This window comes from Pan troglodytes, chromosome 15 (genome assembly GCF_028858775.2).
Source record: "Pan troglodytes isolate AG18354 chromosome 15, NHGRI_mPanTro3-v2.0_pri, whole genome shotgun sequence".
Lineage (NCBI taxonomy): Eukaryota > Metazoa > Chordata > Mammalia > Primates > Hominidae > Pan > Pan troglodytes.
The window spans coordinates 16,172,945-16,317,123 of NC_072413.2; positions in this window are offsets into that span (position 1 = coordinate 16,172,945).

Consider the following 144,179-nt stretch of genomic DNA (forward strand, 5'->3'; position numbering starts at 1 on the left):
AGAGTTTCAAATCTGCTCTGTCCAAAGAAATGTTCAACTCTGTGAGCTGAATGCACACAATACAAAGAAGTTACTGAAAATTCTTCTATCTAGCATTATATGAAGAAATCCCGTTTCCAACGAAGGCCTCAAAGAGGTCCATATATCCACTTGCAGACTTTACAAACAGAGTGTTTCCAAACTGCTGTATGAACAGAAAGGTTAAAATCTGTGAGCTGAATGCACACATCACATAGTAGTTTCTGAGAATGATTCTGTCTAGTTTTTATACGAAGATATTTCCTTTTCTCACATTGGCCTAAAAACGCTTGAAATCTCCAATTGCAATTTCCACAAAAAGAGAGTTTCAAATCTGCTCTGTCCAAAGAAAGGTTCAACTCTGTGAGCTGAATACACACAACACAAAGAAGTTACTCAAAATTCTTCTGTCTAGCATTATATAAAGAAATCCCGTTTCCAACGAAATCCTCAAAGAGGTCCAAATATAACCTTGCAGACTTTACAAACAGAGTGTTTCCAAACTGCTCTATGAACGGAAAGGTTAAACTCTGTGAGCTGAATGCACACATCACATAGTAGTTTCTGAGAATGATTCTGTCTAGTTTTTATACCAAGATATTTCCTTTTCTCACATTGGCCTCAAATCGCTTGAAATCTCAAATTCCAAATTCCAGAAAAAGACAGTTTCAAACCTGCAGTGTGTAAGGAAAGGTTCAAATCTGTGAGTTGAATACACACAACACAAAGAAGTTACTGAGAATTCTTCTGTCTAGCTTTATATGAAGAAATCCCGTTTCCAACGAAGGCCTCAAAGTGGTGCAAATATCCACTTGTAGACTTTAGAAACAGAGTGTTTCCAAACTGCTCTATGAACAGAAAAGTTCAACTCTGTGAGCTGAACCCACACATCACAAAGTTGTTTCTGAGAATGATTCTGTCTAGTTTTTATACGAAGATATTTAATTTTCTAACATTGGCCTAATATCGCTTGAATTCTCCAATTGCAATTTCCACAAAAAGAGAGTTTCAAATCTGCTCTGTCCAAAGAAAGGTTCAACTCTGTGAGCTGAATACACACAACACAAAGAAGTTACTGAAAATTCTTCTGTCTAGCATTATATGAAGAAATCCCGTTTCCAACGAAGTCCTCAAAGAGGTCCAAATATCCACTTGCAGACTTTACAAACAGAGTGTTTCCAAACTGCTGTATGAACAGAAAGGTGAAACTCTGTGAGCTGAATGCACACATCACATAGTAGTTTCTGAGAATGATTCTGTCTAGTTTTTATACGAAGATATTTCCTTTTCTCACATTGGCCTCAAATCGCTTGAAATCTCCAATTGCAATTTCCACAAAAAGAGAGTTTCAAATCTGCTCTGTCCAAACAAAGGTTCAACTCTGTGAGCTGAATACACACAACACAAAGAAGTTACTCAAAATTCTTCTGTCTAGCATTATATGAAGAAATCCCGTTTCCAACGAAGTCCTCAAAGAGGTCAAATATCCACTTGCAGACTTTACAAACAGAGTGTTTCCAAACTGCTGTATGAACAGAAAGGTTAAACTCTGTGAGCTGAATGCACACATCACATAGTAGTTTCTGAGAATGATTCTGTCTAGTTTTTATACCAAGATATTTCCTTTTCTCACATTGGCCTCAAATCGCTTGAAATCTCCAATTGCAATTTCCACAAAAAGAGAGTTTCAAATCTGCTCTGTCCAAAGAAAGGTTCAACTCTGTGAGCTGAATACACACAACACAAAGAAGTTACTCAAAATTCTTCTGTCTAGCATTATATAAAGAAATCCCGTTTCCAACGAAATCCTCAAAGAGGTCCAAATATCCCCTTTCAGACTTTACAAACAGAGTGTTTCCAAACTGCTCTATGAACAGAAAGGTTAAACTCTGTGAGCTGAATGCACACATCACATAGTAGTTTCTGAGAATGATTCTGTCTAGTTTCTATACGAAGATATTTCCTTTTCTAACATTGTCCTCAAATCGCTTGAAATCTCAAATTCCAAATTCCAGAAAAAGACAGTTTCAAACCTGCAGTGTGTAAGGAAAGGTTCAAATCTGTGAGTTGAATACACACAACACAAAGAAGTTACTGAGAATTCTTCTGTCTAGCATTATATGAAGAAATCCCGTTTCCAACGAAGGCCTCAAAGTGGAGCAAATATCCACATGTAGACTTTAGAAACAGAGTGTTTCCAAACTGCTCTATGAACAGAAAAGTTAAACTCTGTGAGCTGAACGCACACATCACAAAGTTGTTTCTGAGAATGATTCTGTCTAGTTTTTATACCAAGATATTTCGTTTTCTAACATTGGCCTAAAATCGCTTGAAATCTCCAATTGCAATTTCCACAAAAAGAGAGTTTCAAATCTGCTCTGTCCAAAGAAAGGTTCAACTCTGTGAGCTGAATACACACAACACAAAGAAGTTACTGAAAATTCTTCTGTCTAGCATTATATGAAGAAATCCCGTTTCCAACGAAGTCCTCAAAGAGCTCCAAATATCCACTTGCAGACTTCACAAACAGAGTGTTTCCAAACTGCTGTATGAACAGAAAGGTTAAACTCTGTGAGCTGAATGCACACATCACATAGTAGTTTCTGAGAATGATTCTGTCTAGTTTTTATACGAAGATATTTCCTTTTCTAACATTGGCCTAAAATCGCTTGAAATCTCCAATTGCAATTTCCACAAAAAGAGAGTTTCAAATCTGCTCTGTCCAAAGAACGGTTCAACTCTGTGAGCTGAATACACACAACACAAAGAAGTTACTGAAAATTCTTCTGTCTAGCATTATATGAAGAAATCCCGTTTCCAACGAAATCCTCAAAGAGGTCCAAATATCCCGTTTCAGACTTTACAAACAGAGTGTTTCCAAACTGCTGTATGGACAGAAAGGTTAAACTCTGTGAGCTGAATGCACACATCACATAGTAGTTTCTGAGAATGATTCTGTCTAGTTTTTATACCAAGATATTTCCTTTTCTCACATTGGCCTCAAATCGCTTGAAATCTCCAATTGCAATTTCCACAAAAAGAGAGTTTCAAATCTGCTCTGTCCAAAGAAAGGTTCAACTCTGTGAGCTGAATACACACAACACAAAGAAGTTACTCAAAATTCTTCTGTCTAGCATTATATAAAGAAATCCCGTTTCCAACGAAATCCTCAAAGAGGTCCAAATATCCCCTTGCAGACTTTACAAACAGAGTGTTTCCAAACTGCTCTATGAACAGAAAGGTTAAACTCTGTGAGCTGAATGCACACATCACATAGTAGTTTCTGAGAATGATTCTGTCTAGTTTCTATACGAAGATATTTCCTTTCCTAATATTGGCCTCAAATCGCTTGAAATCTCCAATTTCAAATTCCACAAAAAGAGAGTTTCAAATCTGCTCTGTCCAAAGAAATGTTCAACTCTGTGAGCTGAATGCACACAACACAAAGAAGTTACTGAAAATTCTTCTGTCTAGCATTATATGAAGAATTCCCGTTTCCAACGAAGGCCTCAAAGAGATCCAAATATCCACTTGCAGACTTTTCAAACAGAGTGTTTCCAAACTGCTGTATGAACAGAAAGGTTAAACTCTGTGAGCTGAATGCACACATCACATAGTAGTTTCTGAGAATGATTCTGTCTAGTTTTTATACGAAGATATTTCCTTTTCTAACATTGGCCTAAAATCGCTTGAAATCTCCAATTGCAATTTCCCCAAAAAGAGAGTTTCAAATCTGCTCTGTCCAAAGAAAGGTTCAACTCTGTGAGCTGAATACACACAACACAAAGAAGTTACTGAAAATTCTTCTATCTAGCATTATATGAAGAAATCCCGTTTCCAACGAAGTCCTCAAAGAGGTCCATATATCCACTTGCAGACTTTACAAACAGAGTGTTTCCAAACTGCTGTATGAACAGAAAGGTTAAAATCTGTGAGCTGAATGCACACATCACATAGTAGTTTCTGAGAATGATTCTGTCTAGTTTTTATACGAAGATATTTCCTTTTCTCACATTGGCCTAAAATCGCTTGAAATCTCCAATTGCAATTTCCACAAAAAGAGAGTTTCAAATCTGCTCTGTCCAAAGAAAGGTTCAACTCTGTGAGCTGAATACACACAACACAAAGAAGTTACTCAAAATTCTTCTGTCTAGCATTATATAAAGAAATCCCGTTTCCAACGAAATCCTCAAAGAGGTCCAAATATAACGTTGCAGACTTTACAAACAGAGTGTTTACAAAGTGCTCTATGAACAGAAAGGTTAAACTCTGTGAGCTGAATGCACACATCACATAGTAGTTTCTGAGAATGATTCTGTCTAGTTTCTATACGAAGATATTTCCTTTTCTAACATTGTCCTCAAATCGCTTGAAATCTCAAATTCCAAATTCCAGAAAAAGACAGTTTCAAACCTGCAGTGTGTAAGGAAAGGTTCAAATCTGTGAGTTGAATACACACAACACAAAGAAGTTACTGAGAATTCCTCTGTCTAGCATTATATGAAGAAATCCCGTTTCCAACGAAGGCCTCAAAGTGGTGCAAATATCCACTTGTAGACTTTAGAAACAGAGTGTTTCCAAACTGCTCTATGAACAGAAAAGTTAAACTCTGTGAGCTGAACGCACACATCACAAAGTTGTTTCTGAGAATGATTCTGTCTAGTTTTTATACGAAGATATTTCCTTTTCTAACATTGGCCTAAAATCGCTTGAAATCTCCAATTTCAAATTCCAGAAAAAGAGAGTTTCAAATCTGCTCTGTCCAAAGAAATGTTCAACTCTGTGAGCTGAATACACACAACACAAAGAAGTTACTGAAAATTCTTCTGTCTAGCATTATATGAAGAATTCCCGTTTCCAACGAAGGCCTCAAAGAGATCCAAATATCCACTTGCAGACTTTACAAACAGAGTGTTTCCAAACTGCTGTATGAACAGAAAGGTTAAACTCTGTGAGCTGAATGCACACATCACATAGTAGTTTCTGAGAATGATTCTGTCTAGTTTTTTACGAAGATATTTCCTTTTCTAACATTGGCCTAAAATCGCTTGAAATCTCCAATTGCAATTGCCCCAAAAAGAGAGTTTCAAATCTGCTCTGTCCAAAGAAAGGTTCAACTCTGTGAGCTGAATAAACACAACACAAAGAATTTACTGAAAATTCTTCTGTCTAGCATTATATGAAGAAATCCCGTTTCCAACGAAGTCCTCAAAGAGGTCCAAATATCCACTTGCAGACTTTACAAACAGAGTGTTTCCAAACTGCTGTATGAACAGAAAGGTTAAAATCTGTGAGCTGAATGCACACATCACATACTAGTTTCTGAGAATGATTCTGTCTAGTTTTTATACGAAGATATTTCCTTTTCTCACATTGGCCTAAAATCGCTTGAAATCTCCAATTGCAATTTCCACAAAAAGAGAGTTTCAAATCTGCTCTGTCCAAAGAAAGGTTCAACTCAGTGAGCTGAATACACACAACACAAAGAAGTTACTGAAAATTCTTCTGTCTAGCATTATATGAAGAAATCCCGTTTCCAACGAAGTCCTCAAAGAGGTCCAAATATCCACTTGCAGACTTTACAAACAGAGTGTTTCCAAACTGCTGTATGAACAGAAAGGTTAAAATCTGTGAGCTGAATGCGCACATCACATAGTAGTTTCTGAGAATCATTCTGTCTAGTTTTTATACCAAGATATTTCCTTTTCTCACATTGTCCTCAAATCGCTTGAAATCTCAAATTCCAAATTCCAGAAAAAGACAGTTTCAAACCTGCAGTGTGTAAGGAAAGGTTCAAATCTGTGAGTTGAATACACACAACACAAAGATGTTACTGAGAATTCCTCTGTCTAGCATTATATGAAGAAATCCCGTTTCCAACGAAGGCCTCAAAGTGGTGCAAATATCCACTTGTAGACTTTAGAAACAGAGTGTTTCCAAACTGCTCTATGAACAGAAAAGTCAAACTCTGTGAGCTGAACGCACACATCACAAAGTTGTTTCTGAGAATGATTCTGTCTAGTTTTTATACGAAGATATTTCCTTTTCTAACATTGGCCTAAAATCGCTTGAAATCTCCAATTGCAATTTCCACAAAAAGAGAGTTTCAAATCTGCTCTGTCCAAAGAAAGGTTCAACTCTGTGAGCTGAATACACACAACACAAAGAAGTTACTCAAAATTCTTCTGTCTAGCATTATATAAAGAAATCCCGTTTCCAACGAAATCCTCAAAGAGGTCCAAATATCCCCTTGCAGACTTTACAAACAGAGTGTTTCCAAACTGCTCTATGAACAGAAAGGTTAAACTCTGTGAGCTGAATGCACACATCACATAGTAGTTTCTGAGAATGATTCTGTCTAGTTTCTATACGAAGATATTTCCTTTCCTAATATTGGCCTCAAATCGCTTGAAATCTCCAATTTCAAATTCCACAAAAAGAGAGTTTCAAATCTGCTCTGTCCAAAGAAATGTTCAACTCTGTGAGCTGAATGCACACAACACAAAGAAGTTACTGAAAATTCTTCTGTCTAGCATTATATGAAGAATTCCCGTTTCCAACGAAGGCCTCAAAGAGATCCAAATATCCACTTGCAGACTTTTCAAACAGAGTGTTTCCAAACTGCTGTATGAACAGAAAGGTTAAACTCTGTGAGCTGAATGCACACATCACATAGTAGTTTCTGAGAATGATTCTGTCTAGTTTTTATACGAAGATATTTCCTTTTCTAACATTGGCCTAAAATCGCTTGAAATCTCCAATTGCAATTTCCCCAAAAAGAGAGTTTCAAATCTGCTCTGTCCAAAGAAAGGTTCAACTCTGTGAGCTGAATACACACAACACAAAGAAGTTACTGAAAATTCTTCTATCTAGCATTATATGAAGAAATCCCGTTTCGAACGAAGTCCTCAAGGAGGTCCAAATATCCACTTGCAGACTTTACAAACAGAGTGTTTCCAAACTGCTGTATGAGCAGAAAGGTTAAAATCTGTGAGCTGAATGCACACATCACATAGTAGTTTCTGAGAATGATTCTGTCTAGTTTTTATACGAAGATATTTCCTTTTCTCACATTGGCCTAAAAACGCTTGAAATCTCCAATTGCAATTTCCACAAAAAGAGAGTTTCAAATCTGCTCTGTCCAAAGAAAGGTTCAACTCTGTGAGCTGAATACACACAACACAAAGAAGTTACTCAAAATTCTTCTGTCTAGCATTATATAAAGAAATCCCGTTTCCAACGAAATCCTCAAAGAGGTCCAAATATCCCCTTTCAGACTTTACAAACAGAGTGTTTCCAAACTGCTCTATGAACAGAAAGTTTAAACTCTGTGAGCTGAATGCACACATCACATAGTAGTTTCTGAGAATGATTCTGTCTAGTTTCTATACGAAGATATTTCCTTTTCTAACATTGTCCTCAAATCGCTTGAAATCTCAAATTCCAAATTCCAGAAAAAGACAGTTTCAAACCTGCAGTGTGTAAGGAAAGGTTCAAATCTGTGAGTTGAATACACACAACACAAAGAAGTTACTGAGAATTCTTCTGTCTAGCATTATATGAAGAAATCCCGTTTCCAACGAAGGCCTCAAAGTGGAGCAAATATCCACATGTAGACTTTAGAAACAGAGTGTTTCCAAACTGCTCTATGAACAGAAAAGTTAAACTCTGTGAGCTGAACGCACACATCACAAAGTTGTTTCTGAGAATGATTCTGTCTAGTTTTTATACCAAGATATTTCGTTTTCTAACATTGGCCTAAAATCGCTTGAAATCTCCAATTGCAATTTCCACAAAAAGAGAGTTTCAAATCTGCTCTGTCCAAAGAAAGGTTCAACTCTGTGAGCTGAATACACACAACACAAAGAAGTTACTGAAAATTCTTCTGTCTAGCATTATATGAAGAAATCCCGTTTCCAACGAAGTCCTCAAAGAGTTCCAAATATCCACTTGCAGACTTCACAAACAGAGTGTTTCCAAACTGCTGTATGAACAGAAAGGTTGAACTCTGTGAGCTGAATGCACACATCACATAGTAGTTTCTGAGAATGATTCTGTCTAGTTTTTATACGAAGATATTTCCTTTTCTAACATTGGCCTAAAATCGCTTGAAATCTCCAATTGCAATTTCCACAAAAAGAGAGTTTCAAATCTGCTCTGTCCAAAGAACGGTTCAACTCTGTGAGCTGAATACACACAACACAAAGAAGTTACTGAAAATTCTTCTGTCTAGCATTATATGAAGAAATCCCGTTTCCAACGAAATCCTCAAAGAGGTCCAAATATCCACTTGCAGACTTTACAAACAGAGTGTTTCCAAACTGCTGTATGAACAGAAAGGTTAAACTCTGTGAGCTGAATGCACACATCACATAGTAGCTTCTGAGAATGATTCTGTCTAGTTTTTATACCAAGATATTTCCTTTTCTCACATTGGCCTCAAATCGCTTGAAATCTCCAATTGCAATTTCCACAAAAAGAGAGTTTCAAATCTGCTCTGTCCAAAGAAAGGTTCAACTCTGTGAGCTGAATACACACAACACAAAGAAGTTACTCAAAATTCTTCTGTCTAGCATTATATAAAGAAATCCCGTTTCCAACGAAATCCTCAAAGAGGTCCAAATATCCCCTTGCAGACTTTACAAACAGAGTGTTTCCAAACTGCTCTATGAACAGAAAGGTTAAACTCTGTGAGCTGAATGCACACATCACATAGTAGTTTCTGAGAATGATTCTGTCTAGTTTCTATACGAAGATATTTCCTTTCCTAATATTGGCCTCAAATTGCTTGAAATCTCCAATTTCAAATTCCACAAAAAGAGAGTTTCAAATCTGCTCTGTCCAAAGAAATGTTCAACTCTGTGAGCTGAATGCACACAACACAAAGAAGTTACTGAAAATTCTTCTGTCTAGCATTATATGAAGAATTCCCGTTTCCAACGAAGGCCTCAAAGAGATCCAAATATCCACTTGCAGACTTTTCAAACAGAGTGTTTCCAAACTGCTGTATGAACAGAAAGGTTAAACTCTGTGAGCTGAATGCACACATCACATAGTAGTTTCTGAGAATGATTCTGTCTAGTTTTTATACGAAGATATTTCCTTTTCTAACATTGGCCTAAAATCGCTTGAAATCTCCAATTGCAATTTCCCCAAAAAGAGAGTTTCAAATCTGCTCTGTCCAAAGAAAGGTTCAACTCTGTGAGCTGAATACACACAACACAAAGAAGTTACTGAAAATTCTTCTATCTAGCATTATATGAAGAAATCCCGTTTCCAACGAAGTCCTCAAAGAGGTCCAAATATCCACTTGCAGACTTTACAAACAGAGTGTTTCCAAACTGCTGTATGAACAGAAAGTTTAAAATCTGTGAGCTGAATGCACACATCACATAGTAGTTTCTGAGAATGATTCTGTCTAGTTTTTATACGAAGATATTTCCTTTTCTCACATTGGCCTAAAAACGCTTGAAATCTCCAATTGCAATTTCCACAAAAAGAGAGTTTCAAATCTGCTCTGTCCAAAGAAAGGTTCAACTCTGTGAGCTGAATACACACAACACAAAGAAGTTACTCAAAATTCTTCTGTCTAGCATTATATAAAGAAATCCCGTTTCCAACGAAATCCTCAAAGAGGTCCAAATATAACCTTGCAGACTTTACAAACAGAGTGTTTCCAAACTGCTGTATGAACAGAAAGGTTAAACTCTGTGAGCTGAATGCACACATCACATAGTAGTTTCTGAGAATGATTCTGTCTAGTTTTTATACCAAGATATTTCCTTTTCTCACATTGGCCTCAAATCGCTTGAAATCTCAAATTCCAAATTCCAGAAAAGGACAGTTTCAAACCTGCAGTGTGTAAGGAAAGGTTCAAATCTGTGAGTTGAATACACACAACACAAAGAAGTTACTGAGAATTCTTCTGTCTAGCTTTCTATGAAGAAATCCCGTTTCCAACGAAGGCCTCAAAGTGGTGCAAATATCCACTTGTAGACTTTAGAAACAGAGTGTTTCCAAACTGCTCTATGAACAGAAAAGTTCAACTCTGTGAGCTGAACCCACACATCACAAAGTTGTTTCTGAGAATGATTCTGTCTAGTTTTTATACGAAGATATTTAATTTTCTAACATTGGCCTAATATCGCTTGAAATCTCCAATTGCAATTTCCACAAAAAGAGAGTTTCAAATCTGCTCTGTCCAAAGAAAGGTTCAACTCTGTGAGCTGAATACACACAATACAAAGAAGTTACTGAAAATTCTTCTGTCTAGCATTATATGAAGAAATCCCGTTTCCAACGAAGTCCTCAAAGAGGTCCAAATATCCACTTGCAGACTTTACAAACAGAGTGTTTCCAAACTGCTGTATGAACAGAAAGGTGAAACTCTGTGAGCTGAATGCACACATCACATAGTAGTTTCTGAAAATGATTCTGTCTAGTTTTTATACGAAGATATTTCCTTTTCTCACATTGGCCTCAAATCGCTTGAAATCTCCAATTGCAATTTCCACAAAAAGAGAGTTTCAAATCTGCTCTGTCCAAAGAAAGGTTCAACTCTGTGAGCTGAATACACACAACACAAAGAAGTTACTCAAAATTCTTCTGTCTAGCATTATATGAAGAAATCCCGTTTCCAACGAAGTCCTCAAAGAGGTCCAAATATCCACTTGCAGACTTTACAAACAGAGTGTTTCCAAACTGCTGTATGAACAGAAAGGTTAAACTCTGTGAGCTGAATGCACACATCACATAGTAGTTTCTGAGAGTGATTCTGTCTAGTTTTTATACCAAGATATTTCCTTTTCTCACATTGGCCTCAAATCGCTTGAAATCTCCAATTGCAATTTCCACAAAAAGAGAGTTTCAAATCTGCTCTGTCCAAAGAAAGGTTCAACTCTGTGAGCTGAATACACACAACACAAAGAAGTTACTCAAAATTCTTCTGTCTAGCATTATATAAAGAAATCCCGTTTCCAACGAAATCCTCAAAGAGGTCCAAATATCCCCTTTCAGACTTTACAAACAGAGTGTTTCCAAACTGCTCTATGAACAGAAAGGTTAAACTCTGTGAGCTGAATGCACACATCACATAGTAGTTTCTGAGAATGATTCTGTCTAGTTTCTATACGAAGATATTTCCTTTTCTAACATTGGCCTAAAATCGCTTGAAATCTCAAATTCCAAATTCCAGAAAAAGACAGTTTCAAACCTGCAGTGTGTAAGGAAAGGTTCAAATCTGTGAGTTGAATACACACAACACAAAGAAGTTACTGAGAATTCTTCTGTCTAGCATTATATGAAGAAATCCCGTTTCCAACGAAGGCCTCAAAGTGGTGCAAATATCCACTTGTAGACTTTAGAAACAGAGTGTTTCCAAACTGCTCTATGAACAGAAAAGTTCAACTCTGTGAGCTGAACCCACACATCACAAAGTTGTTTCTGAGAATGATTCTGTCTAGTTTTTATACGAAGATATTTAATTTTCTAACATTGGCCTAATATCGCTTGAAATCTCCAATTGCAATTTCCACAAAAAGAGAGTTTCAAATCTGCTCTGTCCAAAGAAAGGTTCAACTCTGTGAGCTGAATACACACAATACAAAGAAGTTACTGAAAATTCTTCTGTCTAGCATTATATGAAGAAATCCCGTTTCCAACGAAGTCCTCAAAGAGGTCCAAATATCCACTTGCAGACTTTACAAACAGAGTGTTTCCAAACTGCTGTATGAACAGAAAGGTGAAACTCTGTGAGCTGAATGCACACATCACATAGTAGTTTCTGAAAATGATTCTGTCTAGTTTTTATACGAAGATATTTCCTTTTCTCACATTGGCCTCAAATCGCTTGAAATCTCCAATTGCAATTTCCACAAAAAGAGAGTTTCAAATCTGCTCTGTCCAAAGAAAGGTTCAACTCTGTGAGCTGAATACACACAACACAAAGAAGTTACTCAAAATTCTTCTGTCTAGCATTATATGAAGAAATCCCGTTTCCAACGAAGTCCTCAAAGAGGTCCAAATATCCACTTGCAGACTTTACAAACAGAGTGTTTCCAAACTGCTGTATGAACAGAAAGGTTAAACTCTGTGAGCTGAATGCACACATCACATAGTAGTTTCTGAGAATGATTCTGTCTAGTTTTTATACCAAGATATTTCCTTTTCTCACATTGGCCTCAAATCGCTTGAAATCTCCAATTGCAATTTCCACAAAAAGAGAGTTTCAAATCTGCTCTGTCCAAAGAAAGGTTCAACTCTGTGAGCTGAATACACACAACACAAAGAAGTTACTCAAAATTCTTCTGTCTAGCATTATATAAAGAAATCCCGTTTCCAACGAAATCCTCAAAGAGGTCCAAATATCCCCTTTCAGACTTTACAAACAGAGTGTTTCCAAACTGCTCTATGAACAGAAAGGTTAAACTCTGTGAGCTGAATGCACACATCACATAGTAGTTTCTGAGAATGATTCTGTCTAGTTTCTATACGAAGATATTTCCTTTTCTAACATTGTCCTCAAATCGCTTGAAATCTCAAATTCCAAATTCCAGAAAAAGACAGTTTCAAACCTGCAGTGTGTAAGGAAAGGTTCAAATCTGTGAGTTGAATACACACAACACAAAGAAGTTACTGAGAATTCTTCTGTCTAGCATTATATGAAGAAATCCTGTTTCCAACGAAGGCCTCAAAGTGGAGCAAATATCCACATGTAGACTTTAGAAACAGAGTGTTTCCAAACTGCTCTAAGAACAGAAAAGTTAAACTCTGTGAGCTGAACGCACACATCACAAAGTTGTTTCTGAGAATGATTCTGTCTAGTTTTTATACCAAGATATTTCGTTTTCTAACATTGGCCTAAAATCGCTTGAAATCTCCAATTGCAATTTCCACAAAAAGAGAGTTTCAAATCTGCTCTGTCCAAAGAAAGGTTCAACTCTGTGAGCTGAATACACACAACACAAAGAAGTTACTGAAAATTCTTCTGTCTAGCATTATATGAAGAAATCCCGTTTCCAACGAAGTCCTCAAAGAGTTCCAAATATCCACTTGCAGACTTCACAAACAGAGTGTTTCCAAACTGCTGTATGAACAGAAAGGTTAAACTCTGTGAGCTGAATGCACACATCACATAGTAGTTTCTGAGAATGATTCTGTCTAGTTTTTATACGAAGATATTTCCTTTTCTAACATTGGCCTAAAATCGCTTGAAATCTCCAATTGCAATTTCCACAAAAAGAGAGTTTCAAATCTGCTCTGTCCAAAGAACGGTTCAACTCTGTGAGCTGAATACACACAACACAAAGAAGTTACTGAAAATTCTTCTGTCTAGCATTATATGAAGAAATCCCGTTTCCAACGAAATCCTCAAAGAGGTCCAAATATCCACTTGCAGACTTTACAAACAGAGTGTTTCCAAACTGCTGTATGGACAGAAAGGTTAAACTCTGTGAGCTGAATGCACACATCACATAGTAGTTTCTGAGAATGATTCTGTCTAGTTTTTATACCAAGATATTTCCTTTTCTCACATTGGCCTAAAATCGCTTGAAATCTCCAATTGCAATTTCCACAAAAAGAGAGTTTCAAATCTGCTCTGTCCAAAGAAAGGTTCAACTCTGTGAGCTGAATACACACAACACAAAGAAGTTACTGAAAATTCTTCTGTCTAGCATTATATGAAGAAATCCCGTTTCCAACGAAGTCCTCAAAGAGTTCCAAATATCCACTTGCAGACTTCACAAACAGAGTGTTTCCAAACTGCTGTATGAACAGAAAGGTTGAACTCTGTGAGCTGAATGCACACATCACATAGTAGTTTCTGAGAATGATTCTGTCTAGTTTTTATACGAAGATATTTCCTTTTCTAACATTGGCCTAAAATCGCTTGAAATCTCCAATTGCAATTTCCACAAAAAGAGAGTTTCAAATCTGCTCTGTCCAAAGAACGGTTCAACTCTGTGAGCTGAATACACACAACACAAAGAAGTTACTGAAAATTCTTCTGTCTAGCATTATATGAAGAAATCCCGTTTCCAACGAAATCCTCAAAGAGGTCCAAATATCCACTTGCAGACTTTACAAACAGAGTGTTTCCAAACTGCTGTATGAACAGAAAGGTTAAACTCTGTGAGCTGAATGCACACATCACATAGTAGCTTCTGAGAATGATTCTGTCTAGTTTTTATACCAAGATATTTCCTTTTCTCACATTGGCCTCAAATCGCTTGAAATCTCCAATTGCAATTTCCACAAAAAGAGAGTTTCAAATCTGCTCTGTCCAAAGAAAGGTTCAACTCTGTGAGCTGAATACACACAACACAAAGAAGTTACTCAAAATTCTTCTGTCTAGCATTATATAAAGAAATCCCGTTTCCAACGAAATCCTCAAAGAGGTCCAAATATCCCCTTGCAGACTTTACAAACAGAGTGTTTCCAAACTGCTCTATGAACAGAAAGGTTAAACTCTGTGAGCTGAATGCACACATCACATAGTAGTTTCTGAGAATGATTCTGTCTAGTTTCTATACGAAGATATTTCCTTTCCTAATATTGGCCTCAAATTGCTTGAAATCTCCAATTTCAAATTCCACAAAAAGAGAGTTTCAAATCTGCTCTGTCCAAAGAAATGTTCAACTCTGTGAGCTGAATGCACACAACACAAAGAAGTTACTGAAAATTCTTCTGTCTAGCATTATATGAAGAATTCCCGTTTCCAACGAAGGCCTCAAAGAGATCCAAATATCCACTTGCAGACTTTTCAAACAGAGTGTTTCCAAACTGCTGTATGAACAGAAAGGTTAAACTCTGTGAGCTGAATGCACACATCACATAGTAGTTTCTGAGAATGATTCTGTCTAGTTTTTATACGAAGATATTTCCTTTTCTAACATTGGCCTAAAATCGCTTGAAATCTCCAATTGCAATTTCCCCAAAAAGAGAGTTTCAAATCTGCTCTGTCCAAAGAAAGGTTCAACTCTGTGAGCTGAATACACACAACACAAAGAAGTTACTGAAAATTCTTCTATCTAGCATTATATGAAGAAATCCCGTTTCCAACGAAGTCCTCAAAGAGGTCCAAATATCCACTTGCAGACTTTACAAACAGAGTGTTTCCAAACTGCTGTATGAACAGAAAGGTTAAAATCTGTGAGCTGAATGCACACATCACATAGTAGTTTCTGAGAATGATTCTGTCTAGTTTTTATACGAAGATATTTCCTTTTCTCACATTGGCCTAAAAACGCTTGAAATCTCCAATTGCAATTTCCACAAAAAGAGAGTTTCAAATCTGCTCTGTCCAAAGAAAGGTTCAACTCTGTGAGCTGAATACACACAACACAAAGAAGTTACTCAAAATTCTTCTGTCTAGCATTATATAAAGAAATCCCGTTTCCAACGAAATCCTCAAAGAGGTCCAAATATAACCTTGCAGACTTTACAAACAGAGTGTTTCCAAACTGCTGTATGAACAGAAAGGTTAAACTCTGTGAGCTGAATGCACACATCACATAGTAGTTTCTGAGAATGATTCTGTCTAGTTTTTATACCAAGATATTTCCTTTTCTCACATTGGCCTCAAATCGCTTGAAATCTCAAATTCCAAATTCCAGAAAAGGACAGTTTCAAACCTGCAGTGTGTAAGGAAAGGTTCAAATCTGTGAGTTGAATACACACAACACAAAGAAGTTACTGAGAATTCTTCTGTCTAGCTTTCTATGAAGAAATCCCGTTTCCAACGAAGGCCTCAAAGTGGTGCAAATATCCACTTGTAGACTTTAGAAACAGAGTGTTTCCAAACTGCTCTATGAACAGAAAAGTTCAACTCTGTGAGCTGAACCCACACATCACAAAGTTGTTTCTGAGAATGATTCTGTCTAGTTTTTATACGAAGATATTTAATTTTCTAACATTGGCCTAATATCGCTTGAAATCTCCAATTGCAATTTCCACAAAAAGAGAGTTTCAAATCTGCTCTGTCCAAAGAAAGGTTCAACTCTGTGAGCTGAATACACACAATACAAAGAAGTTACTGAAAATTCTTCTGTCTAGCATTATATGAAGAAATCCCGTTTCCAACGAAGTCCTCAAAGAGGTCCAAATATCCACTTGCAGACTTTACAAACAGAGTGTTTCCAAACTGCTGTATGAACAGAAAGGTGAAACTCTGTGAGCTGAATGCACACATCACATAGTAGTTTCTGAAAATGATTCTGTCTAGTTTTTATACGAAGATATTTCCTTTTCTCACATTGGCCTCAAATCGCTTGAAATCTCCAATTGCAATTTCCACAAAAAGAGAGTTTCAAATCTGCTCTGTCCAAAGAAAGGTTCAACTCTGTGAGCTGAATACACACAACACAAAGAAGTTACTCAAAATTCTTCTGTCTAGCATTATATGAAGAAATCCCGTTTCCAACGAAGTCCTCAAAGAGGTCCAAATATCCACTTGCAGACTTTACAAACAGAGTGTTTCCAAACTGCTGTATGAACAGAAAGGTTAAACTCTGTGAGCTGAATGCACACAACACATAGTAGTTTCTGAGAGTGATTCTGTCTAGTTTTTATACCAAGATATTTCCTTTTCTCACATTGGCCTCAAATCGCTTGAAATCTCCAATTGCAATTTCCACAAAAAGAGAGTTTCAAATCTGCTCTGTCCAAAGAAAGGTTCAACTCTGTGAGCTGAATACACACAACACAAAGAAGTTACTCAAAATTCTTCTGTCTAGCATTATATAAAGAAATCCCGTTTCCAACGAAATCCTCAAAGAGGTCCAAATATCCCCTTTCAGACTTTACAAACAGAGTGTTTCCAAACTGCTCTATGAACAGAAAGGTTAAACTCTGTGAGCTGAATGCACACATCACATAGTAGTTTCTGAGAATGATTCTGTCTAGTTTCTATACGAAGATATTTCCTTTTCTAACATTGTCCTCAAATCGCCTGAAATCTCAAATTCCAAATTCCAGAAAAAGACAGTTTCAAACCTGCAGTGTGTAAGGAAAGGTTCAAATCTGTGAGTTGAATACACACAACACAAAGAAGTTACTGAGAATTCTTCTGTCTAGCATTATATGAAGAAATCCCGTTTCCAACGAAGGCCTCAAAGTGGTGCAAATATCCACTTGTAGACTTTAGAAACAGAGTGTTTCCAAACTGCTCTATGAACAGAAAAGTTCAACTCTGTGAGCTGAACCCACACATCACAAAGTTGTTTCTGAGAATGATTCTGTCTAGTTTTTATACGAAGATATTTAATTTTCTAACATTGGCCTAATATCGCTTGAAATCTCCAATTGCAATTTCCACAAAAAGAGAGTTTCAAATCTGCTCTGTCCAAAGAAAGGTTCAACTCTGTGAGCTGAATACACACAATACAAAGAAGTTACTGAAAATTCTTCTGTCTAGCATTATATGAAGAAATCCCGTTTCCAACGAAGTCCTCAAAGAGGTCCAAATATCCACTTGCAGACTTTACAAACAGAGTGTTTCCAAACTGCTGTATGAACAGAAAGGTGAAACTCTGTGAGCTGAATGCACACATCACATAGTAGTTTCTGAAAATGATTCTGTCTAGTTTTTATACGAAGATATTTCCTTTTCTCACATTGGCCTCAAATCGCTTGAAATCTCCAATTGCAATTTCCACAAAAAGAGAGTTTCAAATCTGCTCTGTCCAAAGAAAGGTTCAACTCTGTGAGCTGAATACACACAACACAAAGAAGTTACTCAAAATTCTTCTGTCTAGCATTATATGAAGAAATCCCGTTTCCAACGAAGTCCTCAAAGAGGTCCAAATATCCACTTGCAGACTTTACAAACAGAGTGTTTCCAAACTGCTGTATGAACAGAAAGGTTAAACTCTGTGAGCTGAATGCACACATCACATAGTAGTTTCTGAGAATGATTCTGTCTAGTTTTTATACCAAGATATTTCCTTTTCTCACATTGGCCTCAAATCGCTTGAAATCTCCAATTGCAATTTCCACAAAAAGAGAGTTTCAAATCTGCTCTGTCCAAAGAAAGGTTCAACTCTGTGAGCTGAATACACACAACACAAAGAAGTTACTCAAAATTCTTCTGTCTAGCATTATATAAAGAAATCCCGTTTCCAACGAAATCCTCAAAGAGGTCCAAATATCCCCTTTCAGACTTTACAAACAGAGTGTTTCCAAACTGCTCTATGAACAGAAAGGTTAAACTCTGTGAGCTGAATGCACACATCACATAGTAGTTTCTGAGAATGATTCTGTCTAGTTTCTATACGAAGATATTTCCTTTTCTAACATTGTCCTCAAATCGCTTGAAATCTCAAATTCCAAATTCCAGAAAAAGACAGTTTCAAACCTGCAGTGTGTAAGGAAAGGTTCAAATCTGTGAGTTGAATACACACAACACAAAGAAGTTACTGAGAATTCTTCTGTCTAGCATTATATGAAGAAATCCTGTTTCCAACGAAGGCCTCAAAGTGGAGCAAATATCCACATGTAGACTTTAGAAACAGAGTGTTTCCAAACTGCTCTAAGAACAGAAAAGTTAAACTCTGTGAGCTGAACGCACACATCACAAAGTTGTTTCTGAGAATGATTCTGTCTAGTTTTTATACCAAGATATTTCGTTTTCTAACATTGGCCTAAAATCGCTTGAAATCTCCAATTGCAATTTCCACAAAAAGAGAGTTTCAAATCTGCTCTGTCCAAAGAAAGGTTCAACTCTGTGAGCTGAATACACACAACACAAAGAAGTTACTGAAAATTCTTCTGTCTAGCATTATATGAAGAAATCCCGTTTCCAACGAAGTCCTCAAAGAGTTCCAAATATCCACTTGCAGACTTCACAAACAGAGTGTTTCCAAACTGCTGTATGAACAGAAAGGTTAAACTCTGTGAGCTGAATGCACACATCACATAGTAGTTTCTGAGAATGATTCTGTCTAGTTTTTATACGAAGATATTTCCTTTTCTAACATTGGCCTAAAATCGCTTGAAATCTCCAATTGCAATTTCCACAAAAAGAGAGTTTCAAATCTGCTCTGTCCAAAGAACGGTTCAACTCTGTGAGCTGAATACACACAACACAAAGAAGTTACTGAAAATTCTTCTGTCTAGCATTATATGAAGAAATCCCGTTTCCAACGAAATCCTCAAAGAGGTCCAAATATCCACTTGCAGACTTTACAAACAGAGTGTTTCCAAACTGCTGTATGGACAGAAAGGTTAAACTCTGTGAGCTGAATGCACACATCACATAGTAGTTTCTGAGAATGATTCTGTCTAGTTTTTATACCAAGATATTTCCTTTTCTCACATTGGCCTCAAATCGCTTGAAATCTCCAATTGCAATTTCCACAAAAAGAGAGTTTCAAATCTGCTCTGTCCAAAGAAAGGTTCAACTCTGTGAGCTGAATACACACAACACAAAGAAGTTACTCAAAATTCTTCTGTCTAGCATTATATAAAGAAATCCCGTTTCCAACGAAATCCTCAAAGAGGTCCAAATATCCCCTTGCAGACTTTACAAACAGAGTGTTTCCAAACTGCGCTATGAACAGAAAGGTTAAACTCTGTGAGCTGAATGCACACATCACATAGTAGTTTCTGAGAATGATTCTGTCTAGTTTCTATACGAAGATATTTCCTTTCCTAATATTGGCCTCAAATCGCTTGAAATCTCCAATTTCAAATTCCACAAAAAGAGAGTTTCAAATCTGCTCTGTCCAAAGAAATGTTCAACTCTGTGAGCTGAATGCACACAACACAAAGAAGTTACTGAAAATTCTTCTGTCTAGCATTATATGAAGAATTCCCGTTTCCAACGAAGGCCTCAAAGAGATCCAAATATCCACTTGCAGACTTTTCAAATAGAGTGTTTCCAAACTGCTGTATGAACAGAAAGGTTAAACTCTGTGAGCTGAATGCACACATCACATAGTAGTTTCTGAGAATGATTCTGTCTAGTTTTTATACGAAGATATTTCCTTTTCTAACATTGGCCTAAAATCGCTTGAAATCTCCAATTGCAATTTCCCCAAAAAGAGAGTTTCAAATCTGCTCTGTCCAAAGAAAGGTTCAACTCTGTGAGCTGAATACACACAACACAAAGAAGTTACTGAAAATTCTTCTATCTAGCATTATATGAAGAAATCCCGTTTCCAACGAAGGCCTCAAAGAGGTCCATATATCCACTTGCAGACTTTACAAACAGAGTGTTTCCAAACTGCTGTATGAACAGAAAGGTTAAAATCTGTGACCTGAATGCACACATCACATAGTAGTTTCTGAGAATGATTCTGTCTAGTTTTTATACGAAGATATTTCCTTTTCTCACATTGGCCTAAAAACGCTTGAAATCTCCAATTGCAATTTCCACAAAAAGAGAGTTTCAAATCTGCTCTGTCCAAAGAAAGGTTCAACTCTGTGAGCTGAATACACACAACACAAAGAAGTTACTCAAAACTCTTCTGTCTAGCATTATATAAAGAAATCCCGTTTCCAACGAAATCCTCAAAGAGGTCCAAATATAACCTTGCAGACTTTACAAACAGAGTGTTTCCAAACTGCTCTATGAACGGAAAGGTTAAACTCTGTGAGCTGAATGCACACATCACATAGTAGTTTCTGAGAATGATTCTGTCTAGTTTTTATACCAAGATATTTCCTTTTCTCACATTGGCCTCAAATCGCTTGAAATCTCAAATTCCAAATTCCAGAAAAAGACAGTTTCAAACCTGCAGTGTGTAAGGAAAGGTTCAAATCTGTGAGTTGAATACACACAACACAAAGAAGTTACTGAGAATTCTTCTGTCTAGCTTTATATGAAGAAATCCCGTTTCCAACGAAGGCCTCAAAGTGGTGCAAATATCCACTTGTAGACTTTAGAAACAGAGTGTTTCCAAACTGTTCTATGAACAGAAAAGTTCAACTCTGTGAGCTGAACCCACACATCACAAAGTTGTTTCTGAGAATGATTCTGTCTAGTTTTTATACGAAGATATTTAATTTTCTAACATTGGCCTAATATCGCTTGAAATCTCCAATTGCAATTTCCACAAAAAGAGAGTTTCAAATCTGCTCTGTCCAAAGAAAGGTTCAACTCTGTGAGCTGAATACACACAACACAAAGAAGTTACTGAAAATTCTTCTGTCTAGCATTATATGAAGAAATCCCGTTTCCAACGAAGTCCTCAAAGAGGTCCAAATATCCACTTGCAGACTTTACAAACAGAGTGTTTCCAAACTGCTGTATGAACAGAAAGGTGAAACTCTGTGAGCTGAATGCACACATCACATAGTAGTTTCTGAGAATGATTCTGTCTAGTTTTTATACGAAGATATTTCCTTTTCTCACATTGGCCTCAAATCGCTTGAAATCTCCAATTGCAATTTCCACAAAAAGAGAGTTTCAAATCTGCTCTGTCCAAACAAAGGTTCAACTCTGTGAGCTGAATACACACAACACAAAGAAGTTACTCAAAATTCTTCTGTCTAGCATTATATGAAGAAATCCCGTTTCCAACGGAGTCCTCAAAGAGGTCAAATATCCACTTGCAGACTTTACAAACAGAGTGTTTCCAAACTGCTGTATGAACAGAAAGGTTAAACTCTGTGAGCTGAATGCACACATCACATAGTAGTTTCTGAGAATGATTCTGTCTAGTTTTTATACCAAGATATTTCCTTTTCTCACATTGGCCTCAAATCGCTTGAAATCTCCAATTGCAATTTCCACAAAAAGAGAGTTTCAAATCTGCTCTGTCCAAAGAAAGGTTCAACTCTGTGAGCTGAATACACACAACACAAAGAAGTTACTCAAAATTCTTCTGTCTAGCATTATATAAAGAAATCCCGTTTCCAACGAAATCCTCAAAGAGGTCCAAATATCCCCTTTCAGACTTTACAAACAGAGTGTTTCCAAACTGCTCTATGAACAGAAAGGTTAAACTCTGTGAGCTGAATGCACACATCACATAGTAGTTTCTGAGAATGATTCTGTCTAGTTTCTATACGAAGATATTTCCTTTTCTAACATTGTCCTCAAATCGCTTGAAATCTCAAATTCCAAATTCCAGAAAAAGACAGTTTCAAACCTGCAGTGTGTAAGGAAAGGTTCAAATCTGTGAGTTGAATACACACAACACAAAGAAGTTACTGAGAATTCTTCTGTCTAGCATTATATGAAGAAATCCCGTTTCCAACGAAGGCCTCAAAGTGGAGCAAATATCCACATGTAGACTTTAGAAACAGAGTGTTTCCAAACTGCTCTATGAACAGAAAAGTTAAACTCTGTGAGCTGAACGCACACATCACAAAGTTGTTTCTGAGAATGATTCTGTCTAGTTTTTATACCAAGATATTTCGTTTTCTAACATTGGCCTAAAATCGCTTGAAATCTCCAATTGCAATTTCCACAAAAAGAGAGTTTCAAATCTGCTCTGTCCAAAGAAAGGTTCAACTCTGTGAGCTGAATACACACAACACAAAGAAGTTACTGAAAATTCTTCTGTCTAGCATTATATGAAGAAATCCCGTTTCCAACGAAGTCCTCAAAGAGCTCCAAATATCCACTTGCAGACTTCACAAACAGAGTGTTTCCAAACTGCTGTATGAACAGAAAGGTTAAACTCTGTGAGCTGAATGCACACATCACATAGTAGTTTCTGAGAATGATTCTGTCTAGTTTTTATACGAAGATATTTCCTTTTCTAACATTGGCCTAAAATCGCTTGAAATCTCCAATTGCAATTTCCACAAAAAGAGAGTTTCAAATCTGCTCTGTCCAAAGAACGGTTCAACTCTGTGAGCTGAATACACACAACACAAAGAAGTTACTGAAAATTCTTCTGTCTAGCATTATATGAAGAAATCCCGTTTCCAACGAAATCCTCAAAGAGGTCCAAATATCCCGTTTCAGACTTTACAAACAGAGTGTTTCCAAACTGCTGTATGGACAGAAAGGTTAAACTCTGTGAGCTGAATGCACACATCACATAGTAGTTTCTGAGAATGATTCTGTCTAGTTTTTATACCAAGATATTTCCTTTTCTCACATTGGCCTCAAATCGCTTGAAATCTCCAATTGCAATTTCCACAAAAAGAGAGTTTCAAATCTGCTCTGTCCAAAGAAAGGTTCAACTCTGTGAGCTGAATACACACAACACAAAGAAGTTACTCAAAATTCTTCTGTCTAGCATTATATAAAGAAATCCCGTTTCCAACGAAATCCTCAAAGAGGTCCAAATATCCCCTTGCAGACTTTACAAACAGAGTGTTTCCAAACTGCTCTATGAACAGAAAGGTTAAACTCTGTGAGCTGAATGCACACATCACATAGTAGTTTCTGAGAATGATTCTGTCTAGTTTCTATACGAAGATATTTCCTTTCCTAATATTGGCCTCAAATCGCTTGAAATCTCCAATTTCAAATTCCACAAAAAGAGAGTTTCAAATCTGCTCTGTCCAAAGAAATGTTCAACTCTGTGAGCTGAATGCACACAACACAAAGAAGTTACTGAAAATTCTTCTGTCTAGCATTATATGAAGAATTCCCGTTTCCAACGAAGGCCTCAAAGAGATCCAAATATCCACTTGCAGACTTTTCAAACAGAGTGTTTCCAAACTGCTGTATGAACAGAAAGGTTAAACTCTGTGAGCTGAATGCACACATCACATAGTAGTTTCTGAGAATGATTCTGTCTAGTTTTTATACGAAGATATTTCCTTTTCTAACATTGGCCTAAAATCGCTTGAAATCTCCAATTGCAATTTCCCCAAAAAGAGAGTTTCAAATCTGCTCTGTCCAAAGAAAGGTTCAACTCTGTGAGCTGAATACACACAACACAAAGAAGTTACTGAAAATTCTTCTATCTAGCATTATATGAAGAAATCCCGTTTCCAACGAAGTCCTCAAAGAGGTCCATATATCCACTTGCAGACTTTACAAACAGAGTGTTTCCAAACTGCTGTATGAACAGAAAGGTTAAAATCTGTGAGCTGAATGCACACATCACATAGTAGTTTCTGACAATGATTCTGTCTAGTTTTTATACGAAGATATTTCCTTTTCTCACATTGGCCTAAAATCGCTTGAAATCTCCAATTGCAATTTCCACAAAAAGAGAGTTTCAAATCTGCTCTGTCCAAAGAAAGGTTCAACTCTGTGAGCTGAATACACACAACACAAAGAAGTTACTCAAAATTCTTCTGTCTAGCATTATATAAAGAAATCCCGTTTCCAACGAAATCCTCAAAGAGGTCCAAATATAACCTTGCAGACTTTACAAACAGAGTGTTTACAAAGTGCTCTATGAACAGAAAGGTTAAACTCTGTGAGCTGAATGCACACATCACATAGTAGTTTCTGAGAATGATTCTGTCTAGTTTTTATACGAAGATATTTCCTTTTCTCACATTGGCCTCAAATCGCTTGAAATCTCCAATTGCAATTTCCACAAAAAGAGAGTTTCAAATCTGCTCTGTCCAAACAAAGGTTCAACTCTGTGAGCTGAATACACACAACACAAAGAAGTTACTCAAAATTCTTCTGTCTAGCATTATATGAAGAAATCCCGTTTCCAACGAAGTCCTCAAAGAGGTCAAATATCCACTTGCAGACTTTACAAACAGAGTGTTTCCAAACTGCTGTATGAACAGAAAGGTTAAACTCTGTGAGCTGAATGCACACATCACATAGTAGTTTCTGAGAATGATTCTGTCTAGTTTTTATACCAAGATATTTCCTTTTCTCACATTGGCCTCAAATCGCTTGAAATCTCCAATTGCAATTTCCACAAAAAGAGAGTTTCAAATCTGCTCTGTCCAAAGAAAGGTTCAACTCTGTGAGCTGAATACACACAACACAAAGAAGTTACTCAAAATTCTTCTGTCTAGCATTATATAAAGAAATCCCGTTTCCAACGAAATCCTCAAAGAGGTCCAAATATCCCCTTTCAGACTTTACAAACAGAGTGTTTCCAAACTGCTCTATGAACAGAAAGGTTAAACTCTGTGAGCTGAATGCACACATCACATAGTAGTTTCTGAGAATGATTCTGTCTAGTTTCTATACGAAGATATTTCCTTTTCTAACATTGTCCTCAAATCGCTTGAAATCTCAAATTCCAAATTCCAGAAAAAGACAGTTTCAAACCTGCAGTGTGTAAGGAAAGGTTCAAATCTGTGAGTTGAATACACACAACACAAAGAAGTTACTGAGAATTCTTCTGTCTAGCATTATATGAAGAAATCCCGTTTCCAACGAAGGCCTCAAAGTGGAGCAAATATCCACATGTAGACTTTAGAAACAGAGTGTTTCCAAACTGCTCTATGAACAGAAAAGTTAAACTCTGTGAGCTGAACGCACACATCACAAAGTTGTTTCTGAGAATGATTCTGTCTAGTTTTTATACCAAGATATTTCGTTTTCTAACATTGGCCTAAAATCGCTTGAAATCTCCAATTGCAATTTCCACAAAAAGAGAGTTTCAAATCTGCTCTGTCCAAAGAAAGGTTCAACTCTGTGAGCTGAATACACACAACACAAAGAAGTTACTGAAAATTCTTCTGTCTAGCATTATATGAAGAAATCCCGTTTCCAACGAAGTCCTCAAAGAGCTCCAAATATCCACTTGCAGACTTCACAAACAGAGTGTTTCCAAACTGCTGTATGAACAGAAAGGTTAAACTCTGTGAGCTGAATGCACACATCACATAGTAGTTTCTGAGAATGATTCTGTCTAGTTTTTATACGAAGATATTTCCTTTTCTAACATTGGCCTAAAATCGCTTGAAATCTCCAATTGCAATTTCCACAAAAAGAGAGTTTCAAATCTGCTCTGTCCAAAGAACGGTTCAACTCTGTGAGCTGAATACACACAACACAAAGAAGTTACTGAAAATTCTTCTGTCTAGCATTATATGAAGAAATCCCGTTTCCAACGAAATCCTCAAAGAGGTCCAAATATCCCGTTTCAGACTTTACAAACAGAGTGTTTCCAAACTGCTGTATGGACAGAAAGGTTAAACTCTGTGAGCTGAATGCACACATCACATAGTAGTTTCTGAGAATGATTCTGTCTAGTTTTTATACCAAGATATTTCCTTTTCTCACATTGGCCTCAAATCGCTTGAAATCTCCAATTGCAATTTCCACAAAAAGAGAGTTTCAAATCTGCTCTGTCCAAAGAAAGGTTCAACTCTGTGAGCTGAATACACACAACACAAAGAAGTTACTCAAAATTCTTCTGTCTAGCATTATATAAAGAAATCCCGTTTCCAACGAAATCCTCAAAGAGGTCCAAATATCCCCTTTCAGACTTTACAAACAGAGTGTTTCCAAACTGCTCTATGAACAGAAAGGTTAAACTCTGTGAGCTGAATGCACACATCACATAGTAGTTTCTGAGAATGATTCTGTCTAGTTTCTATACGAAGATATTTCCTTTTCTAACATTGTCCTCAAATCGCTTGAAATCTCAAATTCCAAATTCCAGAAAAAGACAGTTTCAAACCTGCAGTGTGTAAGGAAAGGTTCAAATCTGTGAGTTGAATACACACAACACAAAGAAGTTACTGAGAATTCTTCTGTCTAGCATTATATGAAGAAATCCCGTTTCCAACGAAGGCCTCAAAGTAGAGCAAATATCCACATGTAGACTTTAGAAACAGAGTGTTTCCAAACTGCTCTATGAACAGAAAAGTTAAACTCTGTGAGCTGAACGCACACATCACAAAGTTGTTTCTGAGAATGATTCTGTCTAGTTTTTATACCAAGATATTTCGTTTTCTAACATTGGCCTAAAATCGCTTGAAATCTCCAATTGCAATTTCCACAAAAAGAGAGTTTCAAATCTGCTCTGTCCAAAGAAAGGTTCAACTCTGTGAGCTGAATACACACAACACAAAGAAGTTACTGAAAATTCTTCTGTCTAGCATTATATGAAGAAATCCCGTTTCCAACGAAGTCCTCAAAGAGCTCCAAATATCCACTTGCAGACTTCACAAACAGAGTGTTTCCAAACTGCTGTATGAACAGAAAGGTTAAACTCTGTGAGCTGAATGCACACATCACATAGTAGTTTCTGAGAATGATTCTGTCTAGTTTTTATACGAAGATATTTCCTTTTCTAACATTGGCCTAAAATCGCTTGAAATCTCCAATTGCAATTTCCACAAAAAGAGAGTTTCAAATCTGCTCTGTCCAAAGAACGGTTCAACTCTGTGAGCTGAATACACACAACACAAAGAAGTTACTGAAAATTCTTCTGTCTAGCATTATATGAAGAAATCCCGTTTCCAACGAAATCCTCAAAGAGGTCCAAATATCCCGTTTCAGACTTTACAAACAGAGTGTTTCCAAACTGCTGTATGGACAGAAAGGTTAAACTCTGTGAGCTGAATGCACACATCACATAGTAGTTTCTGAGAATGATTCTGTCTAGTTTTTATACCAAGATATTTCCTTTTCTCACATTGGCCTCAAATCGCTTGAAATCTCCAATTGCAATTTCCACAAAAAGAGAGTTTCAAATCTGCTCTGTCCAAAGAAAGGTTCAACTCTGTGAGCTGAATACACACAACACAAAGAAGTTACTCAAAATTCTTCTGTCTAGCATTATATAAAGAAATCCCGTTTCCAACGAAATCCTCAAAGAAGTCCAAATATCCCCTTGCAGACTTTACAAACAGAGTGTTTCCAAACTGCTCTATGAACAGAAAGGTTAAACTCTGTGAGCTGAATGCACACATCACATAGTAGTTTCTGAGAATGATTCTGTCTAGTTTCTATACGAAGATATTTCCTTTCCTAATATTGGCCTCAAATCGCTTGAAATCTCCAATTTCAAATTCCACAAAAAGAGAGTTTCAAATCTGCTCTGTCCAAAGAAATGTTCAACTCTGTGAGCTGAATGCACACAACACAAAGAAGTTACTGAAAATTCTTCTGTCTAGCATTATATGAAGAATTCCCGTTTCCAACGAAGGCCTCAAAGAGATCCAAATATCCACTTGCAGACTTTTCAAACAGAGTGTTTCCAAACTGCTGTATGAACAGAAAGGTTAAACTCTGTGAGCTGAATGCACACATCACATACTAGTTTCTGACAATGATTCTGTCTAGTTTTTATACGAAGATATTTCCTTTTCTAACATTGGCCTAAAATCGCTTGAAATCTCCAATTGCAATTTCCCCAAAAAGAGAGTTTCAAATCTGCTCTGTCCAAAGAAAGGTTCAACTCTGTGAGCTGAATACACACAACACAAAGAAGTTACTGAAAATTCTTCTATCTACCATTATATGAAGAAATCCCGTTTCCAACGAAGTCCTCAAAGAGGTCCATATATCCACTTGCAGACTTTCCAAACAGAGTGTTTCCAAACTGCTGTATGAACAGAAAGGTTAAAATCTGTGAGCTGAATGCACACATCACATAGTAGTTTCTGAGAATGATTCTGTCTAGTTTTTATACGAAGATATTTCCTTTTCTCACATTGGCCTAAAAACGCTTGAAATCTCCAATTGCAATTTCCACAAAAAGAGAGTTTCAAATCTGCTCTGTCCAAAGAAAGGTTCAACTCTGTGAGCTGAATACACACAACACAAAGAAGTTACTCAAAATTCTTCTGTCTAGCATTATATAAAGAAATCCCGTTTCCAACGAAATCCTCAAAGAGGTCCAAATATAACCTTGCAGACTTTACAAACAGAGTGTTTCCAAACTGCTCTATGAACGGAAAGGTTAAACTCTGTGAGCTGAATGCACACATCACATAGTAGTTTCTGAGAATGATTCTGTCTAGTTTTTATACCAAGATATTTCCTTTTCTCACATTGGCCTCAAATCGCTTGAAATCTCAAATTCCAAATTCCAGAAAAAGACAGTTTCAAACCTGCAGTGTGTAAGGAAAGGTTCAAATCTGTGAGTTGAATACACACAACACAAAGAAGTTACTGAGAATTCTTCTGTCTAGCTTTATATGAAGAAATCCCGTTTCCAACGAAGGCCTCAAAGTGGTGCAAATATCCACTTGTAGACTTTAGAAACAGAGTGTTTCCAAACTGCTCTATGAACAGAAAAGTTCAACTCTGTGAGCTGAACCCACACATCACAAAGTTGTTTCTGAGAATGATTCTGTCTAGTTTTTATACGAAGATATTTAATTTTCTAACATTGGCCTAATATCGCTTGAAATCTCCAATTGCAATTTCCACAAAAAGAGAGTTTCAAATCTGCTCTGTCCAAAGAAAGGTTCAACTCTGTGAGCTGAATACACACAACACAAAGAAGTTACTCAAAATTCTTCTGTCTAGCATTATATGAAGAAATCCCGTTTCCAACGAAGTCCTCAAAGAGGTCCAAATATCCACTTGCAGACTTTACAAACAGAGTGTTTCCAAACTGCTGTATGAACAGAAAGGTGAAACTCTGTGAGCTGAATGCACACATCACATAGTAGTTTCTGAGAATGATTCTGTCTAGTTTTTATACGAAGATATTTCCTTTTCTCACATTGGCCTCAAATCGCTTGAAATCTCCAATTGCAATTTCCACAAAAAGAGAGTTTCAAATCTGCTCTGTCCAAAGAAAGGTTCAACTCTGTGAGCTGAATACACACAACACAAAGAAGTTACTCAAAATTCTTCTGTCTAGCATTATATGAAGAAATCCCGTTTCCAACGAAGTCCTCAAAGAGGTCAAATATCCACTTGCAGACTTTACAAACAGAGTGTTTCCAAACTGCTGTATGAACAGAAAGGTTAAACTCTGTGAGCTGAATGCACACATCACATAGTAGTTTCTGAGAATGATTCTGTCTAGTTTTTATACCAAGATATTTCCTTTTCTCACATTGGCCTCAAATCGCTTGAAATCTCCAATTGCAATTTCCACAAAAAGAGAGTTTCAAATCTGCTCTGTCCAAAGAAAGGTTCAACTCTGTGAGCTGAATACACACAACACAAAGAAGTTACTCAAAATTCTTCTGTCTAGCATTATATAAAGAAATCCCGTTTCCAACGAAATCCTCAAAGAGGTCCAAATATCCCCTTTCAGACTTTACAAACAGAGTGTTTCCAAACTGCTCTATGAACAGAAAGGTTAAACTCTGTGAGCTGAATGCACACATCACATAGTAGTTTCTGAGAATGATTCTGTCTAGTTTCTATACGAAGATATTTCCTTTTCTAACATTGTCCTCAAATCGCTTGAAATCTCAAATTCCAAATTCCAGAAAAAGACAGTTTCAAACCTGCAGTGTGTAAGGAAAGGTTCAAATCTGTGAGTTGAATACACACAACACAAAGAAGTTACTGAGAATTCTTCTGTCTAGCATTATATGAAGAAATCCCGTTTCCAACGAAGGCCTCAAAGTGGAGCAAATATCCACATGTAGACTTTAGAAACAGAGTGTTTCCAAACTGCTCTATGAACAGAAAAGTTAAACTCTGTGAGCTGAACGCACACATCACAAAGTTGTTTCTGAGAATGATTCTGTCTAGTTTTTATACCAAGATATTTCGTTTTCTAACATTGGCCTAAAATCGCTTGAAATCTCCAATTGCAATTTCCACAAAAAGAGAGTTTCAAATCTGCTCTGTCCAAAGAAAGGTTCAACTCTGTGAGCTGAATACACACAACACAAAGAAGTTACTGAAAATTCTTCTGTCTAGCATTATATGAAGAAATCCCGTTTCCAACGAAGTCCTCAAAGAGCTCCAAATATCCACTTGCAGACTTCACAAACAGAGTGTTTCCAAACTGCTGTATGAACAGAAAGGTTAAACTCTGTGAGCTGAATGCACACATCACATAGTAGTTTCTGAGAATGATTCTGTCTAGTTTTTATACGAAGATATTTCCTTTTCTAACATTGGCCTAAAATCGCTTGAAATCTCCAATTGCAATTTCCACAAAAAGAGAGTTTCAAATCTGCTCTGTCCAAAGAACGGTTCAACTCTGTGAGCTGAATACACACAACACAAAGAAGTTACTGAAAATTCTTCTGTCTAGCATTATATGAAGAAATCCCGTTTCCAACGAAATCCTCAAAGAGGTCCAAATATCCCGTTTCAGACTTTACAAACAGAGTGTTTCCAAACTGCTGTATGGACAGAAAGGTTAAACTCTGTGAGCTGAATGCACACATCACATAGTAGTTTCTGAGAATGATTCTGTCTAGTTTTTATACCAAGATATTTCCTTTTCTCACATTGGCCTCAAATCGCTTGAAATCTCCAATTGCAATTTCCACAAAAAGAGAGTTTCAAATCTGCTCTGTCCAAAGAAAGGTTCAACTCTGTGAGCTGAATACACACAACACAAAGAAGTTACTCAAAATTCTTCTGTCTAGCATTATATAAAGAAATCCCGTTTCCAACGAAATCCTCAAAGAAGTCCAAATATCCCCTTGCAGACTTTACAAACAGAGTGTTTCCAAACTGCTCTATGAACAGAAAGGTTAAACTCTGTGAGCTGAATGCACACATCACATAGTAGTTTCTGAGAATGATTCTGTCTAGTTTCTATACGAAGATATTTCCTTTCCTAATATTGGCCTCAAATCGCTTGAAATCTCCAATTTCAAATTCCACAAAAAGAGAGTTTCAAATCTGCTCTGTCCAAAGAAATGTTCAACTCTGTGAGCTGAATGCACACAACACAAAGAAGTTACTGAAAATTCTTCTGTCTAGCATTATATGAAGAATTCCCGTTTCCAACGAAGGCCTCAAAGAGATCCAAATATCCACTTGCAGACTTTTCAAACAGAGTGTTTCCAAACTGCTGTATGAACAGAAAGGTTAAACTCTGTGAGCTGAATGCACACATCACATATTAGTTTCTGAGAATGATTCTGTCTAGTTTTTATACGAAGATATTTCCTTTTCTAACATTGGCCTAAAATCGCTTGAAATCTCCAATTGCAATTTCCCCAAAAAGAGAGTTTCAAATCTGCTCTGTCCAAAGAAAGGTTCAACTCTGTGAGCTGAATACACACAACACAAAGAAGTTACTGAAAATTCTTCTATCTACCATTATATGAAGAAATCCCGTTTCCAACGAAGTCCTCAAAGAGGTCCATATATCCACTTGCAGACTTTCCAAACAGAGTGTTTCCAAACTGCTGTATGAACAGAAAGGTTAAAATCTGTGAGCTGAATGCACACATCACATAGTAGTTTCTGAGAATGATTCTGTCTAGTTTTTATACGAAGATATTTCCTTTTCTCACATTGGCCTAAAAACGCTTGAAATCTCCAATTGCAATTTCCACAAAAAGAGAGTTTCAAATCTGCTCTGTCCAAAGAAAGGTTCAACTCTGTGAGCTGAATACACACAACACAAAGAAGTTACTCAAAATTCTTCTGTCTAGCATTATATAAAGAAATCCCGTTTCCAACGAAATCCTCAAAGAGGTCCAAATATAACCTTGCAGACTTTACAAACAGAGTGTTTCCAAACTGCTCTATGAACGGAAAGGTTAAACTCTGTGAGCTGAATGCACACATCACATAGTAGTTTCTGAGAATGATTCTGTCTAGTTTTTATACCAAGATATTTCCTTTTCTCACATTGGCCTCAAATCGCTTGAAATCTCAAATTCCAAATTCCAGAAAAAGACAGTTTCAAACCTGCAGTGTGTAAGGAAAGGTTCAAATCTGTGAGTTGAATACACACAACACAAAGAAGTTACTGAGAATTCTTCTGTCTAGCTTTATATGAAGAAATCCCGTTTCCAACGAAGGCCTCAAAGTGGTGCAAATATCCACTTGTAGACTTTAGAAACAGAGTGTTTCCAAACTGCTCTATGAACAGAAAAGTTCAACTCTGTGAGCTGAACCCACACATCACAAAGTTGTTTCTGAGAATGATTCTGTCTAGTTTTTATACGAAGATATTTAATTTTCTAACATTGGCCTAATATCGCTTGAAATCTCCAATTGCAATTTCCACAAAAAGAGAGTTTCAAATCTGCTCTGTCCAAAGAAAGGTTCAACTCTGTGAGCTGAATACACACAACACAAAGAAGTTACTGAAAATTCTTCTGTCTAGCATTATATGAAGAAATCCCGTTTCCAACGAAGTCCTCAAAGAGGTCCAAATATCCACTTGCAGACTTTACAAACAGAGTGTTTCCAAACTGCTGTATAAACAGAAAGGTGAAACTCTGTGAGCTGAATGCACACATCACATAGTAGTTTCTGAGAATGATTCTGTCTAGTTTTTATACCAAGATATTTCCTTTTCTCACATTGGCCTCAAATCGCTTGAAATCTCCAATTGCAATTTCCACAAAAAGAGAGTTTCAAATCTGCTCTGTCCAAAGAAAGGTTCAACTCTGTGAGCTGAATACACACAACACAAAGAAGTTACTCAAAATTCTTCTGTCTAGCATTATATAAAGAAATCCCGTTTCCAACGAAATCCTCAAAGAGGTCCAAATATCCCCTTTCAGACTTTACAAACAGAGTGTTTCCAAACTGCTCTATGAACAGAAAGGTTAAACTCTGTGAGCTGAATGCACACATCACATAGTAGTTTCTGAGAATGATTCTGTCTAGTTTCTATACGAAGATATTTCCTTTTCTAACATTGTCCTCAAATCGCTTGAAATCTCAAATTCCAAATTCCAGAAAAAGACAGTTTCAAACCTGCAGTGTGTAAGGAAAGGTTCAAATCTGTGAGTTGAATACACACAACACAAAGAAGTTACTGAGAATTCTTCTGTCTAGCATTATATGAAGAAATCCCGTTTCCAACGAAGGCCTCAAAGTGGAGCAAATATCCACATGTAGACTTTAGAAACAGAGTGTTTCCAAACTGCTCTATGAACAGAAAAGTTAAACTCTGTGAGCTGAACGCACACATCACAAAGTTGTTTCTGAGAATGATTCTGTCTAGTTTTTATACCAAGATATTTCGTTTTCTAACATTGGCCTAAAATCGCTTGAAATCTCCAATTGCAATTTCCACAAAAAGAGAGTTTCAAATCTGCTCTGTCCAAAGAAAGGTTCAACTCTGTGAGCTGAATACACACAACACAAAGAAGTTACTGAAAATTCTTCTGTCTAGCATTATATGAAGAAATCCCGTTTCCAACGAAGTCCTCAAAGAGCTCCAAATATCCACTTGCAGACTTCACAAACAGAGTGTTTCCAAACTGCTGTATGAACAGAAAGGTTAAACTCTGTGAGCTGAATGCACACATCACATAGTAGTTTCTGAGAATGATTCTGTCTAGTTTTTATACGAAGATATTTCCTTTTCTAACATTGGCCTAAAATCGCTTGAAATCTCCAATTGCAATTTCCACAAAAAGAGAGTTTCAAATCTGCTCTGTCCAAAGAACGGTTCAACTCTGTGAGCTGAATACACACAACACAAAGAAGTTACTGAAAATTCTTCTGTCTAGCATTATATGAAGAATTCCCGTTTCCAACAAAGTCCTCAAAGAGGTCCAAATATCCCGTTTCAGACTTTACAAACAGAGTGTTTCCAAACTGCTGTATGGACAGAAAGGTTAAACTCTGTGAGCTGAATGCACACATCACATAGTAGTTTCTGAGAATGATTCTGTCTAGTTTTTATACCAAGATATTTCCTTTTCTCACATTGGCCTCAAATCGCTTGAAATCTCCAATTGCAATTTCCACAAAAAGAGAGTTTCAAATCTGCTCTGTCCAAAGAAAGGTTCAACTCTGTGAGCTGAATACACACAACACAAAGAAGTTACTCAAAATTCTTCTGTCTAGCATTATATAAAGAAATCCCGTTTCCAACGAAATCCTCAAAGAGGTCCAAATATCCCCTTGCAGACTTTACAAACAGAGTGTTTCCAAACTGCTCTATGAACAGAAAGGTTAAACTCTGTGAGCTGAATGCACACATCACATAGTAGTTTCTGAGAATGATTCTGTCTAGTTTCTATACGAAGATATTTCCTTTCCTAATATTGGCCTCAAATCGCTTGAAATCTCCAATTTCAAATTCCACAAAAAGAGAGTTTCAAATCTGCTCTGTCCAAAGAAATGTTCAACTCTGTGAGCTGAATGCACACAACACAAAGAAGTTACTGAAAATTCTTCTGTCTAGCATTATATGAAGAATTCCCGTTTCCAACGAAGGCCTCAAAGAGATCCAAATATCCACTTGCAGACTTTTCAAACAGAGTGTTTCCAAACTGCTGTATGAACAGAAAGGTTAAACTCTGTGAGCTGAATGCACACATCACATAGTAGTTTCTGAGAATGATTCTGTCTAGTTTTTATACGAAGATATTTCCTTTTCTAACATTGGCCTAAAATCGCTTGAAATCTCCAATTGCAATTTCCCCAAAAAGAGAGTTTCAAATCTGCTCTGTCCAAAGAAAGGTTCAACTCTGTGAGCTGAATACACACAACACAAAGAAGTTACTGAAAATTCTTCTATCTAGCATTATATGAAGAAATCCCGTTTCCAACGAAGTCCTCAAAGAGGTCCATATATCCACTTGCAGACTTTCCAAACAGAGTGTTTCCAAACTGCTGTATGAACAGAAATGTTAAAATCTGTGAGCTGAATGCACACATCACATAGTAGTTTCTGAGAATGATTCTGTCTAGTTTTTATACGAAGATATTTCCTTTTCTCACATTGGCCTAAAAACGCTTGAAATCTCCAATTGCAATTTCCACAAAAAGAGAGTTTCAAATCTGCTCTGTCCAAAGAAAGGTTCAACTCTGTGAGCTGAATACACACAACACAAAGAAGTTACTCAAAATTCTTCTGTCTAGCATTATATAAAGAAATCCCGTTTCCAACGAAATCCTCAAAGAGGTCCAAATATAACCTTGCAGACTTTACAAACAGAGTGTTTCCAAACTGCTCTATGAACAGAAAGGTTAAACTCTGTGAGCTGAATGCACACATCACATAGTAGTTTCTGAGAATGATTCTGTCTAGTTTCTATACGAAGATATTTCCTTTTCTAACATTGTCCTCAAATCGCTTGAAATCTCAAATTCCAAATTCCAGAAAAAGACAGTTTCAAACCTGCAGTGTGTAAGGAAAGGTTCAATTCTGTGAGTTGAATACAAACAACACAAAGAAGTTACTGAGAATTCTTCTGTCTAGCATTATATGAAGAAATCCCGTTTCCAACGAAGGCCTCAAAGTGGAGCAAATATCCACTTGTAGACTTTAGAAACAGAGTGTTTCCAAACTGCTCTATGAACAGAAAAGTTAAACTCTGTGAGCTGAACGCACACATCACAAAGTTGTTTCTGAGAATGATTCTGTCTAGTTTCTATACGAAGATATTTCCTTTTCTAACATTGTCCTCAAATCGCTTGAAATCTCCAATTTCAAATTCCAGAAAAAGAGAGTTTCAAATCTGCTCTGTCCAAAGAAATGTTCAACTCTGTGAGCTGAATACACACAACACAAAAAAGTTACTGAAAATTCTTCTGTCTAGCATTATATGAAGAATTCCCGTTTCCAACGAAGGCCTCAAAGAGATCAAAATATCCACTTGCAGACTTTACAAACAGAGTGTTTCCAAACTGCTGTATGAACAGAAAGTTTAAACTCTGTGAGCTGAATGCACACATCACATAGTAGTTTCTGAGAATGATTCTGTCTAGTTTTTATACGAAGATATTTCCTTTTCTAACATTGGCCTAAAATCGCTTGAAATCTCCAATTGCAATTTCCCCAAAAAGAGAATTTCAAATCTGCTCTGTCCAAAGAAAGGTTCAACTCTGTGAGCTGAATACACACAACACAAAGAAGTTACTGAAAATTCTTCTGTCTAGCATTATATGAAGAAATCCCGTTCCCAACGAAGTCCTCAAAGAGGTCCAAATATCCACTTGCAGACTTTACAAACAGAGTGTTTCCAAACTGCTGTATGAACAGAAAGGTTAAAATCTGTGAGCTGAATGCACACATCACATAGTAGTTTCTGAGAATCATTCTGTCTAGTTTTTATACCAAGATATTTCCTTTTCTCACATTGGCCTCAAATCGCTTGAAATCTCAAATTCCAAATTCCAGAAAAAGACAGTTTCAAACCTGCAGTGTGTAAGGAAAGGTTCAAATCTGTGAGTTGAATACACACAACACAAAGAAGTTACTGAGAATTCTTCTGTCTAGCTTTATATGAAGAAATCCCGTTTCCAACGAAGGCCTCAAAGTGGTGCAAATATCCACTTGTAGACTTTAGAAACAGAGTGTTTCCAAACTGCTCTATGAACAGAAAAGTTCAACTCTGTGAGCTGAACCCACACATCACAAAGTTGTTTCTGAGAATGATTCTGTCTAGTTTTTATACGAAGATATTTAATTTTCTAACATTGGCCTAATATCGCTTGAATTCTCCAATTGCAATTTCCACAAAAAGAGAGTTTCAAATCTGCTCTGTCCAAAGAAAGGTTCAACTCTGTGAGCTGAATACACACAACACAAAGAAGTTACTGAAAATTCTTCTGTCTAGCATTATATGAAGAAATCCCGTTTCCAACGAAGTTCTCAAAGAGGTCCAAATATCCACTTGCAGACTTTACAAACAGAGTGTTTCCAAACTGCTGTATGAACAGAAAGGTGAAACTCTGTGAGCTGAATGCACACATCACATAGTAGTTTCTGAGAATGATTCTGTCTAGTTTTTATACGAAGATATTTCCTTTTCTCACATTGGCCTCAAATCGCTTGAAATCTCCAATTGCAATTTCCACAAAAAGAGAGTTTCAAATCTGCTCTGTCCAAAGAAAGGTTCAACTCTGTGAGCTGAATACACACAACACAAAGAAGTTACTCAAAATTCTTCTGTCTAGCATTATATAAAGAAATCCCGTTTCCAACGAAATCCTCAAAGAGGTCCAAATATAACCTTGCAGACTTTACAAACAGAGTGTTTACAAAGTGCTCTATGAACAGAAAGGTTAAACTCTGTGAGCTGAATGCACACATCACATAGTAGTTTCTGAGAATGATTCTGTCTAGTTTTTATACGAAGATATTTCCTTTTCTCACATTGTCCTCAAATCGCTTGAAATCTCAAATTCCAAATTCCAGAAAAAGACAGTTTCAAACCTGCAGTGTGTAAGGAAAGGTTCAAATCTGTGAGTTGAATACACACAACACAAAGAAGTTACTGAGAATTCCTCTGTCTAGCATTATATGAAGAAATCCCGTTTCCAACGAAGGCCTCAAAGTGGTGCAAATATCCACTTGTAGACTTTAGAAACAGAGTGTTTCCAAACTGCTCTATGAACAGAAAAGTTAAACTCTGTGAGCTGAACGCACACATCACAAAGTTGTTTCTGAGAATGATTCTGTCTAGTTTTTATACGAAGATATTTCCTTTTCTAACATTGGCCTAAAATCGCTTGAAATCTCCAATTTCAAATTCCAGAAAAAGAGAGTTTCAAATCTGCTCTGTCCAAAGAAATGTTCAACTCTGTGAGCTGAATACACACAACACAAAGAAGTTACTGAAAATTCTTCTGTCTAGCATTATATGAAGAATTCCCGTTTCCAACGAAGGCCTCAAAGAGATCCAAATATCCACTTGCAGACTTTACAAACAGAGTGTTTCCAAACTGCTGTATGAACAGAAAGGTTAAACTCTGTGAGCTGAATGCACACATCACATAGTAGTTTCTGAGAATGATTCTGTCTAGTTTTTATACCAAGATATTTCCTTTTCTAACATTGGCCTCAAATCGCTTGAAATCTCCAATTGCAATTTCCCCAAAAAGAGAGTTTCAAATCTGCTCTGTCCAAAGAAAGGTTCAACTCTGTGAGCTGAATACACACAACACAAAGAAGTTACTGAAAATTCTTCTGTCTAGCATTATATGAAGAAATCCCGTTTCCAACGAAGTCCTCAAAGAGGTCCAAATATCCACTTGCAGACTTTACAAACAGAGTGTTTCCAAACTGCTGTATGAACAGAAAGGTGAAACTCTGTGAGCTGAATGCACACATCACATAGTAGTTTCTGAGAATGATTCTGTCTAGTTTTTATACGAAGATATTTCCTTTTCTCACATTGGCCTCAAATCGCTTGAAATCTCCAATTGCAATTTCCACAAAAAGAGAGTTTCAAATCTGCTCTGTCCAAAGAAAGGTTCAACTCTGTGAGCTGAATACACACAACACAAAGAAGTTACTCAAAATTCTTCTGTCTAGCATTATATAAGGAAATCCCGTTTCCAACGAAATCCTCAAAGAGGTCCAAATATAACCTTGCAGAGTTTACAAACAGAGTGTTTCCAAAGTGCTCTATGAACAGAAAGGTTAAACTGTGAGCTGAATGCACACATCACATAGTAGTTTCTGAGAATGATTCTGTCTAGTTTTTATACGAAGAAATTTCCTTTTCTAACATTGTCCTCAAATCGCTTGAAATCTCAAATTCCTAATTCCAGAAAAAGACAGTTTCAAACCTGCAGTGTGTAAGGAAAGGTTCAAATCTGTGAGTTGAATACACACAACACAAAGAAGTTACTGAGAATTCCTCTGTCTAGCATTATATGAAGAAATCCCGTTTCCAACGAAGGCCTCAAAGTGGTGCAAATATCCACTTGTAGACTTTAGAAACAGAGTGTTTCCAAACTGCTCTATGAACAGAAAAGTTAAACTCTGTGAGCTGAACGCACACATCACAAAGTTGTTTCTGAGAATGATTCTGTCTAGTTTTTATACGAAGATATTTCGTTTTCTAACATTGGCCTAAAATCGCTTGAAATCTCCAATTTCAAATTCCAGAAAAAGAGAGTTTCAAATCTGCTCTGTCCAAAGAAATGTTCAACTCTGTGAGCTGAATACACACAACACAAAGAAGTTACTGAAAATTCTTCTGTCTAGCATTATATGAAGAATTCCCGTTTCCAACGAAGGCCTCAAAGAGATCCAAATATCCACTTGCAGACTTTACAAACAGAGTGTTTCCAAACTGCTGTATGAACAGAAAGGTTAAACTCTGTGAGCTGAATGCACACATCACATAGTAGTTTCTGAGAATGATTCTGTCTAGTTTTTTACGAAGATATTTCCTTTTCTAACATTGGCCTAAAATCGCTTGAAATCTCCAATTGCAATTTCCACAAAAAGAGAGTTTCAAATCTGCTCTGTCCAAAGAAAGGTTCAACTCTGTGAGCTGAATACACACAACACAAAGAAGTTACTGAAAATTCTTCTGTCTAGCATTATATGAAGAAATCCCGTTTCCAACGAAGTCCTCAAAGAGGTCCAAATATCCACTTGCAGAATTACAAACAGAGTGTTTCCAAACTGCTGTATGAACAGAAAGGTTAAAATCTGTGAGCTGAATGCACACATCACATACTAGTTTCTGACAATGATTCTGTCTAGTTTTTATACGAAGATATTTCCTTTTCTCACATTGGCCTAAAATCGTTTGAAATCTCCAATTGCAATTTCCACAAAAAGAGAGTTTCAAATCTGCTCTGTCCAAAGAAAGGTTCAACTCAGTGAGCTGAATACACACAACACAAAGAAGTTACTGAAAATTCTTCTGTCTAGCATTATATGAAGAAATCCCGTTTCCAACGAAGTCCTCAAAGAGGTCCAAATATCCACGTGCAGACTTTACAAACAGAGTGTTTCCAAACTGCTGTATGAACAGAAAGGTTAAAATCTGTGAGCTGAATGCGCACATCACATAGTAGTTTCTGAGAATCATTCTGTCTAGTTTTTATACCAAGATATTTCCTTTTCTCACATTGTCCTCAAATCGCTTGAAATCTCAAATTGCAAATTCCAGAAAAAGACAGTTTCAAACCTGCAGTGTGTAAGGAAAGGTTCAAATCTGTGAGTTGAATACACACAACACAAAGAAGTTACTGAGAATTCCTCTGTCTAGCATTATATGAAGAAATCCCGTTTCCAACGAAGGCCTCAAAGTGGTGCAAATATCCACTTGTAGACTTTAGAAACAGAGTGTTTCCAAACTGCTCTATGAACAGAAAAGTTAAACTCTGTGAGCTGAACGCACACATCACAAAGTTGTTTCTGAGAATGATTCTGTCTAGTTTTTATACGAAGATATTTCCTTTTCTAACATTGGCCTAAAATCGCTTGAAATCTCCAATTGCAATTTCCACAAAAAGAGAGTTTCAAATCTGCTCTGTCCAAAGAACGGTTCAACTCTGTGAGCTGAATACACACAACACAAAGAAGTTACTCAAAATTCTTCTGTCTAGCATTATATAAAGAAATCCCGTTTCCAACGAAATCCTCAAAGAGGTCCAAATATAACCTTGCAGACTTTACAAACAGAGTGTTTCCAAACTGCTCTATGAACGGAAAGGTTAAACTCTGTGAGCTGAATGCACACATCACATAGTAGTTTCTGAGAATGATTCTGTCTAGTTTTTATACCAAGATATTTCCTTTTCTCACATTGGCCTCAAATCGCTTGAAATCTCAAATTCCAAATTCCAGAAAAAGACAGTTTCAAACCTGCAGTGTGTAAGGAAAGGTTCAAATCTGTGAGTTGAATACACACAACACAAAGAAGTTACTGAGAATTCTTCTGTCTAGCTTTATATGAAGAAATCCCGTTTCCAACGAAGGCCTCAAAGTGGTGCAAATATCCACTTGTAGACTTTAGAAACAGAGTGTTTCCAAACTGCTCTATGAACAGAAAAGTTCAACTCTGTGAGCTGAACCCACACATCACAAAGTTGTTTCTGAGAATGATTCTGTCTAGTTTTTATACGAAGATATTTAATTTTCTAACATTGGCCTAATATCGCTTGAAATCTCCAATTGCAATTTCCACAAAAAGAGAGTTTCAAATCTGCTCTGTCCAAAGAAAGGTTCAACTCTGTGAGCTGAATACACACAACACAAAGAAGTTACTGAAAATTCTTCTGTCTAGCATTATATGAAGAAATCCCGTTTCCAACGAAGTCCTCAAAGAGGTCCAAATATCCACTTGCAGACTTTACAAACAGAGTGTTTCCAAACTGCTGTATGAACAGAAAGGTGAAACTCTGTGAGCTGAATGCACACATCACATAGTAGTTTCTGAGAATGATTCTGTCTAGTTTTTATACGAAGATATTTCCTTTTCTCACATTGGCCTCAAATCGCTTGAAATCTCCAATTGCAATTTCCACAAAAAGAGAGTTTCAAATCTGCTCTGTCCAAAGAAAGGTTCAACTCTGTGAGCTGAATACACACAACACAAAGAAGTTACTCAAAATTCTTCTGTCTAGCATTATATGAAGAAATCCCGTTTCCAACGAAGTCCTCAAAGAGGTCAAATATCCACTTGCAGACTTTACAAACAGAGTGTTTCCAAACTGCTGTATGAACAGAAAGGTTAAACTCTGTGAGCTGAATGCACACATCACATAGTAGTTTCTGAGAATGATTCTGTCTAGTTTTTATACCAAGATATTTCCTTTTCTCACATTGGCCTCAAATCGCTTGAAATCTCCAATTGCAATTTCCACAAAAAGAGAGTTTCAAATCTGCTCTGTCCAAAGAAAGGTTCAACTCTGTGAGCTGAATACACACAACACAAAGAAGTTACTCAAAATTCTTCTGTCTAGCATTATATAAAGAAATCCCGTTTCCAACGAAATCCTCAAAGAGGTCCAAATATCCCCTTTCAGACTTTACAAACAGAGTGTTTCCAAACTGCTCTATGAACAGAAAGGTTAAACTCTGTGAGCTGAATGCACACATCACATAGTAGTTTCTGAGAATGATTCTGTCTAGTTTCTATACGAAGATATTTCCTTTTCTAACATTGTCCTCAAATCGCTTGAAATCTCAAATTCCAAATTCCAGAAAAAGACAGTTTCAAACCTGCAGTGTGTAAGGAAAGGTTCAAATCTGTGAGTTGAATACACACAACACAAAGAAGTTACTGAGAATTCTTCTGTCTAGCATTATATGAAGAAATCCCGTTTCCAACGAAGGCCTCAAAGTGGAGCAAATATCCACATGTAGACTTTAGAAACAGAGTGTTTCCAAACTGCTCTATGAACAGAAAAGTTAAACTCTGTGAGCTGAACGCACACATCACAAAGTTGTTTCTGAGAATGATTCTGTCTAGTTTTTATACGAAGATATTTCGTTTTCTAACATTGGCCTAAAATCGCTTGAAATCTCCAATTGCAATTTCCACAAAAAGAGAGTTTCAAATCTGCTCTGTCCAAAGAAAGGTTCAACTCTGTGAGCTGAATACACACAACACAAAGAAGTTACTGAAAATTCTTCTGTCTAGCATTATATGAAGAAATCCCGTTTCCAACGAAGTCCTCAAAGAGCTCCAAATATCCACTTGCAGACTTCACAAACAGAGTGTTTCCAAACTGCTGTATGAACAGAAAGGTTAAACTCTGTGAGCTGAATGCACACATCACATAGTAGTTTCTGAGAATGATTCTGTCTAGTTTTTATACGAAGATATTTCCTTTTCTAACATTGGCCTAAAATCGCTTGAAATCTCCAATTGCAATTTCCACAAAAAGAGAGTTTCAAATCTGCTCTGTCCAAAGAACGGTTCAACTCTGTGAGCTGAATACACACAACACAAAGAAGTTACTGAAAATTCTTCTGTCTAGCATTATATGAAGAATTCCCGTTTCCAACAAAGTCCTCAAAGAGGTCCAAATATCCCGTTTCAGACTTTACAAACAGAGTGTTTCCAAACTGCTGTATGGACAGAAAGGTTAAACTCTGTGAGCTGAATGCACACATCACATAGTAGTTTCTGAGAATGATTCTGTCTAGTTTTTATACCAAGATATTTCCTTTTCTCACATTGGCCTCAAATCGCTTGAAATCTCCAATTGCAATTTCCACAAAAAGAGAGTTTCAAATCTGCTCTGTCCAAAGAAAGGTTCAACTCTGTGAGCTGAATACACACAACACAAAGAAGTTACTCAAAATTCTTCTGTCTAGCATTATATAAAGAAATCCCGTTTCCAACGAAATCCTCAAAGAGGTCCAAATATCCCCTTGCAGACTTTACAAACAGAGTGTTTCCAAACTGCTCTATGAACAGAAAGGTTAAACTCTGTGAGCTGAATGCACACATCACATAGTAGTTTCTGAGAATGATTCTGTCTAGTTTCTATACGAAGATATTTCCTTTCCTAATATTGGCCTCAAATCGCTTGAAATCTCCAATTTCAAATTCCACAAAAAGAGAGTTTCAAATCTGCTCTGTCCAAAGAAATGTTCAACTCTGTGAGCTGAATGCACACAACACAAAGAAGTTACTGAAAATTCTTCTGTCTAGCATTATATGAAGAATTCCCGTTTCCAACGAAGGCCTCAAAGAGATCCAAATATCCACTTGCAGACTTTTCAAACAGAGTGTTTCCAAACTGCTGTATGAACAGAAAGGTTAAACTCTGTGAGCTGAATGCACACATCACATAGTAGTTTCTGAGAATGATTCTGTCTAGTTTTTATACGAAGATATTTCCTTTTCTAACATTGGCCTAAAATCGCTTGAAATCTCCAATTGCAATTTCCCCAAAAAGAGAGTTTCAAATCTGCTCTGTCCAAAGAAAGGTTCAACTCTGTGAGCTGAATACACACAACACAAAGAAGTTACTGAAAATTCTTCTATCTAGCATTATATGAAGAAATCCCGTTTCCAACGAAGTCCTCAAAGAGGTCCAAATATCCACTTGCAGACTTTCCAAACAGAGTGTTTCCAAACTGCTGTATGAACAGAAATGTTAAAATCTGTGAGCTGAATGCACACATCACATAGTAGTTTCTGAGAATGATTCTGTCTAGTTTTTATACGAAGATATTTCCTTTTCTCACATTGGCCTAAAAACGCTTGAAATCTCCAATTGCAATTTCCACAAAAAGAGAGTTTCAAATCTGCTCTGTCCAAAGAAAGGTTCAACTCTGTGAGCTGAATACACACAACACAAAGAAGTTACTCAAAATTCTTCTGTCTAGCATTATATAAAGAAATCCCGTTTCCAACGAAATCCTCAAAGAGGTCCAAATATAACCTTGCAGACTTTACAAACAGAGTGTTTCCAAACTGCTCTATGAACAGAAAGGTTAAACTCTGTGAGCTGAATGCACACATCACATAGTAGTTTCTGAGAATGATTCTGTCTAGTTTCTATACGAAGATATTTCCTTTTCTAACATTGTCCTCAAATCGCTTGAAATCTCAAATTCCAAATTCCAGAAAAAGACAGTTTCAAACCTGCAGTGTGTAAGGAAAGGTTCAATTCTGTGAGTTGAATACAAACAACACAAAGAAGTTACTGAGAATTCTTCTGTCTAGCATTATATGAAGAAATCCCGTTTCCAACGAAGGCCTCAAAGTGGAGCAAATATCCACTTGTAGACTTTAGAAACAGAGTGTTTCCAAACTGCTCTATGAAAAGAAAAGTTAAACTCTGTGAGCTGAACGCACACATCACAAAGTTGTTTCTGAGAATGATTCTGTCTAGTTTCTATACGAAGATATTTCCTTTTCTAACATTGTCCTCAAATCGCTTGAAATCTCCAATTTCAAATTCCAGAAAAAGAGAGTTTCAAATCTGCTCTGTCCAAAGAAATGTTCAACTCTGTGAGCTGAATACACACAACACAAAAAAGTTACTGAAAATTCTTCTGTCTAGCATTATATGAAGAATTCCCGTTTCCAACGAAGGCCTCAAAGAGATCAAAATATCCACTTGCAGACTTTACAAACAGAGTGTTTCCAAACTGCTGTATGAACAGAAAGTTTAAACTCTGTGAGCTGAATGCACACATCACATAGTAGTTTCTGAGAATGATTCTGTCTAGTTTTTATACGAAGATATTTCCTTTTCTAACATTGGCCTAAAATCGCTTGAAATCTCCAATTGCAATTTCCCCAAAAAGAGAATTTCAAATCTGCTCTGTCCAAAGAAAGGTTCAACTCTGTGAGCTGAATACACACAACACAAAGAAGTTACTGAAAATTCTTCTGTCTAGCATTATATGAAGAAATCCCGTTCCCAACGAAGTCCTCAAAGAGGTCCAAATATCCACTTGCAGACTTTACAAACAGAGTGTTTCCAAACTGCTGTATGAACAGAAAGGTTAAAATCTGTGAGCTGAATGCACACATCACATAGTAGTTTCTGAGAATCATTCTGTCTAGTTTTTATACCAAGATATTTCCTTTTCTCACATTGGCCTCAAATCGCTTGAAATCTCAAATTCCAAATTCCAGAAAAAGACAGTTTCAAACCTGCAGTGTGTAAGGAAAGGTTCAAATCTGTGAGTTGAATACACACAACACAAAGAAGTTACTGAGAATTCTTCTGTCTAGCTTTATATGAAGAAATCCCGTTTCCAACGAAGGCCTCAAAGTGGTGCAAATATCCACTTGTAGACTTTAGAAACAGAGTGTTTCCAAACTGCTCTATGAACAGAAAAGTTCAACTCTGTGAGCTGAACCCACACATCACAAAGTTGTTTCTGAGAATGATTCTGTCTAGTTTTTATACGAAGATATTTAATTTTCTAACATTGGCCTAATATCGCTTGAATTCTCCAATTGCAATTTCCACAAAAAGAGAGTTTCAAATCTGCTCTGTCCAAAGAAAGGTTCAACTCTGTGAGCTGAATACACACAACACAAAGAAGTTACTGAAAATTCTTCTGTCTAGCATTATATGAAGAAATCCCGTTTCCAACGAAGTTCTCAAAGAGGTCCAAATATCCACTTGCAGACTTTACAAACAGAGTGTTTCCAAACTGCTGTATGAACAGAAAGGTGAAACTCTGTGAGCTGAATGCACACATCACATAGTAGTTTCTGAGAATGATTCTGTCTAGTTTTTATACGAAGATATTTCCTTTTCTCACATTGGCCTCAAATCGCTTGAAATCTCCAATTGCAATTTCCACAAAAAGAGAGTTTCAAATCTGCTCTGTCCAAAGAAAGGTTCAACTCTGTGAGCTGAATACACACAACACAAAGAAGTTACTCAAAATTCTTCTGTCTAGCATTATATAAAGAAATCCCGTTTCCAACGAAATCCTCAAAGAGGTCCAAATATAACCTTGCAGACTTTACAAACAGAGTGTTTACAAAGTGCTCTATGAACAGAAAGGTTAAACTCTGTGAGCTGAATGCACACATCACATAGTAGTTTCTGAGAATGATTCTGTCTAGTTTTTATACGAAGATATTTCCTTTTCTCACATTGTCCTCAAATCGCTTGAAATCTCAAATTCCAAATTCCAGAAAAAGACAGTTTCAAACCTGCAGTGTGTAAGGAAAGGTTCAAATCTGTGAGTTGAATACACACAACACAAAGAAGTTACTGAGAATTCCTCTGTCTAGCATTATATGAAGAAATCCCGTTTCCAACGAAGGCCTCAAAGTGGTGCAAATATCCACTTGTAGACTTTAGAAACAGAGTGTTTCCAAACTGCTCTATGAACAGAAAAGTTAAACTCTGTGAGCTGAACGCACACATCACAAAGTTGTTTCTGAGAATGATTCTGTCTAGTTTTTATACGAAGATATTTCCTTTTCTAACATTGGCCTAAAATCGCTTGAAATCTCCAATTTCAAATTCCAGAAAAAGAGAGTTTCAAATCTGCTCTGTCCAAAGAAATGTTCAACTCTGTGAGCTGAATACACACAACACAAAGAAGTTACTGAAAATTCTTCTGTCTAGCATTATATGAAGAATTCCCGTTTCCAACGAAGGCCTCAAAGAGATCCAAATATCCACTTGCAGACTTTACAAACAGAGTGTTTCCAAACTGCTGTATGAACAGAAAGGTTAAACTCTGTGAGCTGAATGCACACATCACATAGTAGTTTCTGAGAATGATTCTGTCTAGTTTTTATACCAAGATATTTCCTTTTCTAACATTGGCCTCAAATTGCTTGAAATCTCCAATTGCAATTTCCCCAAAAAGAGAGTTTCAAATCTGCTCTGTCCAAAGAAAGGTTCAACTCTGTGAGCTGAATACACACAACACAAAGAAGTTACTGAAAATTCTTCTGTCTAGCATTATATGAAGAAATCCCGTTTCCAACGAAGTCCTCAAAGAGGTCCAAATATCCACTTGCAGACTTTACAAACAGAGTGTTTCCAAACTGCTGTATGAACAGAAAGGTGAAACTCTGTGAGCTGAATGCACACATCACATAGTAGTTTCTGAGAATGATTCTGTCTAGTTTTTATACGAAGATATTTCCTTTTCTCACATTGGCCTCAAATCGCTTGAAATCTCCAATTGCAATTTCCACAAAAAGAGAGTTTCAAATCTGCTCTGTCCAAAGAAAGGTTCAACTCTGTGAGCTGAATACACACAACACAAAGAAGTTACTCAAAATTCTTCTGTCTAGCATTATATAAGGAAATCCCGTTTCCAACGAAATCCTCAAAGAGGTCCAAATATAACCTTGCAGACTTTACAAACAGAGTGTTTCCAAAGTGCTCTATGAACAGAAAGGTTAAACTGTGAGCTGAATGCACACATCACATAGTAGTTTCTGAGAATGATTCTGTCTAGTTTTTATACGAAGAAATTTCCTTTTCTAACATTGTCCTCAAATCGCTTGAAATCTCAAATTCCTAATTCCAGAAAAAGACAGTTTCAAACCTGCAGTGTGTAAGGAAAGGTTCAAATCTGTGAGTTGAATACACACAACACAAAGAAGTTACTGAGAATTCCTCTGTCTAGCATTATATGAAGAAATCCCGTTTCCAACGAAGGCCTCAAAGTGGTGCAAATATCCACTTGTAGACTTTAGAAACAGAGTGTTTCCAAACTGCTCTATGAACAGAAAAGTTAAACTCTGTGAGCTGAACGCACACATCACAAAGTTGTTTCTGAGAATGATTCTGTCTAGTTTTTATACGAAGATATTTCGTTTTCTAACATTGGCCTAAAATCGCTTGAAATCTCCAATTTCAAATTCCAGAAAAAGAGAGTTTCAAATCTGCTCTGTCCAAAGAAATGTTCAACTCTGTGAGCTGAATACACACAACACAAAGAAGTTACTGAAAATTCTTCTGTCTAGCATTATATGAAGAATTCCCGTTTCCAACGAAGGCCTCAAAGAGATCCAAATATCCACTTGCAGACTTTACAAACAGAGTGTTTCCAAACTGCTGTATGAACAGAAAGGTTAAACTCTGTGAGCTGAATGCACACATCACATAGTAGTTTCTGAGAATGATTCTGTCTAGTTTTTTACGAAGATATTTCCTTTTCTAACATTGGCCTAAAATCGCTTGAAATCTCCAATTGCAATTGCCCCAAAAAGAGAGTTTCAAATCTGCTCTGTCCAAAGAAAGGTTCAACTCTGTGAGCTGAATACACACAACACAAAGAAGTTACTGAAAATTCTTCTGTCTAGCATTATATGAAGAAATCCCGTTTCCAACGAAGTCCTCAAAGAGGTCCAAATATCCACTTGCAGAATTACAAACAGAGTGTTTCCAAACTGCTGTATGAACAGAAAGGTTAAAATCTGTGAGCTGAATGCACACATCACATACTAGTTTCTGACAATGATTCTGTCTAGTTTTTATACGAAGATATTTCCTTTTCTCACATTGGCCTAAAATCGTTTGAAATCTCCAATTGCAATTTCCACAAAAAGAGAGTTTCAAATCTGCTCTGTCCAAAGAAAGGTTCAACTCAGTGAGCTGAATACACACAACACAAAGAAGTTACTGAAAATTCTTCTGTCTAGCATTATATGAAGAAATCCCGTTTCCAACGAAGTCCTCAAAGAGGTCCAAATATCCACGTGCAGACTTTACAAACAGAGTGTTTCCAAACTGCTGTATGAACAGAAAGGTTAAAATCTGTGAGCTGAATGCGCACATCACATAGTAGTTTCTGAGAATCATTCTGTCTAGTTTTTATACCAAGATATTTCCTTTTCTCACATTGTCCTCAAATCGCTTGAAATCTCAAATTGCAAATTCCAGAAAAAGACAGTTTCAAACCTGCAGTGTGTAAGGAAAGGTTCAAATCTGTGAGTTGAATACACACAACACAAAGAAGTTACTGAGAATTCCTCTGTCTAGCATTATATGAAGAAATCCCGTTTCCAACGAAGGCCTCAAAGTGGTGCAAATATCCACTTGTAGACTTTAGAAACAGAGTGTTTCCAAACTGCTCTATGAACAGAAAAGTTAAACTCTGTGAGCTGAACGCACACATCACAAAGTTGTTTCTGAGAATGATTCTGTCTAGTTTTTATACGAAGATATTTCCTTTTCTAACATTGGCCTAAAATCGCTTGAAATCTCCAATTGCAATTTCCACAAAAAGAGAGTTTCAAATCTGCTCTGTCCAAAGAACGGTTCAACTCTGTGAGCTGAATACACACAACACAAAGAAGTTACTGAAAATTCTTCTGTCTAGCATTATATGAAGAAATCCCGTTTCCAACGAAATCCTCAAAGAGGTCCAAATATCCACTTGCAGACTTTACAAACAGAGTGTTTCCAAACTGCTGTATGAACAGAAGGGTTAAACTCTGTGAGCTGAATGCACACATCACATAGTAGTTTCTGAGAATGATTCTGTCTAGTTTTTATACCAAGATATTTCCTTTTCTCACATTGGCCTCAAATCGCTTGAAATCTCCAATTGCAATTTCCACAAAAAGAGAGTTTCAAATCTGCTCTGTCCAAAGAAAGGTTCAACTCTGTGAGCTGAATACACACAACACAAAGAAGTTACTCAAAATTCTTCTGTCTAGCATTATATAAAGAAATCCCGTTTCCAACGAAATCCTCAAAGAGGTCCAAATACCCCTTGCAGACTTTACAAACAGAGTGTTTCCAAACTGCTCTATGAACAGAAAGGTTAAACTCTGTGAGCTGAATGCACACATCACATAGTAGTTTCTGAGAATGATTCTGTCTAGTTTTTATACGAAGATATTTCCTTTTCTAACATTGGCCTAAAATCGCTTGAAATCTCCAATTGTAATTTCCCCAAAAAGAGAGTTTCAAATCTGCTCTGTCCAAAGAAAGGTTCAACTCTGTGAGCTGAATACACACAACACAAAGAAGTTACTGAAAATTCTTCTGTCTAGCTCTATATGAAGAAATCCCGTTTCCAACGAAGGCCTCAAAGTGGTGCAAATATCCACTTGTAGACTTTAGAAACAGAGTGTTTCCAAACTGCTCTATGAACAGAAAAGTTCAACTCTGTGAGCTGAACCCACACATCACAAAGTTGTTTCTGAGAATGATTCTGTCTAGTTTTTATACGAAGATATTTAATTTTCTAACATTGGCCTAATATCGCTTGAAATCTCCAATTGCAATTTCCACAAAAAGAGAGTTTCAAATCTGCTCTGTCCAAAGAAAGGTTCAACTCTGTGAGCTGAATACACACAACACAAAGAAGTTACTGAAAATTCTTCTGTCTAGCATTATATGAAGAAATCCCGTTTCCAACGAAATCCTCAAAGAGGTCCAAATATCCACTTGCAGACTTTACAAACAGAGTGTTTCCAAACTGCTGTATGAACAGAAAGGTTAAACTCTGTGAGCTGAATGCACACATCACATAGTAGTTTCTGAGAATGATTCTGTCTAGTTTTTATACCAAGATATTTCCTTTTCTCACATTGGCCTCAAATCGCTTGAAATCTCCAATTGCAATTTCCACAAAAAGAGAGTTTCAAATCTGCTCTGTCCAAAGAAAGGTTCAACTCTGTGAGCTGAATACACACAACACAAAGAAGTTACTCAAAATTCTTCTGTCTAGCATTATATAAAGAAATCCCGTTTCCAACGAAATCCTCAAAGAGGTCCAAATATCCCCTTGCAGACTTTACAAACAGAGTGTTTCCAAACTGCTCTATGAACAGAAAGGTTAAACTCTGTGAGCTGAATGCACACATCACATAGTAGTTTCTGAGAATGATTCTGTCTAGTTTCTATACGAAGATATTTCCTTTCCTAATATTGGCCTCAAATCGCTTGAAATCTCCAATTTCAAATTCCACAAAAAGAGAGTTTCAAATCTGCTCTGTCCAAAGAAATGTTCAACTCTGTGAGCTGAATGCACACAACACAAAGAAGTTACTGAAAATTCTTCTGTCTAGCATTATATGAAGAATTCCCGTTTCCAACGAAGGCCTCAAAGAGATCCAAATATCCACTTGCAGACTTTTCAAACAGAGTGTTTCCAAACTGCTGTATGAACAGAAAGGTTAAACTCTGTGAGCTGAATGCACACATCACATAGTAGTTTCTGAGAATGATTCTGTCTAGTTTTTATACGAAGATATTTCCTTTTCTAACATTGGCCTAAAATCGCTTGAAATCTCCAATTGCAATTTCCCCAAAAAGAGAGTTTCAAATCTGCTCTGTCCAAAGAAAGGTTCAACTCTGTGAGCTGAATACACACAACACAAAGAAGTTACTGAAAATTCTTCTATCTAGCATTATATGAAGAAATCCCGTTTCGAACGAAGTCCTCAAAGAGGTCCAAATATCCACTTGCAGACTTTACAAACAGAGTGTTTCCAAACTGCTGTATGAACAGAAAGGTTAAAATCTGTGAGCTGAATGCACACATCACATAGTAGTTTCTGAGAATGATTATGTCTAGTTTTTATACGAAGATATTTCCTTTTCTCTCATTGGCCTAAAAACGCTTGAAATCTCCAATTGCAAATTCCACAAAAAGAGAGTTTCAAATCTGCTCTGTCCAAAGAAAGGTTCAACTCTGTGAGCTGAATACACACAACACAAAGAAGTTACTCAAAATTCTTCTGTCTAGCATTATATAAAGAAATCCCGTTTCCAACGAAATCCTCAAAGAGGTCCAAATATAACCTTGCAGACTTTACAAACAGAGTGTTTCCAAACTGCTGTATGAACAGAAAGGTTAAACTCTGTGAGCTGAATGCACACATCACATAGTAGTTTCTGAGAATGATTCTGTCTAGTTTTTATACCAAGATATTTCCTTTTCTCACATTGGCCTCAAATCGCTTGAAATCTCAAATTCCAAATTCCAGAAAAAGACAGTTTCAAACCTGCAGTGTGTAAGGAAAGGTTCAAATCTGTGAGTTGAATACACACAACACAAAGAAGTTACTGAGAATTCTTCTGTCTAGCTTTATATGAAGAAATCCCGTTTCCAACGAAGGCCTCAAAGTGGTGCAAATATCCACTTGTAGACTTTAGAAACAGAGTGTTTCCAAACTGCTCTATGAACAGAAAAGTTCAACTCTGTGAGCTGAACCCACACATCACAAAGTTGTTTCTGAGAATGATTCTGTCTAGTTTTTATACGAAGATATTTAATTTTCTAACATTGGCCTAATATCGCTTGAAATCTCCAATTGCAATTTCCACAAAAAGAGAGTTTCAAATCTGCTCTGTCCAAAGAAAGGTTCAACTCTGTGAGCTGAATACACACAACACAAAGAAGTTACTGAAAATTCTTCTGTCTAGCATTATATGAAGAAATCCCGTTTCCAACGAAGTCCTCAAAGAGGTCCAAATATCCACTTGCAGACTTTACAAACAGAGTGTTTCCAAACTGCTGTATGAACAGAAAGGTGAAACTCTGTGAGCTGAATGCACACATCACATAGTAGTTTCTGAGAATGATTCTGTCTAGTTTTTATACGAAGATATTTCCTTTTCTCACATTGGCCTCAAATCGCTTGAAATCTCCAATTGCAATTTCCACAAAAAGAGAGTTTCAAATCTGCTCTGTCCAAAGAAAGGTTCAATTCTGTGAGCTGAATACACACAACACAAAGAAGTTACTCAAAATTCTTCTGTCTAGCATTATATGAAGAAATCCCGTTTCCAACGAAGTCCTCAAAGAGGTCAAATATCCACTTGCAGACTTTACAAACAGAGTGTTTCCAAACTGCTGTATGAACAGAAAGGTTAAACTCTGTGAGCTGAATGCACACATCACATAGTAGTTTCTGAGAATGATTCTGTCTAGTTTTTATACCAAGATATTTCCTTTTCTCACATTGGCCTCAAATCGCTTGAAATCTCCAATTGCAATTTCCACAAAAAGAGAGTTTCAAATCTGCTCTGTCCAAAGAAAGGTTCAACTCTGTGAGCTGAATACACACAACACAAAGAAGTTACTCAAAATTCTTCTGTCTAGCATTATATAAAGAAATCCCGTTTCCAACGAAATCCTCAAAGAGGTCCAAATATCCCCTTTCAGACTTTACAAACAGAGTGTTTCCAAACTGCTCTATGAACAGAAAGGTTAAACTCTGTGAGCTGAATGCACACATCACATAGTAGTTTCTGAGAATGATTCTGTCTAGTTTCTATACGAAGATATTTCCTTTTCTAACATTGTCCTCAAATCGCTTGAAATCTCAAATTCCAAATTCCAGAAAAAGACAGTTTCAAACCTGCAGTGTGTAAGGAAAGGTTCAAATCTGTGAGTTGAATACACACAACACAAAGAAGTTACTGAGAATTCTTCTGTCTAGCATTATATGAAGAAATCCCGTTTCCAACGAAGGCCTCAAAGTGGAGCAAATATCCACATGTAGACTTTAGAAACAGAGTGTTTCCAAACTGCTCTATGAACAGAAAAGTTAAACTCTGTGAGCTGAACGCACACATCACAAAGTTGTTTCTGAGAATGATTCTGTCTAGTTTTTATACCAAGATATTTCGTTTTCTAACATTGGCCTAAAATCGCTTGAAATCTCCAATTGCAATTTCCACAAAAAGAGAGTTTCAAATCTGCTCTGTCCAAAGAAAGGTTCAACTCTGTGAGCTGAATACACACAACACAAAGAAGTTACTGAAAATTCTTCTGTCTAGCATTATATGAAGAAATCCCGTTTCCAACGAAGTCCTCAAAGAGTTCCAAATATCCACTTGCAGACTTCACAAACAGAGTGTTTCCAAACTGCTGTATGAACAGAAAGGTTAAACTCTGTGAGCTGAATGCACACATCACATAGTAGTTTCTGAGAATGATTCTGTCTAGTTTTTATACGAAGATATTTCCTTTTCTAACATTGGCCTAAAATCGCTTGAAATCTCCAATTGCAATTTCCACAAAAAGAGAGTTTCAAATCTGCTCTGTCCAAAGAACGGTTCAACTCTGTGAGCTGAATACACACAACACAAAGAAGTTACTGAAAATTCTTCTGTCTAGCATTATATGAAGAAATCCCGTTTCCAACGAAATCCTCAAAGAGGTCCAAATATCCACTTGCAGACTTTACAAACAGAGTGTTTCCAAACTGCTGTATGGACAGAAAGGTTAAACTCTGTGAGCTGAATGCACACATCACATAGTAGTTTCTGAGAATGATTCTGTCTAGTTTTTATACCAAGATATTTCCTTTTCTCACATTGGCCTAAAATCGCTTGAAATCTCCAATTGCAATTTCCACAAAAAGAGAGTTTCAAATCTGCTCTGTCCAAAGAAAGGTTCAACTCTGTGAGCTGAATACACACAACACAAAGAAGTTACTCAAAATTCTTCTGTCTAGCATTATATAAAGAAATCCCGTTTCCAACGAAATCCTCAAAGAGGTCCAAATATCCCCTTGCAGACTTTACAAACAGAGTGTTTCCAAACTGCTCTATGAACAGAAAGGTTAAACTCTGTGAGCTGAATGCACACATCACATAGTAGTTTCTGAGAATGATTCTGTCTAGTTTCTATACGAAGATATTTCCTTTCCTAATATTGGCCTCAAATCGCTTGAAATCTCCAATTTCAAATTCCACAAAAAGAGAGTTTCAAATCTGCTCTGTCCAAAGAAATGTTCAACTCTGTGAGCTGAATGCACACAACACAAAGAAGTTACTGAAAATTCTTCTGTCTAGCATTATCTGAAGAATTCCCGTTTCCAACGAAGGCCTCAAAGAGATCCAAATATCCACTTGCAGACTTTTCAAACAGAGTGTTTCCAAACTGCTGTATGAACAGAAAGGTTAAACTCTGTGAGCTGAATGCACACATCACATAGTAGTTTCTGAGAATGATTCTGTCTAGTTTTTATACGAAGATATTTCCTTTTCTAACATTGGCCTAAAATCGCTTGAAATCTCCAATTGCAATTTCCCCAAAAAGAGAGTTTCAAATCTGCTCTGTCCAAAGAAAGGTTCAACTCTGTGAGCTGAATACACACAACACAAAGAAGTTACTGAAAATTCTTCTATCTAGCATTATATGAAGAAATCCCGTTTCCAACGAAGTCCTCAAAGAGGTCCATATATCCACTTGCAGACTTTACAAACAGAGTGTTTCCAAACTGCTGTATGAACAGAAAGGTTAAAATCTGTGAGCTGAATGCACACATCACATAGTAGTTTCTGAGAATGATTCTGTCTAGTTTTTATACGAAGATATTTCCTTTTCTCACATTGGCCTAAAAACGCTTGAAATCTCCAATTGCAATTTCCACAAAAAGAGAGTTTCAAATCTGCTCTGTCCAAAGAAAGGTTCAACTCTGTGAGCTGAATACACACAACACAAAGAAGTTACTCAAAATTCTTCTGTCTAGCATTATATAAAGAAATCCCGTTTCCAACGAAATCCTCAAAGAGGTCCAAGTATAACCTTGCAGACTTTACAAACAGAGTGTTTCCAAACTGCTCTATGAACAGAAAGGTTAAACTCTGTGAGCTGAATGCACACATCACATAGTAGTTTCTGAGAATGATTCTGTCTAGTTTTTATACCAAGATATTTCCTTTTCTCACATTGGCCTCAAATCGCTTGAAATCTCAAATTCCAAATTCCAGAAAAAGACAGTTTCAAACCTGCAGTGTGTAAGGAAAGGTTCAAATCTGTGAGTTGAATACACACAACACAAAGAAGTTACTGAGAATTCTTCTGTCTAGCTTTATATGAAGAAATCCCGTTTCCAACGAAGGCCTCAAAGTGGTGCAAATATCCACTTGTAGACTTTAGAAACAGAGTGTTTCCAAACTGCTCTATGAACAGAAAAGTTCAACTCTGTGAGCTGAACCCACACATCACAAAGTTGTTTCTGAGAATGATTCTGTCTAGTTTTTATACGAAGATATTTAATTTTCTAACATTGGCCTAATATCGCTTGAAATCTCCAATTGCAATTTCCACAAAAACAGAGTTTCAAATCTGCTCTGTCCAAAGAAAGGTTCAACTCCGTGAGCTGAATACACACAACACAAAGAAGTTACTGAAAATTCTTCTGTCTAGCATTATATGAAGAAATCCCGTTTCCAACGAAGTCCTCAAAGAGGTCCAAATATCCACTTGCAGACTTTACAAACAGAGTGTTTCCAAACTGCTGTATGAACAGAAAGGTGAAACTCTGTGAGCTGAATGCACACATCACATAGTAGTTTCTGAGAATGATTCTGTCTAGTTTTTATACGAAGATATTTCCTTTTCTCACATTGGCCTCAAATCGCTTGAAATCTCCAATTGCAATTTCCACAAAAAGAGAGTTTCAAATCTGCTCTGTCCAAAGAAAGGTTCAACTCTGTGAGCTGAATACACACAACACAAAGAAGTTACTCAAAATTCTTCTGTCTAGCATTATATGAAGAAATCCCGTTTCCAACGAAGTCCTCAAAGAGGTCAAATATCCACTTGCAGACTTTACAAACAGAGTGTTTCCAAACTGCTGTATGAACAGAAAGGTTAAACTCTGTGAGCTGAATGCACACATCACATAGTAGTTTCTGAGAATGATTCTGTCTAGTTTTTATACCAAGATATTTCCTTTTCTCACATTGGCCTCAAATCGCTTGAAATCTCCAATTGCAATTTCCACAAAAAGAGAGTTTCAAATCTGCTCTGTCCAAAGAAAGGTTCAACTCTGTGAGCTGAATACACACAACACAAAGAAGTTACTCAAAATTCTTCTGTCTAGCATTATATAAAGAAATCCCGTTTCCAACGAAATCCTCAAGGAGGTCCAAATATCCCCTTTCAGACTTTACAAACAGAGTGTTTCCAAACTGCTCTATGAACAGAAAGGTTAAACTCTGTGAGCTGAATGCACACATCACATAGTAGTTTCTGAGAATGATTCTGTCTAGTTTCTATACGAAGATATTTCCTTTTCTAACATTGTCCTCAAATCGCTTGAAATCTCAAATTCCAAATTCCAGAAAAAGACAGTTTCAAACCTGCAGTGTGTAAGGAAAGGTTCAAATCTGTGAGTTGAATACACACAACACAAAGAAGTTACTGAGAATTCTTCTGTCTAGCATTATATGAAGAAATCCCGTTTCCAACGAAGGCCTCAAAGTGGAGCAAATATCCACATGTAGACTTTAGAAACAGAGTGTTTCCAAACTGCTCTATGAACAGAAAAGTTAAACTCTGTGAGCTGAACGCACACATCACAAAGTTGTTTCTGAGAATGATTCTGTCTAGTTTTTATACCAAGATATTTCGTTTTCTAACATTGGCCTAAAATCGCTTGAAATCTCCAATTGCAATTTCCACAAAAAGAGAGTTTCAAATCTGCTCTGTCCAAAGAAAGGTTCAACTCTGTGAGCTGAATACACACAACACAAAGAAGTTACTGAAAATTCTTCTGTCTAGCATTATATGAAGAAATCCCGTTTCCAACGAAGTCCTCAAAGAGTTCCAAATATCCACTTGCAGACTTCACAAACAGAGTGTTTCCAAACTGCTGTATGAACAGAAAGGTTAAACTCTGTGAGCTGAATGCACACATCACATAGTAGTTTCTGAGAATGATTCTGTCTAGTTTTTATACGAAGATATTTCCTTTTCTAACATTGGCCTAAAATCGCTTGAAATCTCCAATTGCAATTTCCACAAAAAGAGAGTTTCAAATCTGCTCTGTCCAAAGAAAGGTTCAACTCTGTGAGCTGAATACACAGAACACAAAGAAGTTACTCAAAATTCTTCTGTCTAGCATTATATAAAGAAATCCCGTTTCCAACGAAATCCTCAAAGAGGTCCAAATATCCCCTTGCAGACTTTACAAACAGAGTGTTTCCAAACTGCTCTATGAACAGAAAGGTTAAACTCTGTGAGCTGAATGCACACATCACATAGTAGTTTCTGAGAATGATTCTGTCTAGTTTCTATACGAAGATATTTCCTTTCCTAATATTGGCCTCAAATCGCTTGAAATCTCCAATTTCAAATTCCACAAAAAGAGAGTTTCAAATCTGCTCTGTCCAAAGAAATGTTCAACTCTGTGAGCTGAATACACACAACACAAAGAAGTTACTGAAAATTCTTCTGTCTAGCATTATATGAAGAAATCCCGTTTCCAACGAAGTCCTCAAAGAGGTCCAAATATCCACTTGCAGACTTTACAAACAGAGTGTTTCCAAACTGCTGTATGAACAGAAAGGTGAAACTCTGTGAGCTGAATGCACACATCACATAGTAGTTTCTGAGAATGATTCTGTCTAGTTTTTATACGAAGATATTTCCTTTTCTCACATTGGCCTAAAAACGCTTGAAATCCCTAATTGCAATTTCCACAAAAAGAGAGTTTCAAATCTGCTCTGTCCAAAGAAAGGTTCAACTCTGTGAGCTGAATACACACAACACAAAGAAGTTACTCAAAATTCTTCTGTCTAGCATTATATAAAGAAATCCCGTTTCCAAAGAAATCCTCAAAGAGGTCCAAATATAACCTTGCAGACTTTACAAACAGAGTGTTTCCAAACTGCTCTATGAACAGAAAGTTAAACTCTGTGAGCTGAATGCACACATCACATAGTAGTTTCTGAGAATGATTCTGTCTAGTTTTTATACCAAGATATTTCCTTTTCTCACATTGGCCTCAAATCGCTTGAAATCTCCAATTTCAAATTCCAGAAAAAGAGAGTTTCAAATCTGCAGTGTGTAAGCAAAGGTTCAACTCTGTGAGCTGAATACACACAACACAAAGAAGTTACTCAAAATTCTTCTGTCTAGCATTATATAAAGAAATCCCGTTTCCAACGAAATCCTCAAAGAGGTCCAAGTATAACCTTGCAGACTTTACAAACAGAGTGTTTCCAAACTGCTCTATGAACAGAAAGGTTAAACTCTGTGAGCTGAATGCACACATCACACAGTAGTTTCTGAGAATGATTCTGTCTAGTTTTTATACCAAGATATTTCCTTTTCTCACATTGGCCTCAAATCGCTTGAAATCTCAAATTCCAAATTCCAGAAAAAGACAGTTTCAAACCTGCAGTGTGTAAGGAAAGGTTCAAATCTGTGAGTTGAATACACACAACACAAAGAAGTTACTGAGAATTCTTCTGTCTAGCTTTATATGAAGAAATCCCGTTTCCAACGAAGGCCTCAAAGTGGTGCAAATATCCACTTGTAGACTTTAGAAACAGAGTGTTTCCAAACTGCTCTATGAACAGAAAAGTTCAACTCTGTGAGCTGAACCCACACATCACAAAGTTGTTTCTGAGAATGATTCTGTCTAGTTTTTATACGAAGATATTTAATTTTCTAACATTGGCCTAATATCGCTTGAAATCTCCAATTGCAATTTCCACAAAAAGAGAGTTTCAAATCTGCTCTGTCCAAAGAAAGGTTCAACTCTGTGAGCTGAATACACACAACACAAAGAAGTTACTGAAAATTCTTCTGTCTAGCATTATATGAAGAAATCCCGTTTCCAACGAAGTCCTCAAAGAGGTCCAAATATCCACTTGCAGACTTTACAAACAGAGTGTTTCCAAACTGCTGTATGAACAGAAAGGTGAAACTCTGTGAGCTGAATGCACACATCACATAGTAGTTTCTGAGAATGATTCTGTCTAGTTTTTATACGAAGATATTTCCTTTTCTCACATTGGCCTCAAATCGCTTGAAATCTCCAATTGCAATTTCCACAAAAAGAGAGTTTCAAATCTGCTCTGTCCAAAGAAAGGTTCAACTCTGTGAGCTGAATACACACAACACAAAGAAGTTACTCAAAATTCTTCTGTCTAGCATTATATGAAGAAATCCCGTTTCCAACGAAGTCCTCAAAGAGGTCAAATATCCACTTGCAGACTTTACAAACAGAGTGTTTCCAAACTGCTGTATGAACAGAAAGGTTAAACTCTGTGAGCTGAATGCACACATCACATAGTAGTTTCTGAGAATGATTCTGTCTAGTTTTTATACCAAGATATTTCCTTTTCTCACATTGGCCTCAAATCGCTTGAAATCTCCAATTGCAATTTCCACAAAAAGAGAGTCTCAAATCTGCTCTGTCCAAAGAAAGGTTCAACTCTGTGAGCTGAATACACACAACACAAAGAAGTTACTCAAAATTCTTCTGTCTAGCATTATATAAAGAAATCCCGTTTCCAACGAAATCCTCAAAGAGGTCCAAATATCCCCTTTCAGACTTTACAAACAGAGTGTTTCCAAACTGCTCTATGAACAGAAAGGTTAAACTCTGTGAGCTGAATGCACACATCACATAGTAGTTTCTGAGAATGATTCTGTCTAGTTTCTATACGAAGATATTTCCTTTTCTAACATTGTCCTCAAATCGCTTGAAATCTCAAATTCCAAATTCCAGAAAAAGACAGTTTCAAACCTGCAGTGTGTAAGGAAAGGTTCAAATCTGTGAGTTGAATACACACAACACAAAGAAGTTACTGAGAATTCTTCTGTCTAGCATTATATGAAGAAATCCCGTTTCCAACGAAGGCCTCAAAGTGGAGCAAATATCCACATGTAGACTTTAGAAACAGAGTGTTTCCAAACTGCTCTATGAACAGAAAAGTTAAACTCTGTGAGCTGAACGCACACATCACAAAGTTGTTTCTGAGAATGATTCTGTCTAGTTTTTATACCAAGATATTTCGTTTTCTAACATTGGCCTAAAATCGCTTGAAATCTCCAATTGCAATTTCCACAAAAAGAGAGTTTCAAATCTGCTCTGTCCAAAGAAAGGTTCAACTCTGTGAGCTGAATACACACAACACAAAGAAGTTACTGAAAATTCTTCTGTCTAGCATTATATGAAGAAATCCCGTTTCCAACGAAGTCCTCAAAGAGTTCCAAATATCCACTTGCAGACTTCACAAACAGAGTGTTTCCAAACTGCTGTATGAACAGAAAGGTTAAACTCTGTGAGCTGAATGCACACATCACATAGTAGTTTCTGAGAATGATTCTGTCTAGTTTTTATACGAAGATATTTCCTTTTCTAACATTGGCCTAAAATCGCTTGAAATCTCCAATTGCAATTTCCACAAAAAGAGAGTTTCAAATCTGCTCTGTCCAAAGAAAGGTTCAACTCTGTGAGCTGAATACACAGAACACAAAGAAGTTACTCAAAATTCTTCTGTCTAGCATTATATAAAGAAATCCCGTTTCCAACGAAATCCTCAAAGAGGTCCAAAGATCCCCTTGCAGACTTTACAAACAGAGTGTTTCCAAACTGCTCTATGAACAGAAAGGTTAAACTCTGTGAGCTGAATGCACACATCACATAGTAGTTTCTGAGAATGATTCTGTCTAGTTTCTATACGAAGATATTTCCTTTCCTAATATTGGCCTCAAATCGCTTGAAATCTCCAATTTCAAATTCCACAAAAAGAGAGTTTCAAATCTGCTCTGTCCAAAGAAATGTTCAACTCTGTGAGCTGAATGCACACAACACAAAGAAGTTACTGAAAATTCTTCTGTCTAGCATTATATGAAGAATTCCCGTTTCCAACGAAGGCCTCAAAGAGATCCAAATATCCACTTGCAGACTTTTCAAACAGAGTGTTTCCAAACTGCTGTATGAACAGAAAGGTTAAACTCTGTGAGCTGAATGCACACATCACATAGTAGTTTCTGAGAATGATTCTGTCTAGTTTTTATACGAAGATATTTCCTTTTCTAACATTGGCCTAAAATCGCTTGAAATCTCCAATTGCAATTTCCCCAAAAAGAGAGTTTCAAATCTGCTCTGTCCAAAGAAAGGTTCAACTCTGTGAGCTGAATACACACAACACAAAGAAGTTACTGAAAATTCTTCTGTCTAGCATTATATGAAGAAATCCCGTTTCCAACGAAGTCCTCAAAGAGGTCCAAATATCCACTTGCAGACTTTACAAACAGAGTGTTTCCAAACTGCTGTATGAACAGAAAGGTGAAACTCTGTGAGCTGAATGCACACATCACATAGTAGTTTCTGAGAATGATTCTGTCTAGTTTTTATACGAAGATATTTCCTTTTCTCACATTGGCCTAAAAACGCTTGAAATCTCCAATTGCAATTTCCACAAAAAGAGAGTTTCAAATCTGCTCTGTCCAAAGAAAGGTTCAACTCTGTGAGCTGAATACACACAACACAAAGAAGTTACTCAAAATTCTTCTGTCTAGCATTATATAAAGAAATCCCGTTTCCAACGAAATCCTCAAAGAGGTCCAAATATAACCTTGCAGACTTTACAAACAGAGTGTTTCCAAACTGCTCTATGAACAGAAAGTTAAACTCTGTGAGCTGAATGCACACATCACATAGTAGTTTCTGAGAATGATTCTGTCTAGTTTTTATACCAAGATATTTCCTTTTCTCACATTGGCCTCAAATCGCTTGAAATCTCCAATTGCAATTTCCACAAAAAGAGAGTTTCAAATCTGCTCTGTCCAAAGAAAGGTTCAACTCTGTGAGCTGAATACACACAACACAAAGAAGTTACTCAAAATTCTTCTGTCTAGCATTATATAAAGAAATCCCGTTTCCAACGAAATCCTCAAAGAGGTCCAAATATCCACTTTCAGACTTTACAAACAGAGTGTTTCCAAACTGCTCTATGAACAGAAAGGTTAAACTCTGTGAGCTGAATGCACACATCACATAGTAGTTTCTGAGAATGATTCTGTCTAGTTTCTATACGAAGATATTTCCTTTTCTAACATTGTCCTCAAATCGCTTGAAATCTCAAATTCCAAATTCCAGAAAAAGACAGTTTCAAACCTGCAGTGTGTAAGGAAAGGTTCAAATCTGTGAGTTGAATACACACAACACAAAGAAGTTACTGAGAATTCTTCTGTCTAGCATTATATGAAGAAATCCCGTTTCCAACGAAGGCCTCAAAGTGGAGCAAATATCCACATGTAGACTTTAGAAACAGAGTGTTTCCAAACTGCTCTATGAACAGAAAAGTTAAACTCTGTGAGCTGAACGCACACATCACAAAGTTGTTTCTGAGAATGATTCTGTCTAGTTTTTATACGAAGATATTTCGTTTTCTAACATTGGCCTAAAATCGCTTGAAATCTCCAATTGCAATTTCCACAAAAAGAGAGTTTCAAATCTGCTCTGTCCAAAGAAAGGTTCAACTCTGTGAGCTGAATACACACAACACAAAGAAGTTACTGAAAATTCTTCTGTCTAGCATTATATGAAGAAATCCCGTTTCCAACGAAGTCCTCAAAGAGTTCCAAATATCCACTTGCAGACTTCACAAACAGAGTGTTTCCAAACTGCTGTATGAACAGAAAGGTTAAACTCTGTGAGCTGAATGCACACATCACATAGTAGTTTCTGAGAATGATTCTGTCTAGTTTTTATACGAAGATATTTCCTTTTCTAACATTGGCCTCAAATCGCTTGAAATCTCCAATTGCAATTTCCACAAAAAGAGAGTTTCAAATCTGCTCTGTCCAAAGAAATGTTCAACTCTGTGAGCTGAATACACAGAACACAAAGAAGTTACTCAAAATTCTTCTGTCTAGCATTATATAAAGAAATCCCGTTTCCAACGAAATCCTCAAAGAGGTCCAAATATCCCCTTGCAGACTTTACAAACAGAGTGTTTCCAAACTGCTCTATGAACAGAAAGGTTAAACTCTGTGAGCTGAATGCACACATCACATAGTAGTTTCTGAGAATGATTCTGTCTAGTTTCTATACGAAGATATTTCCTTTCCTAATATTGGCCTCAAATCGCTTGAAATCTCCAATTTCAAATTCCACAAAAAGAGAGTTTCAAATCTGCTCTGTCCAAAGAAATGTTCAACTCTGTGAGCTGAATGCACACAACACAAAGAAGTTACTGAAAATTCTTCTGTCTAGCATTATATGAAGAATTCCCGTTTCCAACGAAGGCCTCAAAGAGATCCAAATATCCACTTGCAGACTTTTCAAACAGAGTGTTTCCAAACTGCTGTATGAACAGAAAGGTTAAACTCTGTGAGCTGAATGCACACATCACATAGTAGTTTCTGAGAATGATTCTGTCTAGTTTTTATACGAAGATATTTCCTTTTCTAACATTGGCCTAAAATCGCTTGAAATCTCCAATTGCAATTTCCACAAAAAGAGAGTTTCAAATCTGCTCTGTCCAAAGAAAGGTTCAACTCTGTGAGCTGAATACACACAACACAAAGAAGTTACTGAAAATTCTTCTGTCTAGCATTATATGAAGAAATCCCGTTTCCAACGAAGTCCTCAAAGAGGTCCAAATATCCACTTGCAGACTTTACAAACAGAGTGTTTCCAAACTGCTGTATGAACAGAAAGGTGAAACTCTGTGAGCTGAATGCACACATCACATAGTAGTTTCTGAGAATGTTTCTGTCTAGTTTTTATACGAAGATATTTCCTTTTCTCACATTGGCCAAAAAACGCTTGAAATCTCCAATTGCAATTTCCACAAAAAGAGAGTTTCAAATCTGCTCTGTCCAAAGAAAGGTTCAACTCTGTGAGCTGAATACACACAACACAAAGAAGTTACTCAAAATTCTTCTGTCTAGCATTATATAAAGAAATCCCGTTTCCAACGAAATCCTCAAAGAGGTCCAAATATAACCTTGCAGACTTTACAAACAGAGTGTTTCCAAACTGCTCTATGAACAGAAAGTTAAACTCTGTGAGCTGAATGCACACATCACATAGTAGTTTCTGAGAATGATTCTGTCTAGTTTTTATACGAAGATATTTCCTTTTCTCACATTGGCCTAATATCGCTTGAAATCTCCAATTGCAATTTCCACAAAAAGAGAGTTTCAAATCTGCTCTGTCCAAAGAAAGGTTCAACTCTGTGAGCTGAATACACACAACACAAAGAAGTTACTGAAAATTCTTCTGTCTAGCATTATATGAAGAAATCCCGTTTCCAACGAAGTCCTCAAAGAGGTCCAAATATCCACTTGCAGACTTTACAAACAGAGTGTTTCCAAACTGCTGTATGAACAGAAAGGTGAAACTCTGTGAGCTGAATGCACACATCACATAGTAGTTTCTGAGAATGATTCTGTCTAGTTTTTATACGAAGATATTTCCTTTTCTCACATTGGCCTCAAATCGCTTGAAATCTCCAATTGCAATTTCCACAAAAAGAGAGTTTCAAATCTGCTCTGTCCAAAGAAAGGTTCAACTCTGTGAGCTGAATATACACAACACAAAGAAGTTACTCAAAATTCTTCTGTCTAGCATTATATAAAGAAATCCCGTTTCCAACGAAATCCTCAAAGAGGTCCAAATATAACCTTGCAGACTTTACAAACAGAGTGTTTACAAAGTGCTCTATGAACAGAAAGGTTAAACTCTGTGAGCTGAATGCACACATCACATAGTAGTTTCTGAGAATGATTCTGTCTAGTTTTTATACGAAGATATTTCCTTTTCTAACATTGTCCTCAAATCGCTTGAAATCTCAAATTCCAAATTCCAGAAAAAGACAGTTTCAAACCTGCAGTGTGTAAGGAAAGGTTCAAATCTGTGAGTTGAATACACACAACACAAAGAAGTTACTGAGAATTCCTCTGTCTAGCATTATATGAAGAAATCCCGTTTCCAACGAAGGCCTCAAAGTGGTGCAAATATCCACTTGTAGACTTTAGAAACAGAGTGTTTCCAAACTGCTCTATGAACAGAAAAGTTAAACTCTGTGAGCTGAACGCACACATCACAAAGTTGTTTCTGAGAATGATTCTGTCTAGTTTTTATACGAAGATATTTCCTTTTCTAACATTGGCCTAAAATCGCTTGAAATCTCCAATTTCAAATTCCAGAAAAAGAGAGTTTCAAATCTGCTCTGTCCAAAGAAATGTTCAACTCTGTGAGCTGAATACACACAACACAAAGAAGTTACTGAAAATTCTTCTGTCTAGCATTATATGAAGAATTCCCGTTTCCAACGAAGGCCTCAAAGAGATCCAAATATCCACTTGCAGACTTTACAAACAGAGTGTTTCCAAACTGCTGTATGAACAGAAAGGTTAAACTCTGTGAGCTGAATGCACACATCACATAGTAGTTTCTGAGAATGATTCTGTCTAGTTTTTATACCAAGATATTTCCTTTTCTAACATTGGCCTCAAATCGCTTGAAATCTCCAATTGCAATTTCCCCAAAAAGAGAGTTTCAAATCTGCTCTGTCCAAAGAAAGGTTCAACTCTGTGAGCTGAATACACACAACACAAAGAAGTTACTGAAAATTCTTCTGTCTAGCATTATATGAAGAAATCCCGTTTCCAACGAAGTCCTCAAAGAGGTCCAAATATCCACTTGCAGACTTTACAAACAGAGTGTTTCCAAACTGCTGTATGAACAGAAAGGTTAAAATCTGTGAGCTGAATGTACACATCACATAGTAGTTTCTGAGAATGATTCTGTCTAGTTTTTATACGAAGATATTTCCTTTTCTCACATTGGCCTAAAAACGCTTGAAATCTCCAATTGCAATTTCCACAAAAAGAGAGTTTCAAATCTGCTCTGTCCAAAGAAAGGTTCAACTCTGTGAGCTGAATACACACAACACAAAGAAGTTACTCAAAATTCTTCTGTCTAGCATTATATAAAGAAATCCCGTTTCCAACGAAATCCTCAAAGAGGTCCAAATATAACCTTGCAGACTTTACAAACAGAGTGTTTCCAAACTGCTCTATGAACAGAAAGGTTAAACTCTGTGAGCTGAATGCACACATCACATAGTAGTTTCTGAGAATGATTCTGTCTAGTTTCTATACGAAGATATTTCCTTTTCTAACATTGTCCTCAAATCGCTTGAAATCTCAAATTCCAAATTCCAGAAAAAGACAGTTTCAAACCTGCAGTGTGTAAGGAAAGGTTCAAATCTGTGAGTTGAATACAAACAACACAAAGAAGTTACTGAGAATTCTTCTGTCTAGCATTATATGAAGAAATCCCGTTTCCAACGAAGGCCTCAAAGTGGTGCAAATATCCACTTGTAGACTTTAGAAACAGAGTGTTTCCAAACTGCTCTATGAACAGAAAAGTTAAACTCTGTGAGCTGAACGCACACATCACAAAGTTGTTTCTGAGAATGATTCTGTCTAGTTTTTATACGAAGATATTTCCTTTTCTAACATTGGCCTAAAATCGCTTGAAATCTCCAATTGCAATTTCCACAAAAAGAGAGTTTCAAATCTGCTCTGTCCAAAGAAAGGTTCAACTCTGTGAGCTGAATACACACAACACAAAGAAGTTACTGAAAATTCTTCTGTCTAGCATTATATGAAGAAATCCCGTTTCCAACGAAATCCTCAAAGAGGTCCAAATATCCACTTGCAGACTTTACAAACAGAGTGTTTCCAAACTGCTGTATGGACAGAAAGGTTAAACTCTGTGAGCTGAATGCACACATCACATAGTAGTTTCTGAGAATGATTCTGTCTAGTTTTTATACCAAGATATTTCCTTTTCTCACATTGGCCTCAAATCGCTTGAAATCTCCAATTGCAATTTCCACAAAAAGAGAGTTTCAAATCTGCTCTGTCCAAAGAAAGGTTCAACTCTGTGAGCTGAATACACACAACACAAAGAAGTTACTCAAAATTCTTCTGTCTAGCATTATATAAAGAAATCCCGTTTCCAACGAAATCCTCAAAGAGGTCCAAATATCCCCTTGCAGACTTTACAAACAGAGTGTTTCCAAACTGCTCTATGAACAGAAAGGTTAAACTCTGTGAGCTGAATGCACACATCACATAGTAGTTTCTGAGAATGATTCTGTCTAGTTTCTATACGAAGATATTTCCTTTCCTAATATTGGCCTCAAATCCCTTGAAATCTCCAATTTCAAATTCCACAAAAAGAGAGTTTCAAATCTGCTCTGTCCAAAGAAATGTTCAACTCTGTGAGCTGAATGCACACAACACAAAGAAGTTACTGAAAATTCTTCTGTCTAGCATTATATGAAGAATTCCCGTTTCCAACGAAGGCCTCAAAGAGATCCAAATATCCACTTGCAGACTTTTCAAACAGAGTGTTTCCAAACTGCTGTATGAACAGAAAGGTTAAACTCTGTGAGCTGAATGCACACATCACATAGTAGTTTCTGAGAATGATTCTGTCTAGTTTTTATACGAAGATATTTCCTTTTCTAACATTGGCCTAAAATCGCTTGAAATCTCCAATTGCAATTTCCCCAAAAAGAGAGTTTCAAATCTGCTCTGTCCAAAGAAAGGTTCAACTCTGTGAGCTGAATACACACAACACAAAGAAGTTACTGAAAATTCTTCTATCTAGCATTATATGAAGAAATCCCGTTTCCAACGAAGTCCTCAAAGAGGTCCATATATCCACTTGCAGACTTTACAAACAGAGTGTTTCCAAACTGCTGTATGAACAGAAAGGTTAAACTCTGTGAGCTGAATGCACACATCACATAGTAGTTTCTGAGAATCATTCTGTCTAGTTTTTATACCAAGATATTTCCTTTTCTCACATTGGCCTCAAATCGCTTGAAATCTCAAATTCCAAATTCCAGAAAAAGACAGTTTCAAACCTGCAGTGTGTAAGGAAAGGTTCAAATCTGTGAGTTGAATACACACAACACAAAGAAGTTACTGAGAATTCTTCTGTCTAGCTTTATATGAAGAAATCCCGTTTCCAACGAAGGCCTCAAAGTGGTGCAAATATCCACTTGTAGACTTTAGAAACAGAGTGTTTCCAAACTGCTCTATGAACAGAAAAGTTCAACTCTGTGAGCTGAACCCACACATCACAAAGTCGTTTCTGAGAATGATTCTGTCTAGTTTTTATACGAAGATATTTAATTTTCTAACATTGGCCTAATATCGCTTGAAATCTCCAATTGCAATTTCCACAAAAAGAGAGTTTCAAATCTGCTCTGTCCAAAGAAAGGTTCAACTCTGTGAGCTGAATACACACAACACAAAGAAGTTACTGAAAATTCTTCTGTCTAGCATTATATGAAGAAATCCCGTTTCCAACGAAGTCCTCAAAGAGGTCCAAATATCCACTTGCAGACTTTACAAACAGAGTATTTCCAAACTGCTGTATGAACAGAAAGGTGAAACTCTGTGAGCTGAATGCACACATCACATAGTAGTTTCTGAGAATGATTCTGTCTAGTTTTTATACGAAGATATTTCCTTTTCTCACATTGGCCTCAAATCGCTTGAAATCTCCAATTGCAATTTCCACAAAAAGAGAGTTTCAAATCTGCTCTGTCCAAAGAAAGGTTCAACTCTGTGAGCTGAATATACACAACACAAAGAAGTTACTCAAAATTCTTCTGTCTAGCATTATATAAAGAAATCCCGTTTCCAACGAAATCCTCAAAGAGGTCCAAATATAACCTTGCAGACTTTACAAACAGAGTGTTTACAAAGTGCTCTATGAACAGAAAGGTTAAACTCTGTGAGCTGAATGCACACATCACATAGTAGTTTCTGAGAATGATTCTGTCTAGTTTTTATACGAAGATATTTCCTTTTCTAACATTGTCCTCAAATCGCTTGAAATCTCAAATTCCAAATTCCAGAAAAAGACAGTTTCAAACCTGCAGTGTGTAAGGAAAGGTTCAAATCTGTGAGTTGAATACACACAACACAAAGAAGTTACTGAGAATTCCTCTGTCTAGCATTATATGAAGAAATCCCGTTTCCAACGAAGGCCTCAAAGTGGTGCAAATATCCACTTGTAGACTTTAGAAACAGAGTGTTTCCAAACTGCTCTATGAACAGAAAAGTTAAACTCTGTGAGCTGAACGCACACATCACAAAGTTGTTTCTGAGAATGATTCTGTCTAGTTTTTATACGAAGATATTTCCTTTTCTAACATTGGCCTAAAATCGCTTGAAATCTCCAATTTCAAATTCCAGAAAAAGAGAGTTTCAAATCTGCTCTGTCCAAAGAAATGTTCAACTCTGTGAGCTGAATACACACAACACAAAGAAGTTACTGAAAATTCTTCTGTCTAGCATTATATGAAGAATTCCCGTTTCCAACGAAGGCCTCAAAGAGATCCAAATATCCACTTGCAGACTTTACAAACAGAGTGTTTCCAAACTGCTGTATGAACAGAAAGGTTAAACTCTGTGAGCTGAATGCACACATCACATAGTAGTTTCTGAGAATGATTCTGTCTAGTTTTTATACCAAGATATTTCCTTTTCTAACATTGGCCTCAAATCGCTTGAAATCTCCAATTGCAATTTCCCCAAAAAGAGAGTTTCAAATCTGCTCTGTCCAAAGAAAGGTTCAACTCTGTGAGCTGAATACACACAACACAAAGAAGTTACTGAAAATTCTTCTGTCTAGCATTATATGAAGAAATCCCGTTTCCAACGAAGTCCTCAAAGAGGTCCAAATATCCACTTGCAGACTTTACAAACAGAGTGTTTCCAAACTGCTGTATGAACAGAAAGGTTAAAATCTGTGAGCTGAATGTACACATCACATAGTAGTTTCTGAGAATGATTCTGTCTAGTTTTTATACGAAGATATTTCCTTTTCTCACATTGGCCTAAAAACGCTTGAAATCTCCAATTGCAATTTCCACAAAAAGAGAGTTTCAAATCTGCTCTGTCCAAAGAAAGGTTCAACTCTGTGAGCTGAATACACACAACACAAAGAAGTTACTCAAAATTCTTCTGTCTAGCATTATATAAAGAAATCCCGTTTCCAACGAAATCCTCAAAGAGGTCCAAATATAACCTTGCAGACTTTACAAACAGAGTGTTTCCAAACTGCTCTATGAACAGAAAGGTTAAACTCTGTGAGCTGAATGCACACATCACATAGTAGTTTCTGAGAATGATTCTGTCTAGTTTCTATACGAAGATATTTCCTTTTCTAACATTGTCCTCAAATCGCTTGAAATCTCAAATTCCAAATTCCAGAAAAAGACAGTTTCAAACCTGCAGTGTGTAAGGAAAGGTTCAAATCTGTGAGTTGAATACAAACAACACAAAGAAGTTACTGAGAATTCTTCTGTCTAGCATTATATGAAGAAATCCCGTTTCCAACGAAGGCCTCAAAGTGGAGCAAATATCCACTTGTAGACTTTAGAAACAGCGTGTTTCCAAACTGCTCTATGAACAGAAAAGTTAAACTCTGTGAGCTGAACGCACACATCACAAAGTTGTTTCTGAGAATGATTCTGTCTAGTTTTTATACCAAGATATTTCGTTTTCTAACATTGGCCTAAAATCGCTTGAAATCTCCAATTGCAATTTCCACAAAAAGAGAGTTTCAAATCTGCTCTGTCCAAAGAAAGGTTCAACTCTGTGAGCTGAATACACACAACACAAAGAAGTTACTGAAAATTCTTCTGTCTAGCATTATATGAAGAAATCCCGTTTCCAACGAAGGCCTCAAAGAGATCCAAATATCCACTTGCAGACTTTACAAACAGAGTGTTTCCAAACTGCTGTATGAACAGAAAGGTTAAACTCTGTGAGCTGAATGCACACATCACATAGTAGTTTCTGAGAATGATTCTGTCTAGTTTTTATACCAAGATATTTCCTTTTCTAACATTGGCCTCAAATCGCTTGAAATCTCCAATTGCAATTTCCCCAAAAAGAGAGTTTCAAATCTGCTCTGTCCAAAGAAAGGTTCAACTCTGTGAGCTGAATACACACAACACAAAGAAGTTACTGAAAATTCTTCTGTCTAGCATTATATGAAGAAATCCCGTTTCCAACGAAGTCCTCAAAGAGGTCCAAATATCCACTTGCAGACTTTACAAACAGAGTGTTTCCAAACTGCTGTATGAACAGAAAGGTTAAAATCTGTGAGCTGAATGTACACATCACATAGTAGTTTCTGAGAATGATTCTGTCTAGTTTTTATACGAAGATATTTCCTTTTCTCACATTGGCCTAAAAACGCTTGAAATCTCCAATTGCAATTTCCACAAAAAGAGAGTTTCAAATCTGCTCTGTCCAAAGAAAGGTTCAACTCTGTGAGCTGAATACACACAACACAAAGAAGTTACTCAAAATTCTTCTGTCTAGCATTATATAAAGAAATCCCGTTTCCAACGAAATCCTCAAAGAGGTCCAAATATAACCTTGCAGACTTTACAAACAGAGTGTTTCCAAACTGCTCTATGAACAGAAAGGTTAAACTCTGTGAGCTGAATGCACACATCACATAGTAGTTTCTGAGAATGATTCTGTCTAGTTTCTATACGAAGATATTTCCTTTTCTAACATTGTCCTCAAATCGCTTGAAATCTCAAATTCCAAATTCCAGAAAAAGACAGTTTCAAACCTGCAGTGTGTAAGGAAAGGTTCAAATCTGTGAGTTGAATACAAACAACACAAAGAAGTTACTGAGAATTCTTCTGTCTAGCATTATATGAAGAAATCCCGTTTCCAACGAAGGCCTCAAAGTGGAGCAAATATCCACTTGTAGACTTTAGAAACAGCGTGTTTCCAAACTGCTCTATGAACAGAAAAGTTAAACTCTGTGAGCTGAACGCACACATCACAAAGTTGTTTCTGAGAATGATTCTGTCTAGTTTTTATACCAAGATATTTCGTTTTCTAACATTGGCCTAAAATCGCTTGAAATCTCCAATTGCAATTTCCACAAAAAGAGAGTTTCAAATCTGCTCTGTCCAAAGAAAGGTTCAACTCTGTGAGCTGAATACACACAACACAAAGAAGTTACTGAAAATTCTTCTGTCTAGCATTATATGAAGAAATCCCGTTTCCAACGAAGTCCTCAAAGAGGTCCAAATATCCACTTGCAGACTTTACAAACAGAGTGTTTCCAAACTGCTGTATGAACAGAAAGGTGAAACTCTGTGAGCTGAATGCACACATCACATAGTAGTTTCTGAGAATGATTCTGTCTAGTTTTTATACGAAGATATTTCCTTTTCTCACATTGGCCTCAAATCGCTTGAAATCTCCAATTGCAATTTCCACAAAAAGAGAGTTTCAAATCTGCTCTGTCCAAAGAAAGGTTCAACTCTGTGAGCTGAATACACACAACACAAAGAAGTTACTCAAAATTCTTCTGTCTAGCATTATATAAGGAAATCCCGTTTCCAACGAAATCCTCAAAGAGGTCCAAATATAACCTTGCAGACTTTACAAACAGAGTGTTTCCAAAGTGCTCTATGAACAGAAAGGTTAAACTGTGAGCTGAATGCACACATCACATAGTAGTTTCTGAGAATGATTCTGTCTAGTTTTTATACGAAGAAATTTCCTTTTCTAACATTGTCCTCAAATCGCTTGAAATCTCAAATTCCTAATTCCAGAAAAAGACAGTTTCAAACCTGCAGTGTGTAAGGAAAGGTTCAAATCTGTGAGTTGAATACACACAACACAAAGAAGTTACTGAGAATTCCTCTGTCTAGCATTATATGAAGAAATCCCGTTTCCAACGAAGGCCTCAAAGTGGTGCAAATATCCACTTGTAGACTTTAGAAACAGAGTGTTTCCAAACTGCTCTATGAACAGAAAAGTTAAACTCTGTGAGCTGAACGCACACATCACAAAGTTGTTTCTGAGAATGATTCTGTCTAGTTTTTATACGAAGATATTTCCTTTTCTAACATTGGCCTAAAATCGCTTGAAATCTCCAATTTCAAATTCCAGAAAAAGAGAGTTTCAAATCTGCTCTGTCCAAAGAAATGTTCAACTCTGTGAGCTGAATACACACAACACAAAGAAGTTACTGAAAATTCTTCTGTCTAGCATTATATGAAGAATTCCCGTTTCCAACGAAGGCCTCAAAGAGATCCAAATATCCACTTGCAGACTTTACAAACAGAGTGTTTCCAAACTGCTGTATGAACAGAAAGGTTAAACTCTGTGAGCTGAATGCACACATCACATAGTAGTTTCTGAGAATGATTCTGTCTAGGTTTTTACGAAGATATTTCCTTTTCTAACATTGGCCTAAAATCGCTTGAAATCTCCAATTGCAATTGCCCCAAAAAGAGAGTTTCAAATCTGCTCTGTCCAAAGAAAGGTTCAACTCTGTGAGCTGAATACACACAACACAAAGAAGTTACTGAAAATTCTTCTGTCTAGCATTATATGAAGAAATCCCGTTTCCAACGAAGTCCTCAAAGAGGTCCAAATATCCACTTGCAGACTTTACAAACAGAGTGTTTCCAAACTGCTGTATGAACAGAAAGGTTAAAATCTGTGAGCTGAATGCACACATCACATACTAGTTTCTGACAATGATTCTGTCTAGTTTTTATACGAAGATATTTCCTTTTCTCACATTGGCCTAAAATCGCTTGAAATCTCCAATTGCAATTTCCACAAAAAGAGAGTTTCAAATCTGCTCTGTCCAAAGAAAGGTTCAACTCAGTGAGCTGAATACACACAACACAAAGAAGTTACTGAAAATTCTTCTGTCTAGCATTATATGAAGAAATCCCGTTTCCAACGAAGTCCTCAAAGAGGTCCAAATATCCACGTGCAGACTTTACAAACAGAGTGTTTCCAAACTGCTGTATGAACAGAAAGGTTAAAATCTGTGAGCTGAATGCGCACATCACATAGTAGATTCTGAGAATCATTCTGTCTAGTTTTTATACCAAGATATTTCCTTTTCTCACATTGTCCTCAAATCGCTTGAAATCTCAAATTCCAAATTCCAGAAAAAGACAGTTTCAAACCTGCAGTGTGTAAGGAAAGGTTCAAATCTGTGAGTTGAATACACACAACACAAAGAAGTTACTGAGAATTCCTCTGTCTAGCATTATATGAAGAAATCCCGTTTCCAACGAAGGCCTCAAAGTGGTGCAAATATCCACTTGTAGACTTTAGAAACAGAGTGTTTCCAAACTGCTCTATGAACAGAAAAGTTAAACTCTGTGAGCTGAACGCACACATCACAAAGTTGTTTCTGAGAATGATTCTGTCTAGTTTTTATACGAAGATATTTCCTTTTCTAACATTGGCCTAAAATCGCTTGAAATCTCCAATTGCAATTTCCACAAAAAGAGAGTTTCAAATCTGCTCTGTCCAAAGAACGGTTCAACTCTGTGAGCTGAATACACACAACACAAAGAAGTTACTGAAAATTCTTCTGTCTAGCATTATATGAAGAAATCCCGTTTCCAACGAAATCCTCAAAGAGGTCCAAATATCCACTTGCAGACTTTACAAACAGAGTGTTTCCAAACTGCTGTATGGACAGAAAGGTTAAACTCTGTGAGCTGAATGCACACATCACATAGTAGTTTCTGAGAATGATTCTGTCTAGTTTTTATACCAAGATATTTCCTTTTCTCACATTGGCCTCAAATCGCTTGAAATCTCCAATTGCAATTTCCACAAAAAGAGAGTTTCAAATCTGCTCTGTCCAAAGAAAGGTTCAACTCTGTGAGCTGAATACACACAACACAAAGAAGTTACTCAAAATTCTTCTGTCTAGCATTATATAAAGAAATCCCGTTTCCAACGAAATCCTCAAAGAGGTCCAAATATCCCCTTGCAGACTTTACAAACAGAGTGTTTCCAAACTGCTCTATGAACAGAAAGGTTAAACTCTGTGAGCTGAATGCACACATCACATAGTAGTTTCTGAGAATGATTCTGTCTAGTTTCTATACGAAGATATTTCCTTTCCTAATATTGGCCTCAAATCGCTTGAAATCTCCAATTTCAAATTCCACAAAAAGAGAGTTTCAAATCTGCTCTGTCCAAAGAAATGTTCAACTCTGTGAGCTGAATGCACACAACACAAAGAAGTTACTGAAAATTCTTCTGTCTAGCATTATATGAAGAATTCCCGTTTCCAACGAAGGCCTCAAAGAGATCCAAATATCCACTTGCAGACTTTTCAAACAGAGTGTTTCCAAACTGCTGTATGAACAGAAAGGTTAAACTCTGTGAGCTGAATGCACACATCACATAGTAGTTTCTGAGAATGATTCTGTCTAGTTTTTATACGAAGATATTTCCTTTTCTAACATTGGCCTAAAATCGCTTGAAATCTCCAATTGCAATTTCCCCAAAAAGAGAGTTTCAAATCTGCTCTGTCCAAAGAAAGGTTCAACTCTGTGAGCTGAATACACACAACACAAAGAAGTTACTGAAAATTCTTCTATCTAGCGTTATATGAAGAAATCCCGTTTCCAACGAAGTCCTCAAAGAGGTCCATATATCCACTTGCAGACTTTACAAACAGAGTGTTTCCAAACTGCTGTATGAACAGAAAGGTTAAACTCTGTGAGCTGAATGCACACATCACATAGTAGTTTCTGAGAATGATTCTGTCTAGTTTTTATACGAAGATATTTCCTTTTCTAACATTGGCCTAAAATCGCTTGAAATCTCCAATTGCAATTTCCACAAAAAGAGAGTTTCAAATCTGCTCTGTCCAAAGAACGGTTCAACTCTGTGAGCTGAATACACACAACACAAAGAAGTTACTGAAAATTCTTCTGTCTAGCATTATATGAAGAAATCCCGTTTCCAACGAAATCCTCAAAGAGGTCCAAATATCCACTTGCAGACTTTACAAACAGAGTGTTTCCAAACTGCTGTATGGACAGAAAGGTTAAACTCTGTGAGCTGAATGCACACATCACATAGTAGTTTCTGAGAATGATTCTGTCTAGTTTTTATACCAAGATATTTCCTTTTCTCACATTGGCCTCAAATCGCTTGAAATCTCCAATTGCAATTTCCACAAAAAGAGAGTTTCAAATCTGCTCTGTCCAAAGAAAGGTTCAACTCTGTGAGCTGAATACACACAACACAAAGAAGTTACTCAAAATTCTTCTGTCTAGCATTATATAAAGAAATCCCGTTTCCAACGAAATCCTCAAAGAGGTCCAAATATCCCCTTGCAGACTTTACAAACAGAGTGTTTCCAAACTGCTCTATGAACAGAAAGGTTAAACTCTGTGAGCTGAATGCACACATCACATAGTAGTTTCTGAGAATGATTCTGTCTAGTTTCTATACGAAGATATTTCCTTTCCTAATATTGGCCTCAAATCGCTTGAAATCTGCAATTTCAAATTCCACAAAAAGAGAGTTTCAAATCTGCTCTGTCCAAAGAAATGTTCAACTCTGTGAGCTGTATGCACACAACACAAAGAAGTTACTGAAAATTCTTCTGTCTAGCATTATATGAAGAATTCCCGTTTCCAACGAAGGCCTCAAAGAGATCCAAATATCCACTTGCAGACTTTTCAAACAGAGTGTTTCCAAACTGCTGTATGAACAGAAAGGTTAAACTCTGTGAGCTGAATGCACACATCACATAGTAGTTTCTGAGAATGATTCTGTCTAGTTTTTATACGAAGATATTTCCTTTTCTAACATTGGCCTAAAATCGCTTGAAATCTCCAATTGCAATTTCCCCAAAAAGAGAGTTTCAAATCTGCTCTGTCCAAAGAAAGGTTCAACTCTGTGAGCTGAATACACACAACACAAAGAAGTTACTGAAAATTCTTCTATCTAGCATTATATGAAGAAATCCCGTTTCCAACGAAGTCCTCAAAGAGGTCCATATATCCACTTGCAGACTTTACAAACAGAGTGTTTCCAAACTGCTGTATGAACAGAAAGGTTAAAATCTGTGAGCTGAATGCACACATCACATAGTAGTTTCTGAGAATGATTCTGTCTAGTTTTTATACGAAGATATTTCCTTTTCTCACATTGGCCTAAAAACGCTGGAAATCTCCAATTGCAATTTCCACAAAAAGAGAGTTTCAAATCTGCTCTGTCCAAAGAAAGGTTCAACTCTGTGAGCTGAATACACACAACACAAAGAAGTTACTCAAAATTCTTCTGTCTAGCATTATATAAAGAAATCCCGTTTCCAACGAAATCCTCAAAGAGGTCCAAATATAACCTTGCAGACTTTACAAACAGAGTGTTTCCAAACTGCTCTATGAACGGAAAGGTTAAACTCTGTGAGCTGAATGCACACATCACATAGTAGTTTCTGAGAATGATTCTGTCTAGTTTTTATACCAACATATTTCCTTTTCTCACATTGGCCTCAAATCGCTTGAAATCTCAAATTCCAAATTCCAGAAAAAGACAGTTTCAAACCTGCAGTGTGTAAGGAAAGGTTCAAATCTGTGAGTTGAATACACACAACACAAAGAAGTTACTGAGAATTCTTCTGTCTAGCTTTATATGAAGAAATCCCGTTTCCAACGAAGGCCTCAAAGTGGTGCAAATATCCACTTGTAGACTTTAGAAACAGAGTGTTTCCAAACTGCTCTATGAACAGAAAAGTTCAACTCTGTGAGCTGAACCCACACATCACAAAGTTGTTTCTGAGAATGATTCTGTCTAGTTTTTATACGAAGATATTTAATTTTCTAACATTGGCCTAATATCGCTTGAAATCTCCAATTGCAATTTCCACAAAAAGAGAGTTTCAAATCTGCTCTGTCCAAAGAAAGGTTCAACTCTGTGAGCTGAATACACACAACACAAAGAAGTTACTGAAAATTCTTCTGTCTAGCATTATATGAAGAAATCCCGTTTCCAACGAAGTCCTCAAAGAGGTCCAAATATCCACTTGCAGACTTTACAAACAGAGTGTTTCCAAACTGCTGTATGAACAGAAAGGTGAAACTCTGTGAGCTGAATGCACACATCACATAGTAGTTTCTGAGAATGATTCTGTCTAGTTTTTATACGAAGATATTTCCTTTTCTCACATTGGCCTCAAATCGCTTGAAATCTCCAATTGCAATTTCCACAAAAAGAGAGTTTCAAATCTGCTCTGTCCAAAGAAAGGTTCAACTCTGTGAGCTGAATACACACAACACAAAAAAGTTACTCAAAATTCTTCTGTCTAGAATTATATGAAGAAATCCCGTTTCCAACGAAGTCCTCAAAGAGGTCAAAAATCCACTTGCAGACTTTACAAACAGAGTGTTTCCAAACTGCTGTATGAACAGAAAGGTTAAACTCTGTGAGCTGAATGCACACATCACATAGTAGTTTCTGAGAATGATTCTGTCTAGTTTTTATACCAAGATATTTCCTTTTCTCACATTGGCCTCAAATCGCTTGAAATCTCCAATTGCAATTTCCACAAAAAGAGAGTTTCAAATCTGCTCTGTCCAAAGAAAGGTTCAACTCTGTGAGCTGAATACACACAACACAAAGAAGTTACTCAAAATTCTTCTGTCTAGCATTATATAAAGAAATCCCGTTTCCAACGAAATCCTCAAAGAGGTCCAAATATCCCCTTTCAGACTTTACAAACAGAGTGTTTCCAAACTGCTCTATGAACAGAAAGGTTAAACTCTGTGAGCTGAATGCACACATCACATAGTAGTTTCTGAGAATGATTCTGTCTAGTTTCTATACGAAGATATTTCCTTTTCTAACATTGTCCTCAAATCGCTTGAAATCTCAAATTCCAAATTCCAGAAAAAGACAGTTTCAAACCTGCAGTGTGTAAGGAAAGGTTCAAATCTGTGAGTTGAATACACACAACACAAAGAAGTTACTGAGAATTCTTCTGTCTAGCATTATATGAAGAAATCCCGTTTCCAACGAAGGCCTCAAAGTGGAGCACATATCCACATGTAGACTTTAGAAACAGAGTGTTTCCAAACTGCTCTATGAACAGAAAAGTTAAACTCTGTGAGCTGAACGCACACATCACAAAGTTGTTTCTGAGAATGATTCTGTCTAGTTTTTATACCAAGATATTTCGTTTTCTAACATTGGCCTAAAATCGCTTGAAATCTCCAATTGCAATTTCCACAAAAAGAGAGTTTCAAATCTGCTCTGTCCAAAGAAAGGTTCAACTCTGTGAGCTGAATACACACAACACAAAGAAGTTACTGAAAATTCTTCTGTCTAGCATTATATGAAGAAATCCCGTTTCCAACGAAGTCCTCAAAGAGCTCCAAATATCCACTTGCAGACTTCACAAACAGAGTGTTTCCAAACTGCTGTATGAACAGAAAGGTTAAACTCTGTGAGCTGAATGCACACATCACATAGTAGTTTCTGAGAATGATTCTGTCTAGTTTTTATACGAAGATATTTCCTTTTCTAACATTGGCCTAAAATCGCTTGAAATCTCCAATTGCAATTTCCACAAAAAGAGAGTTTCAAATCTGCTCTGTCCAAAGAAAGGTTCAACTCTGTGAGCTGAATACACAGAACACAAAGAAGTTACTCAAAATTCTTCTGTCTAGCATTATATAAAGAAATCCCGTTTCCAACGAAATCCTCAAAGAGGTCCAAAGATCCCCTTGCAGACTTTACAAACAGAGTGTTTCCAAACTGCTCTATGAACAGAAAGGTTAAACTCTGTGAGCTGAATGCACACATCACATAGTAGTTTCTGAGAATGATTCTGTCTAGTTTCTATACGAAGATATTTCCTTTCCTAATATTGGCCTCAAATCGCTTGAAATCTCCAATTTCAAATTCCACAAAAAGAGAGTTTCAAATCTGCTCTGTCCAAAGAAATGTTCAACTCTGTGAGCTGAATGCACACAACACAAAGAAGTTACTGAAAATTCTTCTGTCTAGCATTATATGAAGAATTCCCGTTTCCAACGAAGGCCTCAAAGAGATCCAAATATCCACTTGCAGACTTTTCAAACAGAGTGTTTCCAAACTGCTGTATGAACAGAAAGGTTAAACTCTGTGAGCTGAATGCACACATCACATAGTAGTTTCTGAGAATGATTCTGTCTAGTTTTTATACGAAGATATTTCCTTTTCTAACATTGGCCTAAAATCGCTTGAAATCTCCAATTGCAATTTCCCCAAAAAGAGAGTTTCAAATCTGCTCTGTCCAAAGAAAGGTTCAACTCTGTGAGCAGAATACACACAACACAAAGAAGTTACTGAAAATTCTTCTGTCTAGCATTATATGAAGAAATCCCGTTTCCAACGAAGTCCTCAAAGAGGTCCAAATATCCACTTGCAGACTTTACAAACAGAGTGTTTCCAAACTGCTGTATGAACAGAAAGGTGAAACTCTGTGAGCTGAATGCACACATCACATAGTAGTTTCTGAGAATGATTCTGTCTAGTTTTTATACGAAGATATTTCCTTTTCTCACATTGGCCTAAAAACGCTTGAAATCTCCAATTGCAATTTCCACAAAAAGAGAGTTTCAAATCTGCTCTGTCCAAAGAAAGGTTCAACTCTGTGAGCTGAATACACACAACACAAAGAAGTTACTCAAAATTCTTCTGTCTAGCATTATATAAAGAAATCCCGTTTCCAACGAAATCCTCAAAGAGGTCCAAATATAACCTTGCAGACTTTACAAACAGAGTGTTTCCAAACTGCTCTATGAACAGAAAGTTAAACTCTGTGAGCTGAATGCACACATCACATAGTAGTTTCTGAGAATGATTCTGTCTAGTTTTTATACCAAGATATTTCCTTTTCTCACATTGGCCTCAAATCGCTTGAAATCTCCAATTGCAATTTCCACAAAAAGAGAGTTTCAAATCTGCTCTGTCCAAAGAAAGGTTCAACTCTGTGAGCTGAATACACACAACACAAAGAAGTTACTCAAAATTCTTCTGTCTAGCATTATATAAAGAAATCCCGTTTCCAACGAAATCCTCAAAGAGGTCCAAATATCCACTTTCAGACTTTACAAACAGAGTGTTTCCAAACTGCTCTATGAACAGAAAGGTTAAACTCTGTGAGCTGAATGCACACATCACATAGTAGTTTCTGAGAATGATTCTGTCTAGTTTCTATACGAAGATATTTCCTTTTCTAACATTGTCCTCAAATCGCTTGAAATCTCAAATTCCAAATTCCAGAAAAAGACAGTTTCAAACCTGCAGTGTGTAAGGAAAGGTTCAAATCTGTGAGTTGAATACACACAACACAAAGAAGTTACTGAGAATTCTTCTGTCTAGCATTATATGAAGAAATCCCGTTTCCAACGAAGGCCTCAAAGTGGAGCAAATATCCACATGTAGACTTTAGAAACAGAGTGTTTCCAAACTGCTCTATGAACAGAAAAGTTAAACTCTGTGAGCTGAACGCACACATCACAAAGTTGTTTCTGAGAATGATTCTGTCTAGTTTTTATACGAAGATATTTCGTTTTCTAACATTGGCCTAAAATCGCTTGAAATCTCCAATTGCAATTTCCACAAAAAGAGAGTTTCAAATCTGCTCTGTCCAAAGAAAGGTTCAACTCTGTGAGCTGAATACACACAACACAAAGAAGTTACTGAAAATTCTTCTGTCTAGCATTATATGAAGAAATCCCGTTTCCAACGAAGTCCTCAAAGAGTTCCAAATATCCACTTGCAGACTTCACAAACAGAGTGTTTCCAAACTGCTGTATGAACAGAAAGGTTAAACTCTGTGAGCTGAATGCACACATCACATAGTAGTTTCTGAGAATGATTCTGTCTAGTTTTTATACGAAGATATTTCCTTTTCTAACATTGGCCTCAAATCGCTTGAAATCTCCAATTGCAATTTCCACAAAAAGAGAGTTTCAAATCTGCTCTGTCCAAAGAAATGTTCAACTCTGTGAGCTGAATACACAGAACACAAAGAAGTTACTCAAAATTCTTCTGTCTAGCATTATATAAAGAAATCCCGTTTCCAACGAAATCCTCAAAGAGGTCCAAATATACCCTTGCAGACTTTACAAACAGAGTGTTTCCAAACTGCTCTATGAACAGAAAGGTTAAACTCTGTGAGCTGAATGCACACATCACATAGTAGTTTCTGAGAATGATTCTGTCTAGTTTCTATACGAAGATATTTCCTTTCCTAATATTGGCCTCAAATCGCTTGAAATCTCCAATTTCAAATTCCACAAAAAGAGAGTTTCAAATCTGCTCTGTCCAAAGAAATGTTCAACTCTGTGAGCTGAATGCACACAACACAAAGAAGTTACTGAAAATTCTTCTGTCTAGCATTATATGAAGAATTCCCGTTTCCAACGAAGGCCTCAAAGAGATCCAAATATCCACTTGCAGACTTTTCAAACAGAGTGTTTCCAAACTGCTGTATGAACAGAAAGGTTAAACTCTGTGAGCTGAATGCACACATCACATAGTAGTTTCTGAGAATGATTCTGTCTAGTTTTTATACGAAGATATTTCCTTTTCTAACATTGGCCTAAAATCGCTTGAAATCTCCAATTGCAATTTCCACAAAAAGAGAGTTTCAAATCTGCTCTGTCCAAAGAAAGGTTCAACTCTGTGAGCTGAATACACACAACACAAAGAAGTTACTGAAAATTCTTCTGTCTAGCATTATATGAAGAAATCCCGTTTCCAACGAAGTCCTCAAAGAGGTCCAAATATCCACTTGCAGACTTTACAAACAGAGTGTTTCCAAACTGCTGTATGAACAGAAAGGTGAAACTCTGTGAGCTGAATGCACACATCACATAGTAGTTTCTGAGAATGTTTCTGTCTAGTTTTTATACGAAGATATTTCCTTTTCTCACATTGGCCAAAAAACGCTTGAAATCTCCAATTGCAATTTCCACAAAAAGAGAGTTTCAAATCTGCTCTGTCCAAAGAAAGGTTCAACTCTGTGAGCTGAATACACACAACACAAAGAAGTTACTCAAAATTCTTCTGTCTAGCATTATATAAAGAAATCCCGTTTCCAACGAAATCCTCAAAGAGGTCCAAATATAACCTTGCAGACTTTACAAACAGAGTGTTTCCAAACTGCTCTATGAACAGAAAGTTAAACTCTGTGAGCTGAATGCACACATCACATAGTAGTTTCTGAGAATGATTCTGTCTAGTTTTTATACGAAGATATTTCCTTTTCTCACATTGGCCTAATATCGCTTGAAATCTCCAATTGCAATTTCCACAAAAAGAGAGTTTCAAATCTGCTCTGTCCAAAGAAAGGTTCAACTCTGTGAGCTGAATACACACAACACAAAGAAGTTACTGAAAATTCTTCTGTCTAGCATTATATGAAGAAATCCCGTTTCCAACGAAGTCCTCAAAGAGGTCCAAATATCCACTTGCAGACTTTACAAACAGAGTGTTTCCAAACTGCTGTATGAACAGAAAGGTGAAACTCTGTGAGCTGAATGCACACATCACATAGTAGTTTCTGAGAATGATTCTGTCTAGTTTTTATACGAAGATATTTCCTTTTCTCACATTGGCCTCAAATCGCTTGAAATCTCCAATTGCAATTTCCACAAAAAGAGAGTTTCAAATCTGCTCTGTCCAAAGAAAGGTTCAACTCTGTGAGCTGAATATACACAACACAAAGAAGTTACTCAAAATTCTTCTGTCTAGCATTATATAAAGAAATCCCGTTTCCAACGAAATCCTCAAAGAGGTCCAAATATAACCTTGCAGACTTTACAAACAGAGTGTTTACAAAGTGCTCTATGAACAGAAAGGTTAAACTCTGTGAGCTGAATGCACACATCACATAGTAGTTTCTGAGAATGATTCTGTCTAGTTTTTATACGAAGATATTTCCTTTTCTAACATTGTCCTCAAATCGCTTGAAATCTCAAATTCCAAATTCCAGAAAAAGATAGTTTCAAACCTGCAGTGTGTAAGGAAAGGTTCAAATCTGTGAGTTGAATACACACAACACAAAGAAGTTACTGAGAATTCCTCTGTCTAGCATTATATGAAGAAATCCCGTTTCCAACGAAGGCCTCAAAGTGGTGCAAATATCCACTTGTAGACTTTAGAAACAGAGTGTTTCCAAACTGCTCTATGAACAGAAAAGTTAAACTCTGTGAGCTGAACGCACACATCACAAAGTTGTTTCTGAGAATGATTCTGTCTAGTTTTTATACGAAGATATTTCCTTTTCTAACATTGGCCTAAAATCGCTTGAAATCTCCAATTTCAAATTCCAGAAAAAGAGAGTTTCAAATCTGCTCTGTCCAAAGAAATGTTCAACTCTGTGAGCTGAATACACACAACACAAAGAAGTTACTGAAAATTCTTCTGTCTAGCATTATATGAAGAATTCCCGTTTCCAACGAAGGCCTCAAAGAGATCCAAATATCCACTTGCAGACTTTACAAACAGAGTGTTTCCAAACTGCTGTATGAACAGAAAGGTTAAACTCTGTGAGCTGAATGCACACATCACATAGTAGTTTCTGAGAATGATTCTGTCTAGTTTTTATACCAAGATATTTCCTTTTCTAACATTGGCCTCAAATCGCTTGAAATCTCCAATTGCAATTTCCCCAAAAAGAGAGTTTCAAATCTGCTCTGTCCAAAGAAAGGTTCAACTCTGTGAGCTGAATACACACAACACAAAGAAGTTACTGAAAATTCTTCTGTCTAGCATTATATGAAGAAATCCCGTTTCCAACGAAGTCCTCAAAGAGGTCCAAATATCCACTTGCAGACTTTACAAACAGAGTGTTTCCAAACTGCTGTATGAACAGAAAGGTTAAAATCTGTGAGCTGAATGTACACATCACATAGTAGTTTCTGAGAATGATTCTGTCTAGTTTTTATACGAAGATATTTCCTTTTCTCACATTGGCCTAAAAACGCTTGAAATCTCCAATTGCAATTTCCACAAAAAGAGAGTTTCAAATCTGCTCTGTCCAAAGAAAGGTTCAACTCTGTGAGCTGAATACACACAACACAAAGAAGTTACTCAAAATTCTTCTGTCTAGCATTATATAAAGAAATCCCGTTTCCAACGAAATCCTCAAAGAGGTCCAAATATAACCTTGCAGACTTTACAAACAGAGTGTTTCCAAACTGCTCTATGAACAGAAAGGTTAAACTCTGTGAGCTGAATGCACACATCACATAGTAGTTTCTGAGAATGATTCTGTCTAGTTTCTATACGAAGATATTTCCTTTTCTAACATTGTCCTCAAATCGCTTGAAATCTCAAATTCCAAATTCCAGAAAAAGACAGTTTCAAACCTGCAGTGTGTAAGGAAAGGTTCAAATCTGTGAGTTGAATACAAACAACACAAAGAAGTTACTGAGAATTCTTCTGTCTAGCATTATATGAAGAAATCCCGTTTCCAACGAAGGCCTCAAAGTGGTGCAAATATCCACTTGTAGACTTTAGAAACAGAGTGTTTCCAAACTGCTCTATGAACAGAAAAGTTAAACTCTGTGAGCTGAACGCACACATCACAAAGTTGTTTCTGAGAATGATTCTGTCTAGTTTTTATACGAAGATATTTCCTTTTCTAACATTGGCCTAAAATCGCTTGAAATCTCCAATTGCAATTTCCACAAAAAGAGAGTTTCAAATCTGCTCTGTCCAAAGAAAGGTTCAACTCTGTGAGCTGAATACACACAACACAAAGAAGTTACTGAAAATTCTTCTGTCTAGCATTATATGAAGAAATCCCGTTTCCAACGAAATCCTCAAAGAGGTCCAAATATCCACTTGCAGACTTTACAAACAGAGTGTTTCCAAACTGCTGTATGGACAGAAAGGTTAAACTCTGTGAGCTGAATGCACACATCACATAGTAGTTTCTGAGAATGATTCTGTCTAGTTTTTATACCAAGATATTTCCTTTTCTCACATTGGCCTCAAATCGCTTGAAATCTCCAATTGCAATTTCCACAAAAAGAGAGTTTCAAATCTGCTCTGTCCAAAGAAAGGTTCAACTCTGTGAGCTGAATACACACAACACAAAGAAGTTACTCAAAATTCTTCTGTCTAGCATTATATAAAGAAATCCCGTTTCCAACGAAATCCTCAAAGAGGTCCAAATATCCCCTTGCAGACTTTACAAACAGAGTGTTTCCAAACTGCTCTATGAACAGAAAGGTTAAACTCTGTGAGCTGAATGCACACATCACATAGTAGTTTCTGAGAATGATTCTGTCTAGTTTCTATACGAAGATATTTCCTTTCCTAATATTGGCCTCAAATCCCTTGAAATCTCCAATTTCAAATTCCACAAAAAGAGAGTTTCAAATCTGCTCTGTCCAAAGAAATGTTCAACTCTGTGAGCTGAATGCACACAACACAAAGAAGTTACTGAAAATTCTTCTGTCTAGCATTATATGAAGAATTCCCGTTTCCAACGAAGGCCTCAAAGAGATCCAAATATCCACTTGCAGACTTTTCAAACAGAGTGTTTCCAAACTGCTGTATGAACAGAAAGGTTAAACTCTGTGAGCTGAATGCACACATCACATAGTAGTTTCTGAGAATGATTCTGTCTAGTTTTTATACGAAGATATTTCCTTTTCTAACATTGGCCTAAAATCGCTTGAAATCTCCAATTGCAATTTCCCCAAAAAGAGAGTTTCAAATCTGCTCTGTCCAAAGAAAGGTTCAACTCTGTGAGCTGAATACACACAACACAAAGAAGTTACTGAAAATTCTTCTATCTAGCATTATATGAAGAAATCCCGTTTCCAACGAAGTCCTCAAAGAGGTCCATATATCCACTTGCAGACTTTACAAACAGAGTGTTTCCAAACTGCTGTATGAACAGAAAGGTTAAACTCTGTGAGCTGAATGCACACATCACATAGTAGTTTCTGAGAATCATTCTGTCTAGTTTTTATACCAAGATATTTCCTTTTCTCACATTGGCCTCAAATCGCTTGAAATCTCAAATTCCAAATTCCAGAAAAAGACAGTTTCAAACCTGCAGTGTGTAAGGAAAGGTTCAAATCTGTGAGTTGAATACACACAACACAAAGAAGTTACTGAGAATTCTTCTGTCTAGCTTTATATGAAGAAATCCCGTTTCCAACGAAGGCCTCAAAGTGGTGCAAATATCCACTTGTAGACTTTAGAAACAGAGTGTTTCCAAACTGCTCTATGAACAGAAAAGTTCAACTCTGTGAGCTGAACCCACACATCACAAAGTCGTTTCTGAGAATGATTCTGTCTAGTTTTTATACGAAGATATTTAATTTTCTAACATTGGCCTAATATCGCTTGAAATCTCCAATTGCAATTTCCACAAAAAGAGAGTTTCAAATCTGCTCTGTCCAAAGAAAGGTTCAACTCTGTGAGCTGAATACACACAACACAAAGAAGTTACTGAAAATTCTTCTGTCTAGCATTATATGAAGAAATCCCGTTTCCAACGAAGTCCTCAAAGAGGTCCAAATATCCACTTGCAGACTTTACAAACAGAGTATTTCCAAACTGCTGTATGAACAGAAAGGTGAAACTCTGTGAGCTGAATGCACACATCACATAGTAGTTTCTGAGAATGATTCTGTCTAGTTTTTATACGAAGATATTTCCTTTTCTCACATTGGCCTCAAATCGCTTGAAATCTCCAATTGCAATTTCCACAAAAAGAGAGTTTCAAATCTGCTCTGTCCAAAGAAAGGTTCAACTCTGTGAGCTGAATATACACAACACAAAGAAGTTACTCAAAATTCTTCTGTCTAGCATTATATAAAGAAATCCCGTTTCCAACGAAATCCTCAAAGAGGTCCAAATATAACCTTGCAGACTTTACAAACAGAGTGTTTACAAAGTGCTCTATGAACAGAAAGGTTAAACTCTGTGAGCTGAATGCACACATCACATAGTAGTTTCTGAGAATGATTCTGTCTAGTTTTTATACGAAGATATTTCCTTTTCTAACATTGTCCTCAAATCGCTTGAAATCTCAAATTCCAAATTCCAGAAAAAGACAGTTTCAAACCTGCAGTGTGTAAGGAAAGGTTCAAATCTGTGAGTTGAATACACACAACACAAAGAAGTTACTGAGAATTCCTCTGTCTAGCATTATATGAAGAAATCCCGTTTCCAACGAAGGCCTCAAAGTGGTGCAAATATCCACTTGTAGACTTTAGAAACAGAGTGTTTCCAAACTGCTCTATGAACAGAAAAGTTAAACTCTGTGAGCTGAACGCACACATCACAAAGTTGTTTCTGAGAATGATTCTGTCTAGTTTTTATACGAAGATATTTCCTTTTCTAACATTGGCCTAAAATCGCTTGAAATCTCCAATTTCAAATTCCAGAAAAAGAGAGTTTCAAATCTGCTCTGTCCAAAGAAATGTTCAACTCTGTGAGCTGAATACACACAACACAAAGAAGTTACTGAAAATTCTTCTGTCTAGCATTATATGAAGAATTCCCGTTTCCAACGAAGGCCTCAAAGAGATCCAAATATCCACTTGCAGACTTTACAAACAGAGTGTTTCCAAACTGCTGTATGAACAGAAAGGTTAAACTCTGTGAGCTGAATGCACACATCACATAGTAGTTTCTGAGAATGATTCTGTCTAGTTTTTATACCAAGATATTTCCTTTTCTAACATTGGCCTCAAATCGCTTGAAATCTCCAATTGCAATTTCCCCAAAAAGAGAGTTTCAAATCTGCTCTGTCCAAAGAAAGGTTCAACTCTGTGAGCTGAATACACACAACACAAAGAAGTTACTGAAAATTCTTCTGTCTAGCATTATATGAAGAAATCCCGTTTCCAACGAAGTCCTCAAAGAGGTCCAAATATCCACTTGCAGACTTTACAAACAGAGTGTTTCCAAACTGCTGTATGAACAGAAAGGTTAAAATCTGTGAGCTGAATGTACACATCACATAGTAGTTTCTGAGAATGATTCTGTCTAGTTTTTATACGAAGATATTTCCTTTTCTCACATTGGCCTAAAAACGCTTGAAATCTCCAATTGCAATTTCCACAAAAAGAGAGTTTCAAATCTGCTCTGTCCAAAGAAAGGTTCAACTCTGTGAGCTGAATACACACAACACAAAGAAGTTACTCAAAATTCTTCTGTCTAGCATTATATAAAGAAATCCCGTTTCCAACGAAATCCTCAAAGAGGTCCAAATATAACCTTGCAGACTTTACAAACAGAGTGTTTCCAAACTGCTCTATGAACAGAAAGGTTAAACTCTGTGAGCTGAATGCACACATCACATAGTAGTTTCTGAGAATGATTCTGTCTAGTTTCTATACGAAGATATTTCCTTTTCTAACATTGTCCTCAAATCGCTTGAAATCTCAAATTCCAAATTCCAGAAAAAGACAGTTTCAAACCTGCAGTGTGTAAGGAAAGGTTCAAATCTGTGAGTTGAATACAAACAACACAAAGAAGTTACTGAGAATTCTTCTGTCTAGCATTATATGAAGAAATCCCGTTTCCAACGAAGGCCTCAAAGTGGAGCAAATATCCACTTGTAGACTTTAGAAACAGCGTGTTTCCAAACTGCTCTATGAACAGAAAAGTTAAACTCTGTGAGCTGAACGCACACATCACAAAGTTGTTTCTGAGAATGATTCTGTCTAGTTTTTATACCAAGATATTTCGTTTTCTAACATTGGCCTAAAATCGCTTGAAATCTCCAATTGCAATTTCCACAAAAAGAGAGTTTCAAATCTGCTCTGTCCAAAGAAAGGTTCAACTCTGTGAGCTGAATACACACAACACAAAGAAGTTACTGAAAATTCTTCTGTCTAGCATTATATGAAGAAATCCCGTTTCCAACGAAGTCCTCAAAGAGGTCCAAATATCCACTTGCAGACTTTACAAACAGAGTGTTTCCAAACTGCTGTATGAACAGAAAGGTGAAACTCTGTGAGCTGAATGCACACATCACATAGTAGTTTCTGAGAATGATTCTGTCTAGTTTTTATACGAAGATATTTCCTTTTCTCACATTGGCCTCAAATCGCTTGAAATCTCCAATTGCAATTTCCACAAAAAGAGAGTTTCAAATCTGCTCTGTCCAAAGAAAGGTTCAACTCTGTGAGCTGAATACACACAACACAAAGAAGTTACTCAAAATTCTTCTGTCTAGCATTATATAAGGAAATCCCGTTTCCAACGAAATCCTCAAAGAGGTCCAAATATAACCTTGCAGACTTTACAAACAGAGTGTTTCCAAAGTGCTCTATGAACAGAAAGGTTAAACTGTGAGCTGAATGCACACATCACATAGTAGTTTCTGAGAATGATTCTGTCTAGTTTTTATACGAAGAAATTTCCTTTTCTAACATTGTCCTCAAATCGCTTGAAATCTCAAATTCCTAATTCCAGAAAAAGACAGTTTCAAACCTGCAGTGTGTAAGGAAAGGTTCAAATCTGTGAGTTGAATACACACAACACAAAGAAGTTACTGAGAATTCCTCTGTCTAGCATTATATGAAGAAATCCCGTTTCCAACGAAGGCCTCAAAGTGGTGCAAATATCCACTTGTAGACTTTAGAAACAGAGTGTTTCCAAACTGCTCTATGAACAGAAAAGTTAAACTCTGTGAGCTGAACGCACACATCACAAAGTTGTTTCTGAGAATGATTCTGTCTAGTTTTTATACGAAGATATTTCCTTTTCTAACATTGGCCTAAAATCGCTTGAAATCTCCAATTTCAAATTCCAGAAAAAGAGAGTTTCAAATCTGCTCTGTCCAAAGAAATGTTCAACTCTGTGAGCTGAATACACACAACACAAAGAAGTTACTGAAAATTCTTCTGTCTAGCATTATATGAAGAATTCCCGTTTCCAACGAAGGCCTCAAAGAGATCCAAATATCCACTTGCAGACTTTACAAACAGAGTGTTTCCAAACTGCTGTATGAACAGAAAGGTTAAACTCTGTGAGCTGAATGCACACATCACATAGTAGTTTCTGAGAATGATTCTGTCTAGTTTTTTACGAAGATATTTCCTTTTCTAACATTGGCCTAAAATCGCTTGAAATCTCCAATTGCAATTGCCCCAAAAAGAGAGTTTCAAATCTGCTCTGTCCAAAGAAAGGTTCAACTCTGTGAGCTGAATACACACAACACAAAGAAGTTACTGAAAATTCTTCTGTCTAGCATTATATGAAGAAATCCCGTTTCCAACGAAGTCCTCAAAGAGGTCCAAATATCCACTTGCAGACTTTACAAACAGAGTGTTTCCAAACTGCTGTATGAACAGAAAGGTTAAAATCTGTGAGCTGAATGCACACATCACATACTAGTTTCTGACAATGATTCTGTCTAGTTTTTATACGAAGATATTTCCTTTTCTCACATTGGCCTAAAATCGCTTGAAATCTCCAATTGCAATTTCCACAAAAAGAGAGTTTCAAATCTGCTCTGTCCAAAGAAAGGTTCAACTCAGTGAGCTGAATACACACAACACAAAGAAGTTACTGAAAATTCTTCTGTCTAGCATTATATGAAGAAATCCCGTTTCCAACGAAGTCCTCAAAGAGGTCCAAATATCCACGTGCAGACTTTACAAACAGAGTGTTTCCAAACTGCTGTATGAACAGAAAGGTTAAAATCTGTGAGCTGAATGCGCACATCACATAGTAGATTCTGAGAATCATTCTGTCTAGTTTTTATACCAAGATATTTCCTTTTCTCACATTGTCCTCAAATCGCTTGAAATCTCAAATTCCAAATTCCAGAAAAAGACAGTTTCAAACCTGCAGTGTGTAAGGAAAGGTTCAAATCTGTGAGTTGAATACACACAACACAAAGAAGTTACTGAGAATTCCTCTGTCTAGCATTATATGAAGAAATCCCGTTTCCAACGAAGGCCTCAAAGTGGTGCAAATATCCACTTGTAGACTTTAGAAACAGAGTGTTTCCAAACTGCTCTATGAACAGAAAAGTTAAACTCTGTGAGCTGAACGCACACATCACAAAGTTGTTTCTGAGAATGATTCTGTCTAGTTTTTATACGAAGATATTTCCTTTTCTAACATTGGCCTAAAATCGCTTGAAATCTCCAATTGCAATTTCCACAAAAAGAGAGTTTCAAATCTGCTCTGTCCAAAGAACGGTTCAACTCTGTGAGCTGAATACACACAACACAAAGAAGTTACTGAAAATTCTTCTGTCTAGCATTATATGAAGAAATCCCGTTTCCAACGAAATCCTCAAAGAGGTCCAAATATCCACTTGCAGACTTTACAAACAGAGTGTTTCCAAACTGCTGTATGGACAGAAAGGTTAAACTCTGTGAGCTGAATGCACACATCACATAGTAGTTTCTGAGAATGATTCTGTCTAGTTTTTATACCAAGATATTTCCTTTTCTCACATTGGCCTCAAATCGCTTGAAATCTCCAATTGCAATTTCCACAAAAAGAGAGTTTCAAATCTGCTCTGTCCAAAGAAAGGTTCAACTCTGTGAGCTGAATACACACAACACAAAGAAGTTACTCAAAATTCTTCTGTCTAGCATTATATAAAGAAATCCCGTTTCCAACGAAATCCTCAAAGAGGTCCAAATATCCCCTTGCAGACTTTACAAACAGAGTGTTTCCAAACTGCTCTATGAACAGAAAGGTTAAACTCTGTGAGCTGAATGCACACATCACATAGTAGTTTCTGAGAATGATTCTGTCTAGTTTCTATACGAAGATATTTCCTTTCCTAATATTGGCCTCAAATCGCTTGAAATCTCCAATTTCAAATTCCACAAAAAGAGAGTTTCAAATCTGCTCTGTCCAAAGAAATGTTCAACTCTGTGAGCTGAATGCACACAACACAAAGAAGTTACTGAAAATTCTTCTGTCTAGCATTATATGAAGAATTCCCGTTTCCAACGAAGGCCTCAAAGAGATCCAAATATCCACTTGCAGACTTTTCAAACAGAGTGTTTCCAAACTGCTGTATGAACAGAAAGGTTAAACTCTGTGAGCTGAATGCACACATCACATAGTAGTTTCTGAGAATGATTCTGTCTAGTTTTTATACGAAGATATTTCCTTTTCTAACATTGGCCTAAAATCGCTTGAAATCTCCAATTGCAATTTCCCCAAAAAGAGAGTTTCAAATCTGCTCTGTCCAAAGAAAGGTTCAACTCTGTGAGCTGAATACACACAACACAAAGAAGTTACTGAAAATTCTTCTATCTAGCGTTATATGAAGAAATCCCGTTTCCAACGAAGTCCTCAAAGAGGTCCATATATCCACTTGCAGACTTTACAAACAGAGTGTTTCCAAACTGCTGTATGAACAGAAAGGTTAAACTCTGTGAGCTGAATGCACACATCACATAGTAGTTTCTGAGAATGATTCTGTCTAGTTTTTATACGAAGATATTTCCTTTTCTAACATTGGCCTAAAATCGCTTGAAATCTCCAATTGCAATTTCCACAAAAAGAGAGTTTCAAATCTGCTCTGTCCAAAGAACGGTTCAACTCTGTGAGCTGAATACACACAACACAAAGAAGTTACTGAAAATTCTTCTGTCTAGCATTATATGAAGAAATCCCGTTTCCAACGAAATCCTCAAAGAGGTCCAAATATCCACTTGCAGACTTTACAAACAGAGTGTTTCCAAACTGCTGTATGGACAGAAAGGTTAAACTCTGTGAGCTGAATGCACACATCACATAGTAGTTTCTGAGAATGATTCTGTCTAGTTTTTATACCAAGATATTTCCTTTTCTCACATTGGCCTCAAATCGCTTGAAATCTCCAATTGCAATTTCCACAAAAAGAGAGTTTCAAATCTGCTCTGTCCAAAGAAAGGTTCAACTCTGTGAGCTGAATACACACAACACAAAGAAGTTACTCAAAATTCTTCTGTCTAGCATTATATAAAGAAATCCCGTTTCCAACGAAATCCTCAAAGAGGTCCAAATATCCCCTTGCAGACTTTACAAACAGAGTGTTTCCAAACTGCTCTATGAACAGAAAGGTTAAACTCTGTGAGCTGAATGCACACATCACATAGTAGTTTCTGAGAATGATTCTGTCTAGTTTCTATACGAAGATATTTCCTTTCCTAATATTGGCCTCAAATCGCTTGAAATCTGCAATTTCAAATTCCACAAAAAGAGAGTTTCAAATCTGCTCTGTCCAAAGAAATGTTCAACTCTGTGAGCTGAATGCACACAACACAAAGAAGTTACTGAAAATTCTTCTGTCTAGCATTATATGAAGAATTCCCGTTTCCAACGAAGGCCTCAAAGAGATCCAAATATCCACTTGCAGACTTTTCAAACAGAGTGTTTCCAAACTGCTGTATGAACAGAAAGGTTAAACTCTGTGAGCTGAATGCACACATCACATAGTAGTTTCTGAGAATGATTCTGTCTAGTTTTTATACGAAGATATTTCCTTTTCTAACATTGGCCTAAAATCGCTTGAAATCTCCAATTGCAATTTCCCCAAAAAGAGAGTTTCAAATCTGCTCTGTCCAAAGAAAGGTTCAACTCTGTGAGCTGAATACACACAACACAAAGAAGTTACTGAAAATTCTTCTATCTAGCATTATATGAAGAAATCCCGTTTCCAACGAAGTCCTCAAAGAGGTCCATATATCCACTTGCAGACTTTACAAACAGAGTGTTTCCAAACTGCTGTATGAACAGAAAGGTTAAAATCTGTGAGCTGAATGCACACATCACATAGTAGTTTCTGAGAATGATTCTGTCTAGTTTTTATACGAAGATATTTCCTTTTCTCACATTGGCCTAAAAACGCTGGAAATCTCCAATTGCAATTTCCACAAAAAGAGAGTTTCAAATCTGCTCTGTCCAAAGAAAGGTTCAACTCTGTGAGCTGAATACACACAACACAAAGAAGTTACTCAAAATTCTTCTGTCTAGCATTATATAAAGAAATCCCGTTTCCAACGAAATCCTCAAAGAGGTCCAAATATAACCTTGCAGACTTTACAAACAGAGTGTTTCCAAACTGCTCTATGAACGGAAAGGTTAAACTCTGTGAGCTGAATGCACACATCACATAGTAGTTTCTGAGAATGATTCTGTCTAGTTTTTATACCAACATATTTCCTTTTCTCACATTGGCCTCAAATCGCTTGAAATCTCAAATTCCAAATTCCAGAAAAAGACAGTTTCAAACCTGCAGTGTGTAAGGAAAGGTTCAAATCTGTGAGTTGAATACACACAACACAAAGAAGTTACTGAGAATTCTTCTGTCTAGCTTTATATGAAGAAATCCCGTTTCCAACGAAGGCCTCAAAGTGGTGCAAATATCCACTTGTAGACTTTAGAAACAGAGTGTTTCCAAACTGCTCTATGAACAGAAAAGTTCAACTCTGTGAGCTGAACCCACACATCACAAAGTTGTTTCTGAGAATGATTCTGTCTAGTTTTTATACGAAGATATTTAATTTTCTAACATTGGCCTAATATCGCTTGAAATCTCCAATTGCAATTTCCACAAAAAGAGAGTTTCAAATCTGCTCTGTCCAAAGAAAGGTTCAACTCTGTGAGCTGAATACACACAACACAAAGAAGTTACTGAAAATTCTTCTGTCTAGCATTATATGAAGAAATCCCGTTTCCAACGAAGTCCTCAAAGAGGTCCAAATATCCACTTGCAGACTTTACAAACAGAGTGTTTCCAAACTGCTGTATGAACAGAAAGGTGAAACTCTGTGAGCTGAATGCACACATCACATAGTAGTTTCTGAGAATGATTCTGTCTAGTTTTTATACGAAGATATTTCCTTTTCTCACATTGGCCTCAAATCGCTTGAAATCTCCAATTGCAATTTCCACAAAAAGAGAGTTTCAAATCTGCTCTGTCCAAAGAAAGGTTCAACTCTGTGAGCTGAATACACACAACACAAAAAAGTTACTCAAAATTCTTCTGTCTAGAATTATATGAAGAAATCCCGTTTCCAACGAAGTCCTCAAAGAGGTCAAAAATCCACTTGCAGACTTTACAAACAGAGTGTTTCCAAACTGCTGTATGAACAGAAAGGTTAAACTCTGTGAGCTGAATGCACACATCACATAGTAGTTTCTGAGAATGATTCTGTCTAGTTTTTATACCAAGATATTTCCTTTTCTCACATTGGCCTCAAATCGCTTGAAATCTCCAATTGCAATTTCCACAAAAAGAGAGTTTCAAATCTGCTCTGTCCAAAGAAAGGTTCAACTCTGTGAGCTGAATACACACAACACAAAGAAGTTACTCAAAATTCTTCTGTCTAGCATTATATAAAGAAATCCCGTTTCCAACGAAATCCTCAAAGAGGTCCAAATATCCCCTTTCAGACTTTACAAACAGAGTGTTTCCAAACTGCTCTATGAACAGAAAGGTTAAACTCTGTGAGCTGAATGCACACATCACATAGTAGTTTCTGAGAATGATTCTGTCTAGTTTCTATACGAAGATATTTCCTTTTCTAACATTGTCCTCAAATCGCTTGAAATCTCAAATTCCAAATTCCAGAAAAAGACAGTTTCAAACCTGCAGTGTGTAAGGAAAGGTTCAAATCTGTGAGTTGAATACACACAACACAAAGAAGTTACTGAGAATTCTTCTGTCTAGCATTATATGAAGAAATCCCGTTTCCAACGAAGGCCTCAAAGTGGAGCACATATCCACATGTAGACTTTAGAAACAGAGTGTTTCCAAACTGCTCTATGAACAGAAAAGTTAAACTCTGTGAGCTGAACGCACACATCACAAAGTTGTTTCTGAGAATGATTCTGTCTAGTTTTTATACCAAGATATTTCGTTTTCTAACATTGGCCTAAAATCGCTTGAAATCTCCAATTGCAATTTCCACAAAAAGAGAGTTTCAAATCTGCTCTGTCCAAAGAAAGGTTCAACTCTGTGAGCTGAATACACACAACACAAAGAAGTTACTGAAAATTCTTCTGTCTAGCATTATATGAAGAAATCCCGTTTCCAACGAAGTCCTCAAAGAGCTCCAAATATCCACTTGCAGACTTCACAAACAGAGTGTTTCCAAACTGCTGTATGAACAGAAAGGTTAAACTCTGTGAGCTGAATGCACACATCACATAGTAGTTTCTGAGAATGATTCTGTCTAGTTTTTATACGAAGATATTTCCTTTTCTAACATTGGCCTAAAATCGCTTGAAATCTCCAATTGCAATTTCCACAAAAAGAGAGTTTCAAATCTGCTCTGTCCAAAGAACGGTTCAACTCTGTGAGCTGAATACACACAACACAAAGAAGTTACTGAAAATTCTTCTGTCTAGCATTATATGAAGAAATCCCGTTTCCAACGAAATCCTCAAAGAGGTCCAAATATCCCGTTTCAGACTTTACAAACAGAGTGTTTCCAAACTGCTGTATGGACAGAAAGGTTAAACTCTGTGAGCTGAATGCACACATCACATAGTAGTTTCTGAGAATGATTCTGTCTAGTTTTTATACCAAGATATTTCCTTTTCTCACATTGGCCTCAAATCGCTTGAAATCTCCAATTGCAATTTCCACAAAAAGAGAGTTTCAAATCTGCTCTGTCCAAAGAAAGGTTCAACTCTGTGAGCTGAATACACACAACACAAAGAAGTTACTCAAAATTCTTCTGTCTAGCATTATATAAAGAAATCCCGTTTCCAACGAAATCCTCAAAGAGGTCCAAATATCCCCTTGCAGACTTTACAAACAGAGTGTTTCCAAACTGCTCTATGAACAGAAAGGTTAAACTCTGTGAGCTGAATGCACACATCACATAGTAGTTTCTGAGAATGATTCTGTCTAGTTTCTATACGAAGATATTTCCTTTCCTAATATTGGCCTCAAATCGCTTGAAATCTCCAATTTCAAATTCCACAAAAAGAGAGTTTCAAATCTGCTCTGTCCAAAGAAATGTTCAACTCTGTGAGCTGAATGCACACAACACAAAGAAGTTACTGAAAATTCTTCTGTCTAGCATTATATGAAGAATTCCCGTTTCCAACGAAGGCCTCAAAGAGATCCAAATATCCACTTGCAGACTTTTCAAACAGAGTGTTTCCAAACTGCTGTATGAACAGAAAGGTTAAACTCTGTGAGCTGAATGCACACATCACATAGTAGTTTCTGAGAATGATTCTGTCTAGTTTTTATACGAAGATATTTCCTTTTCTAACATTGGCCTAAAATCGCTTGAAATCTCCAATTGCAATTTCCCCAAAAAGAGAGTTTCAAATCTGCTCTGTCCAAAGAAAGGTTCAACTCTGTGAGCTGAATACACACAACACAAAGAAGTTACTGAAAATTCTTCCATCTAGCATTATATGAAGAAATCCCGTTTCCAACGAAGTCCTCAAAGAGGTCCATATATCCACTTGCAGACTTTACAAACAGAGTGTTTCCAAACTGCTGTATGAACAGAAAGGTTAAAATCTGTGAGCTGAATGCACACATCACATAGTAGTTTCTGAGAATGATTCTGTCTAGTTTTTATACGAAGATATTTCCTTTTCTCACATTGGCCTAAAAACGCTTGAAATCTCCAATTGCAATTTCCACAAAAAGAGAGTTTCAAATCTGCTCTGTCCAAAGAAAGGTTCAACTCTGTGAGCTGAATACACACAACACAAAGAAGTTACTCAAAATTCTTCTGTCTAGCATTATATAAGGAAATCCCGTTTCCAACGAAATCCTCAAAGAGGTCCAAATATAACCTTGCAGACTTTACAAACAGAGTGTTTCCAAACTGCTCTATGAACAGAAAGGTTAAACTCTGTGAGCTGAATGCACACATCACATAGTAGTTTCTGAGAATGATTCTGTCTAGTTTCTATACGAAGATATTTCCTTTTCTAACATTGTCCTCAAATCGCTTGAAATCTCAAATTCCAAATTCCAGAAAAAGACAGTTTCAAACCTGCAGTGTGTAAGGAAAGGTTCAAATCTGTGAGTTGAATACAAACAACACAAAGAAGTTACTGAGAATTCTTCTGTCTAGCATTATATGAAGAAATCCCGTTTCCAACGAAGGCCTCAAAGTGGAGCAAATATCCACTTGTAGACTTTAGAAACAGAGTGTTTCCAAACTGCTCTATGAACAGAAAAGTTAAACTCTGTGAGCTGAACGCACACATCACAAAGTTGTTTCTGAGAATGATTCTGTCTAGTTTTTATACCAAGATATTTCGTTTTCTAACATTGGCCTAAAATCGCTTGAAATCTCCAATTGCAATTTCCACAAAAAGAGAGTTTCAAATCTGCTCTGTCCAAAGAAAGGTTCAACTCTGTGAGCTGAATACACACAACACAAAGAAGTTACTGAAAATTTTTCTATCTAGCATTATATGAAGAAATCCCGTTTCCAACGAAGTCCTCAAAGAGTTCCAAATATCCACTTGCAGACTTTACAAACAGAGTGTTTCCAAACTGCTGTATGAACAGAAAGGTTAAACTCTGTGAGCTGAATGCACACATCACATAGTAGTTTCTGAGAATGATTCTGTCTAGTTTTTATACGAAGATATTTCCTTTTCTAACATTGGCCTCAAATCGCTTGAAATCTCCAATTTCAAATTCCAGAAAAAGAGAGTTTCAAATCTGCTCTGTCCAAAGAAATGTTCAACTCTGTGAGCTGAATACACACAACACAAAGAAGTTACTGAAAATTCTTCTGTCTAGCATTATATGAAGAATTCCCGTTTCCAACGAAGGCCTCAAAGAGATCAAAATATCCACTTGCAGACTTTACAAACAGAGTGTTTCCAAACTGCTGTATGAACAGAAAGTTTAAACTCTGTGAGCTGAATGCACACATCACATAGTAGTTTCTGAGAACGATTCTGTCTAGTTTTTATACGAAGATATTTCCTTTTCTAACATTGGCCTAAAATCGCTTGAAATCTCCAATTGCAATTTCCCCAAAAAGAGAATTTCAAATCTGCTCTGTCCAAAGAAAGGTTCAACTCTGTGAGCTGAATACACACAACACAAAGAAGTTACTGAAAATTCTTCTGTCTAGCATTATATGAAGAAATCCCGTTCCCAACGAAGTCCTCAAAGAGGTCCAAATATCCACTTGCAGACTTTACAAACAGAGTGTTTCCAAACTGCTGTATGAACAGAAAGGTTAAATCTGTGAGCTGAATGCACACATCACATAGTAGTTTCTGAGAATCATTCTGTCTAGTTTTTATACCAAGATATTTCCTTTTCTCACATTGGCCTCAAATCGCTTGAAATCTCAAATTCCAAATTCCAGAAAAAGACAGTTTCAAACCTGCAGTGTGTAAGGAAAGGTTCAAATCTGTGAGTTGAATACACACAACACAAAGAAGTTACTGAGAATTCTTCTGTCTAGCTTTATATGAAGAAATCCCGTTTCCAACGAAGGCCTCAAAGTGGTGCAAATATCCACTTGTAGACTTTAGAAACAGAGTGTTTCCAAACTGCTCTATGAACAGAAAAGTTCAACTCTGTGAGCTGAACCCACACATCACAAAGTTGTTTCTGAGAATGATTCTGTCTAGTTTTTATACGAAGATATTTAATTTTCTAACATTGGCCTAATATCGCTTGAAATCTCCAATTGCAATTTCCACAAAAAGAGAGTTTCAAATCTGCTCTGTCCAAAGAAAGGTTCAACTCTGTGAGCTGAATACACACAACACAAAGAAGTTACTGAAAATTCTTCTGTCTAGCATTATATGAAGAAATCCCGTTTCCAACGAAGTCCTCAAAGAGGTCCAAATATCCACTTGCAGACTTTACAAACAGAGTGTTTCCAAACTGCTGTATGAACAGAAAGGTGAAACTCTGTGAGCTGAATGCACACATCACATAGTAGTTTCTGAGAATGATTCTGTCTAGTTTTTATACGAAGATATTTCCTTTTCTCACATTGGCCTCAAATCGCTTGAAATCTCCAATTGCAATTTCCACAAAAAGAGAGTTTCAAATCTGCTCTGTCCAAAGAAAGGTTCAACTCTGTGAGCTGAATACACACAACACAAAGAAGTTACTCAAATATAACCTTGCAGACTTTACAAACAGAGTGTTTACAAAGTGCTCTATGAACAGAAAGGTTAAACTCTGTGAGCTGAATGCACACATCACATAGTAGTTTCTGAGAATGATTCTGTCTAGTTTTTATACGAAGATATTTCCTTTTCTAACATTGTCCTCAAATCGCTTGAAATCTCAAATTCCAAATTCCAGAAAAAGACAGTTTCAAACCTGCAGTGTGTAAGGAAAGGTTCAAATCTGTGAGTTGAATACACACAACACAAAGAAGTTACTGAGAATTCCTCTGTCTAGCATTATATGAAGAAATCCCGTTTCCAACGAAGGCCTCAAAGTGGTGCAAATATCCACTTGTAGACTTTAGAAACAGAGTGTTTCCAAACTGCTCTATGAACAGAAAAGTTAAACTCTGTGAGCTGAACGCACACATCACAAAGTTGTTTCTGAGAATGATTCTGTCTAGTTTTTATACGAAGATATTTCCTTTTCTAACATTGGCCTAAAATCGCTTGAAATCTCCAATTTCAAATTCCAGAAAAAGAGAGTTTCAAATCTGCTCTGTCCAAAGAAATGTTCAACTCTGTGAGCTGAATACACACAACACAAAGAAGTTACTGAAAATTCTTCTGTCTAGCATTATATGAAGAATTCCCGTTTCCAACGAAGGCCTCAAAGAGATCCAAATATCCACTTGCAGACTTTACAAACAGAGTGTTTCCAAACTGCTGTATGAACAGAAAGGTTAGACTCTGTGAGCTGAATGCACACATCACATAGTAGTTTCTGAGAATGATTCTGTCTAGTTTTTATACCAAGATATTTCCTTTTCTAACATTGGCCTCAAATCGCTTGAAATCTCCAATTGCAATTTCCCCAAAAAGAGAGTTTCAAATCTGCTCTGTCCAAAGAAAGGTTCAACTCTGTGAGCTGAATACACACAACACAAAGAAGTTACTGAAAATTCTTCTGTCTAGCATTATATTAAGAAATCCCGTTTCCAACGAAGTCCTCAAAGAGGTCCAAATATCCACTTGCAGACTTTACAAACAGAGTGTTTCCAAACTGCTGTATGAACAGAAAGGTTAAAATCTGTGAGCTGAATGTACACATCACATAGTAGTTTCTGAGAATGATTCTGTCTAGTTTTTATACGAAGATATTTCCTTTTCTCACATTGGCCTAAAAACGCTTGAAATCTCCAATTGCAATTTCCACAAAAAGAGAGTTTCAAATCTGCTCTGTCCAAAGAAAGGTTCAACTCTGTGAGCTGAATACACACAACACAAAGAAGTTACTCAAAATTCTTCTGTCTAGCATTATATAAAGAAATCCCGTTTCCAACGAAATCCTCAAAGAGGTCCAAATATAACCTTGCAGACTTTACAAACAGAGTGTTTCCAAACTGCTCTATGAACAGAAAGGTTAAACTCTGTGAGCTGAATGCACACATCACATAGTAGTTTGTGAGAATGATTCTGTCTAGTTTCTATACGAAGATATTTCCTTTTCTAACATTGCCCTCAAATCGCTTGAAATCTCAAATTCCAAATTCCAGAAAAAGACAGTTTCAAACCTGCAGTGTGTAAGGAAAGGTTCAAATCTGTGAGTTGAATACAAACAACACAAAGAAGTTACTGAGAATTCTTCTGTCTAGCATTATATGAAGAAATCCCGTTTCCAACGAAGGCCTCAAAGTGGAGCAAATATCCACTTGTAGACTTTAGAAACAGCGTGTTTCCAAACTGCTCTATGAACAGAAAAGTTAAACTCTGTGAGCTGAACGCACACATCACAAAGTTGTTTCTGAGAATGATTCTGTCTAGTTTTTATACCAAGATATTTCGTTTTCTAACATTGGCCTAAAATCGCTTGAAATCTCCAATTGCAATTTCCACAAAAAGAGAGTTTCAAATCTGCTCTGTCCAAAGAAAGGTTCAACTCTGTGAGCTGAATACACACAACACAAAGAAGTTACTGAAAATTCTTCTGTCTAGCATTATATGAAGAAATCCCGTTTCCAACGAAGTCCTCAAAGAGGTCCAAATATCCACTTGCAGACTTTACAAACAGAGTGTTTCCAAACTGCTGTATGAACAGAAAGGTGAAACTCTGTGAGCTGAATGCACACATCACATAGTAGTTTCTGAGAATGATTCTGTCTAGTTTTTATACGAAGATATTTCCTTTTCTCACATTGGCCTCAAATCGCTTGAAATCTCCAATTGCAATTTCCACAAAAAGAGAGTTTCAAATCTGCTCTGTCCAAAGAAAGGTTCAACTCTGTGAGCTGAATACACACAACACAAAGAAGTTACTCAAAATTCTTCTGTCTAGCATTATATAAGGAAATCCCGTTTCCAACGAAATCCTCAAAGAGGTCCAAATATAACCTTGCAGACTTTACAAACAGAGTGTTTCCAAAGTGCTCTATGAACAGAAAGGTTAAACTGTGAGCTGAATGCACACATCACATAGTAGTTTCTGAGAATGATTCTGTCTAGTTTTTATACGAAGAAATTTCCTTTTCTAACATTGTCCTCAAATCGCTTGAAATCTCAAATTCCTAATTCCAGAAAAAGACAGTTTCAAACCTGCAGTGTGTAAGGAAAGGTTCAAATCTGTGAGTTGAATACACACAACACAAAGAAGTTACTGAGAATTCCTCTGTCTAGCATTATATGAAGAAATCCCGTTTCCAACGAAGGCCTCAAAGTGGTGCAAATATCCACTTGTAGACTTTAGAAACAGAGTGTTTCCAAACTGCTCTATGAACAGAAAAGTTAAACTCTGTGAGCTGAACGCACACATCACAAAGTTGTTTCTGAGAATGATTCTGTCTAGTTTTTATACGAAGATATTTCCTTTTCTAACATTGGCCTAAAATCGCTTGAAATCTCCAATTTCAAATTCCAGAAAAAGAGAGTTTCAAATCTGCTCTGTCCAAAGAAATGTTCAACTCTGTGAGCTGAATACACACAACACAAAGAAGTTACTGAAAATTCTTCCGTCTAGCATTATATGAAGAATTCCCGTTTCCAACGAAGGCCTCAAAGAGATCCAAATATCCACTTGCAGACTTTACAAACAGAGTGTTTCCAAACTGCTGTATGAACAGAAAGGTTAAACTCTGTGAGCTGAATGCACACATCACATAGTAGTTTCTGAGAATGATTCTGTCTAGTTTTTTACGAAGATATTTCCTTTTCTAACATTGGCCTAAAATCGCTTGAAATCTCCAATTGCAATTGCCCCAAAAAGAGAGTTTCAAATCTGCTCTGTCCAAAGAAAGGTTCAACTCTGTGAGCTGAATACACACAACACAAAGAAGTTACTGAAAATTCTTCTGTCTAGCATTATATGAAGAAATCCCGTTTCCAACGAAGTCCTCAAAGAGGTCCAAATATCCACTTGCAGACTTTACAAACAGAGTGTTTCCAAACTGCTGTATGAACAGAAAGGTTAAAATCTGTGAGCTGAATGCACACATCACATACTAGTTTCTGACAATGATTCTGTCTAGTTTTTATACGAAGATATTTCCTTTTCTCACATTGGCCTAAAATCGCTTGAAATCTCCAATTGCAATTTCCACAAAAAGAGAGTTTCAAATCTGCTCTGTCCAAAGAAAGGTTCAACTCAGTGAGCTGAATACACACAACACAAAGAAGTTACTGAAAATTCTTCTGTCTAGCATTATATGAAGAAATCCCGTTTCCAACGAAGTCCTCAAAGAGGTCCAAATATCCACGTGCAGACTTTACAAACAGAGTGTTTCCAAACTGCTGTATGAACAGAAAGGTTAAAATCTGTGAGCTGAATGCGCACATCACATAGTAGTTTCTGAGAATCATTCTGTCTAGTTTTTATACCAAGATATTTCCTTTTCTCACATTGTCCTCAAATCGCTTGAAATCTCAAATTCCAAATTCCAGAAAAAGACAGTTTCAAACCTGCAGTGTGTAAGGAAAGGTTCAAATCTGTGAGTTGAATACACACAACACAAAGAAGTTACTGAGAATTCCTCTGTCTAGCATTATATGAAGAAATCCCGTTTCCAACGAAGGCCTCAAAGTGGTGCAAATATCCACTTGTAGACTTTAGAAACAGAGTGTTTCCAAACTGCTCTATGAACAGAAAAGTTAAACTCTGTGAGCTGAACGCACACATCACAAAGTTGTTTCTGAGAATGATTCTGTCTAGTTTTTATACGAAGATATTTCCTTTTCTAACATTGGCCTAAAATCGCTTGAAATCTCCAATTGCAATTTCCACAAAAAGAGAGTTTCAAATCTGCTCTGTCCAAAGAACGGTTCAACTCTGTGAGCTGAATACACACAACACAAAGAAGTTACTGAAAATTCTTCTGTCTAGCATTATATGAAGAAATCCCGTTTCCAACGAAATCCTCAAAGAGGTCCAAATATCCACTTGCAGACTTTACAAACAGAGTGTTTCCAAACTGCTGTATGAACAGAAAGGTTAAACTCTGTGAGCTGAATGCACACATCACATAGTAGTTTCTGAGAATGATTCTGTCTAGTTTTTATACCAAGATATTTCCTTTTCTCACATTGGCCTCAAATCGCTTGAAATCTCCAATTGCAATTTCCACAAAAAGAGAGTTTCAAATCTGCTCTGTCCAAAGAAAGGTTCAACTCTGTGAGCTGAATACACACAACACAAAGAAGTTACTCAAAATTCTTCTGTCTAGCATTATATAAAGAAATCCCGTTTCCAACGAAATCCTCAAAGAGGTCCAAATATCCCCTTGCAGACTTTACAAACAGAGTGTTTCCAAACTGCTCTATGAACAGAAAGGTTAAACTCTGTGAGCTGAATGCACACATCACATAGTAGTTTCTGAGAATGATTCTGTCTAGTTTCTATACGAAGATATTTCCTTTCCTAATATTGGCCTCAAATCGCTTGAAATCTCCAATTTCAAATTCCACAAAAAGAGAGTTTCAAATCTGCTCTGTCCAAAGAAATGTTCAACTCTGTGAGCTGAATGCACACAACACAAAGAAGTTACTGAAAATTCTTCTGTCTAGCATTATATGAAGAATTCCCGTTTCCAACGAAGGCCTCAAAGAGATCCAAATATCCACTTGCAGACTTTTCAAACAGAGTGTTTCCAAACTGCTGTATGAACAGAAAGGTTAAACTCTGTGAGCTGAATGCACACATCACATAGTAGTTTCTGAGAATGATTCTGTCTAGTTTTTATACGAAGATATTTCCTTTTCTAACATTGGCCTAAAATCGCTTGAAATCTCCAATTGTAATTTCCCCAAAAAGAGAGTTTCAAATCTGCTCTGTCCAAAGAAAGGTTCAACTCTGTGAGCTGAATACACACAACACAAAGAAGTTACTGAAAATTCTTCTATCTAGCATTATATGAAGAAATCCCGTTTCGAACGAAGTCCTCAAAGAGGTCCAAATATCCACCTGCAGACTTTACAAACAGAGTGTTTCCAAACTGCTGTATGAACAGAAAGGTTAAACTCTGTGAGCTGAATGCACACATCACATAGTAGTTTCTGAGAATGATTCTGTCTAGTTTTTATACCAAGATATTTCCTTTTCTCACATTGGCCTCAAATCGCTTGAAATCTCAAATTCCAAATTCCAGAAAAAGACAGTTTCAAACCTGCAGTGTGTAAGGAAAGGTTCAAATCTGTGAGTTGAATACACACAACACAAAGAAGTTACTGAGAATTCTTCTGTCTAGCTTTATATGGAGAAATCCCGTTTCCAACGAAGGCCTCAAAGTGGTGCAAATATCCACTTGTAGACTTTAGAAACAGAGTGTTTCCAAACTGCTCTATGAACAGAAAAGTTCAACTCTGTGAGCTGAACCCACACATCACAAAGTTGTTTCTGAGAATGATTCTGTCTAGTTTTTATACGAAGATATTTAATTTTCTAACATTGGCCTAATATCGCTTGAAATCTCCAATTGCAATTTCCACAAAAAGAGAGTTTCAAATCTGCTCTGTCCAAAGAAAGGTTCAACTCTGTGAGCTGAATACACACAACACAAAGAAGTTACTGAAAATTCTTCTGTCTAGCATTATATGAAGAAATCCCGTTTCCAACGAAGTCCTCAAAGAGGTCCAAATATCCACTTGCAGACTTTACAAACAGAGTGTTTCCAAACTGCTGTATGAACAGAAAGGTGAAACTCTGTGAGCTGAATGCACACATCACATAGTAGTTTCTGAGAATGATTCTGTCTAGTTTTTATACGAAGATATTTCCTTTTCTCACATTGGCCTAAAATCGCTTGAAATCTCCAATTGCAATTTCCACAAAAAGAGAGTTTCAAATCTGCTCTGTCCAAAGAAAGGTTCAACTCAGTGAGCTGAATACACACAACACAAAGAAGTTACTGAAAATTCTTCTGTCTAGCATTATATGAAGAAATCCCGTTTCCAACGAAGTCCTCAAAGAGGTCCAAATATCCACGTGCAGACTTTACAAACAGAGTGTTTCCAAACTGCTGTATGAACAGAAAGGTTAAAATCTGTGAGCTGAATGCGCACATCACATAGTAGTTTCTGAGAATCATTCTGTCTAGTTTTTATACCAAGATATTTCCTTTTCTCACATTGTCCTCAAATCGCTTGAAATCTCAAATTCCAAATTCCAGAAAAAGACAGTTTCAAACCTGCAGTGTGTAAGGAAAGGTTCAAATCTGTGAGTTGAATACACACAACACAAAGAAGTTACTGAGAATTCCTCTGTCTAGCATTATATGAAGAAATCCCGTTTCCAACGAAGGCCTCAAAGTGGTGCAAATATCCACTTGTAGACTTTAGAAACAGAGTGTTTCCAAACTGCTCTATGAACAGAAAAGTTAAACTCTGTGAGCTGAACGCACACATCACAAAGTTGTTTCTGAGAATGATTCTGTCTAGTTTTTATACGAAGATATTTCCTTTTCTAACATTGGCCTAAAATCGCTTGAAATCTCCAATTGCAATTTCCACAAAAAGAGAGTTTCAAATCTGCTCTGTCCAAAGAACGGTTCAACTCTGTGAGCTGAATACACACAACACAAAGAAGTTACTGAAAATTCTTCTGTCTAGCATTATATGAAGAAATCCAGTTTCCAACGAAATCCTCAAAGAGGTCCAAATATCCACTTGCAGACTTTACAAACAGAGTGTTTCCAAACTGCTGTATGAACAGAAAGGTTAAACTCTGTGAGCTGAATGCACACATCACATAGTAGTTTCTGAGAATGATTCTGTCTAGTTTTTATACCAAGATATTTCCTTTTCTCACATTGGCCTCAAATCGCTTGAAATCTCCAATTGCAATTTCCACAAAAAGAGAGTTTCAAATCTGCTCTGTCCAAAGAAAGGTTCAACTCTGTGAGCTGAATACACACAACACAAAGAAGTTACTCAAAATTCTTCTGTCTAGCATTATATAAAGAAATCCCGTTTCCAACGAAATCCTCAAAGAGGTCCAAATATCCCCTTGCAGACTTTACAAACAGAGTGTTTCCAAACTGCTCTATGAACAGAAAGGTTAAACTCTGTGAGCTGAATGCACACATCACATAGTAGTTTCTGAGAATGATTCTGTCTAGTTTCTATACGAAGATATTTCCTTTCCTAATATTGGCCTCAAATCGCTTGAAATCTCCAATTTCAAATTCCACAAAAAGAGAGTTTCAAATCTGCTCTGTCCAAAGAAATGTTCAACTCTGTGAGCTGAATGCACACAACACAAAGAAGTTACTGAAAATTCTTCTGTCTAGCATTATATGAAGAATTCCCGTTTCCAACGAAGGCCTCAAAGAGATCCAAATATCCACTTGCAGACTTTTCAAACAGAGTGTTTCCAAACTGCTGTATGAACAGAAAGGTTAAACTCTGTGAGCTGAATGCACACATCACATAGTAGTTTCTGAGAATGATTCTGTCTAGTTTTTATACGAAGATATTTCCTTTTCTCACATTGGCCTAAAATCGCTTGAAATCTCCAATTGCAATTTCCACAAAAAGAGAGTTTCAAATCTGCTCTGTCCAAAGAAAGGTTCAACTCAGTGAGCTGAATACACACAACACAAAGAAGTTACTGAAAATTCTTCTGTCTAGCATTATATGAAGAAATCCCGTTTCCAACGAAGTCCTCAAAGAGGTCCAAATATCCACGTGCAGACTTTACAAACAGAGTGTTTCCAAACTGCTGTATGAACAGAAAGGTTAAAATCTGTGAGCTGAATGCGCACATCACATAGTAGTTTCTGAGAATCATTCTGTCTAGTTTTTATACCAAGATATTTCCTTTTCTCACATTGTCCTCAAATCGCTTGAAATCTCAAATTCCAAATTCCAGAAAAAGACAGTTTCAAACCTGCAGTGTGTAAGGAAAGGTTCAAATCTGTGAGTTGAATACACACAACACAAAGAAGTTACTGAGAATTCCTCTGTCTAGCATTATATGAAGAAATCCCGTTTCCAACGAAGGCCTCAAAGTGGTGCAAATATCCACTTGTAGACTTTAGAAACAGAGTGTTTCCAAACTGCTCTATGAACAGAAAAGTTAAACTCTGTGAGCTGAACGCACACATCACAAAGTTGTTTCTGAGAATGATTCTGTCTAGTTTTTATACGAAGATATTTCCTTTTCTAACATTGGCCTAAAATCGCTTGAAATCTCCAATTGCAATTTCCACAAAAAGAGAGTTTCAAATCTGCTCTGTCCAAAGAACGGTTCAACTCTGTGAGCTGAATACACACAACACAAAGAAGTTACTGAAAATTCTTCTGTCTAGCATTATATGAAGAAATCCCGTTTCCAACGAAATCCTCAAAGAGGTCCAAATATCCACTTGCAGACTTTACAAACAGAGTGTTTCCAAACTGCTGTATGAACAGAAAGGTTAAACTCTGTGAGCTGAATGCACACATCACATAGTAGTTTCTGAGAATGATTCTGTCTAGTTTTTATACCAAGATATTTCCTTTTCTCACATTGGCCTCAAATCGCTTGAAATCTCCAATTGCAATTTCCACAAAAAGAGAGTTTCAAATCTGCTCTGTCCAAAGAAAGGTTCAACTCTGTGAGCTGAATACACACAACACAAAGAAGTTACTCAAAATTCTTCTGTCTAGCATTATATAAAGAAATCCCGTTTCCAACGAAATCCTCAAAGAGGTCCAAATATCCCCTTGCAGACTTTACAAACAGAGTGTTTCCAAACTGCTCTATGAACAGAAAGGTTAAACTCTGTGAGCTGAATGCACACATCACATAGTAGTTTCTGAGAATGATTCTGTCTAGTTTCTATACGAAGATATTTCCTTTCCTAATATTGGCCTCAAATCGCTTGAAATCTCCAATTTCAAATTCCACAAAAAGAGAGTTTCAAATCTGCTCTGTCCAAAGAAATGTTCAACTCTGTGAGCTGAATGCACACAACACAAAGAAGTTACTGAAAATTCTTCTGTCTAGCATTATATGAAGAATTCCCGTTTCCAACGAAGGCCTCAAAGAGATCCAAATATCCACTTGCAGACTTTTCAAACAGAGTGTTTCCAAACTGCTGTATGAACAGAAAGGTTAAACTCTGTGAGCTGAATGCACACATCACATAGTAGTTTCTGAGAATGATTCTGTCTAGTTTTTATACGAAGATATTTCCTTTTCTAACATTGGCCTAAAATCGCTTGAAATCTCCAATTGTAATTTCCCCAAAAAGAGAGTTTCAAATCTGCTCTGTCCAAAGAAAGGTTCAACTCTGTGAGCTGAATACACACAACACAAAGAAGTTACTGAAAATTCTTCTATCTAGCATTATATGAAGAAATCCCGTTTCGAACGAAGTCCTCAAAGAGGTCCAAATATCCACCTGCAGACTTTACAAACAGAGTGTTTCCAAACTGCTGTATGAACAGAAAGGTTAAACTCTGTGAGCTGAATGCACACATCACATAGTAGTTTCTGAGAATGATTCTGTCTAGTTTTTATACCAAGATATTTCCTTTTCTCACATTGGCCTCAAATCGCTTGAAATCTCAAATTCCAAATTCCAGAAAAAGACAGTTTCAAACCTGCAGTGTGTAAGGAAAGGTTCAAATCTGTGAGTTGAATACACACAACACAAAGAAGTTACTGAGAATTCTTCTGTCTAGCTTTATATGGAGAAATCCCGTTTCCAACGAAGGCCTCAAAGTGGTGCAAATATCCACTTGTAGACTTTAGAAACAGAGTGTTTCCAAACTGCTCTATGAACAGAAAAGTTCAACTCTGTGAGCTGAACCCACACATCACAAAGTTGTTTCTGAGAATGATTCTGTCTAGTTTTTATACGAAGATATTTAATTTTCTAACATTGGCCTAATATCGCTTGAAATCTCCAATTGCAATTTCCACAAAAAGAGAGTTTCAAATCTGCTCTGTCCAAAGAAAGGTTCAACTCTGTGAGCTGAATACACACAACACAAAGAAGTTACTGAAAATTCTTCTGTCTAGCATTATATGAAGAAATCCCGTTTCCAACGAAGTCCTCAAAGAGGTCCAAATATCCACTTGCAGACTTTACAAACAGAGTGTTTCCAAACTGCTGTATGAACAGAAAGGTGAAACTCTGTGAGCTGAATGCACACATCACATAGTAGTTTCTGAGAATGATTCTGTCTAGTTTTTATACCAAGATATTTCCTTTTCTCACATTGGCCTAAAATCGCTTGAAATCTCCAATTGCAATTTCCACAAAAAGAGAGTTTCAAATCTGCTCTGTCCAAAGAAAGGTTCAACTCAGTGAGCTGAATACACACAACACAAAGAAGTTACTGAAAATTCTTCTGTCTAGCATTATATGAAGAAATCCCGTTTCCAACGAAGTCCTCAAAGAGGTCCAAATATCCACGTGCAGACTTTACAAACAGAGTGTTTCCAAACTGCTGTATGAACAGAAAGGTTAAAATCTGTGAGCTGAATGCGCACATCACATAGTAGTTTCTGAGAATCATTCTGTCTAGTTTTTATACCAAGATATTTCCTTTTCTCACATTGTCCTCAAATCGCTTGAAATCTCAAATTCCAAATTCCAGAAAAAGACAGTTTCAAACCTGCAGTGTGTAAGGAAAGGTTCAAATCTGTGAGTTGAATACACACAACACAAAGAAGTTACTGAGAATTCCTCTGTCTAGCATTATATGAAGAAATCCCGTTTCCAACGAAGGCCTCAAAGTGGTGCAAATATCCACTTGTAGACTTTAGAAACAGAGTGTTTCCAAACTGCTCTATGAACAGAAAAGTTAAACTCTGTGAGCTGAACGCACACATCACAAAGTTGTTTCTGAGAATGATTCTGTCTAGTTTTTATACGAAGATATTTCCTTTTCTAACATTGGCCTAAAATCGCTTGAAATCTCCAATTGCAATTTCCACAAAAAGAGAGTTTCAAATCTGCTCTGTCCAAAGAACGGTTCAACTCTGTGAGCTGAATACACACAACACAAAGAAGTTACTGAAAATTCTTCTGTCTAGCATTATATGAAGAAATCCAGTTTCCAACGAAATCCTCAAAGAGGTCCAAATATCCACTTGCAGACTTTACAAACAGAGTGTTTCCAAACTGCTGTATGAACAGAAAGGTTAAACTCTGTGAGCTGAATGCACACATCACATAGTAGTTTCTGAGAATGATTCTGTCTAGTTTTTATACCAAGATATTTCCTTTTCTCACATTGGCCTCAAATCGCTTGAAATCTCCAATTGCAATTTCCACAAAAAGAGAGTTTCAAATCTGCTCTGTCCAAAGAAAGGTTCAACTCTGTGAGCTGAATACACACAACACAAAGAAGTTACTCAAAATTCTTCTGTCTAGCATTATATAAAGAAATCCCGTTTCCAACGAAATCCTCAAAGAGGTCCAAATATCCCCTTGCAGACTTTACAAACAGAGTGTTTCCAAACTGCTCTATGAACAGAAAGGTTAAACTCTGTGAGCTGAATGCACACATCACATAGTAGTTTCTGAGAATGATTCTGTCTAGTTTCTATACGAAGATATTTCCTTTCCTAATATTGGCCTCAAATCGCTTGAAATCTCCAATTTCAAATTCCACAAAAAGAGAGTTTCAAATCTGCTCTGTCCAAAGAAATGTTCAACTCTGTGAGCTGAATGCACACAACACAAAGAAGTTACTGAAAATTCTTCTGTCTAGCATTATATGAAGAATTCCCGTTTCCAACGAAGGCCTCAAAGAGATCCAAATATCCACTTGCAGACTTTTCAAACAGAGTGTTTCCAAACTGCTGTATGAACAGAAAGGTTAAACTCTGTGAGCTGAATGCACACATCACATAGTAGTTTCTGAGAATGATTCTGTCTAGTTTTTATACGAAGATATTTCCTTTTCTAACATTGGCCTAAAATCGCTTGAAATCTCCAATTGCAATTTCCCCAAAAAGAGAGTTTCAAATCTGCTCTGTCCAAAGAAAGGTTCAACTCTGTGAGCTGAATACACACAACACAAAGAAGTTACTGAAAATTCTTCTATCTAGCATTATATGAAGAAATCCCGTTTCGAACGAAGTCCTCAAAGAGGTCCAAATATCCACTTGCAGACTTTACAAACAGAGTGTTTCCAAACTGCTGTATGAACAGAAAGGTTAAAATCTGTGAGCTGAATGCACACATCACATAGTAGTTTCTGAGAATGATTATGTCTAGTTTTTATACGAAGATATTTCCTTTTCTCTCATTGGCCTAAAAACGCTTGAAATCTCCAATTGCAAATTCCACAAAAAGAGAGTTTCAAATCTGCTCTGTCCAAAGAAAGGTTCAACTCTGTGAGCTGAATACACACAACACAAAGAAGTTACTCAAAATTCTTCTGTCTAGCATTATATAAAGAAATCCCGTTTCCAACGAAATCCTCAAAGAGGTCCAAATATAACCTTGCAGACTTTACAAACAGAGTGTTTCCAAACTGCTGTATGAACAGAAAGGTTAAACTCTGTGAGCTGAATGCACACATCACATAGTAGTTTCTGAGAATGATTCTGTCTAGTTTTTATACCAAGATATTTCCTTTTCTCACATTGGCCTCAAATCGCTTGAAATCTCAAATTCCAAATTCCAGAAAAAGACAGTTTCAAACCTGCAGTGTGTAAGGAAAGGTTCAAATCTGTGAGTTGAATACACACAACACAAAGAAGTTACTGAGAATTCTTCTGTCTAGCTTTATATGAAGAAATCCCGTTTCCAACGAAGGCCTCAAAGTGGTGCAAATATCCACTTGTAGACTTTAGAAACAGAGTGTTTCCAAACTGCTCTATGAACAGAAAAGTTCAACTCTGTGAGCTGAACCCACACATCACAAAGTTGTTTCTGAGAATGATTCTGTCTAGTTTTTATACGAAGATATTTAATTTTCTAACATTGGCCTAATATCGCTTGAAATCTCCAATTGCAATTTCCACAAAAAGAGAGTTTCAAATCTGCTCTGTCCAAAGAAAGGTTCAACTCTGTGAGCTGAATACACACAACACAAAGAAGTTACTGAAAATTCTTCTGTCTAGCATTATATGAAGAAATCCCGTTTCCAACGAAGTCCTCAAAGAGGTCCAAATATCCACTTGCAGACTTTACAAACAGAGTGTTTCCAAACTGCTGTATGAACAGAAAGGTGAAACTCTGTGAGCTGAATGCACACATCACATAGTAGTTTCTGAGAATGATTCTGTCTAGTTTTTATACGAAGATATTTCCTTTTCTCACATTGGCCTCAAATCGCTTGAAATCTCCAATTGCAATTTCCACAAAAAGAGAGTTTCAAATCTGCTCTGTCCAAAGAAAGGTTCAACTCTGTGAGCTGAATACACACAACACAAAGAAGTTACTCAAAATTCTTCTGTCTAGCATTATATGAAGAAATCCCGTTTCCAACGAAGTCCTCAAAGAGGTCAAATATCCACTTGCAGACTTTACAAACAGAGTGTTTCCAAACTGCTGTATGAACAGAAAGGTTAAACTCTGTGAGCTGAATGCACACATCACATAGTAGTTTCTGAGAATGATTCTGTCTAGTTTTTATACCAAGATATTTCCTTTTCTCACATTGGCCTCAAATCGCTTGAAATCTCCAATTGCAATTTCCACAAAAAGAGAGTTTCAAATCTGCTCTGTCCAAAGAAAGGTTCAACTCTGTGAGCTGAATACACACAACACAAAGAAGTTACTCAAAATTCTTCTGTCTAGCATTATATAAAGAAATCCCGTTTCCAACGAAATCCTCAAAGAGGTCCAAATATCCCCTTTCAGACTTTACAAACAGAGTGTTTCCAAACTGCTCTATGAACAGAAAGGTTAAACTCTGTGAGCTGAATGCACACATCACATAGTAGTTTCTGAGAATGATTCTGTCTAGTTTCTATACGAAGATATTTCCTTTTCTAACATTGTCCTCAAATCGCTTGAAATCTCAAATTCCAAATTCCAGAAAAAGACAGTTTCAAACCTGCAGTGTGTAAGTAAAGGTTCAAATCTGTGAGTTGAATACACACAACACAAAGAAGTTACTGAGAATTCTTCTGTCTAGCATTATATGAAGAAATCCCGTTTCCAACGAAGGCCTCAAAGTGGAGCAAATATCCACATGTAGACTTTAGAAACAGAGTGTTTCCAAACTGCTCTATGAACAGAAAAGTTAAACTCTGTGAGCTGAACGCACACATCACAAAGTTGTTTCTGAGAATGATTCTGTCTAGTTTTTATACCAAGATATTTCGTTTTCTAACATTGGCCTAAAATCGCTTGAAATCTCCAATTGCAATTTCCACAAAAAGAGAGTTTCAAATCTGCTCTGTCCAAAGAAAGGTTCAACTCTGTGAGCTGAATACACACAACACAAAGAAGTTACTGAAAATTCTTCTGTCTAGCATTATATGAAGAAATCCCGTTTCCAACGAAGTCCTCAAAGAGTTCCAAATATCCACTTGCAGACTTCACAAACAGAGTGTTTCCAAACTGCTGTATGAACAGAAAGGTTAAACTCTGTGAGCTGAATGCACACATCACATAGTAGTTTCTGAGAATGATTCTGTCTAGTTTTTATACGAAGATATTTCCTTTTCTAACATTGGCCTAAAATCGCTTGAAATCTCCAATTGCAATTTCCACAAAAAGAGAGTTTCAAATCTGCTCTGTCCAAAGAACGGTTCAACTCTGTGAGCTGAATACACACAACACAAAGAAGTTACTGAAAATTCTTCTGTCTAGCATTATATGAAGAAATCCCGTTTCCAACGAAATCCTCAAAGAGGTCCAAATATCCACTTGCAGACTTTACAAACAGAGTGTTTCCAAACTGCTGTATGGACAGAAAGGTTAAACTCTGTGAGCTGAATGCACACATCACATAGTAGTTTCTGAGAATGATTCTGTCTAGTTTTTATACCAAGATATTTCCTTTTCTCACATTGGCCTCAAATCGCTTGAAATCTCCAATTGCAATTTCCACAAAAAGAGAGTTTCAAATCTGCTCTGTCCAAAGAAAGGTTCAACTCTGTGAGCTGAATACACACAACACAAAGAAGTTACTCAAAATTCTTCTGTCTAGCATTATATAAAGAAATCCCGTTTCCAACGAAATCCTCAAAGAGGTCCAAATATCCCCTTGCAGACTTTACAAACAGAGTGTTTCCAAACTGCTCTATGAACAGAAAGGTTAAACTCTGTGAGCTGAATGCACACATCACATAGTAGTTTCTGAGAATGATTCTGTCTAGTTTCTATACGAAGATATTTCCTTTCCTAATATTGGCCTCAAATCGCTTGAAATCTCCAATTTCAAATTCCACAAAAAGAGAGTTTCAAATCTGCTCTGTCCAAAGAAATGTTCAACTCTGTGAGCTGAATGCACACAACACAAAGAAGTTACTGAAAATTCTTCTGTCTAGCATTATATGAAGAATTCCCGTTTCCAACGAAGGCCTCAAAGAGATCCAAATATCCACTTGCAGACTTTTCAAACAGAGTGTTTCCAAACTGCTGTATGAACAGAAAGGTTAAACTCTGTGAGCTGAATGCACACATCACATAGTAGTTTCTGAGAATGATTCTGTCTAGTTTTTATACGAAGATATTTCCTTTTCTAACATTGGCCTAAAATCGCTTGAAATCTCCAATTGCAATTTCCCCAAAAAGAGAGTTTCAAATCTGCTCTGTCCAAAGAAAGGTTCAACTCTGTGAGCTGAATACACACAACACAAAGAAGTTACTGAAAATTCTTCTATCTAGCATTATATGAAGAAATCCCGTTTCCAACGAAGTCCTCAAAGAGGTCCATGTATCCACTTGCAGACTTTACAAACAGAGTGTTTCCAAACTGCTGTATGAACAGAAAGGTTAAAATCTGTGAGCTGAATGCACACATCACATAGTAGTTTCTGAGAATGATTCTGTCTAGTTTTTATACGAAGATATTTCCTTTTCTCACATTGGCCTAAAAACGCTTGAAATCTCCAATTGCAATTTCCACAAAAAGAGAGTTTCAAATCTGCTCTGTCCAAAGAAAGGTTCAACTCTGTGAGCTGAATACACACAACACAAAGAAGTTACTCAAAATTCTTCTGTCTAGCATTATATAAAGAAATCCCGTTTCCAACGAAATCCTCAAAGAGGTCCAAGTATAACCTTGCAGACTTTACAAACAGAGTGTTTCCAAACTGCTCTATGAACAGAAAGGTTAAACTCTGTGAGCTGAATGCACACATCACATAGTAGTTTCTGAGAATGATTCTGTCTAGTTTTTATACCAAGATATTTCCTTTTCTCACATTGGCCTCAAATCGCTTGAAATCTCAAATTCCAAATTCCAGAAAAAGACAGTTTCAAACCTGCAGTGTGTAAGGAAAGGTTCAAATCTGTGAGTTGAATACACACAACACAAAGAAGTTACTGAGAATTCTTCTGTCTAGCTTTATATGAAGAAATCCCGTTTCCAACGAAGGCCTCAAAGTGGTGCAAATATCCACTTGTAGACTTTAGAAACAGAGTGTTTCCAAACTGCTCTATGAACAGAAAAGTTCAACTCTGTGAGCTGAACCCACACATCACAAAGTTGTTTCTGAGAATGATTCTGTCTAGTTTTTATACGAAGATATTTAATTTTCTAACATTGGCCTAATATCGCTTGAAATCTCCAATTGCAATTTCCACAAAAAGAGAGTTTCAAATCTGCTCTGTCCAAAGAAAGGTTCAACTCTGTGAGCTGAATACACACAACACAAAGAAGTTACTGAAAATTCTTCTGTCTAGCATTATATGAAGAAATCCCGTTTCCAACGAAGTCCTCAAAGAGGTCCAAATATCCACTTGCAGACTTTACAAACAGAGTGTTTCCAAACTGCTGTATGAACAGAAAGGTGAAACTCTGTGAGCTGAATGCACACATCACATAGTAGTTTCTGAGAATGATTCTGTCTAGTTTTTATACGAAGATATATCCTTTTCTCACATTGGCCTCAAATCGCTTGAAATCTCCAATTGCAATTTCCACAAAAAGAGAGTTTCAAATCTGCTCTGTCCAAAGAAAGGTTCAACTCTGTGAGCTGAATACACACAACACAAAGAAGTTACTCAAAATTCTTCTGTCTAGCATTATATGAAGAAATCCCGTTTCCAACGAAGTCCTCAAAGAGGTCAAATATCCACTTGCAGACTTTACAAACAGAGTGTTTCCAAACTGCTGTATGAACAGAAAGGTTAAACTCTGTGAGCTGAATGCACACATCACATAGTAGTTTCTGAGAATGATTCTGTCTAGTTTTTATACCAAGATATTTCCTTTTCTCACATTGGCCTCAAATCGCTTGAAATCTCCAATTGCAATTTCCACAAAAAGAGAGTTTCAAATCTGCTCTGTCCAAAGAAAGGTTCAACTCTGTGAGCTGAATACACACAACACAAAGAAGTTACTCAAAATTCTTCTGTCTAGCATTATATAAAGAAATCCCGTTTCCAACGAAATCCTCAAAGAGGTCCAAATATCCCCTTTCAGACTTTACAAACAGAGTGTTTCCAAACTGCTCTATGAACAGAAAGGTTAAACTCTGTGAGCTGAATGCACACATCACATAGTAGTTTCTGAGAATGATTCTGTCTAGTTTCTATACGAAGATATTTCCTTTTCTAACATTGTCCTCAAATCGCTTGAAATCTCAAATTCCAAATTCCAGAAAAAGACAGTTTCAAACCTGCAGTGTGTAAGTAAAGGTTCAAATCTGTGAGTTGAATACACACAACACAAAGAAGTTACTGAGAATTCTTCTGTCTAGCATTATATGAAGAAATCCCGTTTCCAACGAAGGCCTCAAAGTGGAGCAAATATCCACATGTAGACTTTAGAAACAGAGTGTTTCCAAACTGCTCTATGAACAGAAAAGTTAAACTCTGTGAGCTGAACGCACACATCACAAAGTTGTTTCTGAGAATGATTCTGTCTAGTTTTTATACCAAGATATTTCGTTTTCTAACATTGGCCTAAAATCGCTTGAAATCTCCAATTGCAATTTCCACAAAAAGAGAGTTTCAAATCTGCTCTGTCCAAAGAAAGGTTCAACTCTGTGAGCTGAATACACACAACACAAAGAAGTTACTGAAAATTCTTCTGTCTAGCATTATATGAAGAAATCCCGTTTCCAACGAAGTCCTCAAAGAGTTCCAAATATCCACTTGCAGACTTCACAAACAGAGTGTTTCCAAACTGCTGTATGAACAGAAAGGTTAAACTCTGTGAGCTGAATGCACACATCACATAGTAGTTTCTGAGAATGATTCTGTCTAGTTTTTATACGAAGATATTTCCTTTTCTAACATTGGCCTAAAATCGCTTGAAATCTCCAATTGCAATTTCCACAAAAAGAGAGTTTCAAATCTGCTCTGTCCAAAGAACGGTTCAACTCTGTGAGCTGAATACACACAACACAAAGAAGTTACTGAAAATTCTTCTGTCTAGCATTATATGAAGAAATCCCGTTTCCAACGAAATCCTCAAAGAGGTCCAAATATCCACTTGCAGACTTTACAAACAGAGTGTTTCCAAACTGCTGTATGGACAGAAAGGTTAAACTCTGTGAGCTGAATGCACACATCACATAGTAGTTTCTGAGAATGATTCTGTCTAGTTTTTATACCAAGATATTTCCTTTTCTCACATTGGCCTCAAATCGCTTGAAATCTCCAATTGCAATTTCCACAAAAAGAGAGTTTCAAATCTGCTCTGTCCAAAGAAAGGTTCAACTCTGTGAGCTGAATACACACAACACAAAGAAGTTACTCAAAATTCTTCTGTCTAGCATTATATAAAGAAATCCCGTTTCCAACGAAATCCTCAAAGAGGTCCAAATATCCCCTTGCAGACTTTACAAACAGAGTGTTTCCAAACTGCTCTATGAACAGAAAGGTTAAACTCTGTGAGCTGAATGCACACATCACATAGTAGTTTCTGAGAATGATTCTGTCTAGTTTCTATACGAAGATATTTCCTTTCCTAATATTGGCCTCAAATCGCTTGAAATCTCCAATTTCAAATTCCACAAAAAGAGAGTTTCAAATCTGCTCTGTCCAAAGAAATGTTCAACTCTGTGAGCTGAATGCACACAACACAAAGAAGTTACTGAAAATTCTTCTGTCTAGCATTATATGAAGAATTCCCGTTTCCAACGAAGGCCTCAAAGAGATCCAAATATCCACTTGCAGACTTTTCAAACAGAGTGTTTCCAAACTGCTGTATGAACAGAAAGGTTAAACTCTGTGAGCTGAATGCACACATCACATAGTAGTTTCTGAGAATGATTCTGTCTAGTTTTTATACGAAGATATTTCCTTTTCTAACATTGGCCTAAAATCGCTTGAAATCTCCAATTGCAATTTCCCCAAAAAGAGAGTTTCAAATCTGCTCTGTCCAAAGAAAGGTTCAACTCTGTGAGCTGAATACACACAACACAAAGAAGTTACTGAAAATTCTTCTATCTAGCATTATATGAAGAAATCCCGTTTCCAACGAAGTCCTCAAAGAGGTCCATGTATCCACTTGCAGACTTTACAAACAGAGTGTTTCCAAACTGCTGTATGAACAGAAAGGTTAAAATCTGTGAGCTGAATGCACACATCACATAGTAGTTTCTGAGAATGATTCTGTCTAGTTTTTATACGAAGATATTTCCTTTTCTCACATTGGCCTAAAAACGCTTGAAATCTCCAATTGCAATTTCCACAAAAAGAGAGTTTCAAATCTGCTCTGTCCAAAGAAAGGTTCAACTCTGTGAGCTGAATACACACAACACAAAGAAGTTACTCAAAATTCTTCTGTCTAGCATTATATAAAGAAATCCCGTTTCCAACGAAATCCTCAAAGAGGTCCAAGTATAACCTTGCAGACTTTACAAACAGAGTGTTTCCAAACTGCTCTATGAACAGAAAGGTTAAACTCTGTGAGCTGAATGCACACATCACATAGTAGTTTCTGAGAATGATTCTGTCTAGTTTTTATACCAAGATATTTCCTTTTCTCACATTGGCCTCAAATCGCTTGAAATCTCAAATTCCAAATTCCAGAAAAAGACAGTTTCAAACCTGCAGTGTGTAAGGAAAGGTTCAAATCTGTGAGTTGAATACACACAACACAAAGAAGTTACTGAGAATTCTTCTGTCTAGCTTTATATGAAGAAATCCCGTTTCCAACGAAGGCCTCAAAGTGGTGCAAATATCCACTTGTAGACTTTAGAAACAGAGTGTTTCCAAACTGCTCTATGAACAGAAAAGTTCAACTCTGTGAGCTGAACCCACACATCACAAAGTTGTTTCTGAGAATGATTCTGTCTAGTTTTTATACGAAGATATTTAATTTTCTAACATTGGCCTAATATCGCTTGAAATCTCCAATTGCAATTTCCACAAAAAGAGAGTTTCAAATCTGCTCTGTCCAAAGAAAGGTTCAACTCTGTGAGCTGAATACACACAACACAAAGAAGTTACTGAAAATTCTTCTGTCTAGCATTATATGAAGAAATCCCGTTTCCAACGAAGTCCTCAAAGAGGTCCAAATATCCACTTGCAGACTTTACAAACAGAGTGTTTCCAAACTGCTGTATGAACAGAAAGGTGAAACTCTGTGAGCTGAATGCACACATCACATAGTAGTTTCTGAGAATGATTCTGTCTAGTTTTTATACGAAGATATTTCCTTTTCTCACATTGGCCTCAAATCGCTTGAAATCTCCAATTGCAATTTCCACAAAAAGAGAGTTTCAAATCTGCTCTGTCCAAAGAAAGGTTCAACTCTGTGAGCTGAATACACACAACACAAAGAAGTTACTCAAAATTCTTCTGTCTAGCATTATATGAAGAAATCCCGTTTCCAACGAAGTCCTCAAAGAGGTCAAATATCCACTTGCAGACTTTACAAACAGAGTGTTTCCAAACTGCTGTATGAACAGAAAGGTTAAACTCTGTGAGCTGAATGCACACATCACATAGTAGTTTCTGAGAATGATTCTGTCTAGTTTTTATACCAAGATATTTCCTTTTCTCACATTGGCCTCAAATCGCTTGAAATCTCCAATTGCAATTTCCACAAAAAGAGAGTTTCAAATCTGCTCTGTCCAAGGAAAGGTTCAACTCTGTGAGCTGAATACACACAACACAAAGAAGTTACTCAAAATTCTTCTGTCTAGCATTATATAAAGAAATCCCGTTTCCAACGAAATCCTCAAAGAGGTCCAAATATCCCCTTTCAGACTTTACAAACAGAGTGTTTCCAAACTGCTCTATGAACAGAAAGGTTAAACTCTGTGAGCTGAATGCACACATCACATAGTAGTTTCTGAGAATGATTCTGTCTAGTTTCTATACGAAGATATTTCCTTTTCTAACATTGTCCTCAAATCGCTTGAAATCTCAAATTCCAAATTCCAGAAAAAGACAGTTTCAAACCTGCAGTGTGTAAGGAAAGGTTCAAATCTGTGAGTTGAATACACACAACACAAAGAAGTTACTGAGAATTCTTCTGTCTAGCATTATATGAAGAAATGCCGTTTCCAACGAAGGCCTCAAAGTGGAGCAAATATCCACATGTAGACTTTAGAAACAGAGTGTTTCCAAACTGCTCTATGAACAGAAAAGTTAAACTCTGTGAGCTGAACGCACACATCACAAAGTTGTTTCTGAGAATGATTCTGTCTAGTTTTTATACCAAGATATTTCGTTTTCTAACATTGGCCTAAAATCGCTTGAAATCTCCAATTGCAATTTCCACAAAAAGAGAGTTTCAAATCTGCTCTGTCCAAAGAAAGGTTCAACTCTGTGAGCTGAATACACACAACACAAAGAAGTTACTGAAAATTCTTCTGTCTAGCATTATATGAAGAAATCCCGTTTCCAACGAAGTCCTCAAAGAGTTCCAAATACCCACTTGCAGACTTCACAAACAGAGTGTTTCCAAACTGCTGTATGAACAGAAAGGTTAAACTCTGTGAGCTGAATGCACACATCACATAGTAGTTTCTGAGAATGATTCTGTCTAGTTTTTATACGAAGATATTTCCTTTTCTAACATTGGCCTAAAATCGCTTGAAATCTCCAATTGCAATTTCCACAAAAAGAGAGTTTCAAATCTGCTCTGTCCAAAGAAAGGTTCAACTCTGTGAGCTGAATACACAGAACACAAAGAAGTTACTCAAAATTCTTCTGTCTAGCATTATATAAAGAAATCCCGTTTCCAACGAAATCCTCAAAGAGGTCCAAATATCCCCTTGCAGACTTTACAAACAGAGTGTTTCCAAACTGCTCTATGAACAGAAAGGTTAAACTCTGTGAGCTGAATGCACACATCACATAGTAGTTTCTGAGAATGATTCTGTCTAGTTTCTATACGAAGATATTTCCTTTCCTAATATTGGCCTCAAATCGCTTGAAATCTCCAATTTCAAATTCCACAAAAAGAGAGTTTCAAATCTGCTCTGTCCAAAGAAATGTTCAACTCTGTGAGCTGAATGCACACAACACAAAGAAGTTACTGAAAATTCTTCTGTCTAGCATTATATGAAGAATTCCCGTTTCCAACGAAGGCCTCAAAGAGATCCAAATATCCACTTGCAGACTTTTCAAACAGAGTGTTTCCAAACTGCTGTATGAACAGAAAGGTTAAACTCTGTGAGCTGAATGCACACATCACATAGTAGTTTCTGAGAATGATTCTGTCTAGTTTTTATACGAAGATATTTCCTTTTCTAACATTGGCCTAAAATCGCTTGAAATCTCCAATTGCAATTTCCCCAAAAAGAGAGTTTCAAATCTGCTCTGTCCAAAGAAAGGTTCAACTCTGTGAGCTGAATACACACAACACAAAGAAGTTACTGAAAATTCTTCTGTCTAGCATTATATGAAGAAATCCCGTTTCCAACGAAGTCCTCAAAGAGGTCCAAATATCCACTTGCAGACTTTACAAACAGAGTGTTTCCAAACTGCTGTATGAACAGAAAGGTGAAACTCTGTGAGCTGAATGCACACATCACATAGTAGTTTCTGAGAATGATTCTGTCTAGTTTTTATACGAAGATATTTCCTTTTCTCACATTGGCCTAAAAACGCTTGAAATCTCCAATTGCAATTTCCACAAAAAGAGAGTTTCAAATCTGCTCTGTCCAAAGAAAGGTTCAACTCTGTGAGCTGAATACACACAACACAAAGAAGTTACTCAAAATTCTTCTGTCTAGCATTATATAAAGAAATCCCGTTTCCAACGAAATCCTCAAAGAGGTCCAAATATAACCTTGCAGACTTTACAAACAGAGTGTTTCCAAACTGCTCTATGAACAGAAAGTTAAACTCTGTGAGCTGAATGCACACATCACATAGTAGTTTCTGAGAATGATTCTGTCTAGTTTTTATACCAAGATATTTCCTTTTCTCACATTGGCCTCAAATCGCTTGAAATCTCCAATTGCAATTTCCACAAAAAGAGAGTTTCAAATCTGCTCTGTCCAAAGAAAGGTTCAACTCTGTGAGCTGAATACACACAACACAAAGAAGTTACTCAAAATTCTTCTGTCTAGCATTATATAAAGAAATCCCGTTTCCAACGAAATCCTCAAAGAGGTCCAAATATCCCCTTGCAGACTTTACAAACAGAGTGTTTCCAAACTGCTCTATGAACAGAAAGGTTAAACTCTGTGAGCTGAATGCACACATCACATAGTAGTTTCTGAGAATGATTCTGTCTAGTTTCTATACGAAGATATTTCCTTTCCTATTATTGGCCTCAAATCGCTTGAAATCTCCAATTTCAAATTCCGCAAAAAGAGAGTTTCAAATCTGCTCTGTCCAAAGAAATGTTCAACTCTGTGAGCTGAATGCACACAACACAAAGAAGTTACTGAAAATTCTTCTGTCTAGCATTATATGAAGAATTCCCGTTTCCAACGAAGGCCTCAAAGAGATCCAAATATCCACTTGCAGACTTTTCAAACAGAGTGTTTCCAAACTGCTGTATGAACAGAAAGGTTAAACTCTGTGAGCTGAATGCACACATCACATAGTAGTTTCTGAGAATGATTCTGTCTAGTTTTTATACGAAGATATTTCCTTTTCTAACATTGGCCTAAAATCGCTTGAAATCTCCAATTGCAATTTCCCCAAAAAGAGAGTTTCAAATCTGCTCTGTCCAAAGAAAGGTTCAACTCTGTGAGCTGAATACACACAACACAAAGAAGTTACTGAAAATTCTTCTATCTAGCATTATATGAAGAAATCCCGTTTCGAACGAAGTCCTCAAAGAGGTCCAAATATCCACTTGCAGACTTTACAAACAGAGTGTTTCCAAACTGCTGTATGAACAGAAAGGTTAAAATCTGTGAGCTGAATGCACACATCACATAGTAGTTTCTGAGAATGATTATGTCTAGTTTTTATACGAAGATATTTCCTTTTCTCTCATTGGCCTAAAAACGCTTGAAATCTCCAATTGCAAATTCCACAAAAAGAGAGTTTCAAATCTGCTCTGTCCAAAGAAAGGTTCAACTCTGTGAGCTGAATACACACAACACAAAGAAGTTACTCAAAATTCTTCTGTCTAGCATTATATAAAGAAATCCCGTTTCCAACGAAATCCTCAAAGAGGTCCAAATATAACCTTGCAGACTTTACAAACAGAGTGTTTCCAAACTGCTGTATGAACAGAAAGGTTAAACTCTGTGAGCTGAATGCACACATCACATAGTAGTTTCTGAGAATGATTCTGTCTAGTTTTTATACCAAGATATTTCCTTTTCTCACATTGGCCTCAAATCGCTTGAAATCTCAAATTCCAAATTCCAGAAAAAGACAGTTTCAAACCTGCAGTGTGTAAGGAAAGGTTCAAATCTGTGAGTTGAATACACACAACACAAAGAAGTTACTGAGAATTCTTCTGTCTAGCTTTATATGAAGAAATCCCGTTTCCAACGAAGGCCTCAAAGTGGTGCAAATATCCACTTGTAGACTTTAGAAACAGAGTGTTTCCAAACTGCTCTATGAACAGAAAAGTTCAACTCTGTGAGCTGAACCCACACATCACAAAGTTGTTTCTGAGAATGATTCTGTCTAGTTTTTATACGAAGATATTTAATTTTCTAACATTGGCCTAATATCGCTTGAAATCTCCAATTGCAATTTCCACAAAAAGAGAGTTTCAAATCTGCTCTGTCCAAAGAAAGGTTCAACTCTGTGAGCTGAATACACACAACACAAAGAAGTTACTGAAAATTCTTCTGTCTAGCATTATATGAAGAAATCCCGTTTCCAACGAAGTCCTCAAAGAGGTCCAAATATCCACTTGCAGACTTTACAAACAGAGTGTTTCCAAACTGCTGTATGAACAGAAAGGTGAAACTCTGTGAGCTGAATGCACACATCACATAGTAGTTTCTGAGAATGATTCTGTCTAGTTTTTATACGAAGATATTTCCTTTTCTCACATTGGCCTCAAATCGCTTGAAATCTCCAATTGCAATTTCCACAAAAAGAGAGTTTCAAATCTGCTCTGTCCAAAGAAAGGTTCAACTCTGTGAGCTGAATACACACAACACAAAGAAGTTACTCAAAATTCTTCTGTCTAGCATTATATGAAGAAATCCCGTTTCCAACGAAGTCCTCAAAGAGGTCAAATATCCACTTGCAGACTTTACAAACAGAGTGTTTCCAAACTGCTGTATGAACAGAAAGGTTAAACTCTGTGAGCTGAATGCACACATCACATAGTAGTTTCTGAGAATGATTCTGTCTAGTTTTTATACCAAGATATTTCCTTTTCTCACATTGGCCTCAAATCGCTTGAAATCTCCAATTGCAATTTCCACAAAAAGAGAGTTTCAAATCTGCTCTGTCCAAAGAAAGGTTCAACTCTGTGAGCTGAATACACACAACACAAAGAAGTTACTCCAAATTCTTCTGTCTAGCATTATATAAAGAAATCCCGTTTCCAACGAAATCCTCAAAGAGGTCCAAATATCCCCATTCAGACTTTACAAACAGAGTGTTTCCAAACTGCTCTATGAACAGAAAGGTTAAACTCTGTGAGCTGAATGCACACATCACATAGTAGTTTCTGAGAATGATTCTGTCTAGTTTCTATACGAAGATATTTCCTTTTCTAACATTGTCCTCAAATCGCTTGAAATCTCAAATTCCAAATTCCAGAAAAAGACAGTTTCAAACCTGCAGTGTGTAAGGAAAGGTTCAAATCTGTGAGTTGAATACACACAACACAAAGAAGTTACTGAGAATTCTTCTGTCTAGCATTATATGAAGAAATCCCGTTTCCAACGAAGGCCTCAAAGTGGAGCAAATATCCACATGTAGACTTTAGAAACAGAGTGTTTCCAAACTGCTCTATGAACAGAAAAGTTAAACTCTGTGAGCTGAACGCACACATCACAAAGTTGTTTCTGAGAATGATTCTGTCTAGTTTTTATACCAAGATATTTCGTTTTCTAACATTGGCCTAAAATCGCTTGAAATCTCCAATTGCAATTTCCACAAAAAGAGAGTTTCAAATCTGCTCTGTCCAAAGAAAGGTTCAACTCTGTGAGCTGAATACACACAACACAAAGAAGTTACTGAAAATTCTTCTGTCTAGCATTATATGAAGAAATCCCGTTTCCAACGAAGTCCTCAAAGAGTTCCAAATATCCACTTGCAGACTTCACAAACAGAGTGTTTCCAAACTGCTGTATGAACAGAAAGGTTAAACTCTGTGAGCTGAATGCACACATCACATAGTAGTTTCTGAGAATGATTCTGTCTAGTTTTTATACGAAGATATTTCCTTTTCTAACATTGGCCTAAAATCGCTTGAAATCTCCAATTGCAATTTCCACAAAAAGAGAGTTTCAAATCTGCTCTGTCCAAAGAACGGTTCAACTCTGTGAGCTGAATACACACAACACAAAGAAGTTACTGAAAATTCTTCTGTCTAGCATTATATGAAGAAATCCCGTTTCCAACGAAATCCTCAAAGAGGTCCAAATATCCACTTGCAGACTTTACAAACAGAGTGTTTCCAAACTGCTGTATGGACAGAAAGGTTAAACTCTGTGAGCTGAATGCACACATCACATAGTAGTTTCTGAGAATGATTCTGTCTAGTTTTTATACCAAGATATTTCCTTTTCTCACATTGGCCTCAAATCGCTTGAAATCTCCAATTGCAATTTCCACAAAAAGAGAGTTTCAAATCTGCTCTGTCCAAAGAAAGGTTCAACTCTGTGAGCTGAATACACACAACACAAAGAAGTTACTCAAAATTCTTCTGTCTAGCATTATATAAAGAAATCCCGTTTCCAACGAAATCCTCAAAGAGGTCCAAATATCCCCTTGCAGACTTTACAAACAGAGTGTTTCCAAACTGCTCTATGAACAGAAAGGTTAAACTCTGTGAGCTGAATGCACACATCACATAGTAGTTTCTGAGAATGATTCTGTCTAGTTTCTATACGAAGATATTTCCTTTCCTAATATTGGCCTCAAATCGCTTGAAATCTCCAATTTCAAATTCCACAAAAAGAGAGTTTCAAATCTGCTCTGTCCAAAGAAATGTTCAACTCTGTGAGCTGAATGCACACAACACAAAGAAGTTACTGAAAATTCTTCTGTCTAGCATTATATGAAGAATTCCCGTTTCCAACGAAGGCCTCAAAGAGATCCAAATATCCACTTGCAGACTTTTCAAACAGAGTGTTTCCAAACTGCTGTATGAACAGAAAGGTTAAACTCTGTGAGCTGAATGCACACATCACATAGTAGTTTCTGAGAATGATTCTGTCTAGTTTTTATACGAAGATATTTCCTTTTCTAACATTGGCCTAAAATCGCTTGAAATCTCCAATTGCAATTTCCCCAAAAAGAGAGTTTCAAATCTGCTCTGTCCAAAGAAAGGTTCAACTCTGTGAGCTGAATACACACAACACAAAGAAGTTACTGAAAATTCTTCTATCTAGCATTATATGAAGAAATCCCGTTTCCAACGAAGTCCTCAAAGAGGTCCATATATCCACTTGCAGACTTTACAAACAGAGTGTTTCCAAACTGCTGTATGAACAGAAAGGTTAAAATCTGTGAGCTGAATGCACACATCACATAGTAGTTTCTGAGAATGATTCTGTCTAGTTTTTATACGAAGATATTTCCTTTTCTCACATTGGCCTAAAAACGCTTGAAATCTCCAATTGCAATTTCCACAAAAAGAGAGTTTCAAATCTGCTCTGTCCAAAGAAAGGTTCAACTCTGTGAGCTGAATACACACAACACAAAGAAGTTACTCAAAATTCTTCTGTCTAGCATTATATAAAGAAATCCCGTTTCCAACGAAATCCTCAAAGAGGTCCAAGTATAACCTTGCAGACTTTACAAACAGAGTGTTTCCAAACTGCTCTATGAACAGAAAGGTTAAACTCTGTGAGCTGAATGCACACATCACATAGTAGTTTCTGAGAATGATTCTGTCTAGTTTTTATACCAAGATATTTCCTTTTCTCACATTGGCCTCAAATCGCTTGAAATCTCAAATTCCAAATTCCAGAAAAAGACAGTTTCAAACCTGCAGTGTGTAAGGAAAGGTTCAAATCTGTGAGTTGAATACACACAACACAAAGAAGTTACTGAGAATTCTTCTGTCTAGCTTTATATGAAGAAATCCCGTTTCCAACGAAGGCCTCAAAGTGGTGCAAATATCCACTTGTAGACATTAGAAACAGAGTGTTTCCAAACTGCTCTATGAACAGAAAAGTTCAACTCTGTGAGCTGAACCCACACATCACAAAGTTGTTTCTGAGAATGATTCTGTCTAGTTTTTATACGAAGATATTTAATTTTCTAACATTGGCCTAAAATCGCTTGAAATCTCCAATTGCAATTTCCACAAAAAGAGAGTTTCAAATCTGCTCTGTCCAAAGAAAGGTTCAACTCTGTGAGCTGAATACACACAACACAAAGAAGTTACTGAAAATTCTTCTGTCTAGCATTATATGAAGAAATCCCGTTTCCAACGAAGTCCTCAAAGAGGTCCAAATATCCACTTGCAGACTTTACAAACAGAGTGTTTCCAAACTGCTGTATGAACAGAAAGGTGAAACTCTGTGAGCTGAATGCACACATCACATAGTAGTTTCTGAGAATGATTCTGTCTAGTTTTTATACCAAGATATTTCCTTTTCTCACATTGGCCTCAAATCGCTTGAAATCTCCAATTGCAATTTCCACAAAAAGAGAGTTTCAAATCTGCTCTGTCCAAAGAAAGGTTCAACTCTGTGAGCTGAATACACACAACACAAAGAAGTTACTCAAAATTCTTCTGTCTAGCATTATATGAAGAAATCCCGTTTCCAACGAAGTCCTCAAAGAGGTCAAATATCCACTTGCAGACTTCACAAACAGAGTGTTTCCAAACTGCTGTATGAACAGAAAGGTTAAACTCTGTGAGCTGAATGCACACATCACATAGTAGTTTCTGAGAATGATTCTGTCTAGTTTTTATACCAAGATATTTCCTTTTCTAACATTGGCCTAAAATCGCTTGAAATCTCCAATTGCAATTTCCCCAAAAAGAGAGTTTCAAATCTGCTCTGTCCAAAGAAAGGTTCAACTCTGTGAGCTGAATACACACAACACAAAGAAGTTACTGAAAATTCTTCTGTCTAGCATTATATGAAGAAATCCCGTTTCCAACGAAGTCCTCAAAGAGGTCCAAATATCCACTTGCAGACTTTACAAACAGAGTGTTTCCAAACTGCTGTATGAACAGAAAGGTGAAACTCTGTGAGCTGAATGCACACATCACATAGTAGTTTCTGAGAATGATTCTGTCTAGTTTTTATACGAAGATATTTCCTTTTCTCATATTGGCCTAAAAACGCTTGAAATCTCCAATTGCAATTTCCACAAAAAGAGAGTTTCAAATCTGCTCTGTCCAAAGAAAGGTTCAACTCTGTGAGCTGAATACACACAACACAAAGAAGTTACTCAAAATTCTTCTGTCTAGCATTATATAAAGAAATCCCGTTTCCAACGAAATCCTCAAAGAGGTCCAAATATAACCTTGCAGACTTTACAAACAGAGTGTTTCCAAACTGCTCTATGAACAGAAAGTTAAACTCTGTGAGCTGAATGCACACATCACATAGTAGTTTCTGAGAATGATTCTGTCTAGTTTTTATACCAAGATATTTCCTTTTCTCACATTGGCCTCAAATCGCTTGAAATCTCCAATTGCAATTTCCACAAAAAGAGAGTTTCAAATCTGCTCTGTCCAAAGAAAGGTTCAACTCTGTGAGCTGAATACACACAACACAAAGAAGTTACTCAAAATTCTTCTGTCTAGCATTATATAAAGAAATCCCGTTTCCAACGAAATCCTCAAAGAGGTCCAAATATCCCCTTTCAGACTTTACAAACAGAGTGTTTCCAAACTGCTCTATGAACAGAAAGGTTAAACTCTGTGAGCTGAATGCACACATCACATAGTAGTTTCTGAGAATGATTCTGTCTAGTTTCTATACGAAGATATTTCCTTTTCTAACATTGTCCTCAAATCGCTTGAAATCTCAAATTCCAAATTCCAGAAAAAGACAGTTTCAAACCTGCAGTGTGTAAGGAAAGGTTCAAATCTGTGAGTTGAATACACACAACACAAAGAAGTTACTGAGAATTCTTCTGTCTAGCATTATATGAAGAAATCCCGTTTCCAACGAAGGCCTCAAAGTGGAGCAAATATCCACATGTAGACTTTAGAAACAGAGTGTTTCCAAACTGCTCTATGAACAGAAAAGTTAAACTCTGTGAGCTGAACGCACACATCACAAAGTTGTTTCTGAGAATGATTCTGTCTAGTTTTTATACGAAGATATTTCGTTTTCTAACATTGGCCTAAAATCGCTTGAAATCTCCAATTGCAATTTCCACAAAAAGAGAGTTTCAAATCTGCTCTGTCCAAAGAAAGGTTCAACTCTGTGAGCTGAATACACACAACACAAAGAAGTTACTGAAAATTCTTCTGTCTAGCATTATATGAAGAAATCCCGTTTCCAACGAAGTCCTCAAAGAGTTCCAAATATCCACTTGCAGACTTCACAAACAGAGTGTTTCCAAACTGCTGTATGAACAGAAAGGTTAAACTCTGTGAGCTGAATGCACACATCACATAGTAGTTTCTGAGAATGATTCTGTCTAGTTTTTATACGAAGATATTTCCTTTTCTAACATTGGCCTAAAATCGCTTGAAATCTCCAATTGCAATTTCCACAAAAAGAGAGTTTCAAATCTGCTCTGTTCAAAGAACGGTTCAACTCTGTGAGCTGAATACACACAACACAAAGAAGTTACTCAAAATTCTTCTGTCTAGCATTATATGAAGAAATCCCGTTTCCAACGAAATCCTCAAAGAGGTCCAAATATCCCCTTTCAGACTTTACAAACAGAGTGTTTCCAAACTGCTGTATGGACAGAAAGGTTAAACTCTGTGAGCTGAATGCACACATCACATAGTAGTTTCTGAGAATGATTCTGTCTAGTTTTTATACCAAGATATTTCCTTTTCTCACATTGGCCTCAAATCGCTTGAAATCTCCAATTGCAATTTCCACAAAAAGAGAGTTTCAAATCTGCTCTGTCCAAAGAAAGGTTCAACTCTGTGAGCTGAATACACACAACACAAAGAAGTTACTGAAAATTTTTCTATCTAGCATTATATGAAGAAATCCCGTTTCCAACGAAGTCCTCAAAGAGTTCCAAATATCCACTTGCAGACTTTACAAACAGAGTGTTTCCAAACTGCTGTATGAACAGAAAGGTTAAACTCTGTGAGCTGAATGCACACATCACATAGTAGTTTCTGAGAATGATTCTGTCTAGTTTTTATACGAAGATATTTCCTTTTCTAACATTGGCCTAAAATCGCTTGAAATCTCCAATTGCAATTTCCCCAAAAAGAGAATTTCAAATCTGCTCTGTCCAAAGAAAGGTTCAACTCTGTGAGCTGAATACACACAACACAAAGAAGTTACTGAAAATTCTTCTGTCTAGCATTATATGAAGAAATCCCGTTTCCAACGAAGTCCTCAAAGAGGTCCAAATATCCACTTGCAGACTTTACAAACAGAGTGTTTCCAAACTGCTGTATGAACAGAAAGGTTAAAATCTGTGAGCTGAATGCACACATCACATAGTAGTTTCTGAGAATCATTCTGTCTAGTTTTTATACCAAGATATTTCCTTTTCTCACATTGGCCTCAAATCGCTTGAAATCTCAAATTCCAAATTCCAGAAAAAGACAGTTTCAAACCTGCAGTGTGTAAGGAAAGGTTCAAATCTGTGAGTTGAATACACACAACACAAAGAAGTTACTGAGAATTCTTCTGTCTAGCTTTATATGAAGAAATCCCGTTTCCAACGAAGGCCTCAAAGTGGTGCAAATATCCACTTGTAGACTTTAGAAACAGAGTGTTTCCAAACTGCTCTATGAACAGAAAAGTTCAACTCTGTGAGCTGAACCCACACATCACAAAGTTGTTTCTGAGAATGATTCTGTCTAGTTTTTATACGAAGATATTTAATTTTCTAACATTGGCCTAATATCGCTTGAAATCTCCAATTGCAATTTCCACAAAAAGAGAGTTTCAAATCTGCTCTGTCCAAAGAAAGGTTCAACTCTGTGAGCTGAATACACACAACACAAAGAAGTTACTGAAAATTCTTCTGTCTAGCATTATATGAAGAAATCCCGTTTCCAACGAAGTCCTCAAAGAGGTCCAAATATCCACTTGCAGACTTTACAAACAGAGTGTTTCCAATCTGCTGTATGAACAGAAAGGTGAAACTCTGTGAGCTGAATGCACACATCACATAGTAGTTTCTGAGAATGATTCTGTCTAGTTTTTATACGAAGATATTTCCTTTTCTCACATTGGCCTCAAATCGCTTGAAATCTCCAATTGCAATTTCCACAAAAAGAGAGTTTCAAATCTGCTCTGTCCAAAGAAAGGTTCAACTCTGTGAGCTGAATACACACAACACAAAGAAGTTACTCAAAATTCTTCTGTCTAGCATTATATAAAGAAATCCCGTTTCCAACGAAATCCTCAAAGAGGTCCAAATATAACCTTGCAGACTTTACAAACAGAGTGTTTACAAAGTGCTCTATGAACAGAAAGGTTAAACTCTGTGAGCTGAATGCACACATCACATAGTAGTTTCTGAGAATGATTCTGTCTAGTTTTTATACGAAGATATTTCCTTTTCTAACATTGTCCTCAAATCGCTTGAAATCTCAAATTCCAAATTCCAGAAAAAGACAGTTTCAAACCTGCAGTGTGTAAGGAAAGGTTCAAATCTGTGAGTTGAATACACACAACACAAAGAAGTTACTGAGAATTCCTCTGTCTAGCATTATATGAAGAAATCCCGTTTCCAACGAAGGCCTCAAAGTGGTGCAAATATCCACTTGTAGACTTTAGAAACAGAGTGTTTCCAAACTGCTCTATGAACAGAAAAGTTAAACTCTGTGAGCTGAATGCACACATCACAAAGTTGTTTCTGAGAATGATTCTGTCTAGTTTTTATACGAAGATATTTCGTTTTCTAACATTGGCCTAAAATCGCTTGAAATCTCCAATTTCAAATTCCAGAAAAAGAGAGTTTCAAATCTGCTCTGTCCAAAGAAATGTTCAACTCTGTGAGCTGAATACACACAACACAAAGAAGTTACTGAAAATTCTTCTGTCTAGCATTATATGAAGAATTCCCGTTTCCAACGAAGGCCTCAAAGAGATCCAAATATCCACTTGCAGACTTTACAAACAGAGTGTTTCCAAACTGCTGTATGAACAGAAAGGTTAAACTCTGTGAGCTGAATGCACACATCACATAGTAGTTTCTGAGAATGATTCTGTCTAGTTTTTATACCAAGATATTTCCTTTTCTAACATTGGCCTCAAATCGCTTGAAATCTCCAATTGCAATTTCCACAAAAAGAGAGTTTCAAATCTGCTCTGTCCAAAGAAAGGTTCAACTCTGTGAGCTGAATACACACAACACAAAGAAGTTACTGAAAATTCTTCTGTCTAGCATTATATGAAGAAATCCCGTTTCCAACGAAGTCCTCAAAGAGGTCCAAATATCCACTTGCAGACTTTACAAACAGAGTGTTTCCAAACTGCTCTATGAACAGAAAGGTTAAACTCTGTGAGCTGAATGCACACATCACATAGTAGTTTCTGAGAATGATTCTGTCTAGTTTCTATACGAAGATATTTCCTTTCCTAATATTGGCCTCAAATCGCTTGAAATCTCCAATTTCAAATTCCACAAAAAGAGAGTTTCAAATCTGCTCTGTCCAAAGAAATGTTCAACTCTGTGAGCTGAATGCACACAACACAAAGAAGTTACTGAAAATTCTTCTGTCTAGCATTATATGAAGAATTCCCGTTTCCAACGAAGGCCTCAAAGAGATCCAAATATCCACTTGCAGACTTTTCAAACAGAGTGTTTCCAAACTGCTGTTTGAACAGAAAGGTTAAACTCTGTGAGCTGAATGCACACATCACATAGTAGTTTCTGAGAATGATTCTGTCTAGTTTTTATACGAAGATATTTCCTTTTCTAACATTGGCCTAAAATCGCTTGAAATCTCCAATTGCAATTTCCCCAAAAAGAGAGTTTCAAATCTGCTCTGTCCAAAGAAAGGTTCAACTCTGTGAGCTGAATACACACAACACAAAGAAGTTACTGAAAATTCTTCTATCTAGCATTATATGAAGAAATCCCGTTTCGAACGAAGTCCTCAAAGAGGTCCAAATATCCACTTGCAGACTTTACAAACAGAGTGTTTCCAAACTGCTGTATGAACAGAAAGGTTAAACTCTGTGAGCTGAATGCACACATCACATAGTAGTTTCTGAGAATGATTCTGTCTAGTTTTTATACGAAGATATTTCCTTTTCTCACATTGGCCTAAAAACGCTTGAAATCTCCAATTGCAAATTCCACAAAAAGAGAGTTTCAAATCTGCTCTGTCCAAAGAAAGGTTCAACTCTGTGAGCTGAAAACACACAACACAAAGAAGTTACTCAAAATTCTTCTGTCTAGCATTATATAAAGAAATCCCGTTTCCAACGAAATCCTCAAAGAGGTCCAAATATAACCTTGCAGAGTTTACAAACAAAGTGTTTCCAAACTGCTCTATGAACAGAAAGGTTAAACTCTGTGAGCTGAATGCACACATCACATAGTAGTTTCTGAGAATGATTCTGTCTAGTTTCTATACGAAGATATTTCCTTTTCTAACATTGTCCTCAAATCGCTTGAAATCTCAAATTCCAAATTCCAGAAAAAGACAGTTTCAAACCTGCAGTGTGTAAGGAAAGGTTCAAATCTGTGAGTTGAATACAAACAACACAAAGAAGTTACTGAGAATTCTTCTGTCTAGCATTATATGAAGAAATCCCGTTTCCAACGAAGGCCTCAAAGTGGAGCAAATATCCACTTGTAGACTTTAGAAACAGAGTGTTTCCAAACTGCTCTATGAACAGAAAAGTTAAACTCTGTGAGCTGAACGCACACATCACAAAGTTGTTTCTGAGAATGATTCTGTCTAGTTTTTATACCAAGATATTTCGTTTTCTAACATTGGCCTAAAATCGCTTGAAATCTCCAATTGCAATTTCCACAAAAAGAGAGTTTCAAATCTGCTCTGTCCAAAGAAAGGTTCAACTCTGTGAGCTGAATACACACAACACAAAGAAGTTACTGAAAATTTTTCTATCTAGCATTATATGAAGAAATCCCGTTTCCAACGAAGTCCTCAAAGAGTTCCAAATATCCACTTGCAGACTTTACAAACAGAGTGTTTCCAAACTGCTGTATGAACAGAAAGGTTAAACTCTGTGAGCTGAATGCACACATCACATAGTAGTTTCTGAGAATGATTCTGTCTAGTTTTTATACCAAGATATTTCCTTTTCTAACATTGGCCTCAAATCGCTTGAAATCTCCAATTTCAAATTCCAGAAAAAGAGAGTTTCAAATCTGCTCTGTCCAAAGAAATGTTCAACTCTGTGAGCTGAATACACACAACACAAAGAAGTTACTGAAAATTCTTCTGTCTAGCATTATATGAAGAATTCCCGTTTCCAACGAAGTCCTCAAAGAGATCAAAATATCCACTTGCAGACTTTACAAACAGAGTGTTTCCAAACTGCTGTATGAACAGAAAGTTTAAACTCTGTGAGCTGAATGCACACATCACATAGTAGTTTCTGAGAATGATTCTGTCTAGTTTTTATACGAAGATATTTCCTTTTCTAACATTGGCCTAAAATCGCTTGAAATCTCCAATTGCAATTTCCCCAAAAAGAGAGTTTCAAATCTGCTCTGTCCAAAGAAAGGTTCAACTCTGTGAGCTGAATACACACAACACAAAGAAGTTACTCAAAATTCTTCTGTCTAGCATTATATGAAGAAATCCCGTTTCCAACGAAGTCCTCAAAGAGGTCCAAATATCCACTTGCAGACTTTACAAACAGAGTGTTTCCAAACTGCTGTATGAACAGAAAGGTTAAAATCTGTGAGCTGAATGCACACATCACATAGTAGTTTCTGAGAATCATTCTGTCTAGTTTTTATACCAAGATATTTCCTTTTCTCACATTGGCCTCAAATCGCTTGAAATCTCAAATTCCAAATTCCAGAAAAAGACAGTTTCAAACCTGCAGTGTATAAGGAAAGGTTCAAATCTGTGAGTTGAATACACACAACACAAAGAAGTTACTGAGAATTCTTCTGTCTAGCATTATATGAAGAAATCCCGTTTCCAACGAAGGCCCCAAAGTGGTGCAAATATCCACTTGTAGACTTTAGAAACAGAGTGTTTCCAAACTGCTCTATGAACAGAAAAGTTAAACTCTGTGAGCTGAACGCACACATCACAAAGTTGTTTCTGAGAATGATTCTGTCTAGTTTTTATACGAAGATATTTCCTTTTCTAACATTGGCCTAAAATCGCTTGAAATCTCCAATTGCAATTTCCACAAAAAGAGAGTTTCAAATCTGCTCTGTCCAAAGAAAGGTTCAACTCTGTGAGCTGAATACACACAACACAAAGAAGTTACTGAAAATTCTTCTGTCTAGCATTATATGAAGAAATCCCGTTTCCAACGAAGTCCTCAAAGAGGTCCAAATATCCACTTGCAGACTTTACAAACAGAGTGTTTCCAAACTGCTGTATGAACAGAAAGGTTAAACTCTGTGAGCTGAATGCACACATCACATAGTAGTTTCTGAGAATGATTCTGTCTAGTTTTTATACGAAGATATTTCCTTTTCTCACATTGGCCTCAAATCGCTTGAAATCTCCAATTGCAATTTCCACAAAAAGAGAGTTTCAAATCTGCTCTGTCCAAGGAAAGGTTCAACTCTGTGAGCTGAATACACACAACACAAAGAAGTTACTCAAAATTCTTCTGTCTAGCATTATATAAGGAAATCCCGTTTCCAACGAAATCCTCAAAGAGGTCCAAATATAACCTTGCAGACTTTACAAACAGAGTGTTTCCAAAGTGCTCTATGAACAGAAAGGTTAAACTCTGTGAGCTGAATGCACACATCACATAGTAGTTTCTGAGAATGATTCTGTCTAGTTTTTATACGAACATATTTCCTTTTCTAACATTGTCCACAAATCGCTTGAAATCTCAAATTCCAAATTCCAGAAAAAGACAGTTTCAAACCTGCAGTGTGTAAGGAAAGGTTCAAATCTGTGAGTTGAATACACACAACACAAAGAAGTTACTGAGAATTCCTCTGTCTAGCATTATATGAAGAAATCCCGTTTCCAACGAAGGCCTCAAAGTGGTGCAAATATCCACTTGTAGACTTTAGAAACAGAGTGTTTCCAAACTGCTCTATGAACAGAAAAGTTAAACTCTGTGAGCTGAACGCACACATCACAAAGTTGTTTCTGAGAATGATTCTGTCTAGTTTTTATACGAAGATATTTCCTTTTCTAACATTGGCCTAAAATCGCTTGAAATCTCCAATTTCAAATTCCAGAAAAAGAGAGTTTCAAATCTGCTCTGTCCAAAGAAATGTTCAACTCTGTGAGCTGAATACACACAACACAAAGAAGTTACTGAAAATTCTTCTGTCTAGCATTATATGAAGAATTCCCGTTTCCAACGAAGGCCTCAAAGAGATCCAAATATCCACTTGCAGACTTTACAAACAGAGTGTTTCCAAACTGCTGTATGAACAGAAAGGTTAAACTCTGTGAGCTGAATGCACACATCACATAGTAGTTTCTGAGAATGATTCTGTCTAGTTTTTATACGAAGATATTTCCTTTTCTCACATTGGCCTAAAATCGCTTGAAATCTCCAATTGCAATTTCCACAAAAAGAGAGTTTCAAATCTGCTCTGTCCAAAGAAAGGTTCAACTCAGTGAGCTGAATACACACAACACAAAGAAGTTACTGAAAATTCTTCTGTCTAGCATTATATGAAGAAATCCCGTTTCCAACGAAGTCCTCAAAGAGGTCCAAATATCCACTTGCAGACTTTACAAACAGAGTGTTTCCAAACTGCTGTATGAACAGAAAGGTTAAAATCTGTGAGCTGAATGCACCCATCACATAGTAGTTTCTGAGAATCATTCTGTCTAGTTTTTATACCAAGATATTTCCTTTTCTCACATTGTCCTCAAATCGCTTGAAATCTCAAATTCCAAATTCCAGAAAAAGACAGTTTCAAACCTGCAGTGTGTAAGGAAAGGTTCAAATCTGTGAGTTGAATACACACAACACAAAGAAGTTACAGAGAATTCCTCTGTCTAGCATTATATGAAGAAATCCCGTTTCCAACGAAGGCCTCAAAGTGGTGCAAATATCCACTTGTAGACTTTAGAAACAGAGTGTTTCCAAACTGCTCTATGAACAGAAAAGTTAAACTCTGTGAGCTGAACGCACACATCACAAAGTTGTTTCTGAGAATGATTCTGTCTAGTTTTTATACGAAGATATTTCCTTTTCTAACATTGGCCTAAAATCGCTTGAAATCTCCAATTGCAATTTCCCCAAAAAGAGAGTTTCAAATCTGCTCTGTCCAAATAAAGGTTCAACTCTGTGAGCTGAATACACACAACACAAAGAAGTTACTGAAAATTCTTCTGTCTAGCATTATATGAAGAAATCCCGTTTCCAACGAAGTCCTCAAAGAGGTCAAATATCCACTTGCAGACTTTACAAACAGAGTGTTTCCAAACTGCTGTATGAACAGAAAGGTTAAACTCTGTGAGCTGAATGCACACATCACATAGTAGTTTCTGAGAATGATTCTGTCTAGTTTTTATACCAAGATATTTCCTTTTCTCACATTGGCCTCAAATCGCTTGAAATCTCCAATTGCAATTTCCACAAAAAGAGAGTTTCAAATCTGCTCTGTTCAAAGAAAGGTTCAACTCTGTGAGCTGAATACACACAACACAAAGAAGTTACTCAAAATTCTTCTGTCTAGCATTATATAAAGAAATCCCGTTTCCAACGAAATCCTCAAAGAGGTCCAAATATCCCCTTTCAGACTTTACAAACAGAGTGTTTCCAAACTGCTCTATGAACAGAAAGGTTAAACTCTGTGAGCTGAATGCACACATCACATAGTAGTTTCTGAGAATGATTCTGTCTAGTTTCTATACGAAGATATTTCCTTTTCTAACATTGTCCTCAAATCGCTTGAAATCTCAAATTCCAAATTCCAGAAAAAGACAGTTTCAAACCTGCAGTGTGTAAGGAAAGGTTCAAATCTGTGAATTGAATACACACAACACAAAGAAGTTACTGAGAATTCTTCTGTCTAGCATTATATGAAGAAATCCCGTTTCCAACGAAGGCCTCAAAGTGGAGCAAATATCCACATGTAGACTTTAGAAACAGAGTGTTTCCAAACTGCTCTATGAACAGAAAAGTTAAACTCTGTGAGCTGAACGCACACATCACAAAGTTGTTTCTGAGAATGATTCTGTCTAGTTTCTATACGAAGATATTTCCTTTTCTAACATTGTCCTCAAATCGCTTGAAATCTCAAATTCCAAATTCCAGAAAAAGACAGTTTCAAACCTGCAGTGTGTAAGGAAAGGTTCAAATCTGTGAGTTGAATACACACAACACAAAGAAGTTACTGAGAATTCTTCTGTCTAGCATTATATGAAGAAATCCCGTTTCCAACGAAGGTGTCAAAGTGGAGCAAATATCCACTTGTAGACTTTAGAAACAGAGTGTTTCCAAACTGCTCTATGAACAGAAAAGTTAAACTCTGTGAGCTGAACGCACACATCACAAAGTTGTTTCTGAGAATGATTCTGTCTAGTTTTTATACCAAGATATTTCGTTTTCTAACATTGGCCTAAAATCGCTTGAAATCTCCAATTGCAATTTCCACAAAAAGAGAGTTTCAAATCTGCTCTGTCCAAACAAAGGTTCAACTCTGTGAGCTGAATACACACAACACAAAGAAGTTACTGAAAATTCTTCTGTCTGGCATTATATGAAGAAATCCCGTTTCCAACGAAGTCCTCAAAGAGTTCCAAATATCCACTTGCAGACTTTACAAACAGAGTGTTTCCAAACTGCTGTATGAACAGAAAGGTTAAACTCTGTGAGCTGAATGCACACATCACATAGTAGTTTCTGAGAATGATTCTGTCTAGTTTTTATACGAAGATATTTCCTTTTCTAACATTGGCCTAAAATCGCTTGAAATCTCCAACTGCAATTGCCCCAAAAAGAGAGTTTCAAATCTGCTCTGTCCAAAGAAAGGTTCAACTCTGTGAGCTGAATACACACAACACAAAGAAGTTACTGAAAATTCTTCTGTCTAGCATTATATGAAGAAATCCCGTTTCCAACGAAGT